At 45.0% G+C, this 144,179-nt stretch overlaps 1 protein-coding gene across 1 annotated transcript; it reads left to right on the plus strand.

The window, feature by feature from the left end:
• The first annotated feature begins 253 nt into the window (after positions 1-253).
• On the plus strand, positions 254-60,767 carry LOC142074705 (uncharacterized). Its single transcript, XM_075135509.1, has 14 exons — positions 254-366; positions 8,314-14,159; positions 14,223-18,913; positions 21,223-21,318; positions 21,987-22,220; positions 24,007-24,029; positions 35,327-35,448; positions 40,027-40,176; positions 41,245-41,391; positions 44,898-45,042; positions 56,733-56,866; positions 57,666-57,765; positions 59,361-59,537; positions 60,515-60,767. The coding sequence occupies exons 1-14, from the start codon at positions 254-256 to the stop codon at positions 60,765-60,767; spliced, it is 12,231 nt and encodes a 4,076-aa protein (XP_074991610.1).
• Positions 60,768-144,179: the final 83,412 nt, after the last annotated feature.

Here is a 144,179-nt window from a genome sequence, read left to right on the forward strand (position 1 = left end):
ACCTCTACAGCAGCAATGGGCAGGTGAAGGGCCCGAGCAGCCCGGATAGATGGCTGTCAGGTTTTGCCATGTGTCCTCTCACCCTAGGACCCAGGGTAGGACCAGCAGCGACTTGGCGCTGTAACTTCACTGCCTTCTATTTAAAGACTGCCCTGAGTCAGAAGTGAGAGCTGCTGGAGATGACAGTTGCTTCAGGCAACCCTGGGGAGGACAGGGTCGGGGGTAAAAATCACCAGCGAGAGCTGGGAAGGGCATGGAGGGGTACTGCGGCACTGAGTGCGACAGGGCATTTGAGACCTCGTCCTTCATAGAGGATGAGGAAGAGGAGGCTGTGGACCCAGAGGAAGTGGAGGAGCTGACTAACAGGTACTGCCTCCCCCAGGGACTCGCAGCCTCGGGGGAAGCTGGCACCTTCCTCTCAAAGCACCAGCCCTGGGGGGGATGCCAGGATTGGGGCCCAGCACTGGGTTTAGTGCCTTTTCCTCCCTTCCCTTCCCCGATTGCCGCAGATAAAACGTGTGGGAAGTTGTCGGGGGTGGTGGTGGTGGGTGGTGGTGTTTCGGATGGGTATGGCTGTAATTTTGTGCATTAAGCGCCTGCCCTGAGTTCCCTGAAAGCTTTTCTATTTAAAGATCCTCTGGTGTGCCAGCTCAAGTGGCATCTCCCTCTGCTTCTCCCTTTCTGGCTGACTCTTTATCACATATTGATCTTAAATGCTCTGCAGATTTGCCTGTCAGGGAGAAAATGGTCAAAGAATATAATGGTGCATTGAAATTTGTTCATATTTACTGCCCTTTCTTCCTTCCCACTTGTCCCTCCCTCTTCAGTCTCTTCTTCCCCAAAAAGGAAAAACTTGTTCCACACACTCACCACCGCTGGTCAGGATTTGTGTGGCTGATTTTTTGGGTGGAATGAGGAATATTTTATCACTTTGATTTTTTTTTTCCCCCCTTAATAACTCTTGCACAGAAACTGTTGTCCTAATATTGTGTTCCTACTGTCAGGAAAATAACAAGAGAGACAGTGGCCCAGTGCCCAGTGCATGGCACTGGTCCTGTGCAGGATGTGGAGGCATCTGCAATTTGATCCACATTGGACATTAGGAGAAATTTCTTTACTGAAAGAGTGATCAGGCCTTGGAACAGGCTGCCCAGGGAAGTGGTGGAGTCACCATCCCTGGAAGTATTTAAAAGACGTGTAGATGAGGCCCTTAGGGACATGGTTTAGTGGGCATGGTGTGTTGGGTTGACGGTTGGACTCGATGATCTTAGAGGTCTTTTCCAACCTTAATGATTCTATGATTCTATGATTTACAGATTCCTCTGACCATGCCAATGCTGTTGGTTTCAAAAAGAGACTGTGAGGCCTGAGAGTCCACCTGCACGTATCGGGTTGCAAGATTTCTTCCTTGTCTTGAGTAAAGCCTATCAGTTTTGGGTGGATACTGTAGGAAGAACCAAAAACATTAATGTGACAATTTAAGGTATTTTCAGAAACCATGTTTTTAAGAAATTTGGGTCATACAGTTCCTAAAACCTAAGTGCTGTGGAGCCATCCTGCGTTTACAAATCTCTCTGAGCATATCACAGTTCAAAGCATTTTCTAACTTTGCTGATGGTCACTGGAAGAGAGTAAGATGGCAGAAGAGAGGTGAGGGGACTCTGTGCAGCCTAACCCACCCTGAGTGCTGCGGGAACAAAATTCAAATGGAAACGTAGCCCAGGACTGTAGGAAAACCTCCTTGCAGTGGAAATAGAGAGCTGGTTTTCTCCTGAGGGAGATGTTGACTCTTCAGTCCCATACTGGCAGAGAGAGGGGTTACGAGACTATAAAGGGTCTACATTTGAAAATGTAGCTTAGAGGAGATGTAACCAATATGCGAACTTGGCTGAAGACAGCCTGTCCTGGACCCTGCTGTCATTGATTTATTTTTAACAACCCCAAGCTCTCTGCTGCTTTCGTCTTCCTCCTCTGTATGCATTTGAACAGCACCTGGTTGTGCAACGTTGCAGTCAGTGGGAACTCCTTCTATTTCCATTTTTCAAGCACGCTAAATATCCTCATTCCTATTTTATAAAAGAGTTAGGCAGCAAGATGGCTGGCCCAAGGTCAGTAAGCGCTCGTGTGACAGAAGCAGAAAAGTCCTGGTGTTCCCCCAGGACCCTACTCCCTTTGCGCTACCCCCCCAAGCCCTGACTGACCTGTTCCACTTCCACACTAGTCCCTCTGTAGCAGCCACGGAGCCTGGTGTGGCTTTTGCCACAGTTTTCACCGTGAGGCTGAGCAGCCTGGCATCTGCAACCTGCTCTTCCCTACCGAGCGTGAGTGGGCACCTGCATACGGGGCTCTGGTGGCGTGTCAGGGTTAGGTTTGTTTTCCTCCCATCAGCTCTCAGGCCTCCTCATGTTACTGACAGCTCTTCTGAGGACTAACAGAAAATAGTGCCTGTCCAATGGGAACTGCTTTCCTATAGGGGATGTGCCACTTAATTCATAAGTATCATCTTCAGTGTTCAATAAAATCCCAAAAGCTTCAGCAGAGTTTATGACTTGCCCCAAAATTATGATGCATGCACATAAAAAGTAAAAAAGTTCAGGTTTCACATCTTTATTACTCTTTTTAATGTAATCTTTAAATAATTTGGTTTCCTAACACAGGTTTTTATGCAAGTAATGAGACTAACATGAGGCATCAGAACCTATTATAAAGATGGCATAAGGCATCATGTCCTTGTCAGCACAAATAACCCACTGATCTTCAGAGAGTTCATGCAATATTTTCTTGCCTTTGGGCATTTCACTATCCGAGATTGATGGATTGTGGCAGATGTCTTTTGTTTCTAGCTCCATGTAGAATTAATCATCTAAACAGGGAAAATATTTTGAAAGCGTGTATTGTGTATTTTAAGGCAAACATGAGTATGAAGTTAATAGGTTTTAATTTTTGTGATGATAACTGAGAGATTAAAGTCTAGCTATAGGAAGATAGTTTACTGATTAACTGGTTTATGTACCCACTGGAATATCTGAGTCTCTAACAACTACGTGACACGTGAGCTGCTGTTACACGGTTCTGTCTCTCAGACCGTTCCCAGCTGATTTCCTTTTGCAATGGGAAGGTCTTAGGATGTGTCTGTGTGCAGGGCTTACCTAAAAATGGCTCTGCAGCCAATTTATATGTGTTTCCAGGTAGCTGGTTTGCCTGGAATGAGTATGGAGCTGTTTTTATCTATTCATTTAGTGATGACCTAAGACCAGTAAATGGGGAGAAAGTCCTGGAGTTCTGGAAATTTTTTTTTTTTTTTAAATGAAGCAGTCCTTCCACGAGAAGATCAGAGGTGTGGAAGCTTTAGAGCCAAGTCTAGCTTAGGATGAGTGGTGAAATGGATGAAAGGGAAAGCAAAGTGGAGAAGGGGGCTGCCTGCCACCCAGGGAATGCTGCATTATCCAGGAGAGCGAAGGAGTTGAATGATAGCAAATGGGATGGTGGGAAAGAAGGGGGTGGGAAGGGGAGCGCTGGGGATTTGTCTTCCCAAGAAAAAGTTTGCCATACCCTCCCCAAAGCAAGAAAGACGTGGGGAAAGGGTGTGTGATTTTTAGTTTCCTAGATCAGTCAGCGCCTGACTTGGGCCGGTGTGGAAGGGGCTGACAGGGCTGTTTGTCCACCGCCGGCTGCAGGCACGTGTGCGCGGGGAAGGCGAGAGCGGCGGGAAGCGGAGGCTTTCCGGTATCCCTCACGAGCCATGTCGAGCGCCGCGGGGTGGAGGCTCGAGTTACAGGGCGCCGGGAGCAGCTGAATGGGGCGAAGCATTGAGGCGGGGGCGTTGCGGCGGGGAGCGGCTCAGCTGGGGACGCTACCACGTCTCCTGGCCCCTGCCGGGGGAGTCCTTGATAAAGCTCTAGATTGCAGTTTGGATCTGAAATAACACTCAGACTTTGAGAAGTTCCCTATTAGGTCTCAACAAAGTGATTAAATCACTGTGTAAAGGAAGTCTCCCACCCAGACCAAAGTGTTTGTTCAATACCTGTGCTCCTTCCACAACCTGTATGGTGGAGAATCCAAAATGCAAGAGCAATGCAGGCCTCTGGGGCACGAAGCTGCTGCGGTTTCTCAAGCAGCACCTGAAGCTGCGACTGGCAACACCACCGGGCCATGCCATGACCTGATGTCTGGAAAAGAGACCAGCACCGCAGTGGGTTGTATCGCTTCTCAGGCATTTGCAAGCATCAGGGATGGAACAAAATATCTGAGACTGGCCCAACTCCTGGCTCCCAGCAACTCTTAATAAAAATCAGCTTTGTAGCAGAAAGCGAGTAGCTGTCTTATTGCTTTTAGATAATTATTCATTTGAGTTTGGACAGATGCATGAGCCACTGTGTTGCCAGAAGGGGCATCATTAACACCAAAGGAAGTTATCAGCAGGTTAACAAGTGAAAGGCTAGGTTTAAAATAGTGACTTTCTGTAGCTCCAAATTCTCTTACCCTGAAGAAGGAGATGGATGAGCTGTAGCCCTAGGAAATGCAGAGCAACAGGCAGAGACCTTGCTTACTGATTGCTGTAAGGGAAAAGGAGCAACATGGTAAAGGCAAAAACTACAGGAATGTACAGAACAAAAACACAAATGCAGAAAAAGAAAATATTTCCTTCAACTGGGAAGGCAAATTGGCCAACACCAATTTTTTTACCCACTGCCCTGTGTCTGCAGGGTTCAGGTAGGAGCCTTTAGGGGATGAGAGATCTTTTCAGTGCAGGCTATTGCCACAGCTTGGCATCTCAGTCATTTTATCTGGGTTGTTTTCAGCTTGCAAGGTGTCATGCAGCAAACAGCAACAAATTTTGTTGATACCAGGAGTGACAAGGTCTGATGTGAAGAGGATGAAGGGAGGGTCTGGAGGATTTTAGAAAGCTGATGGACTGGCTATGCTTCTCTGCAATGATGGTGGTGTAGTACAGATGGACAGACCTCACTCAGCATGTCTGAACACAACTGCTCCAGCAGCTGGGGAGGTGAAAACTCTTCCCTGGTAAGATACATAAGGGAACGTGTGCCCAGCCTGCTGGGCTGGACTAGAAACCTGAAATCCCAGCACATGCAGAATGGAAGTCGTAGTGAGAAGCAGAGGACTGTGAGAAGCAGAAGGCGGCGATAAGAAAAATCTGGTTTTGAGCTATTATGACAGGAAGCACAAAAAGGTTGTCAGTGTCTTCAAGGTTTGAGCCAGTGTCCTAGCATGGAAATAACAGACTGACAGCACACGTGCTGACAGGATTGGGTGTGAAATGTCTATGTGGAAAAAAAGGCAGCACTGGCTTTTGTCCCTGGATGTCAGTGGTTTCATACCTGCATTTATGGAGCTGAAACATTGTGAATGTCTTTTTGCAATGGCAGACACTTCCTCTGACTAGAGAGGGGTCTTTCAGCTACTACTGTGCAGTGTACAAATTGTATACAAAACTAGGGCAGCATTTGGAAGTATATTGGGAGAAAATGCCTGATTTCTGTGTCTTTCATTCTGGTCTTAAAAATTTAAAGCACCAGCTCATTGCACTGTAGAGGAATATGGACTGTGACCGCAACTTTGGATATGAGACAATGACGTGAATAATTCAATCTTTTTGCATAGGCAGGGCCAGGGCAGCCCATTCTTATTCACTAATATCAGCTGAAGTGGGAGTGCTGCTCTATTCTGCATGGGGTTTTATTTAACACCAGGTAGTGCAGAAAAATAGGTAAAAAATATGAGGGCTACTGAGAAGTTGAAAAATGTAAAAAAAAAAGATTAGGCATCTGTTATTGTGGACTCAAATAAGCCCTGAAAGCTTCCTCAGTACTAATGCTACTGATTTTTTTATTTTATTTTTTTGCTATGCCCAAGTCAACCTAATGCCAAGCCATGAAACTGGCAAAGGAAAAGCTAGCAGCAAAGTCGGTATAGATTTGTTTGCTTTGTCTTTTCTGCTGACCTATAAATCTTACCTTATAGAGCTAGCCTTGCTAGAGAGTACTACACCTAGGCTGTAGTACAGATAAACAGCTGTACATGCTGGGGTTTTGTTTTTTGTTTGGAGGCTGGGTGTTTGGGGTTTTTTGGCTAAGATGTGATTATTTAATATTGCACTGTCAGTCTTGCATTGAATTGTGGGCTTTAGTCCAAGCTGTCCTGCTAGGCATAGTCTCCAGTCCAGCCCAGTCACCACAACTGGCTCTAAGTCCCATCACTGGGGTTCGATACCACATTGTCCCACCACTGCCTGGTCAGGCTGTTGATCCCACAGGGTGACTTCATTCTTCAGTTAGCACCGAGCACGTCAGAGATGAGATGGTCCATGCATCAGTCTGCATGGACCTCAGTGTAGGCCAGTCCAGTGCAGCCCTTCTTGTGCTGTGCTCTGGAGAGCAAATTCATGGAAAAGTAAGGCCAGCACTGCTAGTATCAGAATTACCTTTTTGTTTCCAATAGGTACTGAGCAGTTTTGCTGAGTGCCCTTTACAAAAACATTACGGTTAGGAGAGTTTGCTTGATGGAGAGATTATGGCTCTCCTCAGGATTTTCTCTTCTCCTCCTTGTCGCAGGAGAAGAGTCAGAGATCACTCAGATCTGATCTAATCAGTAAATTTAGGTATGTAAAATATTTAATAAGTACAGATGGATTGACGGTCAATACTATTTACTACGCTTAAAGTTAGTATGGGATACAAAGATTATCGTGTAATCTTACTATACGTATCTTAAATGTTACATGCATGCAAAAAATGTCACTTACTAACCCATTGATGCCTGGTGTCAGGTAAGGGATCTCTCAGCCTCGAGGGGTAACCTTGAGAGGCGTCCCTACTCAAGGGGAGATCGCCGCGCAGCCAGCTGCTATGGAGGGATAGCTCAACGGGCCTTGATGGCTGCAGATTTTTATAGCTTAAAGTGGTTGATTTGTAGTCAGATTTTCTGCTGTGTTCATGCAGTTTTGGCTGCTTATCAGCCCAGTCTCCAGCCAAACTGTTTTTTTGGTTTTGGTGCTGGGTTCTCACTGATAGCCTCACACAATAGGATTAACTTTGGTTAGGCCTACTTGCAGAGCATCTGCCTGGACCAAAGTTCAGTTAGTTCAAACAGGAGGAGTGCATCCATCACACTCCTTCAAAGACCTCTGCCTTCTGCCATGTGCTCGGCACCCTCCGGAGCGGTGCTGACTGCTCCTCAGGGGTGTCCCCCTGCCTCTGCAGCCTGCAGGCATCTCTGGCACCCACATGGTGCTGGGTCGCAGCCTGTGGCAGTCAGTCAGCCGGGTTCTGCTTCTCCGATCCCGTGGTCAGGAGCCAATTTCTTCAATTTTGCCTTATCCTAATCACCTAGAAAGTGACCCCTCCCTCTGTTCAGTGGAAGTTGGACATTGTGTGGCCATAGGTTTGCATCCTTCCATGAGAGTGACAGAGACTTCACCACTTCACTAGCTCTGTTCTACTGAAGCCTCTGCCTTTGCCAGAAGATACTCTGCCTTTCTTTCCATCAGCTACTAACACGATTTCCCTAAATGAACTACTATCTACTCAAGGAATATTGGGGTTGAGTGTTATGATTACCTTTTCTATGCTTTTTTCAAATAACTATTGTAACCCTAAAAAGACTTTTTTTTTAAAAAAAATAGTATTATGTCTTTTAATTGATTTTGCTATTCTTTACACTCTTATTTTTAATACTGTTTTTTTTTTCTAAAGCTTCCAAGAAAACGTTTCTCTAGCCTTTCTTTTTTAACTGAGAGATTTAATTGCAGCATATGATAGCATACTGATTGCATATCATAAGGTTTAAAGTTAGCTTTATAAAACATATTGTTATTTCATTCAGGGAGGGCTCAGTATATTTTTATTGTTGAATGTATTCTAAATTACTTTGTTAAATATATAGAGTGCACAGTATCTTCTAAGTGTTTAGCGCAAGGTTTAAATTATTGTGAGATAACCAGGCACTGGAGAATAGCCCCAGAATCAGCTCAATCTCACACTGGCAAAACAAGGTCAGATCAAAGACCTGTTTTTCCTGCATTGTCAAGAGCATTTAAACACCTCCCCTTCATTGAACTAATCTTGCAACATGCAGCTTCACAAAAATTTATCTAAAATACATTTGTCAGATGAAATATGACTTTGCTTATGCTTGTGTTTCAAAATTTATGCACATGCAGTATTTTTACAACTTTGAAAAGTATTTTTGCTTTAATGCAAAAATGTAGATTTCACTGCAATAATTTGATTTGTTGTGTGATTTTATGGCTTTTTTTGCTTTTTTGCTTTTTTCTTTTTTTTTTTTTTTTAGTTTAAAAGATCTTATCCAAAGTGAAGATGTGAAACCCAAGCTGCAGTACATCGTGACTAACCCTTCCTTTTCTATGGTAACAGTTCAAAGCGAAGATAGTGGGATAACCTGGGAAACCAGCTCGAGCAGGTGTTCTACTCCCTGGGTGTCAGAAACTAGTACAACTTCTGATCTTTACAGTATGGAAAGTTCACCAGTAGGTTCTCCTCCAGGAAAAGTTATCTTTAGTATGGATGAAGGTAAGATTGTTCGGAAAAGAAAGCGTAAATCTTCAAATAGGGTGCCAATGCCTGCAAATCTGAAGGGAGGCCAGGGCAATAAAACACGTGACTCTTCTGGAATGCAGAGGCAAGAACAAAGAGAGGTGCAGGGCTCAGTGTTAAACGTTGAACAGATGGAAGCACAAGATACAGATGAGGAAATGTTGGACGACAAAGAAGATCTAGAGATCATTGCAGAAGAGCCAGTAAAACGTGCTACAATAACATCAATACTTAGAGAAAGCAGACTGAGAAAAGTAGGGCTGATCCTTGGAGGACCAGTACAAGCTAGAATCCAGCTGTTCAACTCAATTTTTGGAGGGACTGGGCCAGCCCCTGAAACACTAGAGAAAACTAGAATCCAGAGAAGTAGCTCAGTTTCAGGAGATTCTGAACAGTTCCTTGAAGCATCAGTAAAAGAAAGACTGCGGAAGTTCAGTTCACTTTCAGAAGCAACACATCCAAAACCTTTCCAGAGAGCAAGAAGTAGAAATCTTGAAACACCATCGGAGAGACGGAGGGAACAAAGACAGCAACCCGCAGCACATTCAAATCAAAGCTATTCTTCACCAACAACGCTTCTTGAAAAATGGCTTACTAATAAAGATGATGTTTCATTTGAAAATGTTAAACCTGTTAAAATGAAAGATAAACCAAGCAGATTTTCAAGCTTTGGTGCAGAAACAACTCTTCAGCATGAAGAAAGAAAAGACAGACAAACTCTTTTGGAGACTCCAAATCAGGTATCGGGACAGTCACTGAAGTCCTGCCCTCCTGAAGAAGCCAGGAAGCAGCAAAGTTATTCACCTGAGGCCAAAACGTCAATAACAGAGCAATCAACATCTGTTTCATTAGAGTCTGATGATAAATCAGAGAAACAAGTGCTGCTTCCTTCAGCTGAAACTGCAAACAAGAAACCAGACCAATCCCTGCTGACAGCATCAGATCCTCTGGATGAACCAATGGAGCAGGAAATTCAGCCCAATTCTGCACCACAGTCTGTTTCAGCAGATTTTGTTAATGAATTAGATGATAGACAAAGTACCCAACCTATTTTGCCTACAGCATCCATGTCAGAACATCCTGAGAGGGAAGCACAGAAGTCAGCAGTTCAGTCTTACTTACCTAGTGCTCCATCAGCTAAATCCAAATATTCCGCTCTGTCTGAAACAAGACAGGAGAATATTATTCCTCAGTCATCAGAAACTGCACAATCTGAATCTGAACACGTGCTTTTACCACATTCTGTATATGAAACAGAGAAGCAAGAAACTGAGTGTCACTCATCAACAACTGCATGGTCAGAAACTGAGCATTCGGGTCTATTGCATTCTGCTAAAAAAAAAGAGAGTCAAAAGACCCCACCACCAGAAACACAAAATGTTCACTTAGAGAAGCAAACAGAGTCCGAACGAGACTTTTCCTCCTCCCTTCAGGAAACAGAGGAGCAAGGAATTAAACTAAATTCACCTATTCCTGAAAAGATAGATTCTAAATATTTTGGCATTTCATATCCTATTTGCACAGAAACACAAGAAACTCAGAAAACTTCAACTGTAAATAAAGCAGTAGATTTGGATCACCCTGATTTTTCCATTGAAAAAACCAAACAAGCAGAGAGTGCACAAATGGAGATGGAGCATCCAGATTTCTCATATTCCAGAGAAGAAACAGAGGAATTGGAGAGTGCACAACTGGAGACAGAATATCCTGAATTGCTTTTTTCCACGAAAGAAACAGAGGAATTGGAGAGTACACAACTGGAGATGGAGCATCCAGACTTTTCTTTTTCCACAGAAGAAACGGAGGAATCAGAAAGTGCACAGCTGGAAATGGAACATCAGGAGTTTTTATTTTCCAGGGAAGAAACAGAAAACCAAAAATATGTTCCTTTTGAACCGGAACAGCCAGAGTCTTATTCCCCTGAAGAAGCAGAGCAAGAAGAAACAGCACAACTTGCGTTGGAACCTTCAGATTTATCGTGTTTGATGGAAGAAGCAGAGAAAGAAAACACTACAGAACTCCAATTGGTACATCCAGATATATCTGATTCCACTGGAAGAGCTGAGACACAGCAAACTGGGTATCTGGAAACAGCACATTCAGATTTACCTTATCCCATGAATAAAACAAAGCAGCAAGAATTGGTACAAGTAGATTTGGACAATTCTATTATGTCATATTTTAGTGACAAAGGAGAACAGCCACAGCCTGTACAGCAGGATTCACAACCTGGAGGTAAGCTATATTCCTGTGCCAAGGGAGTGCAAGGAGAAACTACTCAACTGCAGTCAGAGCATCCAGTTTTGTCATATTCTACTGGAAAAGAACAGCAACATAAAACCTCACAGATGAGGGTAGAACAGCTGGATACATCATATTCCACTGGCAAAACTGAACAACAGGAAATATTGCAACCAAAGTTGGAACAAGCAGATTCATCATATTCCCATGGAGAAACAGCACAAGAAGCTGTACAAAGAGACTTAGAAGGTCCAGAGCCATCATGTTTCATTAGTGAAGCAGAGCAACATGAAAATGTACAACTAGCTTCAGAAAACAGGGATTTCTCATTTACCACTGGAGAAGTAATGCAAGAAAGAGTGAAGTCAGGATCTTTGGGCTTGTCACATTCGATTGACAGAGCAAAGTCCTGGGAAATGGCACAATTGGAGCAGGAACATTCGCTTCCCTGCTATTCCACTGCTGGTAGTCAGCAACAGGAAGCCACACCACTGGATTTGGCCCAGCCAGATATATCGCATTCCTTTGGCAGAATGGAACAAGATATAGTACAAAGAGAGCTGGAACAGCAGGAAACAGCCCAACAAAAAGCTATGCAAATGGAACTGGAGTATTCAGATTTGTCAGAAACCTGGGGGAAAGAAGAACCACAGGACATAGACCAAATGAATTTGGCACAGCAAGAAACAGCTCAACCAGAGTTAGTGCATCCGTCTTTGCCATATTCTTTCAGTGAACAAATACAAGAAGAAATGCAAATGGAGCCAGCATATCCAGAACAGACATTTTATGTAAGTACAGAAATGCAGGAGAAAATGACACAACACAAATCAGAGCAACCATTTATTTCATATTTTACTGGCAAAACAGAGCAACAAGAAATAGTACGTTCAGAGCTGGAGCAAACATTTTTGCCATCTTCCAGTGGAAAAGAAGCTCCACTGGAAATGGAAATTAGTTCAGAATATCCAGATTTGTCACATTCCTTTCACGAAGCTGAACAACAAGAAAAATTGGAACATCCAACCTTACCATTTAGTTTGAAGCAACAGGAAACTGCACCACTGGTGATGGAACATCCAGATTTTTCATGTGACAGTGGTGAAGCAAAACCAGATGACACTGTAGAGCAGGAGTCAGAACATCCAGAGCTGTCATACTCCATGGGAGAAACACAAGAATCAGAACATTTGGATTCACCAGGAACCCTGCGTGAAGCAGCACAAGATGAAAGTATGGAAGTGGAATCTAAATACCCAAATTTGTCATGTTCTGATGGCCAAAAAAGCCAGCAAGAAACTTCACAACTGCATTCAAAATATCCAGATTTATCATTCTTCTTTGGTAAAGCCAAAGAACAAGCAAGTCAAGAATTTGAGCCAAAACATCAAAAATTGCCTAAAGTGGCCAGAGAAAGAGCTTCTCAAGCAACTGCACAAATAGAGTCAAAACATCCAGATTTGACATATTCCCTTGGCAAAGCAGATGAGCTGGAAATTGCACCATGGGAAATGAAACATCCTGATTTGTCACATTCCACTGATGAGACAAACCAACAAGAAGTAGTATTGTTGGATCAGAAACACAGAAAAATTTCTGTTGACAGAGAAAAGCAGCAGCAAACCACAAACCAGCAGTTAGAGCAAGAGAAGTTATCATATTCTCCTGGCAAAACAGAGCAATTAAAATATGCTCAAGAGGACTTGGAACAACCAGATTTATTATTTTCCATTGACAGGCCAGATGATGAAATGGCCCCACCAGAGACAGAACATGCTGATGTGATACATCCTCTGGACAAAGCAGAGGTACGACAAAGAGTACGACAAGAATCAGAGCAAACAGGTTTAACTTCTCCCTTTGGAAAAGCAGAACAGAAAACAGTTCAGCCAGATGTGGAAATTCCACATTTGGCCCATTCTGCGGGTACAGCAGAACAAAAAGAAATGGCAGAACCAGGGCAGGGACATCCTGACTTGCCTTATTCTGTTTTCAAAGCAGGAGGACTGCAAACTGCACAGCTGAAACCTGAATACCCTGGTCTAGCATGTTCCCTTGACAAAGTGCAGGAAATGACCCAGCTGAGATTGGAACAGCTGGATGTGTTGTATGTCTGTGACAAAACAGAGCAACTCCCACCTGCCCAGCTGGAGCTGGGCCACACAGACTTGGCATCCCCTGCTGACAAAGTGGGGCAGCAAGGGATGGAGCACACAGCCTTGGGACGCCCTGATGAGGGACAGTCTGTAAACAGAGCAGAGTATCCACAAGCTGCAAAAGAGAAACTAGGACTTCCAGATGCATCATCTCATAATGGAAAAGCAGAGCAAAGAGAAATGGCAAAACCAGAGCTGAAGCATCCTGATTTATCATATTCCATTGATAAAACACAGCCACAGTCACATTCCACTGGCACAGTACAGCAACAAGAAAAGGTTCAACCAGAGCTGGAACAGCCAGGTGATTTTTCATCATCTCTTGGCAAAGAAGAGCAATGGGAAAGTGCAGGAATGCAGGCAGAACACCCTGAGCTGCAGTGCTCTATGGGGAAAACAGAACAACTGCAAAATTCCCAAGCAAAATCAGAATATGCAGATTTGTCATTCTCTGTTGGCACAGCAGAAACTCATAAAACAACACAGCCACAGTTGAAAGAACATGATTTGTTGCATTCTTTTGTCAAAACAAAGCAATCATGGGCAGCCCCACTGGAGTCTGAACATCCAGACATCTCAGATGCCATGGGCAAAGTACTGCACCCTGATTTGTCCTCTTCTGTTAGCGAAGAAAAACGAAGTGCACAACTGGAGTTCAAACAGGAAAGGGGAAACTATGCATTACACTCAGAGGAAACAGTACGACTGAAATTGGAACAGCCGATGTTGTCAAGTTCTCATGGCACAGCAGAGCAACCAAATAGGGCCCCACTGGAAGGGGAATTCCTGGACTTCTTGTATTCCTCTGGCAAAAAAGAACAACAAGAAGTGGCAAAACAAGAGTTGGAGCATTCAGATTTATCATATTCCACTGATAAAACACAGCGACAAGAAACCACAAAATTTGGGTTAGGACAACCAGATTTATCATCTTGTCCTGGCAAGACAGTGCAACCACAAACTGTTCAAGTGGAAGCAGAATATCAGGACTTGCTGCATTTCACTGGCAAAACAGAACAGCAAGGAACAGCACAACCAGAGGTTGAGCATCCGGATTTGTCATGTTCCAGTGGCAAAGTAGAGCAGACGCAGGCTACACAACAGAAATCAGAGCAGCCTGTAACACTTCATCCCATTGGAAAAACAGAGCAACAAGGAATGGCACATCCAGAGCAGGAACTTCCTAATTTATCATATTCCATTTGCAAAACGCTGTCACAAGAAATGACACAAATGGGCTTAGAACAACAAAATTTAACATATGCCCTTGGTAAAACAGATGAAATACAACCTATGCAAGGTGAACTGGAACATACAGGTTCATCGTATTCTTCTGGCAAAAGAGAACAAGAAATGGTATTGCCAGAGTTGCGACATCCACAGCTATCTTATCCTGTTAGAGAAATAGAAGAGGAAGCTACACATCAGAAATCAAACTATCCAGATTTGTCATATTCTGTTGGCCAACAAGAGCACCATGAAATTGAACAACCAGAGGTGGAAGAAATTGATTTATCCTATCCAGCTGGCAAATCAGAGCACTCGCAACCTGCCCAAATAGTACTGCAACAGCCAGAGCTTTTGGAGTCCTTTGGCAAACTAGAGGAAAAGGGAATGGCCCAGCCTGGCTTTTTGCACTCTCTTGGTGAAGAAAAGCGGAAACCAGCTTCACAGTTAGACTTAGTGCAACAAGGTTTATCATATTCACTTGACAAAACAGAAAAACAGGAAACTGCACAAGCAGGGTTCATGCCTTCTGATTTTTCATATTCCACGGAAAAAGCAGAGCAGTTGCAAATGGAACAACAAAAATCAAAACGTCCAGATTTGTCATATTCTCTTGGCAAAGCAGAGACTCGTGGAATAAAACCACCAGATTTATTGTACTCCTACGGCAAAGCAGAGCAGCCACAGGCTGCCCAGCTGGCGCACCCAGAAATGTCATACTTCACGGATGAAACAGAGTGGGGGGATGAGGCCCAACCTGAACTGCAGTGCGTTAATTTGCAGTACTCTGTTGTTGAAACAGAGCTACCAGAAACACCTTCTGTATCATATACCTTTGGTGGGATCGAGGAGCAGGAAACTGCACAACCGGACTTTGAAAAATCAGATTTATCAAGTTCCACTGACAAAGCAGAAAAGCATGAAACAGCCCCACTGAGATCAGGACGTTCAGAGAAGCGAGACACTGGGGCTACTTCATCTCTAACTGCTCAGTTGGAAACTGAACAAGATTTATCCTTTTCCACTGAGGAAGCAGAGAGCCAAAAAATTAAACCGTATTCATCTCTTCCTGAACAAACAGTGTCTGTACCTTTGGGTATTTCACATTCTGTTTCTGAAACAAAAACGGAAGGAAGTCCAAAGTCTTCACCTGTAACTGGAGGCCTGTCCCCCAAGCACTTAGATTTATCTTACACCCATTGTAAAACAGAACAGTCAGAAACTGCCCAGCCTGAGTCAGGTTTCTTCTTTGCAAGAAAAGAAGCAGAGAATACAAAAGTTCATCCACATTTGCCTGTGGCTGCACAGTCAGAGGCTGAACATGTAATTTTACCTGAAACAGAGAGAGAACAGACTCCACATTACTTCCACACAGCTACACAATTAGAATCTGAACAATTAAATTTATCATATTCTATAGATAAAGCAGAAACTCTAGAAAGTCAAGATTATTTAGCTGTACCTTCAAAACTGGAGTCTGAACCTTCAGTTCCATTTTATTCAGTTGATGAAACATGTCAGCAAGAAATTCCACCTTATTCAAAACCTGCCTCTCAGTATTTGGTTCCCACATGGTCCCTTGCTGAACAAGAAAAGCAAAGCATGCAGCTACTTATTCCCCAGTCTGCACAATCAGAGTGTAAACATGTAATTCCACCACATGATGAAAAAGAATTGCAAAAAATTCAGCTATATTCACCTAAACCAGCAAGCTTGAAGACAGTGCAGTTGGAAAGTATGTCTCTAACATGCACACAAGACCAAGATGAGCAAGAATCTCAAGATAATTTGTTGGACACAGAATATTTGTCATCAGAGCAGCTAAGAAGTCCCTCCAAATTCACTACTGATCAGGATAAGCAAGAAATGCAACCTGATGTGCAGAAAGTACCAAGGTTGGTGACCACAGAGTCAAAGGTGACTGCTGTAGCAGACCAGCAAGTAGTGTCGTCAGATTCATTTGTACTTTTTCATACATTACCTGAAATGTCAGTATCAGTAGCTTTCACTGATGATGAAGAGAAACAAAATATTCCATCATCTTTATCTGACGTAGTAGGCATGCTTGGAAAGCAATCTAACATAGTTTCAGGCATTTATACTGAAGGAGAGGATAGACATGAAATGCAACCATATTTTGCAGAGCAAAAGCACGCATCCTTAAAGCATCTGGGAGCTGTTTCATCAGATCTTGTTTATGAAACTGTGACACACCAAACTCAGCATTATTCTGGTGAACGGAGCAGCCTTTCTTCAGCAGAGACGAAATCCATTTGCTCTAGTTCTGATGAAAAGCAGAACCCAGATATTCCATCTTTTGGGCTAGCTAGCTGGCTGGCAGAAGAGGTGAAAGCTTGCTCAATTAGTCCAATAAGAGCTACAGAAGTAGACAAGCAAGGACTTCAACTTTCTCCAAATGAAGCTTCTGATTTTGGATCAAAACAATTCCCAGCTGGAAGTTGCACAGAACTTACAGTTTATGGTACTACAAAGAATAAAGGAGATATGTTTAGCGTTTTTCATTCAGTGTCAAGTGAAATTTCCCACAGAGTGTCCTCAGAAACTAGTCACAGAGCGCAAAGGTATGATTTACCATCTCTGGGAGGAGATAATCCAGGTCCAGACAAAACTAGCATTGGAAACCCTACAAAAATGGAAGCAATGCAACATCTGGAGGTAGACAAAGTGTCTGAAGTGCCTGAACGTTACCTGAGAAGAGAAGAAGAAGAAATGGAACATGTGACTGCTGTAGAAGACAGTCAGCATGCTCCAGAACCTACTGAACAAAAAGATCTATTTAATATTATTTCAGAAGGTTATGAAATACTCAATATTCATGCTCCTACACATATTTCTTCTGTTGATCAAGAAGAAAGTAAACACATGCCAGATAAACTAGAATACTTGGAAACAAATCCTTCATTTAAAAGCAAATTAGCTGATGATGGCCATAGAGCCTTAGCTTCTGGAACAACCACAGAAATTTCAGAAAGCTCAGTGTTGGGAAAGCCTGCAAGCCATGAGCTAAAAGAATTGGTCAAAAATGATGATGTTGAGGAAACTGAAGAAACACAACAAGAAAATTCCATGTTGCCAGAAAACAATAATAATGCAGTGTTGGATCCTAATAATGGTATGGCTGATATGGATTATTTTGAAAAATATACCTTGATTGATGACAAATCCCCAATTAAGCCACATTTTGAAAGACCAAGTTCATTGTTTCTTGTGACAGAAGATCCCAATGAACCTGTGGAAGAAGCCACATCTTTTAAAGAAAGCGCTGAGGTAGATACTTTGGAAGAGGAGTTTTCCTTACTTGAGGATCTGGATGAAGTCTTTTACGGTACTGTGAAAGGAGAAAGCAAAATGCAGTCCTATGCAGATGCTCCAAAACCTTTACCTCTGCAGAAATCAATTGACATTAGCAGTAAAAAAGTTAGAAATGTAGAAGATGAACAGAAGTCACCAGGGACCCCACTCTTAGATTCAGAAGGAGTGCTAGAACGATCTCTGTTGTTCCCTACCACTGTTGCTGCAGTTAATCCAGAGCTTCTAGAGGAGCCACCTGCTCTGTCGTTTTTATACAAGGACCTCTATGCAGAAGCAGTAGGAGAAAAGACAAAGGATGAGACTCCTTCTGATGAGGAAAGTGGTAATTCTAATGTGTCTTTCCCTAGTAGAAATTCAGACACAGATGATGGAACAGGAATATATTTTGAAAAATACATTCTTAAAGATGAAATTCCAAGTAAGGCCATAGGGCCTCAAAAGGATCAGATACCAGAGGATGAGTCTTTTAGTGGAGGAATTTCAGTTCAGAGTTCAGAGGACAAACACAAGCAGGGGTCTGGTGATGTTTCACGTGTCAGAACTGAGATTCTGCCAGAAAGGGGTGTTGTGGAGAGAGAGAAAGTCCAGGTTGACAGTGAGATTCAAGCAACAATTTGTAAACCAATGCATGCCATTCCTTTTGGAAGCAAAGTAATTCTTTCAGGTGCAAGAAGTGATACCACTGAACAAAGAGAAGAAGAAAATGTACCTGTAGAAACAACTGAGGAATTGCCAGAGCAGTCAAGTCATCAAGAGTATAGTCAACTAGTGGCTTATCAGGGAGCTGCATATCAAGAAGCTGGTAATAAGCAGGAAGAACAGCATGAAATAACAGCAGTTCCTCAAATGGAAAAATATGTCCCATATGTCAGGACTCCTGTTGAAGACAGTGAAGATGATCAGTATACCCAGGAAAATCTTTCACGTGTCCCTACCATTCAGCAAACAGAGAAGCCAGACTTGCAAAGAGAGGAGCAGCACCCTGATGTTTATGAAGATCTCACTGAGTCAATGGACTATGATGTGATTACACAAGAAGAACTTTTGCAAGATGTAATATCATCTGAATTCACACACGAGGAGCTATTATTTGAAGACAGGGACTCTTTTGAGCATGTTGGTGATAGTTATGAATTTGATAATGAGCCAGAGCAAAGAACACCTGTTGAGCTTGAAGATTCAGGCTTTGTGGTGATATATCCTGAAAAATCAGCAACAAACATTCCTCAAGTTGAGAGCCCACAAAGAGAACTGAAGAAAGTGCAAGCAGACACATATTGTTACCACTGCAAATGCCCAATATCTGCTATTGACAAGCTTTTTGGAGAACATAAAGACCATGAAGTCACAACACTAGATGCTGCTGCAACCAAGATGAAGGTAAGAATTAATTTGGGTGAGGGAAGGCAATACTGAGGCTAATTTCTCCAGGCCTCCTATGTTGTCAGTGGAGAGGCTTCAGAGAGCAGTCCAGAGGCTAAGTCACAGTATCTATAAAATAAAAACTATTCCTAAACACCTGTGAGAGCTCTTGAAGGGAGACTATCTTACCATTAAGGTATTCTCTAGAGTCCTAGGCTTGTTAAGCTGATATTTTTATTTGTTCAGAAGTTTGAATGACCTTGTTTATATGTAGCTGTTACCAGACTTTCCATCTTTTAGCCGCCTTATCTGTGTAAGTTTGTCTGATTTGTATGTGTAGGGGGAGAAATGGGAAGAGTGTCATTTCTATGAAAAGAAATTTTTAGTAACAGCAGCTCATTTCACTTGACAAGGTACAGAAACCTCCATATGTGGGGACCAGTATCCTCATAAAGTGTTCCCCGTCCCAGTTATGTGTGTTGTTTGCTCAGAGATGTTAGACTAGTTACACAGTTTACACTACATGGTTTTGTTGAAACTCCATCCTCATTTTCTGTTCAGTTCATGTTCATCTGTGCCAATAGTGTTTAGCTGTAGTGCAGGTAAGAGTTTAGCAAGTCCTACTTCTTCCCACTATTTCTAAGCTGTACCACTCTAAAAGATAGATAAAAATGCCCTCCATTTCAGTAGCGTACTCCTTTGCTAGCAATACTAGTGAATATGCTTTTGTTTCTGTGGAAGCTATTCTTCATTAAATTGCAGTTCTGCTTGTGAAAACAGCATGCATGTGATGTCTCACTTTTCCCATATCAGATTTGTTCATGTGTAAGTATACAGATGTTCTTTTCTTGGTGACCAGCTATTTAATCTCACCCCAGTATCTGAAAGGTGAGGTCTCTTTCCTGGCACACGTTTGGTTGACGATAATACAAATTTTGTGTAATTTCATTAAAATTCCCGAAGGGCTTGTATCACTGGTATTTATGTTCTTTTTATGTTAACTCATATACAAGAAAGAGAAATTAAAAGTAGGAGGAGTTAATGTGCCAGTTTCAAATATCAATATTTACAAACTATCTCCATGGTGTGCGGATGTATGACAGCAGAGTTATTTTTTATATATGTCCATTCATGCTTGACTTAGAAGTGATAATTAGCCACCAGTAAGTCAGTAATAAAGTCACAGACCCCAGCCATCCCTCGAATGTACCTGCATTGCAGCAAGTCAAGTTAAGCCACAAATAAACGTCCCATAATATCACTCCCTGGCTGTGGAGCATGGACATGAAGCCGATATTAAATCTGGCCACAACACAGGCTTGCTTCACATGATTTCTAGCATTCAGGGCTCAGGCTACTCTGAGACGGCATTTGTATGTTTCTTGTTACCTCTGTATAATTACTGAGAAAACATTAATATAGCAAAATGCTTGTTGCCTGAATTTTAACTGTAGGAACATAGTTTCACAGTAAATAAAATGAGCTATGGATAGCATCTGTCAGATTTTATAGGTTATCTTGACAAACAGAAGTTTGCCTCTGAATCTTGGTGATTGACCGTAAATATTTATAAAGTGAGCTTTCAGTTTTACAGTCCAATGTGACATTTATAAGTAATGGAAAGTCATATGCTAGTTTTCAACAGATCTAGCTGTAGAAGTTTGCCATAATAGGAAGCTGTTACCAAAAGAAGTTAACCTTCCTTTTAGATTTATGCCAGCTAATTAAAACTATTTTTATAAATTATAAATTGCACCTGAGCAGATGGCCAGCTTGCTTTCACAAAAGGTCAAGAAGGACTAAGAAAAAGTTCTGAGTTGTCTCTGATGCCTGTTGTCCCTTGGACTGCTTTTGTTTCCACATCTAATTCAACCAGTGATTTTGATGGATTCTGGTTTATAGGAAATATCTTTAAAATTCTAAAAAAAAAAAAAAATCACAATGCTGCATAATCTATCAGTCTCATAATTACCTGTGTTATCTTCCTTTTTATGGGCTTGTTCCTGTGATCTCTTGAGGACTCTCATGAGGCTCTGAGTACCCTCGGTTTCTAGCAAAGCTACACTGGAATTCGTAGAGTTCAACAACTTGTATAGACACTCAGCACCTTGTTGAACTGAGCTCACTTTTTTTTTTGTTTGGATACAGTTTTGTGACTGTTCCTGTTGCTATTTCTGTGCTTGTCTTTGTAGCCAGGGAGATAATTGAACTTAATTTAGCAATTGTTCCAATGGTGGCTCATGGCAAAACAAAAATATTAACCTAAAATAAGTTGTGTGTGAAAACTTTATAAAATAACATAGTTACTGAAACATTTGAAATTTCAGGATCAGTTAGGTGAATTGCTAATAGCACTGGAAGAAAAGTCAATGAAGATTGAAGAGTTTGTGAGTGATATTGAATCGCTATTTAACGCTGTTGAGGTAAGTCAGTCCAGTGTTTTATCACACTAGTTTTCTTTCCCTCTACAAAATTACTTCTAAGATATGCTTGCCTTGTTTTGTAGTGTCATTGTTTCCACTAAAATGGGCTGTTTCTCCAGTCCTCAAACTGACTTCTCCCACTGGAAAGAGCTACCTTTAGGGGAAAAAAAGAAGATTGCTTTTTTTGCACATTATTGCAAAGTGGAATATGTGACTGTCAAGCACTGGAGGAAAAAGTTCCCTTCATTTTTTTATGCTTATAAAAAAAGCTCACACTGTTTGTGTCTTTATTTAGAATCCTGTGTTAAGCATCTAAATGAGTTGCCCAACGTCCATAAGTTCTTAAGCCTTGAGGACTGTATTAACTTCAGTTGAAAGTATGGAATTTTAGCTATTTTGTAATCAGAATTCCTGTCTCTATGCTTAAATATAAAGTTTAATTTTAAACACTCACATTAAAAAAAAAATCTGCCATTGTTTTTAACATATTTCTCCAGCGTTATTTCTCCCAGATGAGCTTGCTTACAGAAATAAAGTTCTCTTATTGTCAGGATGCCAGAAGGAGTCTGGTGGAAGGCTCATGTATGGGTAATGGAGAATTTCTGTGTATTCATTAAATGTTGTAATTTTATTCTGCAGATCAATTTACATCTGTTTTTATTTTCCAGGAAAACTGTAAGAAAAATGCAGAGTTATTGGAAAAGCAGAATGAAGAGATACTTAAGAAAGTGGTAGCACAATATGATGAGAAATCAGAGAACTTAGAGAAAGTGAAGAAGATGAAAATGGAGTACCTGTATGAGCAGATGGTTAACTTCCAGCAAACTGTTGATTCAGCAAAGGAAACTTTGGAGACAACAGCAAAAGAAATGGAAGAACTCGATGGATTTGTTTTCCTAAATGTAAGTAAAAACGGCTTTCATACTGTAGCTTTTATGATACTAGTTAGGAAAGCACTTATACAGTACCTAGGCTGAGAATAAGTTATTTACCTTCCTGGTTTTTTTAAGCTAGCTAAATCCTGCAAGCTCAGCTATTCTACTCTGAAACTGCTAGATCGTTTGCTTTTGTCATGTGAATGCTCAGAGAGAATTGCAAAGATGATGCATAGGATGAAAACATGCCTTATGCCATTAAAATGGTTCTATCTATCTGTTTTGTTTCGTGAAGAGAAGTCTAAGAGACAGCTCGATAATTTATCTAGAATTAATTATCCATTGAGGAGTAAGAAATGTTACAGTAAAAGGTACTTTAATGTAGGAAAAATAAAGGTGAAACAATAAAGTGTAATTGAAAATTATCCAAACGGGAAGCAGAGTTGTTGTTGGGTTGGGTTTCTGGGGTTTTGGTTTTTTGGTTTTGTTTTTTGGTGGGTTTTTTTTTTTAATGAGCAGACACTGAGAGTAGTTACGCACTTAAATTACTGAGGCTATGATAAATGTTTACTACTGAAAAATGTCTAAACGGGCTAGGTTTAGGAATGTGCATGTGAAATACATGTCTGTAACGGTCCTTTCTGGATTTAAAAAACATCCCTTGTAAATCTGCATGACTTGAGTTACCTGGTTGATACAGTCATCAGTCAGTCGTAAACTGGTTTCAGAGAGTCTTGCAGGTGAATCATTAATGGCCTGGGTTCTCCAAGATTGTTCTTGTGCTGCAATAATTGTCTGTAAGTCAGCTGTGGCACTTGCTCCTCCATAGAAGTGTATCAGCAGTCTTGAAGGGGATGGAATTTCTGGGACAATAATCTTCTCCCATTATGGAATTAGCATGTAGTTTGGAAGTTGCAAAAACTATCCTGGAATTCAAGAAATGAAAAGTTCAAATTACTGTTTGAAAACTGATCATTCAGGCAAAATAAAACAGCTTCCCAAATACAAGCCCCCAGCCCATATACCATCAGTTATAGAAATGGTGGAGCAATATTTGGCTTTCTCACCTGTTCCAAGCTACCTAATGACTTAGTATCCTGTAACCAAGTGAATACCATGGAAGATTGGCTATTTTGGGATGGGTGAGAAATATATCTTATTTTCCTGAACTTTACAAGGTACTGGATCAGTCCTTCGGCAAAAAGAAAACTTCGTAATCTGAAATTCTTTTGTGGGGTGGGAAAATTATTTCCCACAGCCCTCAAGGTTTTAACTAGATGAGATCATAAAAGGTTCCCTGCCCCTTACTGTTAGCAATAGAGGACAGGAACTTTTCTGTCTATGAGCCAGGAAATGTAACCTGAAGATTCATAGAGCATGGGAGAAGCTCTCACTCCACAGGTACAAATCTGACCCAGCTTCTGGTAATCAGAAGTTATGAAGGAGATTTCAGCCAGAATTTGGATTTAAGTGTTCTGAATGTGCAAGTGATTTCCTTCTGTAAAAACCTTGGTTTAGGAAAGTATTTGACTGTGCTCTGGTCTTTATATCTGGATATTGAATACTGACCCCTCAGGAGATTTAAACGAGATATAGACTCTAACACCTTGCTGAGCCAGAGCTTTGAACTGGAATATTCTTAAGGAACCAAATTCTCTGCTGGTGTGAATGAGCAGCATCCCAGCCAACATCAAGTCAATAAAGCTGTGTGTATTTTATGTCTGTGGAGAGTAGCAGGGCTGTTAGATGAGTGGCTCTTCAATATTTTCAGGGTTTTAAAGCTGTTAATACATTTCTTTTTTTCCTCCTTTAGTCATCTAAAGAATTGAATAAAAGGTATATGAAGTATGGGTTAAGTGCACTGTAGTGAATACTAGGCCTAGCATGCCGGATGCTTCATTTAATGTTTGCAAGATTGAAAATACACTGCTAATATTTGTAGCTACTTTTATAAACCTTGCAAATAATGAAAATAAGAGAAGCAGCTTTATACTTGTTGCTATAACTAACTGGTTTTGAAGTGTTTTCCATGTGTTATGTAATACATCAATTAAACAAGTAGCATTTTAAAATGTCAGCTCAATTTTAAATCTCTACACTGACATTTTTAAACAGATGTTCCTTGTAGTTATTATTATACACACTGTCGTGGTTTAACACCAGCCAGCAACTAAACACCACACAGCCGCTCACTCCCCCCTGGTGGCATGGGGGAGAGAATCAGAAGGGTAAAAGAGAGAAAACTCGTGGGTTGAGATAAAGACAGTTTAATAGGGAAAGCAAAAGCCGTGCACGCAAGCAAAGCAAAACAAGGAATTCATTCACTGCTTCCCATCGGCAGGCAGGTGTTCAGCCATCTCCAGGAAAGCAGGGCTCCATCATGCGTAATGGTTACTTGGGAAGACAAAATGCCATCACTCCAAATGTCCCCCATGTCGTGGTTTAACCCGGCAGGCAGCCAAATACCACACAGCCACTCGCTCACTCCCGCCCACCACAGTGGGACGGGGAGAGAATCGGAAGGGTAAGAGTGAGAAAAACTCATGGGTTGAGATAAAGACAGTTTAATAGAACAGAAAAGGGAAAATAATAATAATGATAATGGTAGAATATACAAAATGAGTGATGCACAATGCAATTGCTCACCACCCACACTGACTGATAACCAAGTAGCGATCGGTACTTCCTGGATCACACCTACCATTCATATACTGAGCATGACGTCACATGGTATGGAATACCCCGTTGGCCAGCTGGGCCAGCTGTCCTGGCTGTGCTCCCTCCCAATGCTCGTTTTTGGTTTTTTTTTTTTAAACGCTGAATGTCTTTGACTAGCAGGGTACTTAGCAATAACTGAAAACATCACTGTGTTATCAACATACTTCTCATACTAAATCCAAAACACAGCACTAGGAAGAAATTTAACCCTATCCCAGCTGAAACCAGGACAGTATCCACCCCTTATTCTATACCATTTATGTCACGCCTAGGTCTCACATTTTCTAATACATTCCAATTAATCACCACCACCTTTCTTGTCTTTATATATATATTTATATATTCACACAGATATAATTCCCTTAGTCTATGGGCCATCCCTCTAAAATGTCCATTGAGTTCATTTAGTCCATGACTTTGGGCTCCATCTGTCATAACAGTCTTTCAGGGCAGGAGAGATGGTGTGTGGTGTTGGGCTGTTGCATCCTGAAGCCAGTTCTCATTTCAGTATTGCTGCGCTCATCTGGTTCTATCACCATTGCACTTTGCTTAGTTTCATCGGAGTTCATTCTTCATTAATCTGGGTGATTTTTACTGCTATACCATTGATAGCAACCATAGAAATGATGATATACAATATCATATAACAATTGACATCATAAAATTCAGTTCATTGGCTATTTTCACCCAAAATCAAATCCCCTTGAGGTACGCATCGGACATCCCCATCCTTTTGCATTACCCACCAAGTGCACCCAGGTCCTTGAGCAAAAGCAATCCCACGAACGGGTTTTCCCTTGCCAGAGGCAGGAGTAACCCAGACTGTCTTCCACAGCATATTTCTTATGTGCACGACAGGGACTTTATCTCCATCTACCGTACGTAAGAGTCTTGATTGGGCAGGGCCAGCTCGATTGAAAGATCCCCTGGTGTTGACTAACCAGGTGGCTTTTGCTAAATGTGGATCCCAATGCTTGAATGTCCCACCACCCATTGCTCTCAGCGTAGTCTTTAGCAGTCCATTGTATCGTTTGATTTTCCCGGAGGCTGGTGCATGGTAGGGGATGTGATAGACCCACTCAATGCCATGCTCTTTGGCCCAGGTGTCTATGAGGGTGTTTTGGAAATGAGTCCCGTTGTCTGACTCAATTTTTTCTGGGGTGCCATGTCGCCATAGGACTTGCTTTTCAAGGCCCAGGATGGTGTTCCTGGTGGTGGCATGGGGCACGGGATATGTTTCCAGCCATCCGGTGCTTGCTTCCACCATGGTGAGCACATAGCGCTTGCCTTGGCGGGTTTGTGGGAGTGTGATATAATCAATCTGCCAGGCCTCCCCATATTTATATATTTCAGCCATCGTCCTCCATACCAGAGAGGCTTTACTTGCTTGGCTTGTTTGATTGCAGCGCATGTTTCACATTCATGGATAACCTGTGCAATAGCGTCCATGGTTACGTCCACCCCGCAATCACGAGCCCATCTATATGTTGCATCTCTTCCTTGATGGCCTGAGGTGTCATGGGCCCACAGAGCTATAAATAATTCACCCTTATGTTGCCAGTCCAGATCCACCTGAGCCACTTCAATCTTAGCAGCCTGGTCCACCTGCTGGTTGTTTTGGTGTTCTTCAGTGGCCCGACTCTTGGGTACGTGAGCATCTATGTGACGTACTTTTACAACCAGGTTCTCTACCCGGGCAGCAATATCTTGCCACAATGCGGCAGCCCAGGTGGTTTTACCTCTGCGCTGCCAGTTTTTCTGCTTCCACTGCTGCAACCACCCCCACAGGGCATTTGCCACCATCCATGAGTCAGTATAGAGATAAAGTACTGGCCATTTTCCTCGTTCAGCAATATCCAAGGCCAGCTGGATGGCTTTCACCTCTGCAAATTGGATCGATTCACCTTCTCCTTTAGGAGTTCCTGAGACTTGTCATATAGGACTCCATACAGCAGCCTTCCACCTCCGATGCTTTCCCACAAGGCAACAGGACCCATCAGTGAACAGGGCATATTGCTTCTCATTTTCTGGTAGTTTATTATACAGTGGGGCCTCCTCTGGCGATATTCCAAAATCTTTGCCAGTCCATGATCACTTCCAAGATTCCTGGGCGACTGGGGATTCCTGTTTGGGCCCGTCGTGTGATCAGCGCGACCCACTTACTCCACGTAGCATCGGTTGCATGATGTGTAGAGGGGACCCTCCCTTGGAACATCCAGCCCAGCACCGGCAGTCGGGGTGCCAGGAGGAGCTGTGCTTCAGTACCAACCACTTCCGAAGCAGCTCGAACCCCTTCATATGCTGCCAATATCTCCTTCTCAGTTGGAGTGTAGCGGGCCTCGGATCCTCTGTATCCCTGACTCCAGAACCTTAAGGGTCGACCTCGAGTCTCCCCTGGTGCTTTCTGCCAGAGGCTCCAGGTAGGGCCATTCTCCCCGGCTGCGGTGTAGAGCACATTCTTTACATCTTGTCCTGCCCGGACTGGCCCAAGGGCTACTGCCTGAACTATCTCCCATTTGATTTGTTCAAAGGCTTGTCGTTGCTCAGGGCCCATTTGAAGTCATTCTTCTTCCGAGTCACTTGATAGAGATGGCTTACAATCAGGCTGTAATCTGGAATATGCATTCTCCAAAAGCCCACAATGCCTAAGAAAGCTTGTGTTTCCTTTTTGCTAGTTGGTGGGGACATGGGTGTTATTTTGTTGATCACATCCATTGGGATCTGACGACGTCCATCTTGCCATTTTATTCCTAAAAACTGGATCTCCTGTGCAGGTCCCTTGACCTTACTTTGTTTTATGGCAAAGCCAGCCTTCAGAAGGATTTGGACTATTCTCTCCCCTTTCTCAAAAGCTTCTTCTGCCGTGTTGCCTGATACAATGATGTCATCAATGTATTGCAGGTGTTCTGGAGCCTCACCCTGTTCCAGTGTGGTGTGGATCAGTCCATGGCAAATGGTAGGGCTGTGTTTCCACCCCTGGGGCAGTCGGTTCCAGGTGTACTGGACGCCCCTCCAAGTGAAAGCAAACTGTGGCCTGCACTCTGCCGCCAAAGGGATTGAGAAGAACGCATTAGCAATATCGATTGTGGCGTACCACTTGGCTGCCTTTGATCCCTCCTTGGCTCTCCAGTCGACGAATCAGCTTATGGATGGGAATCAGGGAGTCTCGGTTGGTGCGATATTGCCGCTGGTGCACTGCTGTGGTAGCTATTGGTACCTGCTGTTCTTCAACCCTCAGCAACCCCACAACAGAAGGGTCCTCCGAGAGACCGGGCAAGGTGGACAGCTGTTTAATTACCTCCGTCTCCAGGGCAGCTATACCAAAAGCCCACCGGTACCCTTTTGGGTCCTTGACATACCCTCTTCTGAGGTAGTCTATGCCAAGGATGCACGGAGCCTCTGGGCCAGTCACAAGGGGGTGCTTCTGCCAGTCGTTCCTGGTTAGGCTCACTTCAGCCTCCAATACAGTTAACTCTTGGGATCCCCCTGTCACTCCAGAAATACAAATGGGTTCTGCCCCTTTATAGCTTGATGGCATCCGGGTACACTGTGCACCGGTGTCTACGAGAGCCTTATACTCCTGTGGCTCTGATGTGCCAGGCCATCGAATCCACACAGTCCAGTAAACCCGGTTGTCCCTTTCCTCCACCTGGCCGGAGGCAGGGCCCCTCTAGTTCTGGTCATAGTATCCGTTTCTCACTTCTTGCAAATGCGAGTCCAGAATTTCATCATTAGAATCCAAAGTAAGATCAGCCCTTCTACTCTGTCTGGGGAACTGTTCACTGGAAACTGGACCGTCGTGAGACAGGTTTTTCCTGAAAACTGGAGCAGCATTTTTCCTGGGAGAACCCCCTTGTGTGATTGTTTTTCCTTGCAACTCACGTACACGTGCCTCTAGGGTCAAGGTAGGTTTTCCATCCCACTGCCTCATGTCCTCTCCGTGGTCATGCAGGTAAAACCACAGGGTGCCCTGTGGTGTGTACCTTCTATGTCCTCTCTCTTGAGCAGAAGAACGCTGACCCTTAATGGCTGAGATGCTGGTCCATACAGGTGGGGAATAGGACATATCCTCTTCAAGTTGCTGGACCTCCCGGGACAGTTTCTCCACAGCCGAGACAAGGGAGGAGGAGACAGTTTCTTCATGTTCCCGGAGACTGCTAAACATGTCATCCACCGTTGGTGCTTCTTCCTCTTTCCAGCACAGTACTGCCAACCAACTGGCATGTGACGCTGGTGCACTCCGTACCAACTTCTGCCACATGGGTCGCGTGCACTGGACTTCATCTGGATCTTTGGGTGCTTGCTCATTGTCCAAGTCACTATAAACTACCTCCAGCATGCCTATTTCTCTCTGGTCCTGGATACCTCTCTCCATAGTGGTCCATTTGCCTGGGCGATATATAACATCTTCCTTGAAGGGATACCTTTCCTTCACGCCTGACAGCAGTCGCCTCCAGAGGCTGAGGGCCTGTGTCCCTCTTCCAATTGCTTTGTCAATGCCCCCTTCCCTAGCGAGGGATCCCAGCTGTTTGGCTTCCTTCCCCTCTAATTCCAGGCTACTGACCCTGTTATCCCAGCATCGGAGCAGCCAGGTAACAATATGCTCTCCTGGACGATGGTTGAAATCTTTCCGCATATCTCACAACTCACTCAGGGATAGGGATCAGGTGGTTTCCGTCTCGTTTATGAGTTCTTCCTCTTCCTCCTTCTCTCCTCGTGATGGCCCTGCTTTTCCATCATCCTTTTCTAAACGACTTGACTTTCGCTTCCAAGATTTATTCTTCTGTACAGGGGCGACTGATACCAGCAAGCGTTGGTCCTCTGGTTCAGTTGTAGTAGCCGTCACAGGGGTTGGAGTAGCCATAGTGCTTGTCGCGGGTTTTCCAGTAGCTGCAGTGCCCGTCTCCGGGGTTCAAGTAGCTGCAGTGCCCGTCGTTTTGTCATCAGATCCAGAGACCTTCTCTCCCCCTTGAGGGTTCTGAAGAGCGTTGAACAGGGCTCGGTAGGCATGGGCCAGGCCCCAGCACATTGCAGTGATCTGGGTCTCTCTGGAATTGCCAGGGTGACAGCATACGTTTTCCAAATATTTTAGTTTTTCAGGATTCTGCACTTGTTCAGGGGTGAAGTTCCAAAACACTGGAGGTGACCACTGTCCTAGGCACTTGCCCATACTATCCCACACACCCTGCCACTCATAACTATCCAGCCTCGGGGCAGATCTCTGGGTGATATTCTTAAATAATTTTTTAACCTTAAACAACGCCTGAAACACATTCAGGAGACATAGCATTAGGAACATGCTGGTTTGAACATCCCAAGGATATTCAAAATCCTCAAGAGCTATTGTAATCAGCCTGGAGGAGAAGGGGAAGGTGAAGGAAGCTGTCTCCCCTATAAATTGGCTCTCCGAGGAGAAGAGGTAAAAAGTGTAATTATTAATAGTTTCCAAAAGATAGCTCCCGAAGAATAGGAATGATGGCAGTGCTGAGTACAGGCTCATGACTAATAATTTTATAACATAAACCAGCGTCACACAGTATAGCAAAGCAATGGCCTTAATCCATTTCCCAGAGATGACCAACCCCACATAAATACTGATAATCAGCAGTATATACAGCCAGTAGGGTGCTACATACCAAACCTCCAAGAACAGATCCAACAACTCTGAGAGCAAATAAACCAACATTTTGACCAGCGAGTACTAAACTGATATCATGAATGCTTATAACAAATTTGTTTTAACCCGTTCAGGTCAGATGTGTCGTTATCTCAACCCTTCGAGCCCCACGTTGGGTGCCAAAAAGGACTGTCGTGGTTTAACCCGGGAGGCAGCCAAACCCCACGCAGCTGCTCACTCACTCCCTCACCTCCGGTGGGACGGGGAGAGAATCAGAAGGGTAAAAAAAAAAGAGAAAAACTTGTGGGTTGAGATAAAGACAGTTTAATAGAACAGGAAAGGGAAAATAATAATAATGATAATGATAAAATATACAAAATGAGTGATGGACAATGCTATTGCTCACCACCTGTGCTGACTGATAACCAAGTAGCGATCACTACTTCCTGGAACATGCCTACCATTCATATACTGAGCATGATGTCACATGGTATGGAATACCCCATTGGCCAGCTGGGCCAGCTGTCCTGGCTATGCTCCCTTCTAACGCTTGTTTTGTTTTTTTTTTTTTTGTTGGTTTTTTTTGGTGTTTTTTTTTTTTTTTTTTAAGCTGAATGTCCTTGACTAGCAGGGTACTTAGCAACAACTGAAAACATCAGTGTGTTATCAACATTCTTCTCATATTAAATCCAAAACACAGCACTAGGAAGAAATTTAACTCTATCCCAGCCGAAACCAGGACTCCCCCTTCCTTCTTCTCCCCCCAGCCTTATATGCTGAGCATGATGTCATATGGTCTGGAATATCTCTTCAGTCAGTTGGGATCAGCTGTCCCAGCTGTGTCCCCTCCCAACTTGTTGTGCACCCCCAGCCTAGATGCTGGTGGGGTGGTGTGAGAAGCAGAAAAGGCCTTGACTCTGTGTAAGCACTGCTCAGCAATAACGAAAACATCCCTGTGTTATTATCAACACTTTTGTCAGTACAAATCCAAAACAACCTCGTACTAGCTTCTATGAAGAAATTTAACTCTATCCCAGCCACAACCAGCACATTCTCCACCCCTTATTCCTTACCTTTTACGTCATACTCAGGTCCCACACTATCCAATACATTCTCATTACCCACCACCCCCCTTCCCATCCTTTGATACAATACACAGATATCATTCCCTTAGTCTATGGACCACCCCTGTAAAATGTCTGTAAAATGTCCAGAAATGTCCACAAAATGTCCACTGAGTTCATTTAGTCCATGACTTTGGGCTCCATCTGTTATGGTGGTCACTCAGGACAGGAGAGGTGGTGTGTTGCATGGAGTTATTGGGCACCAAAGCCAGCTCAGGTCGGGTCATTGCTGCACTTGCACTGCTTCTTGTAAGGCTTGTCCTCCATTGGTTCAGGTGGTTCCCGCTATAGTAATTCCTATAATATGGAACTCAAATCATGGGTTACAACAATTTAAAGGTATTTCCATTACAATCTCCACCCCTGGTCCCTTTGGACCAGACCATAGGGTTTAACATTGCAATGAACTCCTTCCCTTGCCCATGCTCTGGCTTGGACTTATCCACAGACTGCAGTCCCTTAAGGGTGTACCTGCTCCAAGTGGAGCCTTATCTATGAGCCACAGTCTCTCCAGGGGTATACCTGCTGCGGCATAGACTTATCCACAGCCACAGTCGCTTCGAGGTGCACCGGCTCCAGTGTGGCCTTCTCCATGGGCCACAATGCCTTCAGAGATATACCTGCTCCAGCGTGGCCTTACCCACAGCCACAGTCCCTTCAGAAGTAAACCTGCTCCAACATGGCCTCACCCATGGTTGCAGTCCCTCCAGGGGTGTACCTCCCCTGTCGTGGGCTTATCCATGGCCACACGCTTTGAGGTGCTCCAGCATGACCTCATGCACAACCACAGATGCTTCAAGGTGTACCTGCTGCAGCATGGACTTATCCACAGCCACAGATGTTTCGAGGTGTACCTTCTCCAGCATGGACTTATCCTTAGGCCACAATCCCTTCAGAGGTATACCTGCTGCGGCACAGACATTACCACGGCCACAGATGCTTCGAGATGTACCTGCTCTGATGTGGACTTATTCATGGCCACAGACGCTTCGGGGTGTCCTGCTCATCCACAGGTCACAGTCCCTTCGACTCGAGTTCACACTGGCGTTCCAGCCTGTCCAGTACAGCAGCACAGAAACAGCAGCAATGCCCTGGCCATCTGCCAGCCCAGGCACATCGCCATTGCTGTTATCAAAATGTTCCCAGGCCCAGCACAGTAAGATGATAAGCAGTACAGCACTACAGCAAGCAGCAAAAGCAAAATGCAGCCACTAATGAGCACTAGACTCTAATATACAGTAAGGCAAGTAAGCCCCATGGCAAGCACAAGAGCCTGCCAATTAATAGCTAAACAGCAATAACAGCTATAAATTCCATCTAGCACATTCCAGTCAAACCTGTCATTATCTCGAATCCTTCGAGCCCCACGTTGGGCATCAAAAAGGACTGTCATGGTTTAATCCCAGCCAGCAACTAAGCACCACACAGCCGCTCACTCACTCCCCCCACAATGGGATGGGGGAGAGAATCAGAAGGGTAAAAGTGAGAAAACTTGTGGGTTGAGATAAAGACAGTTTAATAGGGAAAGCAAAAGCCGTGCACACAAGCAAAGCAAAACAAGGAATTCATTCCCTACTTCCCATCGGCAGGCAGGTGTTCAGCCATCTCCAGGAAAGCAGGGCTCCATCACGCATAATGGTTACTTGGGAAGACAAACGCCATCGCTCCAAACGTCCCCCCCTTCCTTCTTCTTCCCCCAGCTTTATATGCTGAGCATGACGTCATATGGCATGGAATATCCCTTTGGTCAGTTGGAGTCAGCTGTCACAGCTGTGTCCCCTCCCAACTTCTTGTGCACCCCCAGCCTACTCGCTGGCGGGGTGGTGTGAGAAGCAGAAAAGGCCTTGACTCTGTGTAAGCACTGCTCAGCAATAACGAAAACATCCCTGTGTTATCAACACTGTTTTCAGTACAAATCCAAAACATAACCTCATACTAGCTTTTATGAAGAAAATTAACTCTATCCCAGCCAAAAACAGCACACACATATATACTAGAAAACACTTTGACCATGCTTATATCTCTTAGACATCACTGGTACGTTCTTTTTTCACTAGTCTGGTTCTGTATTGCATCGTCTCTGAAAGGTTATAATGCAAAGTGTCACTCATATGGCTGGGGTTGTTGGACTATATTTCTGAACACAACTCCAGAAAAAAATGAGATTAAGTAGCTGTTTTATCCACATTTTCCACCATTGCTCTTTTCAAAAGCTTACTGGGGGACTATGGGGTGATGTCTTCCCATGTCTCCTCATCAGCACCACCTGATTCAGGATGTGTCAGAGGGCTCATGCCTTATCACAGCTACATCCTGGCCCACCTGCACATACCAGTAAATACATACAATTGCAAACAGTTGTCTGCCATGTGTGATTTCTTCAAGGGAGTAATTTTGGTGAGACCCATCCTTTATGAGAGAAGCGTTCAGTTATAAGCCCATATTCCCCCAATAAATTTTCCAAGGTGAACTATGAATATTCAGACATGCTGGCTGCAGGCTCCTCTTATGCAAGCCCCCAAACTGAGGGAAATCCTGCTTTGTCCGCACCACCACTGACTTTGCCCAAAGGGCCTGGGCGTTGCGCGGTGCATATCAAACACACCCTTGTCAGTGCTGCCTCAGCCATCACAGCGACACGCATGCTGATATGTGTTGATGGACTGGGGTATAAAAATGACACAAGGGTTTCAGTTCATGGTCAAATTACAACCCCAGGAGAGTGGTCTGAAGAGAATATGCCAAACACCCCTTCATGGTTCCCATTAATTTGCAGAATTAGGACTACAATTTGGACTCCCCTGTTGTAAGTCAAAATGTGACAGCCTGGCCACATATCTGCATGTAGTTTATTGCATAAGAATAGAACAGGTATAATGTGACAAAACAATTTTCCAAGGCTTTCTGTATACTTAGTCTTCATTTGTTAACTTACACACTAAACTTAATGTTTATTCTGTTTCATGCATGGGTTTGGTTATTACTTTACTTTGATAATACCTGACTTGCTAAAAAAGGTTGAGAACAAGTCTATATAACTATGCATGTTTTTCTAAAGAAAGTATATTTTATATTTGTTGTGCTTTGTTAAGATTATTCATAGTTAACTACTTCGGTGACTGAAAAAAAAAAAAGAAGGGGAGAAAGGTAAAATTCAGTTGCTTTGAAAAAATCTATAATTTCCTTGAAGCTGCTTCTGCCTCAGAGTTAAAAATATGTTGTGTTTTTTCCTATAATGAACTCAGCAAATATGGGCTAATTAAGTGGAATCCATCTTTCTTCTTGTTTTTTTTGCTTGCCACAAGCAGCTGCTTTACATTACATCTCTGGAGTCAGCTGCTGTAGTTTAGTGCTAACGTTTGTAACCTTTAAAGGCACTGTGTTAGTAAGTCCAAACCACTGTGTTTTTGGGAGTCTTGCTGTGAACTTCAAATCCTCATGTTCTCATGGGTCAAGTGTATACAGATTGCATTTGTTTTCACTGTGCTCCTGATCTGAAATCACAGTATGTTCTAAGTGTTCAAAAGTAGGGAAACAGCTTCTCCTTGCATGTTGTCCTCAAGTTCATGGGAAATATTTAGAGAAGTGTATGTCACATGGTCTTTGCTCCTGGCCTTTAGAAACTATGTGACACCACAAGGGATTTATATGGCTATGTGTTTTCTTCCAAATAGGTTACTTTTTGCAATGGATACTACTCTCTCTTTAGAAAAGGTGCCCAGTGCTTTTTCACTGTTTGAGCATTATGTGAACAGTCCAGGAAAAAGCAACCAGTACTCCTTCAAACATATGGCTGGTAAGAATCTCTGAATATCATCTTTACAAAAGCTAACATTTTGGCAACGCTTTGGAAATTTTAGGAAGCTAAAAACAGAATCTATTTGAGAAGTATAAATTTGCAAACCATATAATTAGTAACCAAAGTTGGATGTAAAATGAAGTCTAATTGTGCACAAGTGTGTGGCTTATAGTAGCACACTAAGATGAGCAACAGAGGGAAAAGTGCTGAAGTGCGGGATTCTTGCATCATTTAGGTTATCCATACCTAGGACTAGCAGAAGGTCTCTATCTGTAAATCTCCCAAGGCTAAAGAAGTTGCTGTTCCCTTGCAGGCAGGGACAGAAGAGGCAATCAAAGGGTCTCCTGAACTCGCTTCCTCTGAGGGGGGAAGCCCCAGCAGTGCTGGTGTGGGGAGGAGAGTGGAGGGGCTGGATGATGGCCGAGGTCCCTGGGCTTGTGCCGAGTGAAAGGAGGCACCTGAAACCCCTGCATATGGGGACACAAAGGGAAAGTGCTTAACTGTAGCTGGAAACAGCTTCTACTCCGGAGGGCAGCAGTGAAAATTGTACATGATAAAGGGGTTTATTAATCTCTCTCTCATATTTCATATCCTGTAAAAAGCCTGCCTGTGTGGGCTTTCTGCTCTGCCTGTATGTACACCTGTAGAAATTATCCAGATCTGGACAGCTGTCAGTGAAGAATTTATCAGCACCAATTTGTGGATTCCTTTTCCTCATAATGGGGTCTCACTCCAGTGTTTCTTTCTCAAGAGAAGGTTTGTTTTGGGAGCTCACATCTCACTGTCATGCTTTATGACCTCCCATTCACCATCTCACGCACCATCGCTGTCATAGTCACTCTCTGGCTTTTCAAATGATGCCTCTTTCTCACATGTTTGGTCCCTGAGCACTGGAACTAGAGCATGGATTTCTGTAAGGTGCTTTGTTTCCTGGCTGGATTTTCAGGTGCCTAATGGGACATTGGAGAAGTGCCATCTTGCACAGACTCTCTGGCGTCTAATAAGAGTTGAGTGCACTCAGCAGTGTCACTATGGGGAGATTGTCTCTGTCCTCCACACAGTCACTTTTATTAGACTTAGAGGAACTGAATATCTCTGAGACCTTAACTTCCTTGTCAGATTTATATGAATTTGCCTGACGCATTCAAAGCTTCTCAGGTGAGGTTGGACAGGCACTTGTACATGCAGTGTTATCTCAGCCTCGTTTCTTTAGGAAGTCAGACAAAAAGATCTTTTTTTTAACCTACTTTCAGCCAGTGTTAACTTAGTGGTGTAAATGTGCTATGTATCTTGGTTTAGTTCCTAAACTCCCTCTTGCAGTCCCATGAGTGCAACTATTCTTTCCTCCTGGGCTGTTACCTACTGGCAAGGTCATCCAGGATAACAGATCCATTTTATCATGCTATATTTCCTTTTTCCACAAGTCACTCCAACACGTTTTTCCCCAAACTGCTGAGATCCACTTTTTGGGTTGATTTGCATTAGCTACTGTGTTTGCTGAACACCAAATGGCTCCAGACCAGTTTGCTTTGACAAACTGGAAACGAATGACTGTCTACTAGCAAGTGACCTTCAAAGCTCCTCATCCTTTATACTTTCTTCTCTTTCTCTTTGTCTTTCTCTTTCTCTTTCTAAAATACCTGGTTTTCATCCTTCACTTCCACTACCAAGTATTTCAATTGCTATTGTGATTTTTACTTTGGTGAGCAGTAGACAAAACATATATATATTTTTTCAAGATTACGCCCTTCCTGAAGGAAAATAGAGGTAAATGTCTACATGAAGCTTTATTTGGAATTGAACGCCTTGAGTAAATAATTTATCAAATACAGGAGGCAAATGTTAGACACTCTCAGAATTTGACTGAAGCCATTTGATGAAATAGATGTGAATTTGCCATGTTTCTCCAATCCACGTATTTTTCCTTCGGAAAGAATAGTCTTTTACTGAACAATTTCTTAGAACTTTATTTTCACCACTTCAGAAACATCTTTCCTTCAAAACACCCTCCATTTCCAAATTTTCCATATCCACTAATGAAAAGCCCTTTTCCCTCAAATTCTTCCTCCTTTCATGTAAGCCACCCCATTAACAAATGCGTAAGCATAAAAAACCCTTGCAGCATGCCGTTGAGCATACTGGAACCCAGGCTGTGCTAGAAGAAGGGTGGGAATAATTTCAAAATTTGAAAATTATTATTTCCAAAGCCTGCCATGAGTCCTGCCCATTAGAAGATGAGGACCTCTGCTGATGGTAACAATCTTCCATTAAAGTCAGAGAGGAATGCAACTGCTCTCCTTCTTCAAGTCCACAAAGTTAAAGAAATGTTATTTCCCATTACACTGGAAAGGAGTAAATATCCATAAAACATTTGGGATTATTATTTTTTCTCCTGGGGGCCATGGAGATCAGGTAGCATGAAGGAAAAGCTTCCTTACACCACAGCACTTCAATGAAAACTGAACTGATCAGAAAATGTCCCACTTTCCTGTTGAAAAATATGTTTTAGTCAAACAAACTTCTTGTGCAAATATCTCATTTATTTGACTAAAATTCATTTAAAAAGGGACCAGCACTTTGATAACACAGAAATGTTCTGTTTCTGAAGAGAATAGTTCAACTTCTTGCTTTGAAATTACTTCATTTCAAAAGTTTGTTTCATATTATGCAAAAAGAAATTAGAAATCAAATGTTTTTCAATGTTACCGAACTGAATTTTGATCTATAACTTTTTTTTTTGCAGAAGTTTCATTCATTAAGCTAGCTTCTGTTCAGATTTGGCATAATAAAAAATTTTGCAGTTATGGGGTTTCTGTGATCACAAATAGTGGTTTCTAGGCAACTTCACAGGAGAAAAAAGCTGGTTTCCCCACTGGGTGCACTGAAAGGAAGTCTTTTCCTAAAGATGATCAATTTTTAAATTGGCCAACTCTAGATACAGTCAAAAGACAAAATGTGGATTGTTTTTAGCAATGAGAAGGATAATTTTTTTCAGTGGGAAGCAGATGTAATCCTTCTGTACTGGTAGCGCTCTGTATAAATCATAAGGAAACAGCCAGCATCTGCATTTGCCTTGTTCATGCCACAGGGGATCATCATCATTACTGTGAAGATAACTGAAAAAAAGCAAAAGCTTTCTGCTGAGATTCTAACAGAATTCATGCAATATGGAAATTTACTGGGTGAAGAAATAGAACCATGTATTTTTGTTCCCTGCAATCACTTTAACAATGAACATCTTTTAGGGCTTTTTGCTTCTTTCTTTCTTTCCCCTCCCTCTCTTTTAAGCCATAATCATAGAGGGGAACAATATCTCATCAGGGATGGATCTGTGTGGATCAGCAGACAAAGTTTATATAAAATTTGGGGAACCTTGGAGGTCTTTGAAGCACTCTTTGTGAGGGATGCTCCTGACTGTCCCATGGGGTTCGGGTGCTTTGGCTATGGCAGAGCTCGGGTTCAACCTACCCGCCAAGGATTCTCTGTCCTCTGGGTCTGCAGGGAAAATGACTGTGCCAGGCAGGAGCACCTGGTCATGCACCTGCAGTAGGAGTCCACCTCTGGGCAGGGGTGGACCCAAGGCTGCAGGGAGCCTCCTGTTCCCCGGGCTGTGAGTGCAGGAGGTCTGAGCCTTCCTTTTCCTAAAAGCACATCCCTGTTGTTGTCAGTCTCTTGGTGGGTTTGACACACTGCGTGAATCCCTCCCTGGTGTGGCAGGTCCTCCCCCCCGCCCACCTTTCTGGGATCATTTATGTCTGTCTCTGGAGGAGGTTCTCTTCTGCAAGCTCCCTCTTCCCATCAGTGAGCTGTCCCATGCTGTTTGCTACAAACAAGTGCTTTCAGTCTCCGCTTTCACAGGCATCCTCTTCATAGGGTATCTTCTCCTCTGGTGCCTGCGCCGCAAGGCAAGGTCAGGTAATGGAGAAGGCAGTCGCCCAAAGGAGCCTGCGTAAGGCTCCAGGGTCTTCTGGCCTTTCTGAGGAGGTGACCTGAAGTTATCAGTTGTCTCTTGGGGTTTCATCAGCATGCATGCCTCAAAGTGGAGCGCAGAGCTGGAATGCTCTCCCTGTGACTGAAGGGAGCAGGTCTCCTGGGGAAAGGAGAGGGGTTGTTGATGCCACTGGGGTTGTATGACAGCTCTGTGTGTCCAGGATTGCCACAGGCCTGGGAGGTAGTGCACTGCTCCCCTCGCCCTGCTGGAGGTTGGAAACAAGTGGCTGTGCCATGACTCATCTGTGCGATGGTCCTGCCCCATAGGGAAGGACCCCGAGAGCCGGGCAGGGCACAGGCACACGCTTTGTGCTGGGTTCAGGTGGTCCCAGTACTGGGTCTGGATCTTATTTTGTCCAGACTGTGAGGGAAATGGGCAATCAGATTCCCATGCCAAGCAATTAATTTTTTCTGTTCCTAATTTAGGCGGACCTATTGCTCTAAAACTGCACCAGTATTGTCCATATTTCAAGTGCTTGCTGTGTTTGTTCTGTGAAAATAAGTGATCAGTTTGCCTCATGAACCTGTAGGTAATTTGGCTGAAAATACAGGAGTGTGAATAATAACTGAAGATTTTCCTCTCAGTCCCACAGACACCGACTGTCATACCTCAGGAACCAAACTCGGCTACCAGCACCTCCGTTGCTGTCTACTGGGCTGTGAACGACGGGGACACCATCGACTGCTTCCAGGTCTATTGTATGGAGGAGCCACAAGCCAGCAAAGATGCGGGGGGTGCGTAAGGCCTTGCCTTTGCAATGGCAGCAGCCCTTTCTGCTCTGGTCTCGGGTCAGCAGAGGGGAGGCCAAGCAGCAGGGGAGGGCCCAGGATGCAGAGAGAGGAGGGGCTGTGAAGAAATCATGCATAGGACTAAGGACAGGTAACAGTGGAGGAGAGCGCAAAGTAGTTGCTGTTCCTTCTTCTCCCCTTCGTTCCCCAAAATGCATGGTAAATAGCGTGGTCTACAAAGTACAGGGCAGTTGCTTGCAGAGAAGCAGCAACATCCCTGTTTAGGTGCCCTTTTATGAAGTGGCCTGACCTTCAGAGAGGATGTGTCCCTGCTGCCCCGTGGGTACTAATGAGGACTGCAGATAGAGCTCCCAAAGGGATGGGCTTGATTCGGTTTTCAGGGCCCTGCATGTACTTCAGAAATGTGTCCTAATAAAAAATGACAGGAAAAGATAATCACTATTTCCACAGTAGTTCCACATGTAAGCAAGGATTTTTTTTTCAAAAAGACATTAAAATATTTTAAATCTTAAATATGGGAATTGAGAAAAGAGGATTGAAATGCTCATTCATTAAAAGGCTCAGGCTGATCATAAAGTCACTTAAAGCAACTGGGCTCTGCACAAATCCGTGTGTGCATGTGTGTGTGCAGGTGCATGTGTGTATTTGTGTGCACTCTAAAGGATGCTAAGGGCTTTTTATAATAGCTAATTTATAGCTAAGGGCTATAAATTCCATTATGATAAATTGTTTTGTTATGTTATATTATAGAGAGGTGAAACCAGAGTTGATAACTGCTGATTGTATGTCCCAAATTTGCAGCCTAGTCCTCAGTAGGACTGAGGGTCATAATCTCCCCTTGCCATCAACGGGGTTTGAATGCACGCAACTCAAGGGCATGTCAAAAACTTTGTCAAAACTGAGTCAGAGTAAAATATGGAGATCTTGGCTAGTAATGCTTTCTGGATTTTTTTAATTGACTGGTTTTTACATGTTAGTCAAGAGGCGCAATCATAGGCCCTACCAGTGAAACACGTGAGTGTAACGTCCTGTGCGTGTGTGTATTCCTCCTAGCTTTGGTGGAAGAATACAGAGTGACAGTGAAGGAGAGCCACTGCATTTTGGAGGACCTGGAGCCGGATCACTGTTACAGTGTGTGGGTCATGGCTGTGAACTGCACAGGATGTAGCTTACCCAGTGAAAAAGCCATTTTTAAAACGGGTATGTACATATTTTGGCATTTGATTGTTATTTTGGCATTTTATTATTATAAGCTTCAGGTTCTTAGACCAATTCTAGTCCACAGTGTTACTGAAACAGAAGAAACTGTTTCATTTAGCCCATCTGGCAGATAGCAGGCAACTCGCAATCATTTCCCTTTTTGCTAAGAGATAGCAGCATATTTGCTCCTGGGAGGAAACCTGAAGGTATTCAGATTTGAAGACGTTTCCAGTCTCAGGCCTTGTGACTGGGGCATTGGGGCAGCACATTATGAATTTCTCTTCTGAGTGAGCTGCAATGCTCCAGGGCAGCTCTGGGAAAGCCACCTGGCTGCTCTGTGCTGCTGCTTCTCCTGTGGAAAATGGAGGTGACAGCTGCATATTTTGCCTCTCTGCCATCCTCCCAAATACATCTATATTGCATTGATTTAAATGATTAACTTTTCAGGGGAAGGCCTGCTTTACCGAGGTTACATGCTGTGTCTAGCTCAGTGGAACACAAATCTCAGGTGTGGCTGAGAGGCTCTGCTGCTGTTTAAGTGATATAAATTGAGTAATTAGACAAGTATTGTTTATGAGCTTCATTTGACTGATTAATTTTCCTGAGATTTAATTTCTTTAATAATTTGTATTGACAAAAATATTGCTTCTTGAATTACGAACAAAGTGAAGCCTCTTGTGTCTGAGGCCCTTTTGCCAGATGATTTTTTTAGTGCTACTGCTTCTTGCAGTTACAAAATACAGACATTTAACAATTTCGTAATGAAATAACTCTGTACAACACTGAGTGTATTGTTGAAATCACTTGGCAGCAACCACAGCTTCAAGCCTTTTGCTTAATCCACTAGACTTCAAATTTATTGATAATTCTCCTTGATATTCAATTTGCTATTCATATTTTTAGCAAAGATGTTTTTCCAAAGAATTCAAAGTAGAAATTCAAATTTTATGACATCAACAATGTACTTGTGAGCAATTACAACAATGTAATTGTGAGAATTCCTGCAAAATGGTCAAATAATAATGAGTTATTACTAGCTAATAAATCATAATTTAAAAAGGGGTTCTCACCTCTCTGAAGTCATTATTTTTAAGAACTGTATTTGCCTTTTGGCATCAGGCTCATCATTCTTTTTCTCAAAACTGAAGCCTTCTGAAGAAGTTAATTTCCTCAAGTCTTTGATGCCTTCCTTTGGTCTGTTTCTTTAAGAAAACAAATAAACTAGATCAAATAAGGGCTCATTAAATACCTTCCCTCAAGCTAAGTGAACTCCCTCTGGAGCACGCTGAGCCCCAGGTGGACTTGTGGGGACAATGCTGAGCACTGACTGATGCAAAACCGCTGCATCCCCTTAAGGCCAAGGGTGGAAAGATGAGCACTGGTAATGGAAACCAGTTCTTCAGTGTGAGCCTGGCTGCTTTGATATGAAGCTACAATGCTTTGATTCTTCAAGTAGTCCAATTAGCAATATAAACTCAGAAGCAAGAATTTAGAGAGTTTATTTTCAGTAATTCAGATTAAAAGTTGGCACATACAAGAAAATCATTTGCTGGTATATGCAGTAACGGGAACATACACATTAATAGTGGATCAAAGCTGTGCCTCTTCCAGGTGTTGGGAACCCCTCCAAGGCTTCCCCATTGGGATTGCATGCATGGAGGTGGCAGTGGGCCTGGGGAGTTGTGGGGAATGCAGCATGCTGCTGCAGCAGCATCCCCCCAGCACCTCCTGTCTCCTGCTCCTCCACCTCCCAAACTCACAGCCTGTCCTCCCCTCCCCTGGGGAACATGCTGTTTCCAAGCAGTATTTTCTGTGAGGGAATGATGCTGAAGGCAGCAAGTATCCCTCTATAGCCCCACCTTCCCCCCACCCCATCCATCTCAAATTGATCTCCAGATGAAGGCTCTTTGCAATCCTAAAGACATAGGAGCGAATGCACCTTCTTCTGTCGTTCAAAACCTATGTGATTCTCATCCTGTATCTGAGGGACAGAGTAAGAATTTACTTACCCTTTTCTGCTCTTTGCTCTCATATAAGATCACTTATATGAGTGCTGGAATATTACCAGGAAATCAGATATATATTCTAATTAGTACAGCTTGAGTAACTGCAGTTAATTTGTTAAAAATCTCAGAAGCACAGTAACAACTTTTTTCTGGTATGCTGACTCCATCTACTCTTTAGACAGATAATTTAAATTTTAAAAAGTACTTGATGTCTTGTGATGTACTGTTTGCACATACATAAATGTGGATATGTGTGTCAGTTTCTGAATGCAGATATTGGGGGATTTAGCGATTAATTTTTCATTCTTTAGAAACAGATGCATTTAAAACCAGACAATAATCAAATATGTCAGAAGAGAATTAAAGGATTATTGCTAAGGGAGCTACACAGATTTATTACCAGATGAGAATCTATACCACAGATTCTTTGTTCTGCTGAATACCTAGATTAGCTGTTCCTGTAGTAAAACATCAAGTACATCTTAACCTGGATTGCTAACCTCCTGATTTTCACTAAACCAGGAAATCAATATGTACTTATGAGGTTTTTTTCTTTCCTTTTCTACTAATAACAAATTATTTTTCTTACAAAACAGAATGCATCTGTAATGCTGGTTGCAGTTCTATAAGATTATCTTGTCATAAAATTGTCTAATTTCTACTTTTGTCTTAGGCCTCCTATTTGGAACCTGATCTCTTTAAAAGTAAAATAACTTTCTATGACCTTTTTTTTAATTAATAACTTTTCTTTTAAGGATTGGTATTAAGACTGTTTATATGAGTTTCAACAACAGGTTGTAAGGTTTGTTTATGTTGCTATTCCCTGGAAAGAAATAGAGGAAGTGAATACAACTAATCCATTTTCAGCCTACGATGTTGGATGTGCTATTTCACACAATAGCTTTTGATTACTTGCATTCAGTGCACTATTTTACATTCAGTTTTCTGTCTTGCAGTTGGGCCTGTAGTTCTTAAACTGAGGCTCTAAAAAAGAGAAATTACGGGACCAAATTTTAGTATCTGCATTGAAAAAATAAACAGGACATAATTAAGCAGAAAGTCAGCATCTCCCCCTCAGTTCTGCAGCAGCACGTTTGTTTCTGATGCAGTTCATGCAGGAACGGCTGAGGACAGGATTGAAGTGATCTGGGGAGAGCTGTACGCAGTACTGCCTTGGTGCTCTGCTCCTTAAAGAATGGCAGAAATGGGGAAAATGCACTTGGGGAAAGGCATAAAAATCTACACGGATGTTCTAAGGATGTGCAAGGAAATGCACAAATATTCACAGTGACTTTCCCAGCGTGGGGTTTTTTCCCCATAATGTAGCCCTCTGCCATTGAAACACAAATAAGCAAAAGATCATTGCTGGACAGATAAAGCTAACTATGCCATGGGTTTTCAGGGAGGTCACTCTTCCTTTCCCTCACGAGCATCCCCCGCCAGCCACTGGTGCCCTCCTTCCGGTACAGCTAATGTGTCCCTGTGTCCCTGTGTCCCCAGCGCCCGCCGTCCCCACCATCAAGGCCGAGGACTGCATAGTGTGTTGGGACACAGCCACCGTCCGCTGGCACGCCGGCTCGGCGGCGACGGAGTCTTTCACTCTGGAGTACTGCCGACAGCATTCACCGGAAGGAGAGGGTCTCAGGTCAGTGCCGCAGTCATAAGCACTGCTCGGTCGGATTAGGCAGCTGTTAATGAGCGCCCTGCCCCAGACTGCGGGTCATTACGTAAGAGATTATTCTGTCTTCAACCGTGCAAGGAAGAAATCAGCTTCTGCACGCTGAGGAATTTACAGGCTGGACATTAATCTATGAGATTAGGCTGAGAGACGTAAAAATACTTCCTTTCTATTCTGCTTAACTGGGCAATCACATTCATTTGGGGCCAAAACCCTAGAGATGTTGCGCTGTCTGCAATCAACCAGAAGTTGCAAGGCTGTGCTGGCCAGGGAAGCAATTGCTCCTCTGCAGCTGCCACAGCCCCAGGCAGGGCAGGGGAGGGCAGCTGAGCTGTGTGGGAAGGAGCAGGACAGAGGAGCCTGGCCCAGTTTGCTCTTTGTTTTGTGGCAAACAAGATAGAAGCCGGCTTGAGACATAGCGAGGGTCATAGTGGTGTCCTGGTAATGTTGGTGACCCATCTGCACTGTCTGGATGTGTGGGCAGATCCCTCCCAAAGCACAGCTGAGCCCAACGCTGCCCAGCTGTGCAGGCATGCCACAGGGGTGGAAGAGCAACCCAAAGAGCAGCTTTGAAATTGGGGGTGGCGTCTGCTTATGCCAGACCCTCTCTGGTTTCCCCTATGTTAAGTCTGTGCTGCGTAGAGGAGAGGGTGAGGAAGGATGTAGGCACCACTGAGCCATGAAACCATGCAGTGTGTTGAAAGGCAGAGAAAATTATATGGTACTCTGTATGTCCTTAGGGGTTTGGGGTTTTGTTTGTTTGGTTTTTAAAAACAACAATATTCCAGAAAAATACAGTTGCAGAGGTCTGAGAAGCTTTGGGAGGCGGAGGAGTGACTTGCCATACGGGACCCCAGCTGAGTTTGCCTGTCTTCCCCTCCCAGGAAGCCTGATTAGGGTCTTCACCCATGGGCTAGTTCACATGGGCTCCACCCCTTGCAGTCAAAATTAGTTGACTAAATGGTTCACATGTTTCTACTAGACAAGTATGACAGTGAAATTGCACGTGCCTTGCTCCTTACAAAAGTAGGCTAAAAATTGAAATAAAAAACTTCTGTGGGGTTGGGAGTCCTTTTTTTCATGCAGTACCAGCGTGCTGTGTTAATGCAAACAAGGAGAGGAGGAGGGGTCTTGCCCAGCTCTCCTGCCTCTCGGAGGGCAGCCATGATCTGCTCTGTTTCATACATATTTCATGAGGCCATCAGGTCCCTGTCAACCTGCCAAAGTCGCTGTTGGTCAGGGATAATGTAGCTGCTCCCAAAACCTGTACTATGTGTTTGCCCTCAAGTTTCTTTGCTGTTAACTGGAATTGCCTCTTTTTCTCAAAACTGAACCAGAAAGCGTGCTGCTTTCTGTAATCTGTGAGCGAGGTATTGTTAACACCAAGCAGTTTGCTTGTGGAAACAAGCTGCCAGAACTGACCCATTCTCTTTCTCAAGTGAGCTTGTGCAAAATCTAACATGTTTATAATTATACTGAGTCACATAGGAAGAAAATTAACTCTACCCCAGCCTAAACCAGGACAATTTGACTTTTTGGCCTCTCTGTGGGCAGAAGCTGGCCTTTTACTGTGACAAGTGTGAAAAATTCCCCAGGACAAAATAATGAATTTTCTCAGAATTGCTGTAGTTGAAATTTCTGTATTTGTAGAAGGGCTCTGACCTCTTTTTACAGTGTCAAAGACCATCTTTTACCACTTATTTTCTCTCAAAACAATGCCTCTCCTTCCTTTTCCAAAAGCAACCCCCCCCCCCGAGATTAACCTGGAAAACTTCTATAATGGCACAAGATGTTTCAGTGATGGAGAATTTTTTTTCAAGATTTCTATTTAAGTTTTTTGCATAAAGCCAAGGAAAAAAGAGCCCACTGATGGATGGAGCATACTGCCTGTATTTCTCCCATCCAAGGCCATCAAGGTGCATGTTAGGACTAGAAATCAGTTCCTTACATAGCTGATGAAGTGAGACAAATAGCTCCAGGTGATGAGTCAGATCTTAGATGGGCTGAGCTGCCTTCTGGAAGTACCTGTAAGGAGCCTAGAGTTACTATGTCGAGTACCTATATTAGATGGAATAAAACTGTGTCTTTATGCCCACCTAGGAGCATTTGGGCCTGGAAATGCTGTAGTTTCTTCTGGTTACTTTCCTTGAAAGTTTGGAGTTTGTCCTTCACAGGTTTCCTGAGCAACACGCATCTTGGGGACCAGCCAAACACAGAGCCCTTGTGGTAGCTTGTGCCTCATGCTTGCAGTGGCCCCGTAGTTGAGCGATTCCCCAGTCCCTGAGTGGGAGTCCAAACACATTTTTCAGCAACCCTGAAAAGTTCATACAGCTGCTGCTGGGGGCACAGCGGGAAAGCAGAGGTGGGGGAAGGACATCCAAGGGAAGTCCTGGAGAAAGCGGCACAGTCCCATCCCACAAGGCTGCTTTCACACATGTTGTTATGGGAGCCCACCCAAGGCAAGGGATCAGGCAGGGAGAAATGCCCCCATCAGACAGCCAGAGCTGTGTGTGGAGTCCCTGGTCTGGGCCAGCCCCCTCTAGCCTTTGGCATGTCACAGAATCGCAGAATGGCTGAGGTTGGAAGGGACCTCTGGAGGTCATCTGGTGCAACCCCCTGCTCAAGTAGGGCCACCTAGAGCCAGTTGCTTAGGACCATGTCCAGGTGGCTTTTGAATATCTCCAAGGAGGTACTTGGAGCAGTCCCAGCTCCCCAGCGAGAGAATTTGAGGAACCTCTGGAAATAAATCTTCAAAAAAAGTTTCCTGCTACATACCATCAAAAAAATCTAGATTTTCCCCTCTGGGTTCTCTCTCCTTGCTAGCTTGCCACCTGAGGGACATGGTTTCATATAAAACCATCTTAAATCTTCTGCAACAATGAGTCCCTGGCCTGCTGCTGTCGTTTTAAAGCTCCTTCCCAGGTTGATTCTTTTTCCAGAATCTTTATGAGGCTTTGAAATGTTTCTTTCAGTTTCCAGAGCTCTGCTATTTTCTTGCCACTCAGCCTCTTTGTGTTGAGAAGTCAATGGAGCTGTGAGTGGAAAATGGAAAACTGTGAGAAATGTAGTCCAGGGATTAGGTGTGTGGGCTGTTCAGATGGAAACCATGTATCGCATCATGACAAATCTGTAAGACTCAGGGAGGCAGAAATTAGTACAGTATGCGGTGAGTTTGTAAAAGTGGAAGTGACTGAGTGTCATCCTCTCCGCCAATGCGAGACCAGCACTGCTAGCAACTGAAATTTTCCATCTACCCATAGAGCAGGTCTAATGCTGGAAAAAGGAGAGCAAGCCTCCCTCCTGTTGCTTTGCCCACATGACTCTCCTGCCAGCTCAGGAAACAATGTGTGGAAAATAGGGAATCTTCCTCCCCTCTGGCTGTGCTGGGCTTGCTGTCTGAGATAGCAGTGAGGACCATTGCAGGTGGTGCTTTGGTGATCTAACCCCAAAACAGCCAGAGCTGGGACAGAGGAGAGGAAAGCATGTTGCACAGCTGGGAGGGAACTCAGAGCAATTTGTTCTTTATTTTTAGCTTCAAGAGCTTTTTTCTGCTCATGGTGCACCCCTTCTGTGTGCTTCTACACATATCTTGAGAAGCTTGCATGCTTTCAGCTCTAACTCGACATCAGTGGTACCAGCACAGGTCTGGAGGTGCTGTTTCAGTGGGATATTGGAGGTGGAAATGACAATTACAGCACAGAAGGCATTCTGAATCACTGCAAGGCATATAATTTGCTGGGTTCATGCAATATTAAAAAATATCCTCTAGATGACGTTTCCTTGAAATAAATGAGGATGCTGATGGGAGAAATATGCATCAAAACACAGCATCAGATTTCCCTAAAACCAGGGAAATCACATATTTAACAGACAATTGCTACTATAATATTGCTCGGCAATTTAAAGGTGAAGAAACATGTAACTCCTTTCTGCTTTGCTTTGAATAGCACATACCTGAAATTTGGAGACTGGATTTTGAGACTTTTAGATTCCTCTTATAAAGAGGGGGATTAAGAGGAGATACTTAAAATATTTAACTTCAAATGTTTCTTGAATTTCTATGTGCTGAATTTTGTATTATGATACCAAGACATTGTGGGGACAGTGCAAATATGATACCATTTAGGCTAAAAGCCAGGATGCCTCATGCTTTGATAATAACATTACTACATTTCAAATCATCTATAAAATGAGCAGGTGTATTTAAAGTAGAAAATAGGTGACATAAAAATGTTGTAGGTGTATTTCTCTTTCTTTCATGACCAAAATTACATGGTACAATACTTTAGGTGAGCTTGAGGAAGATCTAGCTGCAATGCTTGTTATAAGAACTCAGAAATGAAACAGGCTTTCCCCCAACAGTCAGGATGCATTTTCCCTTCCCTTCTCCCATGCATGTCCTGTATGCTGTAAGCTAGACAGTAATCATACCTTCTCCTCATCCTTGCTTTTTTATCACTGATTGCAGGGTTAATCTGAAGCATGACAAACTACAGTGATTGCTGGGGAGCCCTCAGTATTCACTTTCCCCCTTCACCCTATCCTCTAGACAGAAGAAGAGGTGATAGCAAGACCTATTTCTTCTTTGCACGCGGCCCTTTGTGAGCTTGGAGCTGGCTCAGACTGTTGCAAATGAAATTCCTTCTTGCTGGCATATTCTGTTTCATTAGTTGGCAGCAGCGGGACTGTTTTTTTAAGCCTTAATCGTAGCTAAAATTGATGGGCTCTTATTCTTAGGCAGCTTAAAGCTGGCTAAAATAGATTACCAAGCAGAGAATAATATTCAAAAATCTGATCACTGTTTTACTGACCAGATCTGCTTAAAGTCCAGACATTATAAGAAAGATGGGGACAAACTTTTTAGCAGGGCCTGTTGCGATAGGACAAGGGGTAATGGTTTTAAACTAAAAGAGGGCAGATTCAGACTAGATAGAAGGAAGAAATTCTTTACTGTGAGGGTGGTGAAACACTGGAACAGGTTGCCCAGAGAGGTGGTAGATGCCCCATCCCTGGAAACATTCAAGGTCAGGTTGGACAGGGCTCTGAGCAACCTGATCTAGTTGAAGATGTCCCTGCCCATGGCAGGGGGATTGGACTAGATGACCTTTAAAGGTCCCTTCCAACCCAAACTATTCTATGATTCTATGATTCTATGATTTCTGTCTCACTATTACAACTGAAAAGAGGCATGCTATTGCTCTCTGATTTAAACATGCAACAGAATTCTGATTTGGAGAATTTCAGATTTAAAAGAGACGCAAGTCTGAACTTTGATGGCTGACCCTATTCTGCAATCGGCCGGACCTAAAATCTTTTCTGAATACCCAGGTTCTGGGATCCAGATTCTAGAATATGAATACCGTAGGTCTACTCATTACACCAGAATGTACCCGTCTACTTGGATTTAGAAACAATTTTGTGTTTTGTTAACTAGTCATCAGTTAAATAGCTAATAGTGAAAAAGAAGATCTCCTAATTTCTTTGGGAGGACACTGACTTACGTGGTATTTTCCAGAAGACAGAAGAAGGAGCCATATAGAGGGCATCACTGTGCTTAAAACACATTGATCTACATGTTGCCACAAACAGCTTCCGGCGAATAGCTTAGTGTGTCCTCCCTTCATCTCACTTGTAACTGCTCAAAACTTCTTTCTGGTGCTCTGTGCTTCAGATTCACACCAAAGATGTGAGGATGGTGCTTTTAAGGAACAGACTGGCCCAGACTTGTCTAGGAAGCATGGACAAATTTCTTCAAAGCTTGGGTGCCCACTTCTTTTCCCATGCCTCTGCTTCCATCCCCGTTTTCCTTTCTCTCATTTCTTTTATATTTGCCTCCTTGCTCAGTTTCCATCTTATATTTTTCAACTTGTCTTTCCTTTTCCTCGTCCCCTATACTCAGATGAGCCTTTTTCCTCTTTCAAGTCTAAAGATCTCAGGTTCTCATCAGGTTGCACCTCTTCCCTGAACCTTTCGGTAAGAACCGACCAGCCTGCCAAACTCCCAGTGCCTTGCTGAAGTGCTCTCATGGTCAGGGCTTTAGTTAGTCATGGGGGTGAAGCAAAATGTGCAATTGCTACCATGTTTGGTTGTGGGGTTGTTGAGGGTTGAAGAACAACAAGTACCAATCGCTACCACAACAGTGCATCGGCGACAATACCGCACCAACCGAGATTCCCTGATCCCCATCCATGAGCTGATTCGTCGACTGGAGAGCCAAGGAGTGATCAGCAAGACTCGCTCACCCTTCAACAGTCCCATATGGCCAGTGCGAAAGTCCAATGGAGAGTGGAGACTAACAGTAGACTACCGTGGCCTGAACGAAGTCACGCCGCCACTGAGTGCTGCCGTGCCGGACATGCTAGAACTTCAATACGAACTGGAGTCAAAGGCAGCCAAGTGGTACGCCACAATTGACATTGCTAATGCCTTCTTCTCCATCCCTTTGGCAGCAGAGTGCAGGCCACAGTTTGCTTTCACTTGGAGGGGCGTCCAGTACACCTGGAACCGACTGCCCCAGGGGTGGAAACACAGCCCTACCATTTGCCATGGACTAATTCACACCGCAATGGAACAGGGTGAGGCTCCAGAACACCTGCAATACATTGATGACATCATCGTGTGGGGCAACACAGCAGAAGAAGTTTTTGAGAAAGGGGAGAGAATAATTCAAATCCTTCTGAAGGCCGGTTTTGCCATAAAACAAAGTAAGGTCAAGGGACCTGCACAGGAGATCCAGTTTTTAGGAATAAAATGGCAAGACGGACGTCGTCAGATCCCAATGGATGTGATCAACAAAATAACAGCCATGTCCCCACCAACTAGCAAAAGGGAAACACAAGCTTTCTTAGGTGTTGTGGGCTTTTGGAGAATGCATATTCCAGATTACAGCCTGATTGTAAGCCCTCTCTATCACGTGACCAGGAAGAAGAACGACTTCAAATGGGGCCCTGAGCAACAACAAGCCTTTGAACAAATTAAACGGGAGATAGTTCAGGCAGTAGCCCTTGGGCCAGTCCGGGCAGGACAAGATGTGAAGAATGTGCTCTACACCGCAGCCGGGGAGAATGGTCCTACCTGGAGCCTCTGGCAGAAAGCACCAGGGGAGACTTGAGGTCGACCCTTAGGGTTCTGGAGTCGGGGATACAGAGGATCCGAGGCCCGCTACACTCCAACTGAGAAGGAGATATTGGCAGCATATGAAGGGATTCGAGCTGCTTCGGAAGTGGTTGGTACTGAAGCACAGCTCCTCCTGGCACCCCGACTGCCAGTGCTGGGCTGGATGTTCAAAGGGAGGGTCCCCTCTACACATCATGCAACCGATGCTAGGTGGAGTAAGTGGGTCGTGCTGATCACACAACGGGCCCAAATAGGAAACCCCAGTCGCCCAGGAATCTTGGAGGTGATCACGAACTGGCCAGAAGGCAAAGATTTTGTAATATCCCCAGAGGAGGAGGTGACACGTGCTGAAGAAGCCCCACTGTATAATAAACTACCAGAAAATGAGAAGCAATATGCCCTGTTCACTGATGGGTCCTGTCGCCTTGTGGGAAAGCATCGGAGGTGGAAAGCTGCAGTATGGAATCCTATATGCCAAGTTGCAGAAACTGCAGAAGGAGAAGGTGAATCGAGCCAGTTTGCAGAGGTAAAAGCCATCCAGCTGGCCTCGGACATTGCTGAACGAGAAAAATGGCCAGTACTCTATCTCTATACTGACTCATGGATGGTGGCAAATGCCCTGTGGGGGTGGTTGCAGCAGTGGAAGCAGAACAACTGGCAGCGCAGAGGTAAACCCATCTGGTCTGCCGCATTGTGGCAAGATATTGCTGCCCGGGTAGAGAACCTGGTTGTAAAAGTATGTCACGTAGATGCTCACGTACCCAAGAGTCGGGCCACTGAAGAACATCAAAACAACCAGCAGGTGGACCAGGCTGCTAAGATTGAAGTGGCTCAGGTGGATTTGGACTGGCAACATAAGGGTGAATTATTTATAGTTCGGTGGGCCCATGATGCCTCAGGCCATCAAGGAAGAGATGCAACATATAGATGGGCTCGTGATCGAGGGGTGGACTTAACCATGGACACTATTGCACAGGTTATCCATGAATGTGAAACATGCGCTGCAATCAAACAAGCCAAGCGAGTAAAGCCTCTTTGGTATGGGGGACGACGGTTGAAATACAAATATGGGGAGGCCTGGCAGATTGATTATATCACACTCCCACAAACCCGGCACGGCAAGCGCTATGTGCTCACCATGGTGGAAGCAACCACCGGCTGGCTAGAAACATACCCTGTGCCTCATGCCACCGCCCGGAACACCATCCTGGGCCTTGAAAAGCAAGTCCTATGGCGACATGGCACCCCAGAAAGAATTGAGTCAGACAACGGGACTCATTTCCAAAACACCCTCATAGACACCTGGGCCAAAGAGCATGGCATTGAGTGGGTCTATCACATCCCCTACCATGCACCAGCCTCTGGGAAAATCGAACGATACAACGGGCTGCTAAAGACAACACTGAGGGCAATGGGTGGTGGGACATTCAAGCATTGGGATCCACATTTAGCAAAAGCCACCTGGTTTGTCAATACCAGGGGATCTGTCACTCAAGCTGGCCCTGCCCAATCAAAACCCTTACGTACTGTAGAGGGGGATAAAGTCCCTGTCGTGCACATAAGAAATATGCTGGGGAAGACAGTCTGGGTTACTCCTGCCTCTGGCAAGGGAAAACCCATTCATGGGATTGCTTTTGCTCAAGGACCTGGGTGCACTTGGTGGGTGATGCGAAAGGATGGGGAAGTCCGGTGTGTACCTCAAGGGGATTTGATTTTGGGTGAAAATAGCCAATGAACTGAATTTTATGATGTCAATTGTTATATGATATTGTATATCATTATTTCTATGGTTGCTATCAATGGTATAGCAGTGAAAATCACCCAGATTAATGAAGAATGAACTAACTCCGATGAAACCGAGCAAAGTGCAACGATGATAGAACTGGACGAGCGCAGCAGTACCGAAATGAGAACTGGCTTCAGGATGCAACAGCCCAACACCACACACCATCTTTCTGGCCCTGAAAGACTGTTATGACAGATGGAGCCCAAAGTTGTGGACTAAAAGAACTCAATGGACATTTATATATATTTATGTATATATATGTATGTATATGTATTATATGTATATATGTATGTATATGTATTATATATGTATATATATAAAAAAGATAGTGGTGATTAATTGAAAGGTATCGAAAAATGTGAGACCTAAGCATAACGTAAATGGTATGGAATAAGGGGTGGATACTGTCCTAGTTTCGGCAGAGATAGGGTTAAATTTCTTCCTAGTGCTGTGTTTTGGATTTAGTATGAGGAGAATGTTGATAACACACTGATGTTTTCAGTTGTTGCTAAGTGCCCTCCTAGTCCAAGGACAGCTCCCGTGCCTACTGACTGAGCTAGGTACACAAGATGGGAGGGAACATATTCAGGACAGCCAGCCCAGCTGGCCAATGGGGTATTCCATACCATGTGACGTCATGCTCAGTATATGAAGGGTAGGCGTGATCCAGGAAGGGCCGATCGCTACTTGGTTATCGGTCAGCGCGGGTGGTGAGCAATTGCATTGTGCATCACTCATTTTGTATATTCTATCATTATTTATTATCATTATTCTCCCTTTTCTGTTCTATTAAACTGTCTTTATCTCAACCCATGAGTTTTTCTCACTCTTACCCTTCCGATTCTCTCCCCGTCCCACTGTGGGGGCGGGGGGAGTGAGTGAGCGGCTGCGTGGTATTTGGCTGCCTGCCAGGTTAAACCACGACAGCAATCCACTTCTGTTTACTGTATCAGTTCCAGCATTAATGTAACACATTCTCCAAAGGCGGCATGGCCCAGTGCTGATCACACAAGAGCCCCAAACTCTCTGAAATTCTTTCAAATTGAAAGAAGATCACAGGAGCACCCAGTGCTTTTTCTCAATGTTTTCAATCACTTTTAATGACAGCTGTCAGTACAAAATACCTGTTACAGACTAATAAGGATGATGCACCAGTCTTTCCCCAGGATGCCATCCTCCTAGACACAGAGCTCTATGTGGTGTTAACAGGAATTTGGTGTATGTAGGGCTGTGGGATTTTACCTTTATCTGATAAATGCAGCAGAGGCAGGCATGTGAAAAATCCTGATGGATGAGCACTGATTATTCTTCAGATTCTACTGCTCTTTGGTGGGACATATGTGAAAAATCAGTCACTACAAATGAATAGCAATGATCTTATCTGACAGCTGACTTGTCTGCCTTACCTCCTCTGGGATCATAGTAATTAGTGCTGGAAAAGGTGATTTGTTTAATCTATCTCCTCATAAAGACATTACCTGCAGGAGGGAGAACATCCTGGGCTCCACTCTCGAACTCGTGTTGGAAGGGAAAGTGCCTTGCATGCTCTCTGAAGGCACGTCTCCTGTTCACGAGTTTGCTGGAGAGCAGAGAAAGACTCCTGCATTCAGCCCTTCTTCATACTACTGAGGTTATCGTCTTTCAGCCCAGAGGGCAGGGGGGGTTATCTCAAAAGACCCGCATTACACTTGAAAAATTAAATACTTGCCTTGAAGATTCCTGTAAGCATTTTTTGGAGGAAATTGTCTAATTTATACAGATAAACAGTCTTTACCTGCAGGTGTACAACACGGTGGGTATATACTGTCTGGCTTTGCCATTATTATATGAGGCAAAAATGAGAAAAATCGGGATCCAGTGTGTGAGAATTTGTTAAGCCAAACTTTCATACTCCTGACAATATAGAAAATAAAATTGGCATCTTTCTAGTCATCCAAACTACTTTCACTGGCACTTCAAAGCGCCTGAGAAGCAGGTTGAGTGGGTGCTGACTCTCGCTTTCCTGCAGTGTGTCAAGACATCAGCAGTTAAGGATGTGAGGGCTTGAGCTTTTGAGGCACCACAAAGGGGAGACTTAGTCAAAGCAGGGCACTGTGCAAAGGCAGTTCCCCTGCTGCTGCCTCTTGCAAAACCAGCCTGTTAGAGTGCACAGCACCGCGAGGGAGACAGAACCAAGACTTTGTTGATGAACAATTTGTGAGCAAGGAGTTCATAATAAGAAGTGCACGGTTTCTGTGCTGTCTCAGATAAGGGTATCCATTCTTTTGGATGTCGAGCACGTGCCCAGACTGTACAAACACAGCAAGCGCATTCACTCTCATGCAACTGAATTAATTACAAGGTTTTTTTCTGCAGAAGCTTGTTCATTTTGTAATGCAGACTTTTTAGAGGAGATGGATGAGAATTTGTTTCTGTACTGCTTGCATTTTATGCGATGACTTATGCTGCAAAATGAGCATACAGTGAGCATTACACCAAATGACTGCACTGAGTGAGAAGGCAGTACAGGAACAAAGGCCTGAAAATTTGTCAGACGAAGTAAGGAGGATCCCTGAAGTAAAATGCCAAAGCTCCTACATAACCCAGTTGTGTGTGAAAACAGTGTTCGCCTTTCCAATTTGGAGTTTCTCTATGGTGCCTGTTGTTTCAGTAGTCAACAATACTGTTAGGTGGCTTAGCTGTTTGCATAAATTATTCTTTCCTGGTTTGAATATCTGCATACATTTTCATGTATGAAAATCTTCAAAATTTGCAGATCTTTTGCTAGTATAAAGAGACCTGAACTGAAAGTATCCCTGGAGCCCAATGTGAACTATTTCTTCTACTTGAGGGCTGTCAACCCATTTGGGACAAGTGAACAAAGTGAAGCTGTTCTCATCTCAACTAAAGGTACATCACCATTTTCTGATGTCAAAACAATGGGGTGGAGGGGCAAAGCGGTCAAAGATGGCATTTTCCTCCAGAAATCATAACTGAGCTTTCCAATATGCGAGTAAGCAAGTTATTTCAATAAAAGGGACTGTATTTTAGCTGCTTAAAATAAGCACAATCTAGGACTACTTCACTTGAAGTTGGTAGATTTATGTCAATGTAAAACCGATGTGACCTCAGAAGCAAAAGCGTTGAATTCTGTCAGAGATATGAAATGATTAAATATTCTTCAGGGATTTCAATTTGCTTGAATTTGGCAGAGCACATTCTGATAAAAGATTCCATAACCTTAAAAAAAACCCAAAATTAAAACCTTATGGACTTTGGGGTTCAGGGATGAGGAAGCATGCAGAGCAGTTTTAAAATGTAATGGATGATTTAAACTTTAAGGTTTCCAGATAAATAGTGTTAAATCAGGTATGGTTCTTCCAAACCAGCCTCAAAATTCAAATTTGCTATTCTGAAAAAGCAATTGATTGAAAATGATTCAACCTTCTAATACCGAAGACTTCTTTATCACCTAGCTACTTTTCTGAATAGTATAACCTATTATGCTCCCTGGGCCTAGTTGCCAGAAGACTGCCATCCCAGTCAGGCCCAGCTTGGAAGAGTCCTTGCATTTGCACCCAATTTTCTGTCACTCCTACCTCTGTCCAGCTAAGATGGCAGTAATTGTTGCTTAATATTTTATGATTCATCTCATGTTAATGTTGCCAGCCTCTCAGAACCGATGTTTGTTTGTCGTGAATTGTACCAGGAACTCGATTTCGCCTACTGAGTGACACAGCCCATCCCGCTTTGCAAATCTCCCCCGATGCAACTGTGATCCACCTTCCTGAGAAATCCAAATTCACTGGGTGAGTACCAGCACGCCGAGCATGCCACTCTGTGGGGTTCGGGATGGGCCTCTCGCTCTTATTTTTGCCTATAGGTAGCTTTCACATGGTGCTAACTAATTTTGTAGAACTGAATTGTTTCAGTCTGTGTGATAGACCTCCCTTTCAAACATTGCAATACCTCAATAAAGCCAGTTGCAGCATTGATGTAGGTGCTGGGAAGAGTTCAGTGTCGCACTACTGGGACTGCTGGGTTTGCCTCAGTCCATGGTCACTGCTTAATCTTTCAGAGCACTTCAGTCTCAAAGCAACTTGTTGCTGCCTTGAGAAGGCCAGATTTGTGGGCTTATTTTTGAATACGTTGTGGCTAGAAGTAATCCATCCTTTTACTTTGCTTCCTCTGCTGAGGCCATTACTGGTAACGTTTTCCAAAGCATCTGTGGCTTTGGAGAATTAGGAAGTGCTCCTGGGTATATGTTAGAATGATTGTACCAGGCTAGCTCCATCCATTGCTGTCGTGGTTTAACCCCAGCTGGCAACTAAGCACCACACAGCCGCTCACTCACTCCTCTGGTGGGACGGGGGAGAGAATCGGAAGAGTAAAAGTGAGAAAACTCGTGGGTTGAGATAAAGACAATTTAATAGGTAAAGCAAAAGCTGCGCACACAAGCAAAGCAAATCAAGGAATTCATTCACTACTTCCCATCGGCAGGCAGGTGTTCAGCCATCTCCAGGAAAGCAGGGCTCCATCATGCATAACGGTTACTTGGGAAGACAAACGCCATAACTCCAAATGTCCCCCCTTCCTTCTTCTTTCCCCAGCTTTATATGCTGAGCATGACATCATATGGTCTGGAATATCCCTTTGGTCAGTTGGGGTCAGCTGTCCCGGCTGTGTCCCCTCCCAACTTCTTGTGCACCCCCAGCCTACTCGCTGGCGGGGTGGTGTGAGAAGCAGAAAAGGCCTTGACTCTGTGTAAGCACTGCTCAGCAATAACGAAAACATCCCTGTGTTATCAACACTGTTTTCAGTACAAATCCAAAACATAACCTCATACTAGCTTCTATGAAGAAAATTAACTCTATTCCAGCCAAAACCAGCACAATTGCAAACATTTTTTTTTTTTTGACATGCTGATATCGGTCACATCACAAGCACAGGTACACTTGTATGAAGTTGTGCCATACTGATATGGCTTCTTAAAAGGTAATGGGGTATTACTGGTTTAAGCACTTTTTTTTACTGTTACAGCTGAATGCACACAAGATGTTTGTCACTGTGTCTACTTAAAACAGCCATGCTAGTTTGAACAAGCCTGCTAAATTTGAGGTCTGTTTTTGCCTCCAAAGTCACCTTTTCCAACTTTTGCTAGCTTCATATAATTTTGGGTAAAGTTTCATGGTTTTCACTCCTCAATATGAGTCCATCTCAGTGCAAAGATGAAATGACTCTTAGTGACAACATTCAAATCTTTGATAAAACCCTGCAGTTAGAATAACAGAGTGCAATCCGTTAGTAATTTTAGATGCTGCAGCATGACGTGACTATAAGAAATATCACAATATGCTTGGTCTACCACCACACTCACTTTACTGTACACCTCTTCCACAAATAGGTTTCCTTCAGTCCTGGGTGAACTGCTGCCTGCTCGGGGACGTCATTACTGGGAAACCATTGTCTCTGCCTGCAGAAGCTATAGGATTGGGATTTGCTATGAGGCAACATCACGGAGCAGTGTCCTGGGGCTGAGTGATACCTCCTGGTGCATGTGCTACTGTCCTACACAAACCAGGTAAAGCTGAGTCAGTCTAGCTGCTTGGGAAGTCACTTGTCCTTCACGTAAATAAAGCTGGCCAGCTTCAAGAATCATGAGAGCAGAAAGGACCCATCTGCTTTCTTTCTGCAAATTTGAGTAATAAGAAAAGGACAACTACAAAGGAGCTTTAGACCTCCTCCTCTTAATTAAAAAATCTTATAATGCACCTTAAAAAATAATAATAATAATAAAAAAAAAATCTCAGACCAACTTGCCACCCTTCACCTAACCAGTGAATCAAACTTTAATACCTCCTTTGCCACTGCTTTGTCATTCCAGGCTCATATCCTGAACTGCTTCACAAAATCCCAGCAAGCGTATTTATGTCCGTAAACGCGATCTTTTTAGAATCTATTTCCAGCTCCAGGAGACTTCAAGCCTCCATAGGAAATGCCTTCTCCTGCCTTGTCCTTCACAGTGACAGGCACCTACCTGCCACTGTGGCAGGACTGCAGGGCACTGGGATAGTCTTCAGCAGGCCAGTGCCAGGCGATTTGGAGGTTTGTAAGTCATAACCCTGTTAATGGTGTAAAGGTGCTCTTGATCTAAACAAGTGTGGTTTTTTAGTGTGAAATCATATGGATGCATGAACGTAACTAGCTAAACGATACATCTGAGATGCAAAGGGTTTTACCAAAGCACAGCTCATGCTTAAATCCCCCAAAAAGGCATGTAATAAGAAAGATATAGATGGATATGATTACAGCAAGTCTGCTTTTATTCAGAGAGCCCAAAGATGCTGAGTGAAAGGGCTAATTGGCATGCCAGGCAGGGCTTTGAAGCAATGCCACATTCGCTCAGGTAGGAGGGTTACGTACTGAGCAAAATTCTGTTGCCATGTGATACACTGCTGTATGAGGCAACCTGTTAATAGGTGGCAATTAAGCGGTAGGTTATTTCTGGTAAATCACCATGAGGAAGCTCACTGTATTCTGGTTTCCATTTTCCTGCAGCTTTCTTTACAGATTTCTTCACATCGGTGTGATGGGTGATGTCCATGTGACAGAACACCTGGCCAGGATCGGCATCCTGTTGGATTACAGTGATGGCAGACTGTTGTTTTTCAATGCAGAGAGAGGACTGGTGCTGTTCGCCATCAGGCACAAATTTACTGATGCTGCTCACCCGACCTTTGTCCTAGAGAAGGCTGGAGCGCTTACCCTGTGCACGGGAATGGAGCTGCCGGAGTTTGTGAAGCACAGCTAATCTCGTGCTTCACACTCTCAGGAAAACTGACAATTACAGCATCAGGGGGCAGGGAGGGGAAGAGGGGTGTCAGGGAGGGATGTCTAGTCTTCACTGATGAATGCTACATGCACAGCTCTCCCCCACATCGTCAATAATAGTAGTTAGTGCTCAGCCACGTAATCACCCTGAGCCTGGAGAGAAAATAGACTTCTTCAGATGGAGTGTGCACCTAGTGATATACACAGCAGTACTTTTGAGGGGGGAAAAAAAAGGTTTGTTAGATATGACGATTAAAAGGGGGGGGGAATGTACTTTCCCTGTGAAAATAATGACAGTACTAGCTGTATTTTAAAGTTGATGATGAGCCTGTGTATGAAATAAATGCATCTCTCACTGCAATACATGAAAGCCATCATTTAATCATTTGCCAGGACAGTCAGAACCTGAATCCAAGATCATAGAATCATAGAATCATAGAATCATTAAGGCTGGAAAAGACCTCTAAGATCATCGAGTCCAACCGTCAACCCAACACACATTGCCCACTACACCATGTCCCTAAGCGCCTCATCTACACGTCTTTTAAATACTTCCAGGGTCGGTGACTCAACCACTTCCTGGGTCGGTGACTCAACCACTTCCCTGGGCAGCCTGTTCCAAGGCCTGACCACTCTTTCAGTAAAGAAATTTCTCCTAATGTCCAATCTAAACCTCCCTTGGCGCAACTTGAGGCCATTTCCTCTCGTCCTATCGCTAGTTACTTGGGAGAAGAGACCAACACCCACCTCGCTACAACCTCCTTTCAGGTAGTTGTAGAGCGCAATGAGGTCTCCCCTCAGCCTCCTCTTCTCCAGACTAAACAACCCCAGTTCCCTCAGTCGCTCCTCATAAGACTTGTGCTCCAGACTCTTCACCAGCTTCGTTGCCCTCCTCTGGACACGCTCCAGCACCTCCATGTCCTTCTTGTACTGAGGGGCCCAGAACTGAACACAGTATTCGAGGTGCGGCCTCACCAGTGCCGAGTACAGGGGCATGATCACCTCCCTAGTCCTGCTGGCCACACTATTCCTAATACAGGCCAGGATGCCGTTGGCCTTCTTGGCCACCTGGGCACACTGCCGGCTCATGTTCAGCCGGCTGTCAATCAGCACCCCCAGGTCCTTTTCCTCCGGGCAGCTTTCCAGCCACTCTTCCCCAAGCCTGTAGCGTTGCCTGGGGTTGTTGTGGCCGAAGTGCAGGACCCGGCACTTGGCCTTGTTGAACCTCATACAGTTGGCCTCGGCCCATCGATCCAGCCTGTCCAGGTCCCTCTGCAGAGCCTTCCTACCCTCGAGCAGATCAACACTCCCGCCCAGCTTGGTGTCATCTGCAAACTTACTGAGGGAGCACTCGATCCCCTCGTCCAGATCGTTGATAAAGATATTGAACAGGACCGGCCCCAGTACTGAGCCCTGGGGAACACCGCTCGTGACCGGCCGCCAAATGGATTTAACTCCATTCACCACAACTCTATGGGCTCGGCCGTCCAGCCAGTTTTTTACCCAGCGAAGAGTACACCTGTCTAAGCCGTGAGCCGCCAGCTTCTCTAGGAGAATGCTGTGGGAGACAGCGTCAAAGGCTTTACTGAAGTCCAGGTAGACCACATCCACAGCCCTTCCCTCATCCACTAGGCGGGTCACCTGGTCATAGAAGGAGATCAGGTTGGTCAAGCAGGACCTGCCTTCCATGAACTCGTGCTGGCTGGGCCTCATCCCATGGTTGTCCTGGACATGGCTCGTGAGCGCCCTCAAAACGAACCGCTTGTCCTAGTTTCGGCTGGGATAGGGTTAAATTTCTTCCTAGTGCTGTGTTTTGGATTTAGTATGAGGAGAATGTTGATAACACACTGATGTTTTCAGTTGTTGCTAAGTGCCCTCCTAGTCCAAGGACAGCTCCCATGCCTACTACTGAACTAGGTACACAAGATGGGAGGGAACATAATCAGGACAGCCAGCCCAGCTGGCCAACAGGGTATTCCATACCATGTGACGTCATGCTCAGTATATGAACGGTAGGCGTGATCCAGGAAGTGCCGATCGCTACTTGGTTATCAGTCAGCGCGGGTGGTGAGCAATTGCATTGTGCATCACTCATTTTGTATATTCTATCATTACTTATTATCATTATTCTCCCTTTTCTGTTCTATTAAACTGTCTTTATCTCAACCCACGAGTTTTTCTCACTCTTACCCTTCCGATTCTCTCCCTGTCCCACTGTGGGGGCGGAGGGAGTGAGTGAGCAGCTGCGTGGTATTAGGCTGCCTGCCAGGTTAAACCACGACACCGCTCCATGATCTTCCCTGGCACCAAGGTCAGGCTGACCGGCCTGTAGTTCCCTGGATCCTCCTTCCGGCCCTTCTTGTAGATGGGTGTCACATTGGCAAGCCTCCAGTCGTCCGGGACCTCCCCTGTTAACCAGGACTGCTGGTAAATGATGGAGAGTGGCTTGGCAAGCTCCTCCGCCAGCTCCCTCAGTACCCTCGGGTGGATCCCATCCGGCCCCATAGACTTGTGAACGTCCAGGTGGCGTAGCAGGTCATTAACTTCTTCCTCTTGAATTATGGGGGGTTTATCCTGCTCGTCGTCCTTGTCTTCCAGCTCAGGGGGCTGAGTACCCTGAGGATAACTGCTCTGACTACTAAAGACTGAGGCAAAGAAGGCATTCAGTACCTCAGCCTTATCCTCGTCCTTGGTGGCAACGTTCCCCCCCGCATCCAATAAAGGATGGAGATTCTCCTTGGCTCTCCTTTTGTCATTAATATATTTGTAAAAGCATTTTTTGTTGTCTCTCATGACAGTGGCCAGGTTGAGTTCTAGCCGGGCTTTTGCCTTTCTAATTTCCTCTCTGCACGACCTAACGAGATCCCTGTACTCTTCTTGAGTTGCCTGCCCCTTCTTCCAAAGGGGGTAAACTCTCCTTTTTTTCCTGAGTCCCAGCCAGAGCTCCCCGTTCAGCCAGGCCAGTCGTCTTCCCCGCCCGTTCTTCTTACGGCACATGGGGACAGCCCGCTCCTGTGCCTTTAAGACTTCCTTCTTGAAGAACGTCCAGCCTTCCTGGACCCCTTTGCCCTTCAGGACTGTCTCCCAAGGGACCCTCTTGACCAGTGTCCTGAGCAGGCCAAAGTCCGCCCTCCGGAAGTCCATGGGAGCGGTTTTGCTGGCCCCCCTCTTTACTTCACTAAGTATCGAGAATTCTACCATTTCATGGTCACTAAGCCCAAGCCGGCCTCCGACCACCACATCTCCCACCAGTCTTTCTCTGTTTGTGAACAGCAGGTCAAGCGAGGCACCTCCCCTAGTGGTCTCGCTTACCAGCTGCGTCAGGAAGTTATCCTCCACACACTCCAGGAACCTCCTCGACTGTTTCCTCTCTGCCGTGTTGTATTTCCAGCAGACGTCCGGAAAGTTGAAGTCCCCCACGAGAACAAGGGCTAGCGACTGTGAGACTTCTGCCAGCCTCTTGTAGAATATTTCATCTGCCTCCTCATCCTGGCTAGGTGGTCTATAACAGACTCCCAGCAGGATATCTGCCTTGTTGGCCTTCCCCCTCATCCTTACCCACAAGCACTCGACCTCGTCATCACTACCATTGAGCTCTAGACAGTCGAAGCACTCCCTAACATACAGGGCTACCCCACCGCCTCTCCTTCCTCGCCTGTCCCTTCTGAAGAGCTTATAGCCATCCATTGCAGCACTCCAATCGTGCGACTCATCCCACCATGTTTCCATGATGGCGACTAAGTCATAGCTACCTGGTTGCACAATGGCTTCCAGCTCCTCCTGTTTGCCGCCCATGCTGCGTGCATTGGTATAGATGCACTTGAGCTGGGCTGCCGATTTCTCCCCCGACATTGGCGTGCGGTCCCTAGGCTCTTCTCTAGTGAGCCTGGTTTTATCCCCTTCCCCCTTTGAATCTAGTTTAAAGCCCTCTCAATGAGCCCCGCCAACTCATACGCGAGAATCCTTTTCCCCCTGTGAGACAGCTGAACTCCGTCCGTCGCCAGCAGGCCCGGTGCCGTGTAAACCTCCCCGTGGTCAAAGAAGCCAAAATTCTGCCGATGGCACCAGCCCCTAAGCCACGTGTTGATCCGATGAGTTTTCCTGTTCCCTTCAGTATTCTTCCCTGCCACTAAAGGGATTGAGGAAAACACTACCTGTGCTCCCAATCCTCCCACCAGTCGCCCCAGTGCCCTGAAGTCCCTTTTGATCCCTTCGGGACTTCTCTCTGCAACCTCCTCACTGCCAGCCTGTATAACCAGTAGCGGGTAGTAATTGGAGGCCTGCACGAGACTAGGGAGCTTCCTAGCAATGTCCTTAACCCAGGCCCCAGGGAGGCAGCAGACTTCCCTGTGGGATGGGTCTGGCCGGCAAATTGGGCCCTCTGTCCCCCTCAGAAGGGAATCACCTACGGTAATTACCCTCCTTTTTTTCTTAGCGGAGGCAGTCATAATGCGTGGGGCAGACTGCCTCGCCTCGGGCAACCCCCTGGATGGGCCTTCATCTGCGTCCTCGTTTGTCTGGCCCTCAAGTTCCAGAGCCCCATATCTGTTGTGTAAGGGCAACTGGGAAGGTTGAGGTGAGGGAGGCCGGGCGGGGGTTCGCCTGGCACCCCGAGCAGGGACCTGTGTCCATTCCCCCCCGTCGCTTGGGTCCCCTCCTTCTGCCTGGCGGCAAGAGGGCAGGGGTTCCTCCGCTTCTTGTGGAGCCTCCATGTGCTGCCCTTGCCTCAGGGACGGTAGGGTGCTCCGCCAATCTATCTCTCTCTCGCACTCCCTGATATGTGTTTGAAAAATGTGCAAAAATTTCAACAACTGAAACATTCTGCAGGTTAATTTTTTGTGTTATTTTTTGCCAACTCTTTTCTTTAAATGCACAAATTAAGAAAACTTGGAAACTTAGAAGTCTGCACGTTTGCAAAATGAGTGAGTCCCAGACTAGTCTTCATATCAGTCATGTAAAGTTTGAGTATGCAACACCTACCTACCCGGCTCACGCCAGACTAACAGACAGCTACTTGACTGTGTCAGTAAATATCTGTACCTGTAAATAGGTACTCATGAAACACATGTATGAGGAAACTTGATAGAAGTGGTAAAAGTCTTCCCCTATGGTTTTCGTCCTCAATTTGTTGGGTAGGTGGTTTCGATGGTGGAAGGAAGGTTGTCACCTGGGACCTTAGATAACAGTCAAATTGCCAGCGACCTTCTTGTGGATCACCCTTTTTCCATCACTGCTTTTTACCTTTGCACTTACAGATTCGATGCTTCTAATTTCAGGCTTGTGGGCATTTTCCTGAGTCTGCCTTGCTCTCTCCTGTTATCTACACTAGCACCAGAATCACGTCAGTGAGGCGTAGTGTTTCAGGGCCGTCGAAATAGGCAGACTAAGCATCGTTGATGCCAGTAGAGGAATAGGATGCTGATTTTCCCCCTTGGCTTGTTCAAACCATGTTTCCAAGCACTTCACACGTCCATGGTACAGCTGTCTTGCCTGCCCCAAGGGCTGAACGCACGAGTGCCAGTGGTGCCGAACTCCAGTGAATGCTGGGGGGAAATTAATCTTAAGGAAGATGGGCAATGTTTTTCATGCTGTGCCTGCTCTGGAGATTACTGTTGCAGGGGACTGTGCTGCCAGACTCATTTCTGAGCTCAGCTGAAGAGCTGTACTCACCAAAGTAAAGCAGATTTCAGGAGTCTAACGGAGAGGGTTTGCTTCTGAAGAGAGAACTTAAATGAGTTACAAGGAGGCTTCTGCTTTTTATGCTCAGAGGAGGTGCCTGCTGCTGTTTTATTTATGATTTAACACCACCAAGGCATGTGCTTGCTGCTTTAGCCTGCTGTATGCTTGGTGTCCCAGAGGAGCTACACTCCACACATTCTACACTCTCACAGCAGGCTAGGGCAGGATGGTTGAGGCAAGATAAACAAGATCCTGTGACCATTTATTTTAAGCCAGAGCTCTTTTTGGCATTTCAATTAGAGTGCCAGTTCTGATACCCTGCCGGGGAGAGAGGGGAATGAAAAAAGCAGGGTAGTGCCCTATTGGCTCAAGTGAGTGTTTTGTAGAGGTGTGGAGGATGGTGAGAAAAAGGTCCAGGATTAATTGGGAAAGACAGACAGAAAGGGTATTGAGGGTAGCATTATCATGAAGGCTAAGGAGGAAGAGGCAGAAGGCAGGCTGGAAACTCACACAGAGCAGATGGTGACAAACAGAGGCAGGTCAGTGGTGTCAGCAGTGTGCATTCCTCAGGCTCCCACAGCCAGTGAGCTCACCGGAGGTTCGGCTATCTCCAGAGCTTAACGTGGCACTTTGAATTAAACCTGAAAAATCCCAGCATTGGGGCGATTTTACCTGCGTTCTCCTCTCCCTGGTCGCTGCTGTCCCAAGTGTGAGATTGCTTCACGGACACCAACATGATGTATTGCCAAGGGGACAGCCAGTGAGAAGGAGAGCAAAATGACATGAAATTATTTGGGTGGCTTTTTCAATTAAGGCAAGAAGCAATTGCCTTGTCCAAGGCAGCTGCGTATTAGTAAATACAAATTAGTAAATATAAATATTTTTATATTATATTAAATATTATTAAATATTATTAAATATTATTATTAAATATTAGTAAATATAAATATTTTTTAACACGAAAAGCGAAGGCCTCATCTATTGCCACACATTATTATTCAGGTACTACTGCAACATTTGAGCTTGGCAAAATGTTTTTTTTGGAAGCACCTCATTCTTAGAAATATTTGTGTCATTTTGAAAAACTGCCTGACTCTGTTTTCTTACTAATTTTTGTTTAAGGTTCAACTTTTAGATTGGGCAGTATCAAAAAGTGTATTTACTGTTTATGTGAAAGACGGATAAATGATTTGGAGATAAAAATGTCACTCGAAGGAGCTTTGAATGTCTAAATCTGGTCTGCATTAAGCCATGCCAGATGAAGAAGTGCCTAGAGAGAGTATCCTGGTTTGGAGAGATGGGACAAAGTGCACACTAAACAAAAAACAATATACAAGAGTTAAGATTCTGTATAGGGAGAAAATTCATACTAATGAGGAAAGCAGATCCTGAAAGCCACAATTAAGCTGCTAGGACTTATAATACATGATGCAAACTCTCCTGCCCTTGGAAAGCCTAGAGGTACAACTGCTGTGGTGTTTTATTTGCTTGATGGGCACGAAGTGGCACCAAGTTCAGGAATTCACTTTCCAGAAGGTAACTGTCCACAAACGCTTGAATGTACAGTGCAGTCCGTCTGACTTTCCATTCAGATGAATTGAGATTTTGAGGCTTGTTGCATCCATTTTTTTCTGGCCATCATACTTTGTAACCATATACTAGAAGAGAAAGACAAAAAACTCCTGGTCACTGTATTTTTCTTGCACTTGATGAGTTTAGCATTTAGAAATACCTTAAAAACAGCATGACTTATTTTTCAGCAAAGGATGTTTGCTTGGCTGATAGTAACTAAGACTTCATACAAATGCTGACAAGGTTATGTAGTATATGTACACAGTCTGATCATCATTCCATGCTTAGAATTACATAACAATTACATAACAATACATTTTAAGAGTTACACAAAGAACCGTAAAAGAGTTCACTGATAATTTGGAGTTTATTTTCATCCTGAAAGTACGAAAGCTGATGCCTAACACTGCAAGTATTGTTAATAAATATTTGGACTGATCTGAAACACATTACATTAAAAGGAATGATTTCTTTTCACTTCAGTGGGTTTTAGATTAGGCTCGTAAACCCTTGTGCACTGAGATGAGAATATAGGCCTGACTGTAAGAGAGAAACATTAATTTTTACTGTCAAAATAGTGCTGAACTGGAATATTGCTAGTATTAGTAGTATTGATCCACAAATCTCGCTTAGGTCTTTCTGCTCCAGAAAGAGTTTAATGCTTCTGTGCAACATCAGGCGGAGGAACTTGGCAATGTGTCTGTGAACCGCAGCGCGTGTGGTGTGCATGCATACAGGCACAACTTTGCTCTTGAGCTAGCTCTTTTTGAAAAGGGAAACGTCACTGAAATTTAAATGTGTACTGAAAATGGTCTAGTGACGCCTTATTTTAGAAATGCGTACATTAAACCCCCTCCATACTACTATTGTAGAACTTAATTACATGTTATCACTAAGCCTGTTGTAAGACATACACCCAGTAAGTCACAGTACCAATAAATTGTTTCTAAATCCACAGTACTGTGATATTGTCTGTGATATACGTGACACATGATTTCTATTAGCACTGCAGGGTTTTGAATAGGTATGTAAACATGGATTTAAGAATAATATGAAATTATGATCTTTCTGAACCATCTTCATTTCAGAATAATAAATAGGACCTATGCCATGTTGAGGTTTAAATTGGATTTGAAAAATTACATTCTGTGATGGAATCACTATTACATTACTGTCATTTTGCTGATGGATTTACTATCTCTCAAGAAGCTCAATATGCTCAGATAGTCACACAACCAGCAACGAAGTGAGAGCATCTCTTCCGCTTCCAGCCAAGTGCTGTGGAAGAGAGATTGAACTAGAAAAGTACCTTCATTTTTTGTGTTGAGTTTGTCCAATTTTCTGCCATAGTGGAAAGTAGCATTTGATGACCAGGGACCACTCCACAGTGCAGTTCCTACAGGAGCACAACCTGGAAGGAAAAGGAGCAGATCTCCACCCCAGACCATGCAGTGATTTTGTCAACAGTTAAAAAATGCATAATTTCAAGTGCAGTTCCACTCTGGAAAATATCTGTGCAGAAATGACACCTTCCTTTTCAGGACTTGTATTACAGAGACACTATTTCTAAATCATACTCTTCTCAACCCTGAAGAAACAGTTCTGCAAGCAGAGATGGAAGTAGCCCATAGCTTGTCATACACCGTTAATGCAGTGGTCAGCTGAATTTCAACCTGCCAAACTGTTACCATGCTACTGAGGAGTGAGAGATGGAGAGCTGGACCCCAGCCGCAACAGGTACAGGAGAGAACTGGCTTCTGCTGAGCAAGCAAGAAGTCAGCGTGGCTTTTAATGCTGGGGCTGGCAAAAGGAGACCTTTATCTGAGCATAACTTTATATAACCCAGCCTTCTGAGATTGTAAAAGTCTCACATCACTTCATGAGCCTGGCTCAGAAGGCATGGTGCGTATGTAGTCCCACAACTCTTATTTTCATATTCACCACGAAGAAGAGAACTACATTTTAAAGTAAAATTAACAGAGATTATTTTACCTAATTCTGTAATTGTGTTTTAGATATGTCTGCCCGCTTCCTGCTATCTTTTCCAAAAAAAAGAAAATTACTGAAAAATGATACTTGTAGAATGAAGTGCAGCCTTCAGAAAAAAAGTAACAAATACAAATAAACTCTGAATACTTTGTAAGAGGGGAGGGAGCTTTACATGCTGCTCCAGCAGCATCCACTGGTGTTGGTGTCCCACACTGGCTACTAGAATCATAGAATCATTAAGGTTGGAAAAGACCTCTAAGATCATCGAGTCCAACCGTCAACCCAACACACCATGCCCACTACACCATGTCCCTAAGGGCCTCATCTACACGTCTTTTAAATACTTCCAGGGATGGTGACTCAACCACTTCCCTGGGCAGCCTGTTCCAAGGCCTGACCACTCTTTCAGTAAAGAAATTTCTCCTAATGTCCAATCTAAACCTCCCTTGGCGCAACTTGAGGCCATTTCCTCTCGTCCTATCGCTAGTTACTTGGGAGAAGAGACCAACACCCACCTCACTACAACCTCCTTTCAGGTAGTTGTAGAGCGCAATGAGGTCTCCCCTCAGCCTCCTCTTCTCCAGACTAAACAACCCCAGTTCCCTCAGCCGCTCCTCATAAGACTTGTGCTCCAGGCCCTTCACCAGCTTCGTTGCCCTCCTCTGGACACACTCCAGCACCTCAATGTCCTTCTTGTACTGAGGGGCCTTCTTGTAGTAAGTGATACTTGTAGTATCATTCTTTTATCATGAAGGTTTGTTTTTTTTCTGAAACATGTATTAATAAAAATATTATGTGCAAGATGTGCAACTAGCAGTGTAAATAACTATTAAATGACTGCTAGTGCTTAGGAAATAATTTGTATCGGTATTTAATGTACAAAGTGAGGATTTTCCTTTCAAAGCAAAGAACATGTATTGAGATAGGTAAAGAATTTTCTGTGGTTCAGTCACAGCAGAATTACACAGGAACACATATTAATAGCCTACCCAGGTAGAGAAAGGGCATTACTCTCTAGAGTATAAAAGGAGATTTTGAAAGTTAAATCAGGGCATTTCTTGGGGGTTAAAAAAAAAAAGCCCATTGTGTCACTGAGCCCAAGTTCATATTTACATTCTTAGCTCAGGGCCATATACTTCTATTATATACTTCTCCATCAGAAATTGATGTTATGTTCTGCAATTGCAATGCAACAAGACAGCTTTGCTGCATGGCACTGCAGTTGTTTTTGCACACGTTCAGCAAGTTTAGTGGAGCCTGAATAGGTTGGTTTGCTGATCAAATGTGGCTCATTTGGGCAATTAAAGAGCAATAAATCAGACAGTTCCTCAAAGTGTAGGATTCTCAAGACACCTGCATATCCATGGTGGAAAAAGGCCATCAGCTTTTCTTCCAGTTTTTCTTCCAAGGCTGCTGGGCCCTGGAAATCCCCACGGAAGGAGCACAGCAGTAAGATTCCATCTTGTCCTGGTTTCGGCTGGGATAGGGTTAAATTTCTTCCTAGTGCTGTGTTTTGGATTTAGTATGAGGAGAATGTTGATAACACACTGATGTTTTCAGTTGTTGCTAAGTGCCCTCCTAGTCCAAGGACAGCTCCCATGCCTACTGACTGAGCTAGGTACACAAGATGGGAGGGAACATAATCAGGACAGCCAGCCCAGCTGGCTAATGGGGTATTCCATACCATGTGACGTCATGCTCAGTATATGAACGGTAGGCGTGATCCAGGAAGTACCGATCGCTACTTGGTTATCGGTCAGCGTGGGTGGTGAACAATTGCATTGTGCATCACTCATTTTGTATATTCTATCACTATTATTATTATTATTTTCCCTTTTCTGTTCTATTAAACTGTCTTTATCTCAACCCAAGAGTTTTTCTCACTCTTACCCTTCCAATTCTCTCTCAGTCCCGCTGGGGGTGGGGGGAGTGAGTGAACGGCTGCGTGGTATTTGGCTGCCTGCCAGATTAAACCACGACAGTCCTTTTTTGCGCCCAACGTGGGGCTTGAAGGGTTGAGATAACGATAGATCTGACCAAAGTGTGTTAAGACTAAATTGTTATAAGCATTCGTTATATTGATTGGTCACAATGTTGATGTATTGGCTGTCAAAGTAGTGGGGCTGGCTCTCAATGTTGGGTCATGTAATACCTTCCTTGCAGTATGTGTTCCCTTTTGTGCTTTTTATCATTATTCAGAACTGGGCCAAGATTATCATTTTGCTGCTGTTTTATGAGGTGATAAAATCATTGGAAACAAGTCTAATCTGGTATATGGACTCGGCACTGCTGTCATTTCTGTACCTCAGGAATCACCTCTTAGAAATTATTAGTAATTGCACTTTTTTATCCTCGGAGAATGAATTTAAGGGGGAGACAGGATGGGACACTCTCTCCCACTTGTTCATCTTCCCTTCCATATTGTCAGAAACTCCTTGTTCTTCTATCCTCTTCACGAAGATGTCCACAATATTCCCTGAGAATTTTGAATATCCTTGGGATATTCAAACAAGCATGTTCATATTGCTAGGTCTCCTGAATGTGGTTTAGGGTTAAACAACTATTCAGGAATACAGTCCAGAGATCAACCCTCAGCAACAAGAAAAGAGGGAGGGCGAACGGCGTTGCCTCGTCGGGGCGGGCGGAGCGGTGAATCTCAGGGGCGGCGGGCAGCAGGAGATCAACCCCGGCAACAGACACGGTAGATACTCAAAACCCCACGACAGGTACTGCGGCTACTTCAACCCCCACGACAACCCCTGTGGCTACTCAAACCCCGGCAACAGTCACCGTAGCTTCTCCAACCCCTGCAACAGGCACTGCAGCCACTCAAGCTCCGGCAACAGGCACTACAGTTACTCCAACCCCCATGACAAGCACTGCAGCTACCCAAACCCCAGCAACAGGCACTATAGCTGAACCAGAGGACCAACCCTTGCTGGTATCAGTCGCCCCTGTACAGAAGAGGAAATCTTGGAAGCGGAGATCAGGTCGTTTAGAAAGGGATGATGGAAGAGCAGAGACATCACGAGGAGAGGAGGAGGAAGAGGAAGAACTCATAAACGAGACGGAAACCACCCGATCCCTATCCCTGAGTGAGCTGCGAGATATGCAGAAAGATTTCAGCCGTCGTCCAGGCGAGCACATTGTTACCTGGCTGCTCCGATGCTGGGATAATGGGGCCAGTAGCCTGGAATTAGAGGGGAAAGAAGCCAAACAGCTGGGATCCCTTGCTAGGGAAGGAGGCATTGACAAAGCAATTGGAAAAGGGACATAGGTCCTCAGCCTCTGGAGGCGACTCCTGTCAGGCGTAAAGGAAAGGTATCCCTTCAAGGAAGATGTTATATATCGCCCAGGCAAATGGACCACTATGGAGAGAGGTATCCAGCACCTGAGAGAACTAGGTATGCTGGAGGTGGTTTATAGTGACCTGGACAATGACCAAATGCCCAAAGATCCAGATGAAGTCCAGTGCATGCAACCCATGTTCCGGAAATTAGTATGGAGCGCACCAGCGTCATATGCCAGTTCGTTGGCAGTACTGTGCTGGAAAGAGGAAGAAGCACCAACGGTGGATGAGGTGGTTAGCAGACTTCGGGAATACGAAGAAAGTGTCACCTCCTCCCTTGTCTCAGCTGTGGAGAAACTGTCCCGGGAGGTCCAGCAACTCAAAGAGGATAGGTCCTATTCTCCACCTGTATGGACCAGTATCTCAGCCATTAAGAGTCAGCGTTCTTCTGCTCAAGAGAAAGGATATAGAAAGTACACACCACGGGGCACCCTGTGGTTTTACCTGCATGACAACAGAGAGGACATGAGGCAGTGGGATGGAAAACCTACCTTGACCCTAGAGGCACGTGTACGTGAGTTGCAAGGAAAAACAATCACACAAGGGGGTTCTCCCAGGAAAAATGCTGCTCCAGTTTTCAGGAAAAACCTGTCTCACGACGGTCCAGTTTCCAGTGAACAGTTCCCCAGACAGAGTAGAAGGGCTGATCTTACTTTGGATTGTAATGAAGAAATTCTTGACTCACGTTTGCAAGAAGTGAGAAACGGATACTATAACCAGAACTAGAGGGGCCCTGCCTCCAGCCAGGAGGAGGAAAGGGACAACCGGGTTTACTGGACTGTGTGGATTCGATGGCCTGGCACATCAGACCCACAGGAGTATAAGGCTCTCGTAGACACTGGTGCACAGTGCACCCTGATGCCATCAAGCTATAAAGGGGCAGAACCCATTTGTATTTCTGGAGTGATAGGGGGATCCCAAGAGTTAACTGTATTGGAGGCCGAAGTGAGCCTAACCGGGAATGAGTGGCAGAAGCACCCCATTGTGACTGACTCCGTGCATCCTTGGCATAGACTAACTCAGGAGAGGGCATTTCAAGGACCCAAAAGGGTACCGGTGGGCTTTTGGTATAGCTGCCCTGGAGACGGAGGAAATTAAACAGCTGTCCACCTTGCCTGGTCTCTCAGAGGACCCTTCTGTTGTGGGGTTGTTGAGGGTTGAAGAACAACAGGTACCAATCGCTACCACAACAGTGCACCGGCGACAAAATCGCACCAACCGAGACTCCCTGATCCCCATCCATGAGCTGATTCGTCGACTGGAGAGCCAAGGAGTGATCAGCAAGACTCGCTCACCCTTTAACAGTCCCATATGGCCAGCGCGAAAGTCTAATGGAGAGTGGAGACTAACAGTAGACTACTGTGGCCTGAACGAAGTCACGCCACCACTGAGTGCTGCCATGCCGGACATGCTAGAACTTCAATACGAACTGGAGTCAAAGGCAGCCAAGTGGTACGCCACAATTGACATTGCTAATGCCTTCTTCTCAATCCCTTTGGCGGCAGAGTGCAGGCCACAGTTTTCTTTCACTTGGAGGGGCGTCCAGTACACTTGGAACCGACTGCCCCAGGGGTGGAAACACAGCCCTACCATTTGCCATGGACTGATCCACACCACACTGGAACAGGGGGAGGCTCCAGAACACCTGCAATACATTGATGACATCATTGTGTGGGGCAGCACAGCAGAAGTTGTTTTTGAGAAAGGGGAGAGAATAGTCCAAATCCTTCTGAAGGCCGGTTTTGTCATAAAACAAAATAAGGTCAAGGGACCTGCACAGGAGATCCAGATTTTAGGAATAAAATGGCAAGATGGACGTCATCAGATCCCAATGGATGTGATCAACAAAATAACAGCCATGTCCCCACCAACTAGCAAAAAGGAAACACAAGCTTTCTTAGGCGTTGTGGGCTTTTGGAGAATGCATATTCCAGATTACAGCCTATTTGTAAGCCCTCTCTATCACGTGACCAGGAAGAAGAACGATTTCAAATGGGGCCCTGAGCAACAACAAGCCTTTGAACAAAGTAAACAGGAGATAGTTCAGGCAGTAGCCCTTGGGCCAGTCCAGGCAGGACAAGATGTGAAGAATGTGCTCTACACCACAGCTGGGGAGAATGGCCCTACCTGGAGCCTCTGGCAGAAAGCACCAGGGGAGACTTGAGGTCGACCCTTAGGGTTCTGGAGTCGGGGATACAGAGGATCGGAGGCCCGCTACACTCCAACTGAGAAGGAGATATTGGCAGCATATGAAGGGATTCGAGCTGCTTCGGAAGTGGTTGGTACTGAAGCACAGCTCCTCCTGGCACCCCGACTGCCGGTGCTGGGCTGGATGTTCCAAGGGAGGGTCCCCTCTACACATCATGCAACCGATGCTACGTGGAGTAAGTGGGTCGCACTGATCACACAACGGGCCCGAATAGGAAACCCCAGTCGCCCAGGAATCTTGGAAGTGATCACAAACTGGCCTGAAGGCAAAGATTTTGGAATATCCCCAGAGGAGGAGGTGACACGTGCTGAAGAAGCCCCACTGTATAATAAACTACCAGAAAACGAGAAGCAATATGCCCTGTTCACTGATGGGTCCTGTCGCCTTGTGGGAAAGCATCGGAGGTGGAAAGCTGCTGTATGGAATCCTATACGCCAAGTGGCAGAAACTGCTGAAGGAGAAGGTGAATCGAGCCAGTTTGCAGAGGTGAAAGCCATCCAGCTGGCCTTGGACATTGCTGAACGAGAAAAATGGCCAGTACTTTATCTCTATACTGACTCATGGATGGTGGCAAATGCCCTGTGGGGGTGGTTGCAGCAGTGGAAGCAGAACAACTGGCAGCGCAGAGGTAAACCCATCTGGGCTGCCGCATTGTGGCAAGATATTGCTGCCCGAGTAGAGAACCTGGCTGTAAAAGTACATCACGTAGATGCTCACGTACCCAAGAGTCGGGCCACTGAAGAACACTAAAACAACCAGCAGGTGGACCAGGCTGCTAAGATTGAAGTGGCCCAGGTGGATCTGGACTGGCAACAGAAGGGTGAATTATTTATAGCTCTGTGGGCCTATGATGCGTCAGGCCATCAAGGAAGAGATGCAACATACAGATGGGCTCGTGATCGAGGGGTGGACTTGACCGTGGACGCTATTGTACAGGTTATCCATGAATGTGAAACATGCGCTGCAATTAAACAAGCCAAGTGAGTAAGGTCTCTTTGGTATGGAGGACGATGGTTGAAATACAAATATGGGGAGGCCTGGCAGATTGATTATATCACACTCCCACAAACCCGCCATGGCAAGCGCTATGTGCTCACCATGGTGGAAGCAACCACCGGATGGCTAGAAACACACCCTATGCCCCATGCCACTGCCCGGAACACCATCCTGGGCCTTGAAAAGCAAGTCCTATGGCGACATGGCACCCCAGAAAGAATTGAGTCAGACAACGGGATTCATTTCCGAAACACCCTCATAGACACCTGGGCCAAAGAGCATGGCATTGAGTGGGTCTATCACATCCCCTACCATGCACCAGCCTCCGGAAAAATCAAACGATACAATGGACTGCTAAAGACAACACTGAGGGCAATGGGTGGTGGGACATTCAAGCATTGGGATACACATTTAGCAAAAGCCACCTGGTTAGTCAACACTAGGGGGTCTGTTAATCGAGCTGGCCCTGCCCAATCAAGACTCTTACGTACTGTAGAGGGAGATAAAGTCCCTGTCGTGCACACAAGAAATATGCTGGGGAAGACAGTCTGGGTTACTCCTGCCTCTGGCAAGGGAAAACCCATCCGTGGGATTGCTTTTGCTCAGGGACCTGGGTGCACTTGGTGGGTAATGCAAAAGGATGGGGAAGTCCGGTGTGTACCTCAAGGGGATTTGATTTTGGGTGAAAATAGCCAATGAACTGAATTTTATGATGTCAGTTGTTATATGATATTGTATATCATTATTTCTATGGTTGCTATCAATGGTATAGAAGTGAAAATCACCCAGATGATTAACAAAGAATGAACTAACTCCGACGAAACCGAGCAAAGTGCAACGATGATAGAACTGGACGAGCGCAGCAGTACCGAAATGAGAACTGGCTTCAGGATGCAACAGCCCAACACCACACACCATCTCTCCGGCCCTGAAATACTTTTATGACATATGGAGCCCAAAGTTGTGGACTAAATGAACTCAATGGACATTTTAAAAGGATAGTCCATAGACTAAGGGAATGATATCTCTGTGTGCTTATATATGTATGTATATATAAAAAAAGATAGTGGTTATTAATTGAAATGTATCGAAAAATGTGAGACCTAAGCATAACGTAAATGGTATGGAATACGGGGTGGATACTGTCCCGGTTTCGGCTGGGATAGGGTTAAATTTCTTCCTAGTGCTGTGTTTTGGATTTAGTATGAGGAGAATGTTGATAACACACTGATGTTTTCAGTTGTTGCCAAGTGCCCTCCTAGTCCAAGGACAGCTCCCATGCCTACTGACTGAGCTAGGTACACAAGATGGGAGGGAACATAATCAGGACAGCCAGCCCAGCTGGCTAATGGGGTATTCCATACCATGTGACGTCATGCTCAGTATATGAACAGTAGGCGTGATCCAGGAAGTACCGATCGCTACTTGGTTATCGGTCAGCGCGGGTGGTGAGCAATTGCATCGTGCATCACTCATTTTGTATATTCTATCATTATTTATTATTATTATTTTCCCTTTTCTGTTCTATTAAACTGTCTTTATCTCAACCCACGAGTTTTTCTCACTCTTACCCTTCCGATTCTCTCCCTGTCCCACTGGGGGGACGGGGGGAGTGAGTGAGCGGCTGCGTGGTTTTTGGCTGCCTGCCAGATTAAACCACGACACATCTGAACAGTATTTCTGCTGCAAGAAACATTCATGCTGGAAGAACCTACTTTGGGCCTTAATCATGCCTGAAGTACATCTTCTGCTTGAGTTAACAGGACAAGGACAAAGGTAGGTATGTTTGCACTTCATTGTTTATGTTTAAAAATTACTTCCTTAGAATTTAAACTCAGCCCCTTGAAGATCACATTCAATTTACCACAAAGTAAAAAAGTCCTCTTCCCCAGTTACTCCACTGAGTACCATGGGGTTGTGGCCTACCACAAGGAAGCATTTTTTGTACTGCTACTTGCCCCGCAGAAGGAAAAAACAAATGCTCGCTTTCCAACCGCTTTGTAGTGTATTCCTCATCTTTAAAAAAAGCAGGATCTCTGCTAACAGCAAAACGAGTTACAAGAAAACCCAAGCAGTTATACAGAGCTCTTTGTCATCACTTTAATACTGTTGTTTTTTAAACAAGACTAGAATTAATTTAAGACCTTCACATTAGTGAAACTCTTCCCTTAATTAATATAGTTTTGATCTTGAGTTAAACAGGTGAGCTTTAACTTTTCAAGCTTAAAATAGTTATCTGCCTTTTATAGATAGATATCTGTGTTTTAAGGTGGTAGACATGGTCTGCTCATATACCGTCTTGAAACTGCATGGCAGCTCTATTATCTGCAGTGCAGTGGCTATGCAGGACATTGAAGATTATGAAGTAATGGGTTAAAGGAAAAGGCACTGTGGCTGTAACCCTCAAGAGGATGCTAATAAAGCAGCAAATCCAAGAACATGACCAGCACCACTCATGTGTAGACAGCAGGATGTTAGCATAGGGAAGCAAAAGCTTGGAGATATTAGAGAGTCATAACCCAAGGAAGATGTGAATGCTGACTTTTACTGTACATAGAAAGGAGCTAATAGGCAAGAGAGATGTGCTGGATGTTAGGACCAGAGGCTTATTTTTGTCAACCTGTAACAGACGTGTAACAGCACATCTAACTCCTCTTTTTAATGTACAGTTAATTAGACTTTATATGAACCCAATGGATCACATACATATACATTGGAAAAGCAAACATTATGTCAGGCTTGTGGCACCGAAATTAATCCAGAGCAACAGTTCCCACATTACTGTTTGACGTAATCCAGTTCCTTGGATACTCCCTGCAGCTTAGAGCTGTGGAACAGCCATCCTTGATTCACTGCTTGTTTCAGCTGAGTCTTCCAGTCTGGTTTGTAGACAAAGGAGAATAAAACTGCAGAAATGAGGCTAACAGTGAGAACAAAGACAGATGCTGCCAGCAGGGCCAGGTTCCTCAGGACTGCCGCTAAAGGGGCCTCCAAAAAAGGACCGTGATGCTGGAGTGCGGTTGTGCTTGCTTAGCCCTGCAGAGGTGCAGCAGAGTAAACTTAAATCACCCCTTTCAGCCCCTGGCTTCTACACTTAGGGGAATGAAAAAATGGGAGTGACAGAACGGCAAATTTCAAATCAGGTGGCAGAAAGAGTACAGAAGGTGCTGGAACATGAAACAGCTGGTCTCCACAAAGCAGCAACTCCAACCTGCGGCCTGTGATGCTCCATGCCTTGCTTGCATGCCCAGCAGGAAACATGGGGGAGCATGAACTTGGCCATCCCCTGTGCTTGCTGGAAAGGAGTGAGGTGCCAGGTCACAGTAACTTCAGGCAAGGTGCCTATAGGGTCTCATGAGCCCGAAAAACACTGTGCATGAACTCCATTATGCAGTAAATTTGAAGTCTATTTGGGGTCTTTTGACTCCCTGTCTCCACTTCTAAATCGTTTTCTGCTCTCCTCCTTTGCTGTTAGGGTCATGCTTAATCATGAGCCTGTCATGGGGTCTGTGCTCCAGCAGCATGTCTAGCAGGTTGCTCATCAGAGCTCTGCAAGGTTTAAAGCAAAGCATCTCCGACTGCATGGCCCTGCTATGAGCTGGCATTTCAGGATCCTAGAGCTTTACCATCCCAAGGGGCCTAGTCGCCTCCTGACATGGAGGGTGACTGCTCTCCTTGCTGGCCCCAGTCCAGCCCTCCTCCAGTGCTCCCAGGAGGGCTGTTGGACATCTGATGTCATCACTCCTTGCTCTGCAGCTTTCTGCAGCAATACCAGCTCTCCTGCGGGGATGGTTCTCTGTTCCTTGCAAAAAGGCCTGCTCTCCACATCCCCAGCTACACATCCACACCCCTCTGTCAGCAGGAGCAGTCCCCTAGAGGCCTCCTTCTCTTCCTGCTTTTAGAGTTATAGGCAGACAGTCATGGGCACATAGAAATGACAACCCTACTTCAGGGATCTGCCCTGGTCCATCTTTCTAGCATTAGTAACAGTCTCCAGGCCAACCAGAGGACTAAAGAGCTGCTTGCAAGATGACTGGTACCATGCTCCAAGTTGTTGTCAGCTTGCAAAATAGAGAGAAGCATGCACCCGCATGCAGAGGCGGCACTTGGCCTTGTTGCCTCATCACTGCTGTATACCACCAAAACAGCACCCACACGAGCAAAGCCTGTGTCCACTGCCCTGTCAAAGGTGCCCGGGTAGATGGGGCATGCTGAGTCTCGAGATGTATCTTGACAGCATTGCCAAATGCTGTCAGAAAAGCACGGTGGGGGATGTTTACCAGCCCCCCCGGCACCAGCAGTGACCCACCTCACCCACCATTGCTCCTAATGGCATCGGCGGGGCAGGGGAGTGTTGACATAGGCACGGTGCAGCAAAACAATGTCTGGTTTGCCACGTGCACCACAACTTCACAAGCGACACAGCAGGCACCCATCAGTGCCTGCTCCTGGATGAAGTGTTGGGACCAACCTCACCTGCATGTGCTTGAGGGAATCGGGAAGGGGCAAGAGCAATTCGCAGCTTCTTGTGAGCACACAAGGTGAGTCTGCGGGGCGGCTTTAGGAAATGACAACTGCTAAATGTTTGCTGTCCTGCTGATGAGTTTTTTCAGTACCTTGCAAGGAATTTTTTCTCTTCCTGGCCTCCCAAGCACCTCCTTCCCAGGACTTTGCACAGTGCCCAGGCATGCTTTCAACCATCTCAACAGACACAAATCAGAGCAGGTGTTTTGTGCTCCAGGAAAAGAAAAAAACATTCCTGGAAAGTCCATTCCTCCTTTCATGGGGTGATCCATGTCAGAGAGGGGACATCTTTTCAGTTGGGGCAATCAGCCTTGAGGGATCAGCAGTCCCTTTGGCTGTCCTTCCCTCCAATTTGGTCTCTCTGAAGTCTCCCAGGCAAGAGGGAGACCTGGGAGAAGGCAATGGGGTGATTAATGCCATTTTGTGCAGTTTGCTGCTGGTGCAAGTTTCTATGCTGGCTGGGTTCCTCCTTGTCCTCCTGCTCTCTGCCATTGCCTGAGTTGATCTTGAATCAGTATCTCAATCTTCTGACTGCCACTATCAAAGTGCCCCTGGAGGCACTATCTTAATACCCATCACAGTGTCCTTTTCTTTCGGGGGGGGGGGGGGGCGGGCTGGCTTTTTGTGCACCCATCAAATTCTTTTGCTAAGGGTTAGCTTTGTGTTTCCTTTTTCCTGTGTAGAAAATGAGGAATTTCATTTGCTCCAACCCATAAGGTTACTGTGCACCCCCTGAGGATTAACGCCAGCTCTCCAGGAGTGCTTCTGGAATAACTACACTTGGTTCTTTCCAAAGAGGCCTGGTCCCTCCACTGCAGACTAGCAGTGAGCAGTTCCCTGAGCCCTGCTTCTCCTCCTAGTCAGTTGTGTCCAGAAATCGCCCTGCTTGCTAATAGCCTCTGAATCGTAGCCTGGGAAATTCTTCACCTCAGGCTTGAAATGGTCAGTGTTGAACATTGCCATAAAAAATGGTAGCTAAGTGTGATGTGCACTCGACTTAGAGCGATTTCACAGCTACATGTCTCTTGCCATAATTCTGGAAGAGTGCAATTATTGTTCTGCAAGTCCCACTGAAATTTGCACAGTCCAGTTTTGACAAATAGACATTTTTAAAATTAAAAACTGCTTTATAAGGAAATTCTTGACTTGCTGTATGGGACTAGCACTCTGTAATCCCTTCCATGCGCTTCCCCATTCTCTCCAAAGGGGGGGTAGAAGGTGCTTGTACCAGGAATCCAGGCCAGCTCTGGTATGGCACCAGAGTATACGGTATATCATCCCTCCTGAATGATGCCTGCTTGGCTAGCAAAGACTCTTTGGTTGGCTCACCAGTCTGGTGAGCATACTAATATTTGCCCAATAGCTTGTTCAATCCTGCCTACCTTTTGTGCATTAGCCAATACATGATTGCTTTAAACTTTTAAAATGTTTATATCCTGCTTGCAGTGTCCTTGCACCCACCAAAAGTAACATCTACAACCCATAACATCTACAAGTAAGCAAACTAGCAGCCATAGCAAGTATCACATTTTCTCTCTCATTTCTCCTGCAGCCTGTAGTGACAGCACTGATTTCTGTTTTTGCAAGTGTCTAATTCAGTGACTGCACCAGTATGAGAAGCTCCCACTTTCTCCTACTTTAATCTACAGAGTCAAAATATGCATGTGTGGGAGTACATCATGCAAGTATGGCTTCACAAGACGGACTGACAAATTTTTAAAACACTGTTTTCTCTGATCTCACTCCTGGAATGACCCCACTGCCCCTGATGACCACATGGTTGCTTTGGAAAATAGTGCCGTTTCCTCTTCAATCCCAAAGATCTATGAGTCTAAAAGCCCCATGACCTGAAACACAGAATCACCCAATGGTTGAGGTTAGAAGGGTCCTCCAGAGGTCATCTTGTCCAAACTCCCCCTGCTCAAGCAGGGCCACCTAGAGTCAGTTGCCCAGGACCATGTCCAGATGGCTTTTGAAGATGTCTACGGATGGAGACTCCACCAGCTCTCTGAGTAACCTGTGCCAGTGCTCTGTCACCCTCACAGTAAAAAAGTGTTTCCTGCCTCCCAGCCATGGCCACGGGGCTTCGGGCTGGAGGAGTTGGGCTGCTGTTGTAGAGAAGTATCAGAGAAAGGCTCAGAGGGCTGTGACTGGAGGATGACAGGGGCCATTTGGGTGTAGAGGCACCAGCAGGAGGACCCAACAGGGACAGGGCTGTCAGCATGGCCTCTGTCCATGGCACCTGGCTTCGCAGGTCTTCAGGACAGGTGGCCCAGCAGATGCTCAAGGGGCTTGGACAGCCCTGCCCCAGTACTTGGAAGGGGGAGGTGGGGAGGCTGGAAAGCATCCCCTGCAGTGGCTTGTGCTTTGGGTTTGAAAGAAACATGCCCTGAAAAGCTTCTGGATCTTTATTCAATGTCTATGAAGCCAATAAACCAAGCTCGCAGTGCCAGCAGGTTGTAGTGGAGGATGGGTCCATCTGCAGGGCTGGCCGGGCACTCCCCTGCAGCCTGCTGGGAGGAGGCATTGGAGGGCCCTGGAGCTATGTCACCCCGTGCCCCTCAGTCCCTCCCCACAGGCCCCCTTCTCCCAGCTGCAGGCTAGTCATTGGTGGGCCTTTGGCGCAGGTTGTAGTGCCACTGCTGGGATCTGCTGCACACTGGCCGTGGTCCTCTCCCTGGCCGTGGTCCTCTGCCAGTGGGTGGACGAGCCGACCCACGTACTCCTGGTAGTCATCATCCGCCCTCACCGTGTGCAGGACACGGTTGAAAGGCCGCCTGCAGAGCAGGCACACAGCTCTCGTGGCGGTCCACCGCCAGATGCAGCCAAAGCAGAAGTGGTGGCAGCAGGCATTGATGTAGGCTGCGTCATTGATGTTGCCCAGGCAGATGGGGCACGGGCTGCCTGCTGCTGCCTCCCACCGCCCTGCCTGCTGCAGCTGGCTCATGCTGGCCGTTGCAGCAGAGCCACTCTGCTCCAGAGCCTCCTCAGCACCTGACACCATGTCCTGCCAAGAGAGATGTTCAAAGTGCCTGAGCTTTTCTAGTGCCAGGAACAGAAAAGCAAAGAAAGCCCCAGAAAGTGGTGGGAGAGGGGAGGTAAGGGCCTCCTGAAGGGTCTCCTTGTAGGCTGAAAAGTGGCAGCAGAAGCAGCCCTGTGGTCCAGCCAGCCCCAAGGGCTGCACTCCACACCTGCCTGCCCTCCTCACCTCCCCCCAGGGATGCTGAACCCCAGTCCAAGACTTCCCACACCCCATGCTCCCCCCCAGACAACCAGCATGACTCAAGCTAGCACAGGGTACCTGAAGGAGGCAATCAAGGAAGGTGGAGGAATTGGCTGGGAGTCTTCAGTGCTGCCCACAGCCCCGGGGACAGCTGCCGTGCAGGACCCACAGCATCCCCACCTGCCAAGTCTCTGCACAAAGGCAGCACTCCAAGTGGAGGGCCACAGTCCCAATGGAGCTTGCAGGCCATGCATGTGCACGTGTAGGAGCCCTGGACCAAATGTGCCGGGACAGAGCATGCAGCTGCTGAAGAGCAGTGAGGTTGGGGCTGTCACAGGTGCCCCTGGTGACATCACAGGGGTCTCTGGGGCTGCCCCCCAACTGCCACTCAGCAAGGATGGCAAATGCCCCAAAGGGGGAAAGTCTGCTTCGCAGGACGTTGACATATTCTCCTGACCTTGTCAAGGTGTGTTAACCTCAGGCTCATCAGGTTCCATGGTGAGAGGCTGGTGCCCCTGGGCACAAGGGCCTGGCAATGGAGAGCCCAATAATGCAGACAGGTGTGCTGGTTTTGGCTGAGGTAGAGTTATTTTTCTTCTAGTATGGGGCTATGTTTTGGATTTGTGCTGAAAACAGTGTTGATAATAACACAGGGATGTTTTTGTTATTGCTGAGCAGTGCTTACACAGAGTCAAGGCCTTTTCTGCTTCTCACACCACCCCACCAGCGAGTAGGCTAGGGGTGCACAAGAAGTTGGGAGGGGACACAGCTGGGACAGCTGACCCCAACTGACCAAAGTGATATTCCATATCATATGACATCATGCTCACCAATAAAACTAGGGGGAAGGTTGGCAGGGGGCCCGCTGCTCAGGGACTGGCTGGGCATGGGTCAGTTGGTGGTGAGCAATTGTTTTCATTTGCATCACTTGCCTTTCTTGTGTTTTATTTCTCTCTCTCTGTTATTTTCCTTTTCATTACATTTATTATTATTTTATTTCAATTATTAAACTGTTCTTATCTCAACCCACGAGTTTCCTCACTTTTACCCTTCCCATTCTCTTCCCCCCATCCTGCTGTGGGGGGAGTGAGTGAGTGGCTGTGTGGTGCTTAGTTGCCAGCTGGGGTTAAACCACAACAGTCCTTTTTGGTGCCCAATGTGGGGCTCGAAGGGTTTGAGATAATAACAGATTGACCAGAACATATTAGAAGGGATTTATATCTGTTAACAGTTGGGCATTATGATATTGATTCATCTGTTCTTGATATTAGTTTATGTGATCTGCATCATGCTCTGTTTTTTTGCTGTACATGTTAAAGAGTGGTGTTGGCTTTTGCAGTTTGCTGTGCTCTGCAGTGATCAGTGATGTTTTGCCTGAGATTTGTTATTAAAACACTGACCTTGAGCTTAATCTGGGATTTGGGCTCTGTACTGAAGCCATTACTGTACTTTGGGTACCACCTCATGGAGACAATTAACAGTTATACTTCTTCCTCTGAGAGGCTTTTTGTGGAGGAAATACAGAATGGCACCTTCGCTACCTTCTTCTGTGATGTTTTCTCCCTCATTACAATAACTTTTCAGTATCTTGAACATCCTTGGGTAGTTAAAATACTTCTATTGGTATTTCTTAGGAATATTGCTTTGGTTTTGTCTAAGGTTAACAAGCAATTTAGGAATATGACCCAGGCTCCGTAAGAGTATGGTCATGGGTGGCAAGGTATGTGGGAGAATATGGGCAGGTATCTAGAGAACTTCTCACCTCCAATGGTCTGGAACTTCACTCCTGAACAACTACAGGATCCTGATGAAGTGATAGAATGTTTGAAAAAAAAAAAAAATGCCGTGGCTATTCCAAAGAGGCACAACTTACTGCACTGTGCTGGGCCCTGACCAGCATATACCAAACACTGCTCAATATTATGCAGCACCCTCAGGGAGAAGAGAGGGAAAACATACCAACAGACACTATGGCTAAACCAGACACTCTATCAGTTGCCCCTATAACTAAAAAGAAACAATGGAAGCAGAAGTCAACTTGTTTAGTAAGGGATGAAGCAGCTTCTCCTAAGAGGGAGCAGGAGAAAGAATCAGAAGAGGCAGCCTGTTCTGCAGCAGAGCAGTCACAAGAACAGGAGGAGGAAGAGACTGAAGTCATAAATGAGACAGAAACCACCCGATCCCTATCCCTAAGTGAGCTGCGAGATATGCAAAAAGATTTTAGCCATTAACCAGGTGAGCTGATTCTCAGCTGGTTACTCTGATGCTGGGATATTGGGGCCAGTAGTCAGGAATGAGAGGGTAAGGAAACCTGGCAGCTGGGATCCCTTGCTAAGGATAAGGCCATTGACAAAGGGATTGGAAAAAAGGCAGGAATCTTTGGTGGCAACTCCTGTCAAGTGTGAAGGACAGGTATCCCTTCAAGGAAGAACTTGCAAATTCCCGGAGCAAATGGACCAACACTGAGGGAGGTATCCTGTATCTGAGGGAATTGGCCATGTTGGAGGTGATCTATAACAACCTGGATGACAACCAGGCATCCAAAGACCCAGATGAAATACAGTGCATGAGATCCATGTGGCAAAAGTTTGTACGAAATGCACCAACGTCATACACCCACACCCTGGCGATAATGAGTGGACAGACATGGAGGCACCAACTATAGATGAACTGGCCAGACAACTCCAAGAATACAAAGATAATCTTGCTTCCTCCATGTGGGCCTGTGACTCGGCTGTGGACAGACTGACCCAAAAAATGTCCAAGCAAGCCGAGAAGGGTAGGTCTTCCTCACGCACTCCAACCAAGGCCTCAGCTATTAAGGGTCAGACTTTTTCTGTTCAAGGAAGAGGGTACCGGTGGCACACACCACATGCAACCTTGTGGTTCTTCCTGCATGACCAGGGGGAGGACATGAGGAAGTGGAATGGTGAACCTACCTGGAGACTAGAAGCTCAGGTACAGGAACTGCAAGGAAAAACAACAGCTAGAAAGCATACATCCAGGAAAATTAATGCTCCAGTGTCTGTTGGGCAGAGTAGAAGGGCTGATTGTACTTTTGATCCTGATGAAGGGACTTCTGTTTAGCAGTTACAAAAATCAGGTAATGAAGGCTCCAACCAGGAACAGAGGAGCCATGCCTTCAGCCAAGCAGAGGAAAGGGACAACTGGGTTTACTGGACTGTGTGGGTTCAATGGCCTGGCACATCAGACCCAGAATCCATCTGTATTTCTGGGGTGACAGGAAGATCCCAAGAACTGTCTGTGTTGGAAGCTGAGGTAAGCCTAACTGAGAATGAGTGGCAAAAGCATCCTGTTGTGACTGGCCCAGAGGCTCCGTGCATCCTTGGCATAGACTACCTCAGGAGAGGGTATTTCAAGGACCCAAAAGGATACCGGTGGGCTTTTTGTATAGCTGCCCTGGAGACGGAGGAAACTAAACAGCTGTCCACCTTGCCTGGTCTCTCAGAGGACTCTTCTGTTGTGGGGTTGCTGAAGGTCCAAGAACAACAGGTACCAATCGCTACCGCAACAGTGCACCGGCGGCAATATCGCACCAAAAGAGACTCCCTGATTCCCATCCATGAGCTGGTTCGTCAACTGGAGAGCCAAGGAGTGATCAGCAAGACTCGCTCACCCTTTAACAGTCCCATATGGCCAGTGCGAAAGTCCAATGGAGAGTGGAGATTAACAGTAGACTACCGTGGCCTGAACGAAGTCACGCTGCCACTGAGTGCTGCCGTGCCAGACATGCTAGAACTCCAATACGAACTGGAGTCAAAGGCAGCCAAGTGGTACGCCACAAATGATATCGCTAATGCGTTCTTCTCAATTCCTTTGGCGACAGAGTGCAGGCCACAGTTTGCTTTCACTTGGAGGGGCGTCCAGTACACCTGGAACCGACTGCCCCAGGGGTGGAAACACAGCCCTACCATTTGCCATGGATTGTTACACACTGCACTGGAACAAGGTGAAGCTCCCAAACATCTGCAGTATATTGATGACATTATTGTATGGGGCAACACAGTGGAGGAAGTGTTTGAGAAGGGGAGAAAAATAATCCAGATTCTTTTGAAAGCTGGTTTTGTTATAAACCAAAGTAAGGTTAAAGGACCTGCACAGGTAATCCAGTTTTTAGGAATAAAATGGCAAGATGGACGTCGTCAGATCCCAATGGATGTGATCAACAAAATAACAGCCATGTCCCCACCAACTAGCAAAAGGGAAACACAAGCTTTCTTAGGCGTTGTGGGCTTTTGGAGAATGCATATTCCAGATTACAGCTTGATTGTAAGCCCCCTCTATCAAGTGACCAGGAAGAAGAACAATTTCAAATGGGGCCTTGAGCAGCAGCAAGCCTTTGAACAAAGTAAACAGGAAATAGTTCATGCAGTAGCCCTTGGGCCAGTCCAGGCAGGACAAGATGTGAAAAACATGCTTTACAGCTCAGCCAGGGATAACAGCCCCACCTGGAGCCTCTGGCAGAAAGCACCAGGGGAGACTTGAGGTCAACCTCTAGGGTTTTGGAGAAGGGGATATAGGGGATCTGAAGCCCGCTATACTCTAACTGAAAAAGAAATATTAGCAGCATATGAAGGGATTCGAGCTGCTTTGGAAGTGGCTGGTACTGAAGCACAGCTCCTTTTGGCACCTCAATTGCCTGTGCTGGATGTTCAAAGGGAGGGTCCCCTCTATACATCATGCAACCGATGCTACGTGGAGTAAGTGGGTCACGCTGATCACACAACAGGCTCAAATGGGAAACCCCGACCACCTGAGAATCCTGGAAGTGATCCTGGACTGGCCAGAGGGCTTAAACTTCGGAGTGTCACCAGAGGAGGAGGTGACATGTGCTGAAGTGGCCCCACTGTATAACAAACTACCAGAAAATGAGAAGCAATATGCCCTGTTCACTGATGGGTCCTGTCTCATATTGTGGGAAAGCATCGGAGGTGGAAAGCTGCTCTATGGAGTCCTATATGACAAGTTGCAGAAACTGCTGAAGGAGAAGGTGAATTGAGTCAGTTTGCAGAGGTGAAAGCCATCCAGCTGGCCTTGGACATTGCTGAACGAGAAAAATGGCCAGTACTTTATCTCTATACTGACTCATGGATGGTGGCAAATGCCCTGTGGGGGTGGTTGCAGCAGTGGAAGCAGAACAGCTGGCAGCGCAGAGGCAAACCCATCTGGGCCGCTGCGCTGTGGCAAGATATTGCTGCCCGGGTAGAGAATCTGGCTGTAAAAGTACGTCACGTACATGCTCACGTACCCAAGAGTTGGGCCACTGAAGAGCACCAAAACAACCAGCAGGTGGATCAGGCTGCCAAGATTGAAGTGGCTCAGGTAGATCTAGTCTGGCAACATAAGGGTGACTTATTTATAGCTCTGTGGGCCTATGACACCTCAGGCCATCAAGGAAGAGATGCAACATATAGATGGGCTCGTGATCGAGGGGTGGACTTGACCATGGACACTATTGCACAGGTTATCCATGAATGTGAAACATGTGCTGCAATCAAACAAGCCAAGCGAATAAGGCCTCTTTGGTATGGGGGACAATGGCTGAAATATAAATATGGGGAGGCCTGGCAGAGTGATATCACACTCCCACAAACCCAACAAGGCAAGCGCTAGGTGCTCACCATGGTGGAAGCAACCACCGGATGGCTGGAAACATACCCTGTGCCTCATGCCACCGCCCGGAACACCATCCTGGGCCTTGAAAAGCAAGTCCTATGGCGACATGGCACCCCAGAAAGAATTGAGTCAGACAACGGGACTCATTTCTGAAACCCCTCATAGACACCTGGGCCAAAGAGCATGGCATTGAGTGGGTCTATCACATCCCCTACCATGCACCAGCCTCTGGAAAAATTGAACGATACAACGGGCTTTTAAAGACAACACTGAGGGCAATGGGTGGTGAGACATTCAAGCATTGGGATCCACATTTAGCAAAAGCCACCTGGTTAGTCAATACCAGGGGATCTGTCACTCAAGCTGGCCCTGCCCAATCAAAACCCTTACGTACTGTAGAGGGGGATAAAGTCCCTGTCGTGCACATAAGAAATATGCTGGGGAAGACAGTCTGGGTTACTCCTGCCTCTGGCAAGGGAAAACCCATCCGTGGGATTGCTTTTGCTCAAGGACCTGGGTTCACTTGGTGGGTAATACGGAAGGATGGGCAAGTCCGGTGTGTACCTCAAGGGGGTTTGATTTTGGGTGAAAAAAGCCAATGAACTGGATTGTATGATGTCAATTGTTATATGATATTGTATATCATCATTTCTATGGTTGCTATCCATGGTATAGCAGTAGAATCACCCAGATTAATGAAGAATGAACTAACTCCGATGAAACCGAGCAAACTGCAACAATGATAGAACTGGACGAGTGCAGCAATACTGAAATGAGAACTGGCTTCAGGATGCAACAGCCCAACACCACACACCATCTCTCTGGCCCTGAAAGACTGTTATGACAGATGGAGCCCAAAGTCATGGACTAAATAAACTCAATGGACATTTTAGAGGGATGGCCCATGGACTAAGGGAATGATATCTGTGTGTGCATATATATGTGTATATATAAAAAGAAAGATAGTGGTGGTTAATTGAAATGTATTAAAAACTGTGAGACCTAAGCACAACATAAATGGTATAGAATAAGGGGTGGATACTGTCCTGGTTTCGGCAGGGATAGGGTTACATTTCTTCCTAGTGCTGTGTTTTGGATTTAGTATGAGGAGAATGTTTATAACACACTGATGTTTTCAGTTGTTGCTAAGTGCCCTCCTAGTCCAAGGACAGCTCCCGTGCCTACTGACTGAGCTAGGTACACAAGATGGGAGGGAACATAATCAGGACAGCCAGCCCAGCTGGCCAATGGGGTATTCCATACCATGTGACATCATGCTCAGTATATGAACGGTAGGCGTGATCCAGGAAGTACCGATCGCTACTTGGTTATTGGTCAGCGCGGGTGGTGAGCAATTGCATTGTGCATCACTCATTTTTGTATATTCTATCATCATTATTATTTTCCCTTTTTCTGTTCTATTAAACTGTCTTTGTCTCAACCCACGAGTTTTTCCTCACTCTTACCCTTCCGATTCTCTCCCCGTCCCACTGGGGGGAGTGAGTGAGCAGCTGCGTGGTATTGGCTGCCTGTCAGGTTAAACCACAACACACTTCGAATACAAAGACCTTTCCTATTCTCCATCACACCATTCGCTTTCCTCTAGAACATCAGACTCTTTAACCTAAAAAACAACATCAAGGAAGATCAAGTGTTAGATTTAGGATCACTCTACATCACTGAAACAGAACACACAAGAATACAGACACATCTCATCGCAACTGAGGGGGGAAACGGTTTCCTGTATGCAGGGCTCTTTTAGCTTTTTAGAACAGAAGAAATGGTGTAGTCATTCTTTTTTTTACTGTACCTAAAGGCTGATTTGTGGGGGTGTGTGCAAATCCCTGCAGCAGATCTTCGGGGGGGGGGGCGGGGGGGCAGCATTTCACAACAGACAACTGAGAAAGTGTCTTTAGTCTCTGTTGCTGTAAAGTTTCATTTGCCATTGGCACAAGTTCAAACAAGTCTTTCCTATCTTTTGATTCTCCCTCCAGTATTGCTGAATCAGTAACATTTTCCAACACCTGCTCTGCAGGACAACTTCTGCAGAGATGTATACACAACTCACCAGGTAATCAATATTTCTTCTGGAACTTCTATTTGCAAAGTTTTCCTTGTCTGCAGTTCTTCTCCCACCTTTTGCCATAGGGCTAAATCATAACACCCTATGGTTCCCTCAGAAGGAAACCAAGGACAATGTTCTCAGACCCACACAAGGAGTCTCACCAATTGTATTGGAGCAACCTTAAAACCTTGTTCCTCTAAAATATGTTAAAATATTTCAAGTTGAAGCTTCTGTAACCAAGATGCCAACTGCCCCATAACTAATGTATAAAGTTCATATAACTTCCCCGCAGCTGCTTACCTGAATCATCCTGCAACCAGTGATGAATTGAGCTCAATATGTTGATTTTTTATCTATCCTCCATCCAGCTCAACAGAGGTACACCACCAGATATTTCTATTTCCTTTCTTCAAGACCTTCTTTCTTCAGGTTTTCTTCTTTCAGTTCCTGTTCAGGCACACACTTTTAGTGTATAATTGCAGACCCTCACACACACAGAATCCCTTGCCTACCACCCAATTCATCTCCCTTATATACTAAGAAAAACAGTCTCTCTTCCTTCCAGCAACGATCACATGTCTGCTCACAATTCCCTTCACCTGTTTCAGCTCTTGAATCAGCTGGTGCTCATTAGGCCACCTCTTCTGCTTTATTCAATTCTTCTTTGGCTTCCACATCTGCCACCTCAGAGTGACTGCAAGCAGCATCCCTAGCTGAGAGCTTTTTAATTTTGATGTTTACAGTTTCCTTACAGTGGAGACAACTAAGCCAGGTGTTCAGGTCTTATCTCAGGCGTATGTACACGTCTGCTAGTTCTCAGCACACGGGCTGAAGTCCTATCTTATCTTGGCCGAAACTCCCAATTCCACAATTCTTCTCCACATTGCATGGGGTTGTTGTGGCCGAAGTGCAGGACCCGGCACTTGGCCTTGTTGAACCTCATACAGTTGGCCTCGGCCCATCGATCCAGCCTGTCCAGGTCCCTCTGCAGAGCCTTCCTACCCTCAAGCAGATCAACACTCCCGCCCAGCTTGGTGTCATCTGCAAACTTACTGAGGGAGCACTCGATCCCCTCATCCAGATCGTTGATAAAGATACTGAACAGGACCGGCCCCAAAAAATGAAGTGATAGAATTCTTGATTCTTGGTGAAGTAAGGAGCGGGGCCAGCAAAACCTCTACCATGGATTTCCGGAGGGCAGACTTTGGCCTGCTCAGGACACTGGTCGAGAAAGTCCCTTGGGAGACAGTCCTGAAGGGCAAAGGGGTCCAGGAAGGCTGGACGTTCTTCAAGAAGGAAGTCTTAAAGGCGCAGGAGCGGGCTGTCCCCATGTGCCGTAAGAAGAACGGGCGGGGAAGACGACCAGCCTGGCTGAACAGAGAGCTCTGGCTGGGACTCAGGAAAAAAAGGAGAGTTTATCACCTTTGGAAGAAGGGGCAGGCAACTCAAGAAGAGTACAGGGATCTCGTTAGGTCGTGCAGAGAGAAAATTAGAAAGGCAAAAGCCCAGCTAGAACTCAACTTGGCCACTGTCGTAAGAGACAACAAAAAATGCTTTTACAAGTATATTAATGACAAAAGGAGAGCCAAGGAGAATCTCCATCCTCTATTGGATGCGGGGGGGAACGTTGCCACCGAGGATGAGGAAAAGGCTGAGGTACTTAATGACTTCTTTGCCTCAGTCTTTAATAGGCAGAGCAGTTATCCTCAGAGTACTCAGCCCCCTGAGCTGGAAGACAGGGACAGCGACCAGGATAAACCCCCCATAATCCAAGAGGAAGCAGTTAACGACCTGCTACGCCACCTGGATGTTCACAAGTCTATGGGGCCGGATGGGATCCACCCGAGGGTACTGAGGGAGCTGGCGGAGGAGCTTGCCAAGCCACTCTCCATCATTTACCAGCAGTCCTGGTTAACTGGGGAGGTCCCGGACGACTGGAGGCTTGCCAATGTGACGCCCACCTACAAGAAGGGCCGGAAGGAGGATCCGGGGAACTACAGGCCGGTCAGCCTGACCTCGGTGCCGGGAAAGATTATGGAGCGGTTCGTTTTGAGGGCGCTCACAAGCCATGTGCGGGACAACCAGGGGATGAGGCCCAGCCAGCACGGGTTCATGGAAGGCAGGTCCTGCTTGACCAACCTGATCTCCTCCTATGAGCAGGTGACCTGCCTAGTGGATGAGGGAAAGGCTGTGGATGTGGTCTACCTGGACTTCAGTAAAGCCTTTGACGCTGTCTCCCACAGCATTCTCCTAGAGAAGCTGGTGGCTCACGGCTTAGACAGGTGTACTCTTCGCTGGGTAAAAAACTGGCTGGACGGCCGAGCCCAGAGAGTTGTGGTGAATGGAGTTAAATCCAGTTGGCAGCCGGTCACGAGCGGTGTTCCCCAGGGCTCAGTACTGGGGCTGGTCTTGTTCAATATCTTTATCAATGATCTGGATGAGGGGATTGAGTGCTCCCTCAGTAAGTTTGCAGACGACACCAAGCTGGGCGGGAGTGTTGATCTGCTCGAGGGTAGGAAGGCTCTGCAGAGGGATCTGGACAGGCTGGATCGATGGGCTGAGGCCAACTGTATGAGGTTCAACAAGACCAAGTGCCGGGTCCTGCACTTGGGTCACAACAGCCCCATGCAACGCTACAGGCTTGGGGAAGAGTGGCTGGAAAGCTTCCCGGAGGAAAAGGACCTGGGGGTGCTGATTGACAGCCGGCTGAACATGAGCCGGCAGTGTGCCCAGGTGGCCAAGAAGGCCAACGGCATCCTGGCCTGTATCAGAAATAGTGTGGCCAGCAGGAGTAGGGAGGTGATCGTGCCCCTGTACTCAGCACTGGTGAGGCCGCACCTCGAATACTGTGTTCCATTTTGGGCCCCTCACTACAAGAAGGACATGGAGGTGCTGGAGCGTGTCCAGAGAAGGGCAACGAAGCTGGTGAAGGGTCTGGAGAACAAGTCTTATAAGGAGCGGCTGAGGGAACTGGGGTTGTTTAGTCTGGAGAAGAGGAGGTTGAGGGGAGACCTCATCGCGCTCTACAACTACCTGGAAGGAGGTTGTAGTGAGGTGGGTGTTGGTCTCTTCTGCCAAGTAACTAGCGATAGGACGAGAGGAAATGGCCTCAAGTTGCGCCAAGGGAGGTTTAGATTGGACATTAGGAGAAATTTCTTTACTGAAAGAGTGGTCAGGCCTTGGAACAGGCTGCCCAGGGAAGTGGTTGAGTCACCATCCCTGGAAGTATTTAAAAGACGTGTAGATGAGGCCCTTAGGGACATGGTGTAGTGGGCATGGTGTGTTGGGTTGACGGTTGGACTCGATGATCTTAGAGGTCTTTTCCAACCTTAATGATTCTATGATTCGATTCTATGGTTCTATAAGGGTGAATTATTTATAGCTTGGTGGGCCCATGACACATCAGGACAGTTAGGAAGGGATGCAACATACAAATGGGCTCATGATCGAGGGGTGGACTTGACTATTGATGCCATTGCACAGGTTATCCATGAATGTCAAACGTCCACCTTAATCAAACAAGCTAAGAGGCGAAAGCCTTTTTGGTATAGAGGATGATGGCTGAAATATCTATATGGGGAAGTCTGGCAGACTGATTATATCACACTACCACGAACCCGCCATGGCAAGCACCATGTGCTTACAATGGTGGAAGCGACTACTAGATGATTGGAAACATACCCTGTGACCCATGCCACTGCCCAGAATACTATCCTGGGCCTTGAAAAGCAAGTCTTATGCCAACTTGGCACCCCAGAAAGACTTGAGTCAGACAACGGGACTCATTTCCAAAACACCCTCATAAACACCTGGGTCAAAGAGCATGGCATTGAGTGGTTCTATCACATCCCCTATCATGCACCAGCCTCCAGGAAAATTGAACGATACAATGGACTTAAAAACTACACTGAGAGCAATGGGTGGTGGGACATTCAAGCATTGGGATACACATTTAGCAGAAGCCACTTGGCTAGTTAACACTAGAGGATCTGTGAGTCGACCTGGCCCTGCCCAGTCAAACCCCCTGCGCACTGTGGAAGGAGATAAGATCCCTGTAGTTCATATAAGGAACTTTTTGGGTAGAAGAGTCTGGGTTATTCCTTAGGAAAGGGTAGACCTATTCGTGGTATTGTTTTTGCTCAAGGACCTGGGTGCACTTGGTGGGTAATGCAGAAGTATGGGGGAGTCCAATGTGTACCTCAAGGTGATTTAACCCTGGTTGAAAATAATCCATGATTTGAGTTGCATGTTATGGGAATTACTATAGCAGGAACCACCTGAACCAATGGAGGACAACCCTTACAACAAGCAGTGCAAGTGCAGCAGTGACCCAACCTGAGCTGGCTTTGGTGCCCAATAACTCCACGCAACACACCACCTCTCCTGTTCTGAGTGACCACCATAATGGAGCCCAAAGTCATGGACTAAATGAACTCAATGGACATTTTGTGGTCATTTATGGACATTTCTGGACATTTTACAGACATTTTACAAGGTTGGTCCATAGACTAAGGGAATGATATCTGCGTATTGTATCAAAGGATGGGAAGGGGGGTGGCGGTTAATGAGAATGTATTGGATAGTGTGGGACCTGAGCATGATGTAAATGGTATGGAATAAGGGGTGGAGAATGTGCTGGTTGTGGCTGGGATAGAGTTAATTTTCTTCATAAAAGCTATTATGGGGCTATGTTTTGGATTTGTACTGAAAACAGTGTTGATAATACAGGGATGTTTTAGTTACTGCTGAGCAGTGCTTACACAGAGTCAAGGCCTTTTCTGCTCCTCACACTGCCCTGCCAGCGAGTAGGCTGGGGGTGCACAAGAAGTTGGGAGGAGACACAGCTGTGACAGCTGACCCCAACTGACCAAAGGGATATTCCAGACCATATGACATCATGCTCAGCAATAAAACTAGCGGGAAGGTTGGCAGGGGGGCCGCTGCTTGGGGACTGGCTGAGCATTGGTTGGTTGATGGTGAGCAATTGTTTTCATTTGCATCATTTGCCTTTCTTGTGTTTTATTTCTCTCTCTCTGTTATTTTCCTTTTCATTACAATTTCATTATTTTATTTTATTTTATTTTATTTCAATTATTAAACTGTTCTTATCTCAACCCACGAGTTTCCTCACTTTTACCCTTCCAGTTCTCTTCCCCCCATCCTGCTGTGGGGGGAGTGAGCAAGCATCTGTGTGGTGCTTAGTTGCTGGCTGGGGTTAGACCACGACAACAGGGAACCCTGGTGACCTCCTCGAAGCAAATAGAGCACCCTGATTCGGCTCCTCCGAGGGCCGTCGGAGGAGAAGGATTCACCCCTTGTCTGTGGTGGGAAAGTCCCAGAATTTGGAAGGGACCTCTGGATGTGTGGTGGGTTGACCCTGGCTGGACGCCAGGTGCCCACCAAAGCCCCTCTATCACTCCCCCTCCTCAGCTGGACAGGGGAGAGAAAATATGACAAAAGGCTCATGGGTTGAGATAAGGACAGGGAGAGATCATTCACCAATTACCGTCATGGGCAAAACAGACTCAACTCGGGGAAATTAATTTAATTTATTACCAATCAAATCAAAGCAGAATAATGAGAAATAAAAACAAATCTTAAAACACCTTCCCCCCACCCCTCCCCTCTTCCCAGGCTCAACTTCACTCCCGACTTCTCTACCTCCTCCCCCTGAGCAGCGCAGGGGGATGGGGAATGGGGGTTGCGGTCAGTTCATCACACGTTGTTTCTGCCGCTCCTTCCTCCTCAGGGGGAGGACTCCTCACGCTCTTCCCCTGCTCCAGCGTGGGGTCCCACCCACGGGAGACAGTCCTCCACGAACTTCTCCAGCATGGGGTCCTTCCCACAGGCTGCAGTTCTTCACAAACTGCTCCAGCGTGGGTCCTTTCCACGGGGTGCAGTCCTTCAGGAACAGACTGATCCAGCATGGGCCCCCCATAGGATCACAAGTCCTGCCAGAAGACCTGCTCCAGCGTGGGCTCCTCTCTCCACGGGGCCACAGGTCCTGTCAGAAGCCTGCTCGAGCGCAGGCTCTCCACGGGGTCACAGCCTCTTTTGGGTGTATCCACCTGCTCCGGTGTGGGGTCCTCCACGGGCTGCAGGTGGATATCTGCTTCACTGTGGACCTCCATGGGCTGCAGGGGGACAGCCTGCCTCACCATGGTCTTCACCATGGGCTGCAGGGGAATCTCTGCTCTGGCGCCTGGAGCACCTCCTCCTCCTCCTTCTTCGCTGACCTTGGTGTCTGCAGGGTTGTTTCTCTCACATATTCTCACTCTCCTCTTCTGCCTGCAGTTGCTGTTGTGCAGCAACTTTTTCCCCTTCTTAACTATGTTATCACAGAGGTGCTACCACCGTCGCTGATTGGCTCAGCCTTGGCCAGCAGTGGGTCTGTCTTGGAGCCGGCTGGCATTGGCTCTATCCGACATAGGGGAAGCTTCTAGCAGCTTCTCACAGAAGCCTCCCCTGTATCCCCCCCACTACCAAAACCTTGCCACTCAAACCCAGTATAGGAGATCATCTTGTCCAACCCCCCTGCTCAAGCAGGGCCGCATACAGCAGGTTGCCCAGGACCGTGTCCAGATGGCTTTTGAAGATCTCCATGGATGGAGACTCCACCAGCTCTCTGGGCAACCTGTGCCAGTGCTCCATCACTCTCACAGTAAAAGTGTTTCCTGATGTTCAGGAGGAATCTCCTGTGTTTCCATTTGTGCTCATTGCCTCTTGTCACTGGACACCACTGGAAAGAGCCTAGCTCTGTCTTCTTTACACTCTCCCTCCAGACATTTGTACACCGTGATGAGATCCTGCCTGAGCCTTGTCTTCTCCAGGCTGAGCAGCCCCAGCTCTCTCAGCCTTTCCACCTATGGGAGGTGCTCCAGTTCCTTCATCACCGTCGTGACCCTTTGCTGGACTCTCTCTAGTATGGCCATGTCTCTCTTGTGCTGGACAGCCCAGAACTGGACACAGGTGTGGCCTCAGCAGTGCTGAGGAGAGGGCAAGGATCACCTCCCTCGACCTGCTGGCAACACTCCTCCTAATGCAGCCCAGGAGACTGTTGGCCGCCTTGGCCACCAGGGCACATTGCTGGCTCGTCTTCCATTTGGTGTCCACTAGGACCCCCAGGTCCTTCTCCGCAAAGCTGCTTTCCAGTCGGTCAGCCCCCAGCATATACTGGTGCATGAGCTTGTTCCTCCCCAGATGCAGGACTTTGCAATTCCCATTGTTGAACTTGATGATGTTCCTTTCAGTCCGTTCCTCCAGCCTGTCAAGGTCCCCCTGGATGGCAGCACAACCTCTGGCATATCAGCCACTCATCTCAGTTTTGTGTCATCAGCAAACTTGCTGAAGGTACACTCTGCCCCATCATCCAACTCATAAATGGAGATGTTGAACAATATTGGACCCAGTATTGACCCCTGGGGTACACCACTAGTTACCGGCCTCCAACTAGACTTCATACCATTGATCACCATGCTGCATCCACCTGCCCAAGCTCTCAACAAAAGTATCCTCTCTAACCCCTTTAAAAAAAACCAGTATTTTAAGCTGCTGAAGTAAAATTAGCACTTTATAATGGAACCTTTTCATGTAATCACATCTCAGTGGGATGTTTGAGCTTCACCATGACATGCTGGTGAGGTAGATCCCCAAGATTTTGTGGAGGTCTAATGTCCACATAGTTACTGCTTAGCAACCAAGAGCTTCTTCAGGAGTAAGCAAATCTTTTGCATCTTGGGAGCTGGTTGCTGTGACTGCCATCTAGGAAGGAGGAGGAGAGCTGAAACTGTGAAGTGGGTGGCTCTCAGCACGTTCATGTCCAAGAAGATACCGATGGCTTTATTCCTCACACCATGGTCTGTGCTACTATCTGAATCAAGCGCAGCTCAGAGCCAGCCACTGCCTTGCAGAGTTCCCCGATGCTCTGGGGCCATGAGAAAGGCTCACTTCTTTCCTCAGTAAGGATATTGCTTATAGGCCTGCAACAGGAGTCCTGCTGTCAGAACCCAGGTTGTTCTGAAAATCCGTCCTTCATACAATCAGATCAGAGATCTTTTCTACACTTCAGTGAGGTTTATTCAGTTCCTCAGTCCAGCCTTGAGAAACACTGGCCATACACCTAGTGGGGAGCTGGGGCCAGTTGAGGCTCAGTACTTGCTTGGTGTGGTGGGGATCTGTCCCCTCATCTGTAAAATTACCACAGGAGGTCTGCTCTGTAAGGTGCAGCATCTACTGATCTTCTTCCAGAGCTCTAGAATTGGCCTTGCAGAGAGACAGATGAAGGAAAGGAGCAATTGCTGATCCAGACTGGGAGCAATGGTTATTTTCCAGTGAGTAATGGGCATGTCCACAGATGTCTGACACAGTCCATTCAGAGTATGCTCCAGCTGCAGGATCACTGGCAAAGAGACGCTTGTCCTGTGTTATCAATACTGCCTGAAGTTGGACTCAAGTTGATACTTTGCACCTCTTCCGGAGGAGAAAGAATATATACTCTTTCTCTTTCCCTCTTATTACAACCTTCTGCATCCTTCCCTGACACTGTATATGGAGAGGAGACAAAAGGAAAAAAAATGTGCTTCTCAGCTGTGTTTCAAATGTTCTTTATGTTAAAAACTGACCCTAAACTCTGATAGCATCCTAGCTAACTTATCTCACACTTCTCAGTTTTTCTGTCATTTTCATTATCCTTTAATAAGTCCATTCTGATGTGTGATTTACATTGCTCTGACACTTCTTAGGGTCCTTTCTGTAAATATTAAGAAGTTGCCATAGAGTTCCTTCTATAAATATTAAGGCAGTCTTAACCAGCATCTTATATGATCTCTGTGGCAACATTTCAGATATAAGCAGTGACTTTTCTTACAAGTGACATGCAGAAAGATTTATTTCCTTCCAGTTTGCAGATACTTTTTTACATTATTGTGTCTCTGCTCTTTTGCTTAAATCCAATTTTTATTCTATTTTCTGAGAAGTTATATTTTCCACACCTCTGAACAGAGACTTTTCCTTCTCTGGATGCTCTCCAACTGATCTGCTCTTTTTTTTTTTTTCCTGACATCTACTGCTTAATACAAGAAATGGAGGCCGTCTAGTACTGAGTCAGGAAGAGTTTTTTCCTTAGATTTTACTTATGTTTATGTACTCCCATAAAATGTTTGCCTTTTCTGCAATAGCACAATGCTGTTTAGCTTACGATCCAGTAAAACTTACAGAGTCATTCCTGAAATAATGCTGCAAAACAAATTGTTCCCACCCTATGCATGTCTAACTGTTTATTCTTGCCTAAGTGTCCTGGTTTTGGCTGGGATAGGGTTACATTTCTTCCTAGTGCTGTGTTTTGGATTTAGTATGAGGAGAATGTTGATAACACACTGATGTTTTCAGTTGTTGCTAAGTGCCCTCCTAGTCCAAGGACAGCTCCCGTGCCTACTGACTGAGCTAGGTACACAAGATGGGAGGGAACATAATCAGGACAGCCAGCCCAGCTGGCTAATGGGGTATTCCATACCATGTGACGTCATGCTCAGTATATGAATGTTAGGCGTGATCCAGGAAGTACCGATCGCTACTTGGTTATCGGTCAGCGTGGGTGGTGAGCAATTGCATTGTGCATCACTCATTTTGTATATTCTATCATTATCATTATTATTTTCCCTTTTCTGTTCTATTAAACTGTCTTTATCTCAACCCACGAGTTTTTCTCACTCTTACCCTTCCGATTCTCTCCCCGTCCCGCTGGGGACGGGGGGAGTGAGTGAGCGGCTGCGTGGTATTTGGCTGCCTGCCAGGTTAAACCACGACAGTCCTTTTTGGTGCCCCACATGGGGCTCGAAGGGTTGAGATAATGACACATCTGACCCGAACGGGTTAAAACAAATTTGTTATAAGCATTCATGATATCAGTTTAGTACTCACTGGTCACAATGTTGGTTTATTTGCTCTCAGAGTTGTTGGATCTGTTCTTGAAGTTCTGATATGTAGCACCTTACTGGCTGTCTATACTGCTGATTATCAGTATTTATGTGGGGTTGGTCATCTCTGGGAAATGGATTAAGGTCATTGCTTTGCTATATTGTGTGACACTGGTTTATGTTATCATAAAATTATTGGTCACGAGCCTGTACTCAGCACTGCCATTATTCCTATTCTTCGGGAGCTATCTTTTGGAAACTATTAATAATTACACTTTTTACCTCTTCACCTCGGAGGATGAATTTAGGGGGGAGACAGGATGGGACACTTTCTCCCACGTGTTCATCTTCCCTTCCATATCTTCAGAAACTCCTTTTTCTTCTACCCTCTTCATGAAGACGCCCACAATATTCCCTGAGAATTTTAAATATCCTTGGGATGTTCAAACAAGCATGATCATATTGCTATGTCTCCTGAATGTGGTTCAGGCCTTGTTTAGAGTTAAACAACTATTCAGGAATACTGTCCAGAGATCAACCCCGGCAACAGACACGGTGACTACTCAAACCCCCACAACAGGCACTGTAGCTACTTCAAGCCGCATGACAACCACTGTGGCTACTCAAACCCCTGCGACAGACACTGTGGCTACTTCAACCCCCATGACAACCACTATGGCTACTCAAACTCCGGCAACAGTCACTACAGTTACTCCAACCCCCGCGACAGGCACTGCAGCTACCCAAACCCTCGCAACGGGTACTACAGCTGAACCAGAGGACCAACCGTCGCTGGTATCCGTCGCCCCTGTACAGAAGAGGAAATCTTGGAAGCGGAAGTCAGGTCGTTTAGAAAAGGATGATGGAAAAGCAGGGACATCACGAGGAGGGGAGGAGGAAGAGGAAGAACTCATAAACGAGACGGAAACCACCCGATCCTTATCCCTGAATGAGTTGCAAGGTATGCGGAGAGATTTCAGCCGTCGTCCAGGCGAGCACATAGTTACCTGGCTGCTCCAATGCTGGGATAATGGGGCCAGTAGCCTGGAATTAGAGGGGAAAGAAGCCAAACAGCTGGGATCCCTTGCTAGGGAAGGGGGCATTGACAAAGCGATTGGAAAAGGGACACAGGTCCTCAGCCTCTGGAGGCGACTGCTGTCAGGCGTGTAGGAAAGGTATCCCTTCAAGGAAGGTGTTATATATCGCCCAGGCAAATGGACCACTATGGAGAGAGGTATCCAGGACCAGAGAGAACTAGGCGTGCTGGAGGTGGTTTATAGTGACCTGGACAACGACCAAACGCCCAAAGATCCAGATGAAGTCCAGTGCACGCGACCCATGTGGCGGAAGTTGGTACGGAGCGCACCAGCATCGTATGCCAGTTCGTTGGCAGTACTGTCCTGGAAAGAGGAAGAAGCACCAACGGTGGATGACGTGGTTGGCAGACTCTGGGATTTCGAAGAAACTGTCTCCTCCTCCCTTGTCTCGGCTGTGGAGAAACTGTCCCGGAAGGTCCAGCAACTCAAAGAGGAGAGGTCCTATTCTCCACCTGTATGGACCAGTATCTCAGCCATTAGGAGTCAGCGTCCTACTGCTCAAGAGAGAGGATATAGAAGGTACACACCACGGGGCACCCTGTGGTTTTACCTGCGTGACCACAGAGAGGACCTGAGGAAGAGGGATGGAAAACCTACCTTCATCCTAGAGGCATGGGTACGTGACTTGCAAGGAAAAACAATGACACAAGGGGGTTCTCCCAGGAAAAATGCTGCTCCAGTTTTCAGGAAAAACCTGTCTCACGACGGTCCAGTTTCCAGTGAACAGTTCCCCAGACAAAGTAGAAGGGCTGATCTTACTTTGGATTGTAATTGTGATGAAGAAATTCTTGACTCGTGTTAGCAAGAAGTGAGAGATGGATACTATGACCAGAACTAGAGGGGCCCTGCCTCCGGCCAGGTGGAGGAAAGGGACAACCGGGTTTACTGGACTGTGTGGATTCGATGGCCTGGCACATCAGACCCACAGGAGTATAAGGCTCTCGTAGACACCGGTGCACAGAGTACCCTGATGCCATCAAGCTATAAAGGGGCAGAATCCATTTGTATTTCTGGAGTGACAGGGGGATCCCAAGAGTTAACTGTATTGGAGGCCGAAGTGAGCCTAACCGGGAATGAGTGGCAGAAGCACCCCATTGTGACTGGCCCAGAGGCTCCGTGCATCCTTGGCATAGACTACCTCAGGAGAGGGTATTTCAAGGACCCAAAAGGATACCGGTGGGCTTTTTGTATAGCTGCCCTGGAGACGGAGGAAACTAAACAGCTGTCCACCTTGCCTGGTCTCTCAGAGGACTCTTCTGTTGTGGGGTTGCTGAAGGTTGAAGAACAGCAGGTACCAATCGCTACCGCAACAGTGCACCGGCGGCAATATCGCACCAAAAGAGACTCCCTGATTCCCATCCATGAGCTGGTTCGTCGACTGGAGAGCCAAGGAGTGATCAGCAAGACTCGCTCACCCTTTAACAGTCCCATATGGCCAGTGCGAAAGTCCAATGGAGAGTGGAGATTAACAGTAGACTACCGTGGCCTGAACGAAGTCACGCTGCCACTGAGTGCTGCCGTGCCAGACATGCTAGAACTCCAATACGAACTGGAGTCAAAGGCAGCCAAGTGGTACGCCACAAATGATATCGCTACTGCGTTCTTCTCAATTCCTTTGGCGACAGAGTGCAGGCCACAGTTTGCTTTCACTTGGAGGGGCGTCCAGTACACCTGGAACCGACTGCCCCAGGGGTGGAAACACAGCCCTACCATTTGCCATGGACTGATCCACACTGCGCTGGAACAGGGTGAGGCTCCCGAACACCTGCAATACATTGATGACATCATAGCACAGGGCAACACAGCAGAAGTTTTTGAGAAAGGGAAGAAAATAATTCAAATCCTTCTGAAGGCCGGTTTTGCTTAAAACAAAGTAAGGTCAAGGGACCTGCACAGGAGATCCAGTTTTTAGTAATAAAATGGCAAGATGGACGTCGTCAGATCCCAATGGATGTGATCAACAAAATAACAGCCATGTTCCCACCAACTAGCAAAAGGGAAACACAAGCTTTCTTAGGTGTTGTGGGCTTTTGGAGAATGCATATTCCAGATTACAGCCTGATTGTAAGCCCCCTCTATCACGTGACCAGGAAGAAGAATGACTTCAAATGGGGCCCTGAGCAACGACAAGCCTTTGAACAAGTTAAATGGGAGATAGTTCAGGCAGTAGCCCTTGGGCCAGTCCGGGCAGGACAAGATGTAAAGAATGTGCTCTACACCGCAGCTGGGGAGAATGGCCCTACCTGGAGCCTCTGGCAGAAAGCACCAGGGGAGACTTGAGGTCGACCCTTAGGGTTCTGGAGTCGGGGATACAGAGGATCCGAGGCCCGCTACACTCCAACTGAGAAGGAGATACTGGCAGCATATGAAGGGGTTTGAGCTGCTTCGGAAGTGGTTGGTACTGAAGCACAGCTCCTCCTGGCACCCCGACTGCTGGTGCTGGGCTGGATGTTCAAAGGGAGGGTCCCCTCTACACATCATGCAGCTGATGCTACGTGGAGTAAGTGGGTCGCACGGATCACACAACGGGCCCAAATAGGAAACCCCAGTCACCCAGGAATCTTGGAAGTGATCACGAACTGGCCAGAAGGCAGAGATTTTGGAATATCCCCAGAGGAGGAGGTGACACGTGCTGAAGAGGCCCCACTGTATAATAAACTACCAGAAAATGAGAAGCAATATGCCCTGTTCACTGATGGGTCCTGTCGCCTTGTGGGAAAGCATCGGAGGTGGAAAGCTGCTCTATGGAGTCCTATATGACAAGTTGCAGAAAATGCTGAAGGAGAACGTGAATCGAGCCAGTTTGCAGAGGTGAAAGCCATCCAGCTGGCCTTGGACATTGCTGAACAAGAAAAATGGCCAGTACTTTATCTCTATACTGACTCATGGATGGTGGCAAATGCCCTGTGGGGGTGGTTGCAGCAGTGGAAGCAGAACAACTGGCAGCGCAGAGGTAAACCCATCTGGGCTGCCACATTGTGGCAAGATATTGCTGCCTGAGTAGAGAACCTGGTTGTAAAAGTACGTCACGTAGATGCTCACGTACCCAAGAGTTGGGCCACTGAAGAACACCAAAACAACCAGCAGGTGGACCAGGCTGCTAAGATTGAAGTGGCTCAGGAAATCTGGACTGGCAACAGAAGGGTGAACTGTTTATAGCTCTGTGGGCCCATGACACCTCAGGCCATCAAGGAAGAGATGCAACATATAGATGGGCTCGTGATCGAGGTGTGGACTTGACCGTGGACGCTATTGCACAGGTTATCCATGAATGTGAAACATGCGCTGCAATCAAACAAGCCAAGCGAGTAAGGCCTCTTTGGTATGGAGGACGATGATTGAAATATAAATATGGGGAGGCCTGGCAGAGTGATTATATCACACTCCCACAAACCCGACACGGCAAGTGCTATGTGCTCACCATGGTGGAAGTAACCACAGGATGGCTACAAACATACCCTGTGCCCCATGCCACTGCCCAGAACACCATCCTGGGCCTTGATAAGCAAGTCCTATAGCGACATGGCACCCCAGAAAGAATTGAGTCAGACAATGGGACTCATTTCCGAAACACCCTCATAGACACCTGGGCCAAAGAGCATGGCATTGAGTGGGTCTATCACATCCCCTACCTTGCACCAGCCTCCGGGAAAATCGAACGATACAACGGACTGCTAAAGGCAACACTGAGAGCAATGGGTGGTGGGACATTCAAGCATTGGGATACACATTTAGCAAAAGTCACCTGGTTAGTCAATACTAGGGGGTCTGTTAATCGAGCTGGCCCTGCCCAATCAAGACTCTTACGTACTGTAGAGGGGGATAAAGTCCCTGTTGTGCACATAAGAAATATGCTGGGGAAGACAGTCTGGGTTACTCCTGCCTCTGGCAAGGGAAAACCCATCCGTGGGATTGCTTTTGCTCAAGGACCTGGGTTCACTTGGTGGGTGATGCGAAAGGATGGGCAAGTCCGGTGTGTACCTCAAGGGGATTTGATTTTGGGTGAAAAAAGCCAATGAACTGAATTGTATGATGTCAATTGTTATATGATATTGTATATCATTATTTCTATGGTTGCTATCAATGGTATAGCAGTGAAAATCACCCAGATTAATGAAGAATGAACTAACTCCGATGAAACTGAGCAAAGTGCAATGATGATAGAACTGGACGAGCGCAGCAATACTGAAATGAGAACTGGCCTCAGCATGCAACAGTCCAACACCACACACCATCTCTCCTGCCCTGAAAGACTGTTATGACAGATGGAGCCCAAAGTCATGGACTAAATGAACTCAGTGGACATTTTAGAGGGATAGTCCATAGACTAAGGGAATGATATCTGTGCATGCATATTTATATATGTGTATATATAAAAAGAAAGATAGTGGTGGTTAATTGAAATGTATTAAAAAAAATGTGAGACCTAAGCACGACGTAAATGGTATAGAATAAGGGGTGGATACTGTCCTGGTTTCGGCTGGGATAGGGTTACATTTCTTCCTAGTGCTGTGTTTTGGATTTAGTACGAGGAGAATGTTGACAACACACTGATGTTTTCAGTTGTTGCTAAGTACCCTCCTAGTCCAAGGACAGCTCCCATGCCTACTGACTGAACTAGGTACACAAGATGGGAGGGAACATAATCAGGACAGCCAGCCCAGTTGGCCAACGGGGTATTCCATACCATGTGACGTCATGCTCAGTATATGAATGTTAGGCGTGATCCAGGAAGTACCGATCGCTACTTGGTTATCGGTCAGCGTGGGTGGTGAGCAATTGCATTGTGCATCACTCATTTTGTATATTCTATCATTATTATTATTATTATTTTCCCTTTTTCTGTTCTATTAAACTGTCTTTATCTCAACCCACGAGTTTTTCTCACTCTTACCCTTCCGATTCTCTCCCCATCCCGCTGGGGGTGGGGCAGTGAGTGAGCGACTGCATGGTATTTGGCTGCCTGCCACGTTAAACCACGACACTCTGCCATTCCACAAGGCTGGGAATCTTGGTGTGGAGCATAGCACATGTTCCCTAGACTTGGGATGGGCCATCTGGCAGTCGACTCTTTTATGCCCCAATGCTGCAGGTGCATAAAAAGATATTTTAGTCTCCATGATGCTGTCCTTTCCCCTATGCACAGCCTAAACCTGTCTTTCTTTTGTGCCCCTCTTTCTTTCCAGGCAGCAACAGCCACCACCAGTGTAGCTCAGATTTATTTCTCCATTTGAGTTTTCTCTTTTCGCACTCGTCATTGAATGGCCCCAGAAAAGCACTTTTTAGTTAGGCCAGGCTCTGTGCTGACAGAAGTTGAGCCCTTGGGAAGAGATGGGGGATTCGTATTTGCACTGCCTAGCCTGGACCTTTAACCCCAGTAAAATGTTATGCAGGTAGTTGCTGCTTCTTAGTTGGCTTCACATATGGCTACACACATGTCCCTGCCTCCAACTGGGATCTGAGGCAGTGGGCCTCAGGAGACCTGTGTGGGGTTTTGTGAACCATCCCCATCATACTGCCTCTGCTATGGCTGCAGCAAGCCAAAGCAGAACGAGCACTAAAGGACTCAGGTCTGACTGTGTATCCTTAAGCTCTAATCTAAGTGTATACGGTCTCCCTAACTGGCCACATAATTCCTCACTTCAGCATACTCTCTGACTTTCAGGATCAAATATATCTTTAAAATTAGAGCTAACAAGAAGACTAAGAAAAGGAAAGAGGGAGATAAAGTGATTTAAAATTTTAAAACTGAAAAGTTTTTTCTCTTATTAATTTGATATGCAAAACAGATGGGCTTCAAAAAAAAAAAGTTAAGGCAGAATAAAGGAGTCTAGAATGAGTCTGTATCCTGCTCCCACTGCACTGGGACCATGAACAGCTGAAAGGCTAATGCAATTGATTATTCTGTTGAATAGAAATGTCCATCCCTTAGTGGTTATGTCTACAGAGAAAACAGCTCTGTTTTTTAATTCAGAGTTCCTCCTTTTCATTTTTTTCTCAGTAACCAGTGTGCAACAAAATCACAGCCCTCCTTGTACTGCGCACATTATGTGACATTGAAAAACAGTCAGTTGGAAACCTTAGGTTGCCTTCTTAGGGTACATTTTCATTAATAATCTATTTGTGCAAGAGCTAGACAATTTCTGTGTAATGAATGACATTCGTAATGCGATTGTTCCTCAAGTAAAGTAGTGACAAAGAAAAGGCAAATAGTAAGATCTCTTATTTTCTTGACCCTAAAATATATTCTATTTCCAGCCCTCCAGACATTTGCTTAGCAGGGCAGCATGCTTATAAACAGCTGAATTGTTCTTCTCCAGAGATGGCTCTGTAAAGCTCAGTTGTTAACTAAAACCTTAGCCTCCTAAATGTAAAACCCATTGAAATGGGTTTGACTTGTAAGAAATTGTCTGCTTCAAAAAACTAATATTTCTCTTTCCTCCCCTCTAATGATGCACAAGTGATAACTGAAGGACCAGTAATTCCTTCAACTCTCCGCTAAACTTTTCTTGAAGTCAGTATATTACCTGCCTTGGTGGGCACCACAAAATTTGTCAAAAACCCAAAACATCTTGTCGTCTTTTTCTTCTGTATTCACAGCTCTCTTAAGCTGCTTTATAATCACCTGGGAATAATTTTGAAAGAGGAAGCCAAACAAGTAGTTCTCTTGTGGTACATTTTTATTTCAAGTAATTGGGTTATTAGCAATTTATGCTGTCTTTAATCTCTCACCATTCTTCTGTGGCAGGCCTGTGACAGTGTATTTACAAGGAGGGTTACTTCTAGAACATTCAAAGCCCATTTCAGTTTGGACCAGTTAAAAACTTAATGTTTATCAGATTCCCAAAGGGAGAATATTTTGAGGCATTTCCTCCTAAATAAGGGTTTGGCCCCTCCATCTCCCAAATCAAAGGATGCTTCCTTAAAGCAAATGCGTTCTACTCCAGTTTTGTTATTATGTTTTGTACTCTCCCTTCAATTTGTTTCATTTGGCAGTACTGTAATTACAGGCCAGCCATGGACATGTGTTCAACTGGGGCAAAGCACAGAGAGTGAAGCACAAGAGTCTCGTTGAATTTTCAAGAAGCATTTTTCATGGATGATCATCCTGTTCTCTAAGCCTAAAAACTCAGGGAAATGACAAGGCTCTGCTTTTTCTCATTGCTTCTGAGCCACTTGGACTGATCACAGCCATTTTGAGGGGAACAAAAGAGAACAAGTTCATTTCAATTGCATTAAAAACAAAGGACAGACCTCACAGTTTCATCTAAAGGTGCATCTGTCAAATTCAGACTGCAGCCATTAGAGAAATAGCCATTCAGAAACTGTTCCCTCTCCTGCAGAATCAGTCCTCTGATTGCTTATATCCCCTTTATGCCATTGTAAGACCTTGATGTTTATAGACTAGCTCCTGTTTTATCCCCCTGTCAACAGTAGACAGTATATGTGGAGAAGAATTAAGAGGTGGCCTAATGAGTACCAGCTGATTCAAGAACAGAAACAGGTGAAGGGAATTGTGAGCAGACATGTGATCCTTGCTGGAAGGAAGATATAAGAGAGGCAATGGAGAGAGACAAGGGAGATGGTGGGGCTGCTCTGTTTTGGTAATGGCTGTGCATGTATGCTGCAACATATGGTGCCTGAACAGGGACTGAAAGAAGAAAACCTGAAGAAAGGAAATAAAAATATCCAGTGGTGAGCCCTGCTGAACTGCAAAAGCTGCTGAAAAGAAACAGGAAGAAAGCTGTTGAAAGGAAATGGGATAAAAGAAGAAAGCCGTTGAAAGGAAATGGATACAGAGGTGAGCAGCTGGGGGGAAGTTATATGAACTTTATACATCAGTCATGGGGCAGTTGGCATCTCAGTAGAAGAACTGCAGATGAGGAAAACTTTGCAATTAGAAGTTCTAGAAGGAATATTGTGTGTATGCAGCTCTGCAGAAGTTGTGTCCTGCAGAGCAGGTGTTGCAAAATGTGACTGGTTCAGCAATTCTGGAGGGAAAATCAAAAGATAAGAAAAATTAATTTGAATTTTTGCCAATGGTGGATGAAGCTTTAATGGCAGCAATTCTGGAGGGAAAATCAAAAGATAAGAAAGATTCATTTGAACTTGTGCCAATGGTGAAACAGGTGAAGGGAATTGTGAGCAGACATGTGATCCTTGCTGGAAGGAAGATATAAGAGAGGCAATGGAGAGAGAGATGGTAGGGCTGCCCTGTTATGATAAAGGCTGTGCATGTATGCTGCAACAAATAGTATATTCCCACATATTCAGGCATCCAATGTAGTGAGAACAGCAGGCAGTACAATAATATTAAGCTATGAAAAAGAATTAGGAAGTATCCTATTAACAAGAGCATTTCCGCAGAGGTAGAGGAATCTGGCTTTGCTGAAGAATAGCTTCTGCATGTTCTGTGGTTTTCATCCTTTGGCTGCTCCAAGTACATATCTGAAAAGGGCCTTTGTGCTGGAAACGAAGTATTCAGAAACTGTACTTCAAAACCTTATCACAAAATGTTTCTGTATACTATAAAAATTCCCACCCTGTATATGAACTTGTTGCTGTTACTGCTTTGTGATACTTCTGCATGAAGAAAGACCATTTTTGCAACTAGAGTTAAATAAAAATAACTCTTGAATGTGAAAGATATTTGCTGTTTTTTAGAACATTTTGATTTCTGGAAACAGACCACCTGCTGCATAGGACCCTTAAGTCTCCTAGCTAATAATCTTTTCTCCACTTGGACTAATTTTAGATATTGCCACTTGAAACTTTTAATGGTTTCAGCCACCTACTGTCTTAACGCAACTTTTCCAGCCCCTGTCTACCACTCTGCCTGTTCATATATCTGAGGATTATAAATAGTTTTATTTGGAAAATGGTCACTGGAGATGGAGGTGGAGAGACAGGAATCATCTGAGAGTAAATAGATTAATTCCCTTCTGAGCACTGAGCTGCTGATTCAGTCCCAATCAGTTCCCACACAGCCTGGGCTGAGTCAGCCCAGAGGGTGTTGAATAGTCAAGAGCAAAGACGATTCAGAGGATAATGGTTCTGCAAAGACCAAAACAGAAAAATGATTCAGAAGGGGGAACTAAAAGAAGAAAAACACATACTGGGAGGGGGGGGGGGGTGGAATCAAAAGGGAAATAAAAATAGACAAGCAACCCCTATGCTGCCACCTCTGTGTGGGGAAACAAAGGTGTTCAGGGAGCTTAGAGAAGAAACAGAGGTGAATGAAAGGAAAGGAATGGATGAAAGAGGAGAAAAGACATTAAAAACCAAAAATAGTATTGGAGTGAAATCATCAGGGGAGAGCCAAAAAGGAGAAGGGGTGCAGGTAGAAAATGGGCTTGGAGTAAGGACGCACTTCTAGGTGTCTTCAGCCTAGCCAGACTTCCCATCCATGTAAGTGTGCACATAAAAGCTTGCATCCATAAATGTCATACCATAGATGTCCATGGGGAGGAAATAGCTGAAGTGGGGCCCTACATTCAAGGACTTTCCATCCTTTACAGATCATAGAACATGAGATAGAAAAAAAAAAAATCAAGATTCATATGAGAAATGGGCACTCCAGAGATATGTGAACGTATCAGGAAGCACATTCACCCAGATTAAAGTCAGGCTTCTCCCTTTGACTTTCCTGACAATTCAGAGAAGAGTGTGAAGCTCCTGACCTGGATGCTCTGAATCAACCTGTGGGACATTTCCGCCACCTTTGGTTGCTCTACCACTTCAAAAAGTGCCCTAAGCCTCCTCAGTCCTCATACTGCAGTTCTCTTAAATCTCAAGTTCAGTGCTGCAGCCCCTGGGAATACTTGGGCTCAGGACAGAGACTTGGCACACCGGAGAGTGTCTTGTCTGAGGTCCTGCCCAGGAGCCTTCCTTCCTTGCACTTTGTTCATATGAAAGGCAAGTAGCTGTTATGGTGCTGCGCTTCCCACAGCAATTAGCTCTCTGCTTGCATGGAGCAGAGTTGAATATATGTTCTGCCACATTAATAGAGGCTTGAATTTCCTTCTCCCTAAAGCTTCTTATTTTAAAATAGTTTGTATATATTTAACCTGTGCTAGTTTAAGGAGACCATAGAGAAGGCTTGTCAACAAGACAGAAGGAGATTGTTAGCGAAAGAATATATTGACTTGCACCTGGCAGATTTAATACACAGTAATGATTAAGATTTAGGCACAAATTCGTGGTGTTGATCCCAAAGTCTAAGGACAAGCACTTAAAGGCATGTCCTGGATACATCACTACTGGCTGTACAGAGCTATATGGATGATGCAAGGCCCACTTGACCGAGATGCCTAAGTTAGAAGTGTGTTTGTCCCAGATATGTGTGGGGTGAGTGGAGAGAGGTGGTAACTGAGAAGATGATTCGGCTTTCAGTTGGGCCAACTTGTCCTCTGCAGGTTCCCCCCCAGTCCCTTTAGTGACTCTGCAGGGAGCCAAGAGCACTTATATTCCCAGCCTTATCGCCTCAGCCAGATGATTAACGATTGGAGGGGATGAGCCCAAGTCTACATCCCCAATTTAGGCACTAAAATAGGTGTTCAAGTTAGGTTGTGTAAGTTCCTCCAAGAGTATATTGATCATTTATAGGCGAAAACTAATCCCACCTCATTCCTCTAGGGAGCTGAAATAGACTCAGCATTGCATCTGAGCCTGCTGTGTGCTGCTCTGACACCCAAATGCTTTCCAGAACTGACAAAAAATAAAATTAACAGTTCTGGTATATTGTTCATATTGTTCTGCCAAAGGGAGAGACTTGTATGATCGTGGTTTATGGTCTGGCGAGCTCTTGAGGCTTGTTTAGGGGAGGCTGATTTGCTTTTGTTTTGTTGTATATTCACATCAGAGAAGGCAAACTCTAAAAAATACTCTTTATGCTTTGAGTAAATACCATTGAGCTTTGAGATGCCCTCTAGCTCCTGGCATGGCTGAGGAGCAACTTCCAGGGTCTCAGACCAGCTCCTGAGAAATTCATATCTCATAAAATGGAAGTAGTTATTATATCTCTGAGGCACTGAAGTAGGCCTCCAGAGAGGATATTCTGACTGCTGACATGAGGTGGCTACAGCCACAGAGTAAATTACTATATTGCAGGACCCCAAAATGGCAATGCCTGCCAGCCTCACAATGCTTCTTACCACCTGTAGATTTAATAAGCATCTTACCGATTTTTTTATTTTATTGTCAAAGAAGCAATTGATTTGAGCCCATGAAAGAAAAATAATTGTCTGGAAAAAAAAGCATACATAAAGATACCTGTGATAACTTTGGTCTGGAAAGGAAAATGGCAAGCTTTCCTGTGCCACCAACACAGGCAGTGGGCACTGCACCTGCCCTCACATACACCTATGTTTCTGCAGCATGCTGCTCAGCGCAGGGAGTTAATAGCAGGAAGAAAGAACCACGGATCTGGTGAGGAGATCCTTGTGATTACAGCTTAAGTACTCGTATCATGGGACAGTCTCACCAAAAAGAGAATTTTTTGGGATTCACATTGTCCTGCAAAACCAGAGGGTGCTGGTGATAGAGGAATAAAAGCCAAACAGATGTGGCTGAGATGAGATATGTTTCCACTGAAACATTGCCATTGTCGGTGGCATTTCTGGAGGGCAAGTGTTGGTGCAAAGTGGTGAAATTGCATCGTTTGGCAGACACAGGGCGACCATCAGCAGCTCCATAACTCCTACGTGGTGCAGAGTCCCAAGAACTGTGTGAAGAGCTTCCCCCATCCAATACCACCTCCCACACCTGAGGAAGCTCACACCTATACATGTTGCTCCAGAAACTGAAGACCCAAATGACTGCAGATCTGCAGCCAACCACTTTGGGGTTGGAAGGACATTTCTGGGGTGGGAGATGTCAGAGATGCACCATGCTACTATGAAGCTCATCCACCTGTGGGTTTATTGATAGACAGACTGCTAACCCAACTGATGGAGGCAGTGAGTGTGTTAACTGTACTCCTCTCATTTCAGCAGGATTAGGGAGCCATGGTGGAAGAGACCTAGAAACATCAGAAGCATGAGCAAGGGGCCAGACTCCGAGGGTCTGGGGGGGCACAGGCATCTGTGTGCTTCAACCACTTAATCTCCATGGGGAGCAGTGTTGTGCTTGAGTGCCTTCAGGGGCTTCACAGCCCAGTGAGGGGGTGACACATGATGAACTCAGTGGTCCTCTGTATCATGCTTTACTGGGTAAGTGGATAAAAGACTGTCCACAGATTTAAGGAGACAAGGAGGCTTTCTTCCTCTCCTCCCTCTTCTGAAAATGAGTGAGACAATAAAGAGTGCCTTCAGCAGTAACACAGAGGAAATCGCTTTTGATCTTAGTCATCCCATTCTTACCTCTTGGTAAGAACATCAGCTAGGTCACAAATTCTCCAGTGGATACAGTAGTGGAGACAAATTCTCCCATCCCAAAAATATCAAGGTGAGGAAATAGAGCTGAAACAGACAAGGCAAAGAGAAAGTACTAGATAAGAGTTGTACCTTTTTTTTTCTCTAATAGGTACTACCTTTCACTGGCATAAGAAAAACATGTTTAAAATGAGTTATTTAGTTCAAAATGTGTTATTCTGCTCACATGAGGATTTCTGTCAAGTTCAGGGCTTTTAAAACAGTGAATTTACTGTACTTCATTAATCTGGTACCATTTAGTAGGTCACTGATTGGTACAATAAAGGACAGCCCCAAGAAATGGCAGTGCTATAAAGGTAGACAATAAAACTCTGATACAGCAAATGTTACCTATCTTTAAATGACTGCAATTGCATATAGGCTGAAACCTGCCAGAATGAATCACTTCATGGAGAAGATGAAATCTTTTGGCTCTTCTTTTTTGAAAAAAAGTAACGCTTGCCTGCTTCAGTCATTTTTTACAAGGAAAAGACATATACAAGGTGGTACTGTTGTTCTCAACTCTGAATCACTGACTTCATCCCCCCTTTTGGGGGGATGGACATGGGCAGGCTGCTAGTGTGGTAGTACAGAAACCCTATAAGCAATCATGCTGCCTGTGTCAGGACTGACCAGACTGCAGACCCTGCTGTCGGTGGTGGTGAACTCTGCTGGGTCAGCTTGAAAGCATCTGACCCAGCCTGGCGTTAACCAGAGTCATGACTGCTCTGTAGGCACTGCTCAGCTCAGCTGTCTTCTTCATGGGCTGGAGGCCTGAAAACTCAGCGAGAAGTATATACTGCTTATCTCCAAATTCAGACAGAGCTCTTTATAGAGTACCCTCTTCATTACTTACTACGCTACAGGCATAGGGCACTCCTTGCTCAGCTTACTCTGATACATGGATGGCTCAGAACCACAATGGCAGTGCAAGGGGCTCCAAGCAGACACGAGGCCTGGGCACCTTTCTTCTCTCACTGTTACATTGCATGCTTTGCACTGCTAACTAATGCTCTGCTCTAGGACCTGCAGCAATTTTCTTTGCTATTCTGGATTGACTTACCATTAACTTACAACACAGTAGTGAGGGCAGGAACAGAAATGGAAGTATCTGTACCTTTTGAAAAGCTACAACAGTAGGAGACATGTCAGCTTGAATTTTTCCTTGTTTCAGAGTGCCTTTGGTTTTATAGCTCTTACACTGAACACGACATACATTTTATAATTTACATGCCTGAACACATGCCTAACTTCAGTGGACTGTTCCCATAATTGGAGTTAAGTCTGTGCTTAAGTGTGTTGCTTAATCAGTGACTGAAGGTTAATACAGAAACATTGATTCATTATATAATAAGAATTACTAACACCTTAGCACACTAATAAACTGCTAATTGGTATCTGCCTATTTGCACGGATAGGATTTAAGACAAAAACAGTATACTTGCAAAACAATTTGGGATCCTTATTAAGCAGAAATGAGTGGACTTGCCTTAACTCATAATGTTTGACTGGAAAAATTATGTTTGTTTTTACTGATGGTGTAATTAATTGTGTCCAGGTTAGGTGGAAACTTTTTATATCAGCTTAATGCTGCAGCTCACTGTTCAGTGGCATGGTTCTGGTCTGTGTATATGCTTGACAGACGTGGACCTGGAATCTTACTGGGGTTTTCTTTTGAAAAAATATTAAGAAGGAATAACAATAAGCAGATTTTTTTGTATATTCTGCCCAGAAGGCAAAAAGATTTTGTTTGCTAAAAGCATTCATTTTCTATTCAAAATGGGCCATCTCAAGAGATGGGGGGAGTGCAGGTACCATGAGTAATTTAAGAAGCTTGAACCGTAACATGAAGACAAGTGGAGATCCCTAAAAGACTCGGAGGAAAAAAAGTACTCCTCAGGAAAAAAAAGAAAGAGTGACATAGGAAACTAAGGCACAAACAAGTTAACAAAGTAATGTATTGAGATAACCCCTTGTCTACTAGCAGCCTTCATCTGGAAGAGGCCAAGTTCAAACCTGTTATCCAAGAGTATCTGGTTTGGGATATGTTTTAATTCTGTTTTGAGGGATGAAGATCCTTATGCATGGAGAGTGTCTTATGACCTAAGGTAATGCTTCACATCCCTCTGGAAAATAGAAGATTGGCTTCTAGGAATTTGAATCCACTATGTACAGGATGTTTGATCATCTGGAAACTTAATCAGATAAGAGAGATTTATTCCTACTAAAAGAGATGTACTCCTAAAAGATGATCTCCTAAAAGAGATGTACTTCTACTACAGCCTACTATATCAGTATGCTGGATACCTGAGGCTAGGTACTTTAGTTACCCAATGCCACATTGGAGTTAAGAAGTCAGCTAGAGCGTTATGGGAATATTTGAAGGAGAAATATTTTCCTTCACTTTATTCAGTGGGTTAAAGTCTTAGGATATTGGGCAGTTCAGAAGAGCAGAATAAACAATAACAGAGAGCTGAGCTAAGCCTCCAAGTGAGAACAGTGGGTGCTTTGGGGAAGATCAGATCTGACTTGAGCACCACAGCATTTGAAAAATCTCAGTACAGCTCCTCTGTCTGGACACCTTCAGACAACACCCTCAGACAGGGATTGCATCTGGAGCTAGATGTGCATCAGCATTTGAATAACATTCCTTTTCCAAATGCTGAACTCTCTCCAAACTTGTGCTTACTGAATCACAGCATACCAATTAAACTGCTGATGTACCCATCTTCCAAGGGGACACTGACTCCAGTGGTAACACAGTGAAGGAGCAAACTGCTCCTCCCTTTGAACTGGTACAATATACAACAGGCCCTTTAGGAAAAGGTCTCTTTCACAAAACTACTATTCTGGAGAAACAGTTTAAAAAAAAAAAAAAAAAAAGAAAGTAAATGCTCTCCATTGTACTTTATTTGCTGTTCTTCAGCTTAAATTACACCAACATCACTTTTTTTATTTGAGTGATGCCCAGACTGGGCACTTTTTAATACCCTGCATTCCTCACTTAATTGGGAAAAGTTCCTAACTGGAATGCCTCCCAAGGGAAGATACTTGAGGTTGGTGCTATTTCTAGCAAAGAATACTACTTAATGGGGCAGTGCTAAATGGGAACACCAACTGCTTATGGCTTTTGTTTGTCTCCCATTCCTGCCAGTGCTGCAGGTTCCTGGAGGCTCCTGCTCTCTGCTCCTCAGATGCCAGCTCTCCAGCCTTTGTCCTTTTCTTCTTGCCATATAGAATCCCATCTGGTCATACACCTTAAAAATGTAGTGTGCTAGTGTGCTAGCTGCCTTTATACCACACAAAGTATAAACATAGGAGAAATCAATGACCTGGATTTATAAGCCGTCAGAGAGAGAAGATGAGAAGGTATTGGAAAAAGATACGTCTAGGCAAATAGAGAAGGAGGGAGTTATTCTGGGCCTAAAAGATAAATGGGTTTTGTCTTCAATAGCAACTGATCTCAGTTTTCATTGAGGTAGTTTGAACTGATTTTTAAGAAGTGGAAGGACTAAGAAACAGGAAATTTTTGGCAATTCAGATTTGTAAGACCTGCAGAGGATATCAGAAAGATAAGGGAGAAGGAACTTTTTTTTTCACTAATGTATTCTATAAGCAGCTTTTGCACTAGACTTGACAAAAGGCCAGAGTGGCCAAGAGAGTCTATAACAAGAAGATGCAGGAATTCCCCAGGAGGTTGGGTTTTGCCTTCTTACTGGTAATGGATGCATGAAAAGGCTAGATTTCATCACATTTATATAGCTGAAATTTCACTGTGACAGTCTGGCAGCAAATAAAGCATGTCCCACAAAAGGCTGTGCTAGAAAGAGCACAAGTGAGAATTCCAAATACTACAAGATGCTAGAAAAATATGTATCACCTTTCAGGCTTAAGGCAATAGAAATTGCAATTTTAAATCTGGATATCCTCTCACATCCCTAGGCTTTATTGATAGGCACCTAGTGGAAAAAGTGGGAGATTACCAAGACTGTGGTCTGGAACTTTGCTGAGGAGTTTAGCCATAGTATGTCCTACTTCTTGATAATGACTGCAGATGTCTGATATCCACAATGGGATTTTATTGCAAACAATGGGTGCAGTTAATTCTGTTCTGTTTTTTCCAGTTGTCATGAGTCTTTATGTTGTGGATGATAGAATAGCTGCTATTTTTAAAAACTACCACTAGAGATTCAGTTCCTGTCATGTTACCGTAAGTCGGTGAAATAAGAACTCTCTAAGACTTGTTTTGGAGTTTTAGAAAGCAGGCATTCTTTAATGCGGCGCTGGGCGCACAGGGGATCGCTCCACCTAGTGTGCGCACCAAATCACTCAATCATAGAAGTTATATACAATTAGAGTATACATATTCATTACATTTCCGAGAAATAATCTAAATATTCATGTTATTTCCCGGAATTCATTAACATATGCAAAAGTCTTTGACGCATGCGCCCTTGTGTTCATTGGTGGTCTTTCAGGGTCTTCTGGTGGTCTTTCAGGGTCTTCTGGTGGTCTTCCAGGGTCCTCTGGTGGTCGTCGATAGTCTTCCTCACAGTGTCCTTTAGTTGAACTCAGTCTTTACACATGCTCAGTTTTAACCCTTGGCTTAATTAGCACAATTCTCATTAGCATGAACTAGCTTAGGCTGGCACAACCCCCTTATCTATTCTACTCAAGATACAAGGTTAGCTTCCTCATCTATTTTATGCAGAATACAAAGTTTCAAGGCCTTTTTATCTACTGAATGTCCGGCCTATCTATTCATAAAGCATTCCTAACCCATCTGCATCATTTCAACCAAAGAATCATATGTCTCTTCACTGTTCCTTTGTAACTGGTATCAGTCATAGCACATAAATATTATTGCCTTTAAACAATTTTAACCTAAATGCTGTTCTGAGTCACAAAGACAAGAACTGACACTGGTAATGATATGTAAACTCACAGCATCCCAAGGAAAGGATACTGAATGTTTTGGACATGCAGTATTGGTTCCACATCTCTTGAGCAAGATAGTCCCTGGGAAGATTGTCTGAACACCATTCTGCAAGTTCCTCTGAGTCAGGCCTTCACCCCTCAACAGATGTCTCATTCAGAAGAACCTGAACCTAGATAGAGGCTCTAGAAATGAACACACCGTGTGGGCTTGTAGCCAAGACAGAAAAAACCCTAAGAGTTCTGGTGCAGAGCAAGGGTCTTAGTCAGATGAGGTGTTGGTGTCCGTGGTTTGTAGGACAACCCTGTGACAAGGGTGAGGGCACAGAGATTGGAGACTGGCATTTGTCTGCATTTGTACATCATCTGCCCCAAACAGAGCCCTGCTCCATGACTAGGGTGTTTGAGAGCCCTCTGCAATACAAGTAGTGCTGGTTTCTTTCAGTGGTTGCTTGCTGAGATCTGTGAAGATGGTGATCAGTCTTTAATAGGAACTGCTGTTTTAAAATAGCATAATGGTTCCCACGAATCATCAGCTTCACCCATCATTCAGATTTAATCATGTGGCACTCAGGAGGATTTTTCACTACTTTTTTTCTTTCAACTATCAAATCCTGGAGGTGTCTGATTAAAGTCTATGAAAGTCTTCTCAAAATCTTCTCTGCACCAAGGCCATAACACTGTTGCTGAGCTACGTTCAGTTGTGTTTAGAACCAGGTGAAGATTCACTCTGTTCCTATTAGACCCCCCTGTGCTCCTGGGAAGACACCAGGGATTTTTATCCTACAGATTTTTTTAAGGTTTCAGTGGTATTCCTCTTCCAAACTGTGGTGAGACTAAGATCTTCTGGCATGAAAAAATTGTCTCATCCACCCAGAAACAACCAATAGTTCATGAGTCCAGCCATATCTCTGAAGTTCCAGTCCCTGGGACCCTGATACTCACAGAAATTCAAACAGCAGCATTAAGAAAAGATGATTGGTAGGTCCAGAGGAGTGAACTGTTGGAGTTATCAGAGCTCTCAGCAGAGCAAGGTGTTGGACCAGATGAGCTCCAGCAGTCCTTTCCAGTTGATACCGTTCAATGATGCTACTGTTGTAAGAACACCAGGCAGCTGAATTCTCATCTTGCAATTCCTATGTCAAAACTCAGACCAGCAAGCTGTTGGCTACTCTGAAGTGGGCAGGTTTTGAGAGAAACATTTCTTCAGAAAATTCTTCCTCAGCTCTCATACTGCATGCTCAGCTGTGTTTCAGCTGGACATGTTCCCTGGGGGCAGCTCTTAACCGATGCTGCCTAGTACTTTTTGATGATCCAGGTTTTCATCAGAATTTGTTTAAGTCTGGGTAGGTCACACTCTGCTGTCTGACAGTTAAAGACAACCTTGCCTAAATCTTTGTAGATTTGGTGTCTCTCAGCCTCATGAGCTTTAAGTAGGGCTACCTATGGTAGGATGGGATTTACCCCTAAGACTGTCAGTGTACTGTCCTGATCTTTTCAACCCATAGCTACTGAGCTGGCCCTGTAATGCTGTCTGATATAAAGGGATTGTTCTGGCAAGCAAGAGGGAGTCTCTGAATTGCTAATTTTTTCTTTTAATATGGATATGCATTGCTATCTCTGGCAGCCCATTTACTTGTAGGTTAGAAGAAAAAACTGCGAGAGAAGCACAGCTTCTGGGATCTAAGCAGTAACTTTCTGTCGTGGTTTAACCTGGCAGGCAGCCAAATACCACGCAGCCGCTCGCTCACCCACACACCCCCCCCCAGTGGGACAGGGAGAGAATCGGAAGGGTAAAAGTGAGAAAAACTCGTGGGTGGAGATAAAGACAGTTTAATAAAACAGAAAAGGGAAAATAATAATAATAATGATAGAATATACAAAATGAGTGATGCACAATGCAATTGCTCACCACCCGCGCTGACCGATAACCAAGTAGCGATCGGTACTTCCTGGATCATGCCTACCATTCATACTGAGCATGACGTCATATGATATGGAATACCCCGTTAGCCAGCTGGGCTGGCTGTCCTGATTATGTTCCCTCCCATCTCGTGTACCTAGCTGTCAGTAGGCATGGGAGCTGTCCTTGGACTAGGAGGGTACTTAGCAACAACTGAAAACATCAGTGTGTTATCACCATTCTCCTCATACTAAATCCAAAACACAGCACTAGGAAGAAATTTAACCCTATCCCAGCCGAAACCAGGACACTTTCCTAGGCTCCTGTCTATTCAGGCTACAAGGTGCTTGTGACCTGTTGTGATGGTGAAGATACTGAGAATCTACACTTGCTTAGCAAGTGTCTTACAAGTAGCTGTATGTTCCCTAAACATCCTTTGCCTAAACTTTGGTGCCTGATAACCAGCTGAACAATTTGCTCCAGAGTTCCACTCATCTCTGCATAACTTGTATTGCACCCACCAACACCAAAACTACTGACATCTGCTGCAGTGGCTATGGGTTTGGAAATGAAATCAAATACAGCTTGCAGGATGTGGTCAGGAGAAATTCTCACAGGCATTTCTAGGTCTTCTTTCAAGAAACTCCTGAGATCAGGTTAGTCATGATATTCCTCTGTAGTTGTATCACGTGGGGGACTGCACCAGTCCTGACATATTTTTAGTGGTGACATTTCAGGTTTGACCCATTTTGGACCTGCTCTTCCCTTCATATATCAATCATAGGCCCCAAGAATTGTAGCTGGCTTTTCTGGATGATGTGCATTTCTTTCACATAATTCTAGTCCAGCAGCCTCAATTGTCTTCTAACTACGTGTTATAGATGTGATGGTTTCCCTTACCTAAATGTCATGCGTACAGAGGTCCAGTCCCTTCTTGGCATTAGAGAATTGCACCCATTTGCATGCATCCTTTGAAGAGTTGCTGAAGCCCCCGTGACACTCGGTAACATTGATATTGTACACAAGTGAGATTCATGTCAAATAGGCAATAGTAAATCTCCATTCTGTTTCACTGGTCCTATTTAAATCTGTACAGACTTCGTACAGGCCTAGCATACATCTTGCCTTTGCAGCTTGTCTAGGGTTTTGAATCATCTTAGGTGAATTATCTGCCTTTCCAGCTACCGAGGAAAGTGACCTTGAGCCATTCCAAGCATGGGCTGAGGTTCATCACTGGGAAAGTTTCCATGTTTCCTGTTATAATCCAGCTGGCATAAGCTTTGCTTTGAATATAGAGAGTCTTGCAGATACTGAGCTATAGAGGCCACCTCTCCTGAGGATTTGTACAATTCAGCAACGATCTCAGGAATGACACACTGCTCACCTTGGGATCTATTTCCTCTGCTTTGATTTACTCCTTCTTCCAGTGAGGTTACTCCTGTTTTTCTGGTGGTCTGAAAGACCTCACCTTTCTTGGGCTCTTCTTTGTCATAGCTGTCTCTGTCCTGCTCTCAGATTCAGAGCACTTGCTCTGCATACATCTCAGTGCTAAGAGAGTTTGATCCCAGGGCGAGCTCCCCCCCTTACTGCTACTTGCTTACTTCAGACTACCTGCCTTACAGTTAGCAAAGACATTTCTGTTTATTTTTCTGAAGTATGGTCTCTTTTCCCATTTCTTTATAAGCACTTTCTCTGTGCCTTTGTACCTTCAAGCTAGTAACGAGGCATATCAAGTGTAAAGCTTGATTTTTGGCATTTTATTTATTCTCGCTTCATTCAGTATCCATTTCCATTAACTACTGGAACAGAACTCCATGCTGTTGAACATTTTCTCTGCTATTGCAGTAATCTATCCCATCCTGTCCCCTCTCCCACCCCTCCATGCTGTGGGGTTGACTTTTCCCCCTAGCTATTTGTGTTGGCACCTCAGGCAATGACATTTCAGCCCCAGTATTCTTTCCATGTCAGGAACAGCAGGGAGTTTTCCTTCTGCCAGTTCATAAGAGGAATATATTTTACCAAGTCCATGTACATTCCAAATAGTGAACTGACTCTCGACAGAGCTGTGGCAACCAGCAGCCTCCATCTGTTTTTAAAAAAAAAAGGAAGAAATAATGTTCTTCCCATATGTTGAGGGCCAGGAAAAAAGAGATATATAAGATGGTTGTGTAATAGTGTCAGAAAATAGGGACCTGCCACCTTTAACGTATCAAAATATTTGTGGTTTTCTTCCCCCCACTGCCTCCCAGTCCCACCTCCGCCCCAATGTAAAGATCATGTCTTCACTGATGAGTTCTTCCCCATCAAAGCATTGCAACTGTTTTCCTTCCCACACCCCAAATCTAGAGCCAGAAACCTTCCCTTCAGGGAAACACAAGTATGTTGTTGGGGAGTAGTGAAGCCATCATGTCAGGTTCACCCACGGAAACATAGGTAAGGGGTTTAGCTCTCAGCCTACAGATTTTTAGCAGCTCTGCCCTGTCCCTGTGGAGTCCTTGGGCCTGTATAGACCATGGTCTCACTCCTGTTGCTGGACTCCAGCTAATATGCCTTCCTCTGGCTTCTGGAGTGCCTCAAAAATACAGCAGCATGAACGGGCCGCATGTAAAAGCTAATCCTCATGAGAGCTTTGGAAACATTCAAATGGATTCCCCTTAAAGGCTGGATGCAGTAGAGAGAAATAGTGGTGTCAATAATACACATGGCTTTATTCCTGCATCACCTGCTCCCAGGGTCCCATAACACTCACAATTTTGTGATCCATCCAAGTTTCAGGATTAGGAGGCAAGAGCATGAGCACAATTTCACAAATGCGATTCAGCTCCCCTCCAGCTGCTGAACAGTTTCAGCCACCACCCCCTCTAAGCAAAGTAAATCTTTCAGGAGATAAGATCAGAAATCATCCAATGTTACCACCACTTGAGAAGTCAAGGGAATGCCCTAGCTGCCCTCTTCAACAAATGCCAATCTCCTGACTCAAACACACCCATCTGCACAGGCTTCATCTTTGCTCCTGGGGAAGAAAAACAGCTAAGGAAGAGGAAGTCTCCTCAGAGAACAGCTTTTATCTAACCTCAAAGGCAAAATCTTCAGAGAGCAAAGGATTAATGAGCTCATTAGCAAACAAGTTGCATACTGCTACAGACAATAGCAATTTCAGGCACTGAAACCTTTCGATTCCTCTCTTATTTGTAGGCCAGATCCCTTGAGCTATCTACTGCTCTCCAGGGCCTTCCAGGACCAAACCTTAATTGTACGGCTGAAATGTAGGCCTAGTGCCTGCAGATGAACTATAATTTCAAGAAAGATGTTAGGCTGGGCCAGGGAAGATGCAAGTGTCTCTGTACTGAAAACCCAAAAGAGATGCTGCGAACATCCAGTCCAAGCTTTTCTAAAACTCAGGCCAGAGAAGTGTCCTGAATTCATTTCGGCATGTGTTGGAGCAGATCAGTTGGAAAACCACCCCTCTTAATTTTGCAGTTTCCATGGAGGTGGAACCACCACAACATTGCAAATAGGTCCCAAGAACTAAATATTCTCCCTATTAAGAATGCAGTGCAATATTTCTGGTAGAGTTTATTGCACTTCAACATCTAGCCATAGAATCTGACTATACCATTCTCTGCCAGAATGATGAAACTTATGTCATGGTTTAACCCCAGCCAGCAACTAAACCCCACACAGCCGCTCGCTCTCCCCCCCACCTCCGGTGGGATGGGGGAGAGAATTGGGAGGGTAAAAGTGAGAAAAACTCGTGGGTTGAGATAAAAACAGTTTAATAATTGAAATAAAACAAAGTAGAACGGTAATAATAACAACAACAACAATAATAGAATATACAAAGCAGGTGATGCACGATACAATTGCTCACCACCCACCGACCGATACCCAGCCAGTTCCCCTGAGCCATGATCCTGATCCCCCTTCCCGGACCACGCCTCCTAGTTTATATACTGAGCGTGATGTCATATGGTATGGACTACCCCGTGGGCCAGTTGGGTTAGCTGTCCTGGCTATGCTCCCTCCCAGCTTCTTGTGCACCTGGCAGAGCATGGGAAGCCGAAAAGTCCTTGACCACTGTAAGCACTACTTAACAACAACTAAAGCATCAATGGGCCGTCAACATTCCTCTCATACCAAACCCAAAACACAGCGCCACACCAGCTACTAGAAAGAGAATTAACTCTATCCCAACCGAAACCAGGACAGTATCCACCCCTTATTCTATACCATCTACGTCATCCCCAGGTCATGCATTTTCCAATACATTCCAATTAACCATCACCACTTCTCCTGTCTTTTGATATATATGTATACACACAGATATCATTCCCTTAGTCTATGGGCCATCCCTCTAATATGTCCATTGAGTTCATTTAGCCCATGACTTTGGGCTCCATCTGTCATAACAGTCCTTCAGGGGAGGAGAGATGGTGTGTGGTGTTGGATTGTTGCATGCTGAGGCCAGTTCTGGTTCCATTACTTCTGCGCTCGTCCGGTCCTATCATCGTTGCACTTTGCTCAGTTTCATCAGAGTTCATTCTTCATTAATCTGGGTGATTCTTACTGTAATACTGTTGTCCAAAAAGCGGATTCGTGCCCGGCGTGCAAGTAACCAATTCCACACGTCAGGAGAGATATTGTTTTATTCAGGCCTGGGTGCTCGGTGGACTTGCCACAAATCAAGCACACCTGGTCTAATCACCTTTTTGCTTATATCTATGCTTCTCATACATATTTTAAGATTCTTTTTTACATATTCATTAAATTTCTGAGAACTAATTATAATATTATGTCATCCTAGACACATGCGCACTAAAGTCTTTAGGGTCTTCTTGAGGGTCTCGAGTGGTCTCTGGTGGTCGGTAGGGTAGTGAACTCTTCATGAACCCGTTCCTTTCTTTCATTATAAGGTCGAGGTTTGTCTCTGAGCCATAATGACCACGTTCATTTATGGTTCTTAATTTCAAGGTTAATCATTACTAGGGTCTAACAATACTACACACCTGCAAACACAATACCTGCTAGTTACCTAACTCCTAAGCAACAAGTCTTCATTGTTTAGAATTACAGAAGCGAGCAATATGGAATAAGAGGTACTGTAACAGACTGTACCTACTGCATCAATTCCCCCCTTTGAGACTTATGTTGAGCATCATGAGTCTCGCACTATTCACTTATAAGCATTTGGTCTACAAAAAGACATACATTGAATCATACAACAAGTAATTATAGCTAAGATGATGACCAGTATTGCAAGTAAAAATAACTGTTTGAGCCAATTTAAATTTGGAAGCCATGAAAATTTACTTCTCAGGTTAAAAGTTTCCAGATATTTTGATTTCTATTCCATTTTGGCAATAGAAATTGGGATTGAGCTTTACTGATCGCCGTAACTAATATCAACAGGCTCCACATTTTCTATTCCTAAACCCACAATTTCTAATTAATTTGGTTTCCTTTCTAACAATAAATATTTTAAATATCACAAATAATTCAGCAACATCTCCGGTGACTCAAGTACGCCTTAAAGTTAATTTCAATGGTTCCTTAGGTGTAGATGTCCACGGTCTAGGAGGTATTTTCTTTATTCTGATGTAATGAATCCAAGAGTTTATTTCTTCTAATTTTACAGTAGTGTTTGTTGTTAATAACACTTGGAAGGGTCCTTTCCACTTTTCTCCAAAGGGGTCGTCCTTCCACGTTCGCAGGTAGACTTGGTCTCCTGGACTGAATGAACGTACCAGAAATTCCAGGGGTAAAAGTGTGCTCAAAAGAACATATCTGTGTAAAGAACTCACTATTTTACTCAAAGACAAGAGATATTCAGTTAACACTTTTTTCTCCTATTATGTGCATTTGTTCAAACCTTCCTGTTAGATTGACATTATAAGGTTTGCCATACAGAATTTCAAATGGACTTATTTTTTCTCTAGCTCTCGGGGTCACCTTAATTCTTAACAAGGCAAGTGGTAAAGCTTCAATCCATTTCAACTGAGCTTCCTGACATATTTTAGAAATTTGTCTTTTTAATGTTTGGTTCATTCTCCCTACTTGTCTACTAAATTGTGATCTTTTTAGTGTCTTACTCACGTTCTTAATAACCTCCACCACAAAATGTGGACCTCTGTCCGAGGACATCCCTAAAGGGACTCCAAATCTTGGAATAATTTCCTTTAATAAGTGTTTTGTTACCTCTTTTGCTTTGTTGGTTCGACACGGGAAAGCTTCTGGCCATCCAGAGAAGGTATCTACCAATACCAATAAATATCAGTATTGATTGCACCTTGGTAATTCTGAAAAATCTATTTGCCAATACTCACCAGGAGTTATGCTTTTCCTTACCTCTCCAGGAGGGGGTCGGATTTGTATTTTCGGATTGTTCCTAAGACAAATCTCACATTTATTACTCACACTTTTAGCAATCAATAGTATTTTAGTCCCTATTGCATGTCGTTTTACTGACTCGACCATTGCTTCTGCTCCCATATGTGTCTCAGCATGGCTTATGACCATCAGCTTCTTCATGATTTCGGGAGTTACTATCCATTGTCCATGTGAAGTAATCCATCATCCTAGATCATTCTTTCTGCACTGTAATAGTTCAGCCAACTTATATTTTTTTTTTCCATTATAATTTGGGGTGTGGTATTCAGCGCTACATGCTTGGCAGCTTCATTTGCCTTTCAATTTCTTTGTATTACTTTTGAGTTTCCTCTTTGATGCGCTTTACAATGAATCACAGCAACTTCTTTGGGTTTTTTTTTGTACTGCTTTCAATAAATTTATAATCTCTGTTCCATACTTCATAGGTGAGCCACTGGCAGACAAAGTTCTCGCTCTTTCTATATCGCTCCATGGGCATGAACAACTCCAAAAGCATATTTAGAGTCTGTATAAATATTAACTCTTTTACCTGTAGCCAGATCTAAAGCTCTTGTCAAAGCTGTTATCTTTGCCTTCTGGGCGGATGTATTTGGAGGTAATGCTTTTACTTCTCGATCTTCGGTTAAAGTTACTACGGCATAGCCAGCCCTCCTTGCTCCTTTCACAGCAAAGTTGCTTCCATCAGTAAATAATTTTTCATCCGGAGTCTGGAGAGGGACATCTTTCAGGTTTGGCCTGCTGGCATATACCTGTTTGATAATTCAAAATTATGTCATCTTGTTTCACTAACAGCTTGATATTGTAGATTGAGGGGGTGCCATCTTGCAAATGGCTTTTTTCCTATTATTTCCCAATCTTCATTGTCCTTGGGAAATCTCAAATCCCAAATAAATTACAGTTTGTTTTGCAATTTGTGCTTTCTTTTCTGACACCCTGTACCCAGCCATTCCCAAAAAGTTTAGAAGGCTAACAGTCTTTTCTTTGCAGATCTCAATAGTATCTGCTCCCAATAGGATGTCATCAACATACTGAAGGAGGGTGATTTGTTCTTCCTTACCGGACCACTGTTCCAGTTCCTTATTCAGAGCTGTTCCAAAGATGGTTGGGCTATCTTTAAACCCTTGTGGCAGCACAGTCTAGCAGAGCTGAGTTCTCCTTCCAGTCGACAGATCTTCCTATTCAAAGGCAAAAATCTTTTGACTGTTTTCTTCCAGAGGTATACAAAAGAAAGCATCTTTCAGATCTATAACTGAGAAATATGCATTTGATTCATTGATAGTTGTTAGCAGCGTATATGGATTAGGGACTACTGGATGAATGTCCACCACTAACTGGTTTATTGCTCTTAAATCTTGAACCAACCTATATCCTTGGTTATGTGGCTTTTTCACTGGAAGGATAGGAGTATTGTAATCAGATTGACATTCTCTTAAAAGTCCATATTTGAGAAAGTTATTTATTATTGGTTCCAAACCTTTTCTGGCTTCTATACTAATAGGATATTGTTTCTTTCTTACCGGTCGAACTCCTGTTTTCAATTCAACTTTTATCGGTTCCACATTCTTTGCTCTTCCTGGTTTCTCTGTTGCCCAAGCAAATGGGTAAACTGCATCTTTAATCTCTTCTGGAATTTCTTCAGATTCATCTGTGTTTGTCTGTAATAAATAAACTTGGGCTTGCCAGGCATTAGCTTCAGGAAAATGAACTTGGATTTTTCCTTTTTTAAAGTTAATTTGTGCTCTCAATTTATTCAATAAATCCCGTCCTAAGAGAGGCATGGTGCATTCCGGTATATATAAAAATTCATGCATCAATGTTTTTACTCCAATTTTACATTTTAAAGGTTTCAACAAAGGCCTTACCTCTTTCCTTCCTGTGACCTCAACAATAGATACATTAAATTTACTCATTGGTCCTTTACATGTATTTATAACAGAATATTTTGCTCCAGTGTCCACTAAAAAATCAACTACTTTATTTCTCAGCTTTACTGGAACCAGGGGCTCAGCTGGGAGAATATCATTTTTTCTGCCCTCAGTCCCCATCATTCAGAATCCTCTCCCATCATAAGTAGATCAGCTTCAGGTGGAATTTGCTGTGGCCGAATCACAGCAACATTCTTATTCTCTGGACACTCATTTTTCTAGTGTCCTTGTTTGTTATATGCAGCACATTGATTGATCCCTGACAGAGTAGACTCTTTAAATATATTTCCACATCTTTTACTTCTGCCACTTAAGTACTCTTTGCTTTTACCTCTCAAATATCCTCTGCCCCTACCTCCAGCAGATCTTTGGTTATTCACAAAAGCAGCCGCAAGAATTGCAGCTTTCTGTTTCTTATTTTTTTTTTCTTTCATTTTCCGTATTAGTTTTTTTCCAATACCACTCTCTTTTCTCCAGGAGTTAACAAATTATTTAAAAAATTTGAATATCTTGCCAATATGGATTATGATTTTTGATAATTGTCTTAAAAGATCTATACACCTTTTCAGGATTTTCTCTATATGATCCTACCAATTCTTTCCAATTAATCAAATCAGAAGTAGTAAAAGGTATTTTCACAAACACTGGTTCCCCCCTTAGGTCCACAGCCTGATGAAGGGGTGCTAATAAGACAGACCCCTGTTGGGTCCTAGTTCTGCCAGCTATTGGACTAAATGTATTACTTCCCCTTGCTTCAGTTTCAAAACTTTCATTTTTACTCGGTGCCACCCACATCTGTATATCTTCTTCCTCTTCTCCTAGTTTTAAACACCGTTTTCCTATACTACAAGCAGAACAACAATGCGCTTTTGGTTCCTTGTCCTCCATCATCATCATCATCACATTAGAATCTGAGTCTAAAAGTTTACATTTCTTCCGAATTTCATGATCATTTCTCAAGGTAAAGAACAAGTCCACATAAGGGACCTCATCCCATTTACTCTGGTTGTCCACAAAATAACATAAGTTGCAAGATAGTACTATATTGCAAAGTTCCCAATTCTGGCCATTTTATCTCATCTTCTAATTTATACATTGGCCACCATTTAGTACAATATTCAATTAATTTCTCCTTTCTCAAAGGATCTCCCCCAAATTTTCCCCAATGTTTTATGATGCATCCAAGGGGAGAGCAAGGTGTTACTTTAGACTATTGAGTTCCCATATTTTTGCCCCAAAAGAACGTTCTAAACCATGATTTCATATACTCCAGTTGTCACTGTCAAACGTATATGAATATACCCTTTTTACCTTTGGCCACAATTTCATATACTCCAGTCGTCACTGTCAAACGCATATGAATATACCTTTTTACCTTTGGCCACAATTCCTTACCAAATGCATGCACAATTTTATACCCCAGAACAATATCTCATTTACCTTAGCGTTGCACCGTTGAGTCGCTCACCTGCTCTGGTTGGGGAGGATACTCACGGAGTCCCCGACCAAAAGGTCGGTGCGTGCTGGAGTCCAGAGAGCAGGGTCTCCCCACTGAGAGCCGGCAAGTCGATCCGGGCAAGGCTTCACAGCAGTCCCACCTGGGTCGCCAAAAACTGTTGTCCAAAAAGCGGATTCGTGCCCGGCGTGCAAGTAACCAATTCCACACGCTCAGGAGAGATATTGTTTTATTCAGGTCTGGGTGCTCGGTGGACTTGCCACAAATCAAGCACACCTGGTCTAATCACCTTTTTGCTTATATCTATGCTTCTCATACATATTTTAAGATTCTTTTTTACATATTCATTAAATTTCCGAGAACTAATTATAATATTACATCATCCTAGACACATGCGCACTAAAGTCTTTAGGGTCTTCTTGAGGGTCTCGAGTGGTCTCTGGTGGTCGGTAGGGTAGTGAACTCTTCATGAACCCGTTCCTTTCTTTCCTTATAAGGTCGAGGTTTGTCTCTGAGCCATGTCTGGACCACGTTCATTTATGGTTCTTAATTTCAAGGTTAATCATTACTAGGGTCTAACAATACTACACACCTGCAAACACAATACCTGCTAGTTACCTAACTCCTAAGCAACAAGTCTTCATTGTTTAGAATTACAGAAGCGAGCAGTATGGAATAAGAGGTACTGTAACAGACTGTACCTACTGCATCAATACCATTAATATGACATATAGCAACCATAGAAGTGATGACATACAGTATTATATAGCAATTAACATCATACATCATACAATTCAGTTCATTGGCTGTTTTCACCCAAAATCAAATCCCCTTGAGGTACACATCGGACTTCCCCATTCTTCCGAATTACTCACCAAGTGCACCCAGGTCCTTGAGCAAAAGCAATCCCACGGATGGGTTTACCTTTGCCTGAGGCAGGGGTACCCCAGACTCTCTTCCCCAGCATATTTTTTATGTGCACTACAGGGACTTTATCCCCCTCTACAGTACGTAAGGGTTTGGATTGGGCAGGGCCAGCTCGATTGAAAGATCCCCTGGTGTTGACTAACCAGGTAGCTTTTGCTAAATGTGTATCCCAAAGCTTGAGTGTCCCACCACCCATTGCCCTCAGTGTAGTCTTTAGCAGTCCATTGTATCGTTCGATTTTCCCGGAGGCTGGTGCATGGTAGGGGATGTGATAGACCCACTCAATGCCATGCTCTTTGGCCCAGGTGTCTATGAGGGTGTTTCGGAAGTGAGTCCCGTTGTCTGACTCAATTCTTTCTGGGGTGCCATGTCGCCATAAGACTTGCTTTTCAAGGCCCAGGATGGTGTTCCTGGTGGTGGCATGGGGCACGGCATATGTTTCTAGCCATCTGGTGGTTGCTTCCACCATGGTGAGCACATAGCGCTTGCCGTGTGGGGTTTGTGGGAGTGTGATATAATCAATCTGCCAGGCCTCCCCATATTTATATTTCAGCCATCGTCCTCCATACCAGAGAGGCTTTGTTCGCTTGGCTTGCTTTATTGCAGCGCATGTTTCACATTCATGGTGTCGTGGTTTACTCCCAGCCAGCAAATAAACCCCACACAGACGCTCGGTCACCCCCCACCTCCGGTGGGGTGGGGGAGAGAATCGGGAGGGCACAAGTAGGAAAACTCCCGGGTTGAGATAAAAACAGTTTAATAATTGAAATAAAACGAAGTAGAACAGTAATAATAACAATGAGAACAACAACAATAACAGAATACACAAAGCAGGCGATGCACAATGCAACTGCTCACCGACCGCCGACTGCATGTCACGAACGGGGGGCGAGCCCCCACACACCCCTGGTTTTTATACTGAGCATGATGTCACATGGTATAGAATACCCCATTGGCCAGCTGGGTCCACCACCCCGGCTGTGCTCCACCACCACTAGGGGATCTGTCACACGAGCTGGCCCTGCCCATTCAAAACCTTTCGTACTTTAGAGGGGAATAAAGTCCCTGTAGTGCACATAAAAAATATGCTGGGGAAGAGAGTCTGGGTTACCCCTGCTTCAGGCAAAGGCAAACCCATCTGTGGGATTGCTTTTGCTCAAGGACCTGGGTGCACTTGGTGGGTAATGCGAAAGGATGGGGAAGTCCAATGTGTACCTCAGGGGGATTTGATTTTGGGTGAAAACAGCCAATGAACTGAATTGTATGATGTTAATTGCTATATAATACTGTATGTCATCACTTCTATGGTTGCTATATGTCATATTAATGGTATTACAGTAAGAATCACCCAGATTAATGAAGAATGAACTCTGATGAAACTGAGCAAAGTGCAACTGAAACAAAGACGTTTCTGACAAACTCTCTAAGACTCAATTTGGAGTTTTAGAAAGCAGGTATTCTTTATTGCAGCGCTGGACGCACAGGGGATCCCTCCACCTAGTGTGCATGCCAAATCACTTAACCATAGAAGTTATATACAGTTAGAGTATACATATTCATTACATTTCCCGGAAATCATTAACATATGCAAAAGTCTCAGTCTTCACACATACTTAGTTCTAGCTCCTGGCTTAAGTAGCGTAATTCTCACTAGCACCACCCTCTTATCTCAAGATACAAGGTTGGCCTCCTTACCTAGAATACTAAGTTTCAAGGCCTTTTTATCTACTATGTGTCAAGTCGGCCTATTCACAAGGTATTCCTAACCATCTGCATCATTTCAACCAAAGAACTGTAAATCTCTTCATTGTTCCTTCCTATTTGACGTTAGTCCCTATCACAACAATGATAGGACCAGACAAGCGCAGCAATAATGGAACCAGAACTGGCCTCAGCATGCAACAATCCAACACCACACACCATCTCTCCTCCCCTGAAGGACTGTTATGACAGATGGAGCCCAAAGTCATGGGCTAAATGAACTCAATGGACATATTAGAGGGATGGCCCATAGACTAAGGGAATGATATCTGTGTGTATACATATATATCAAAAGACAGGAGAAGTGGTGATGGTTAATTGGAATGTATTGGAAAATGTGTGACCTGGGGATGACGTAGATGGTATAGAATAAGGGGTGGATACTGTCCTGGTTTCGGTTGGGATAGAGTTAATTCTCTTTCTAGTAGCTGGTGTGGCGCTGTGTTTTGGGTTTGGTATGAGAGGAATGTTGACGGCCCATTGATGCTTTAGTTGTTGTTAAGTAGTGCTTACAGTGGTCAAGGACTTTTCGGCTTCCCATGCTCTGCCAGGTGCACAAGAAGCTGGGAGGGAGCATAGCCAGGACAGCTAACCCAACTGGTCCACGGGGTAGTCCATACCATATGACATCACGCTCAGTATATAAACTAGGAGGCGTGGTCCGGGAAGGGGGATCAGGATCGTGGCTCAGGGGAACTGGCTGGGTATCGGTCGGTGGGTGGTGAGCAATTGTATCGTGCATCACCTGCTTTGTATATTCTATTATTGTTGTTGTTGTTATTATTACCGTTCTACTTTGTTTTATTTCAATTATTAAACTGTTTTTATCTCAACCCACGAGTTTTTCTCACTTTTACCCTCCCGATTCTCTCCCCCATCCCACCGGAGGTGGGGGGTGAGCGAGCGGCTGTGTGGGGTTTAGTTGCTGGCTGGGGTTAAACTACGACAGTCCTTTAAAGAACAATGTAATCATCAGGCACAGTCAACATGGGTTCACAAAGGGAAAGTCCTGTTTAACTAATTTGATATCCTTCTGTGATAAGGTCACCCGCCTAGTGGATGAAGGGGAAGGCGGTGGATGTAGTTTTTCTGGATTTTAGTAAGGCTTTTGATACTGTCCCTCACAGCATCCTTCTGGACAAGTTGTCCAACCATGGGATGAGCAGGTACACAGTGCGCTGGGTGAAGAACTGGTTGAATGTCAGGGCTCAAAGGGTTGTAGTGAATGGGGCTACATCTGGCTGGTGACCATTCACCAGCGGTGTTCCTCAGGGTTCAATTCTAGGGCCAGTTCTGTTCAATATATTTATCAACGATCTGGATGTAGGAGTTGAATGCACCATTAGCAAGTTTGCTGATGATACCAAACTGGGAGGTGCTGTTGACTCTCCTGAGGGACAGGAGGTCTTGCAGAGGGATCTAGATAGGTTGGAGCATTGGGCAATTGTCAATGGGATGAAATTTAACAAGTCCAAATGCCAGATTCTGCACCTGGGATGGAGTAATGCCAGGCATAAGTATAAATTGGGAGAGGAGTGGCTGGAGAGCAGCCCTGCAGAAAGGGATCTGGGGGTGCTGGTCGACAGCAGGCTCTGTATGAGTCAGCAGTGTGCCCTGGCAGCCAAGAGGGCAAACTGCATCCTGGGGTGCATCAAACACAGTATAACCAGCCAGTCAAGAGAGGTGATTATCCCGCTGTATTCAGCCTTGGTGTGGCCTCACCTTGAGTACTGTGTGCAGTTCTGGGCCCCACAATTTAAGAAGGATGTTCAGGTCCTTGAATGTGTGTCCAGAGGAGGGCAACAAAGCTGATGAAAGGGCTGGAAGGCATGTCCTATGAGGAGTGGCTAAGGACTCTGGGCTTGTCTAGTTTGGAGAAAAGGAGGCTGAGGGGCGACCTCATTGCTCTCTGCAGCTTCCTGAGGAGGGGAAGTGGAGAGGGAGGGGCTGATCTCTTCTCCCTGGTATCCAGTGACAGGACGTGTGGGAATGGTTCAAAGCTGCGCCAGGGGAGGTTCAGACTTGACATTAGGAAACATTTCTTTACTGAGAGGGTGGTCAAATACTGGAACAGGCTTCCTAGAGAGGTGGTCGATGCCCCATGCCTGTCAGTGTTTAAGAGGCATTTGGACAATGCCCTTAATAACATGCTTTAACTTTTGGTCATCCCTGAAGCAGTCAGGCAGTTGGACTAGCTGATCGTTGTAGGTCCCTTACAACTGAACTATTCTATTCTATTCTATTCTGTTTTGTTCTATTCTATTCTATTATAATTATATCTCTGCCTTTTAAATCTCCAGTGATTGGCTAAATAAATCTATGGCTTTGAAAACTCACTCTTTATTCTGTGTAATGGGCTATTAAACAAGCAAATAAAACAACTGAGAAATCTAGTCTGAAAGGTGTCACTGTATGCACTATTCTCATTTTTTATCGTTGACACTACCTTCATAACATATTAAAGTAAGATTGCAATATTTTGAATGGAAATACATGCAAGGCTATTTTAACAGCCAAACTCAGAATGTTGCACAGCCACATTTCTGTTGAGATTTAATAAAAATGTTCTTTAATCTTTCTTGTGTTTAGCTATTGGCTCATCTATGATCCTCTATTGTTATCTATCTATTGTTAAAATAGCTGTGTTAAACCTTAAGGTTTTTTACACTGTGTATGTTGACAGGAGTTAACGGATGAAGAACGAAAGCGAGCTTTTTCCAAAGCAAGCTAATGGGACAATTTTTTTAGTGATGATCTCAGTAAGCCAAGGACATTGGTATCCCAAAATGGACAGCATTTGCTATTTAAGAACATACAGTACTGGTACAGGTTTGCCAGGTTATCCTGTAAATCCAGAGTGAACAGGTTATAAGCACTGGATGAAGGGAGGCTAATGCAAAGAAAATCCTGTTGTTTCTAATGCTGAGAGTAACTGCTGTGATTGGTGCAGGCCTCCCCCCTCCCCTGTCTGAATGGCATGGGCGGGGGGGGGGGGGCGGGTGGCGTTGAAAGAGGTATCCTGAGACAGGCTGGGCTGCTTGGCACCAGCTGTGGGAGGGAGACACATTGCCACGTAAGGACTCTTGACACCACTGCAAGCTCTTATCTATTTTGGGATGTGTCTCATTTAATCAGAAACTCCTGCTGCTGCAATATTATTCATGGCAATAGTGCCTTGAGCATCTGCTAGGCTGGGGTCCTTTCGCACTAGGTATTACACAAAGCTGTACCAAATTATAGTCCCCGAGACTTATGGCCTTCTCCTATTGCACTCAAGGGGAACTTTATCTCTGGTGTCAGTAGAAACTGTAGCATACCTTCCTATATCAACTCATGCATGTCCTTTGTAGTACAGCTCTCAGGTAGTAATGCATTGCCTGGGACTTGATCTCAGTAAGGCAGGCAAAACCTGTGATTAGAAATAATGGAATCAGTGGCCGTGCTAAGGTAAAATAACCAGCTAAGGGGCAGGACAAGAAGCAGTAGGTATCTGAAGATGACTTTAAACCAGTACCAGTGCTTCTGCATTGACTTAATAAGTCTGTGCAGGGTTTCCATCAGCAAAGACTCGGACCCTGAATATCACATTTTTCTAGGGTAAAAAACAACAACAAAAAAAACCAAAACAACAAAAAACCCCTAAGAAGCCATGGGTCATAAGGACCAGTTTTCTGGATTTGGGGATGCACAAACAAAATTTGTTATGTAATCATCTTAACCACACAAATCCAACACTGGTCAAATTATCCCCCCTCCCTCCTCTTCCTCAGGAATGCAAACCAGATTTAAAAGCAGACACACATTGCCATTTGGGTACTTTAAAAACATCTGGTGGTGATGAGAAGCCTCTGTGTCAGTTAATCCAGCTCACAGCTGGATTAATTCTAAGAAAAAATAAATATCTCCCATGGCTACTGGACTGTTGAACCCCTGAGGAGCCGGGTAGGAGCGAGGAAGGTTCTTATTAAATTGCCTCCTGTGTTATCAGCTGGCTGTGCCTTACAAAAGGGACAGGAGTCCTAAGTCCTGGCTGAGTGAGGCGTCTGAAAGTGCCTTAGTCTGGGCTTAAGCTGTCAGCAGGTGCCACGTCAGAGGGTACTTGGTGGTGTGGAAATCACTCCCACTGCGCACTGTAGCATCAGTGTAGTCCTGCTACACTCACCCTGGTGCAGAGCCAGGAAATAGGTCTGGATCTTGAAAAGCAAAAGGGAGATCAACTCACCCTATGAAGGACAATCAACTCCCGCAAGAGAAGTGGATTTCTGAGGCCAGCCAGAGAAATGTCTGTTTTGAAGAGCCAAGCCTGGGGTAGATGAGCGTGAAGACCAAGCTATGAGAGCTAACTACCTACAGCTGCCAGGTTTTAGTCTCTTCTCTGGATTACACATCTTGGAGCAGAAGGGCTGGTTGGGTTGGAGGAGGGTGGGTTCTCCGCAGTCAGCAGTTATCAATATTAACTGCTATTTCAATGGTGCCTTAATACTGCTACAACAGGGGCTCATCACCATCTTTGTGAAATGCTAGGATCCTAGAGGATTTCTCAGATCTGTTTTTATTCTACCAGGGTAGAATTGGTATAGGGAGGGTCTTGAAAGGCCTTGCTTAGTTTACAATGTCAGTCTTAGCCCTTGTATCACCTCCTAGGAAGAAGCTCAGAGCTGCTGCAGGTGATGTAAAACCTGCACCTGACAGCAGATGAAATAAAAAGGTAGCTGAATATTTTGGTGATGTGGGAGAAAATGGGGAACTGCTGTTGACTTTGCCCAAGTGGCTTATTTGGGTCTTCATCTAGTCAAGATGCAATGCCAATCTGAAAAGGCATGAACTCCCTATTTCAAGGCATCTCGAGCATGTGACAACACTCTCATGCTATTATTTTTTGGCTTATTTCATACTGGGGAAACCCTTTAGATACAGTACTGTACTGACAAATGAAGTACAGCACATAGACCCAGTGAGAAATCCAAGTATAACTGAGAGTAGCACATGGCCCAGTGTAGGTGACATTGTACACAGGTATATGTGTGTCTTCTTATTATAGCAATTTCCAAACTGTGGGGTCATGGAGCTAGCTCAAGAGATGATAATCCTTAAATGCTGAGGTAGATGGAAATGATTGCCATATAGCCATGTTGATTGAGGATGCTCTTTGTGCCTTGTAAAATCTAAAATCTCATGTTTCTCACCATCTCTTTTAATTTAGCTTTCAATGGAGGGTTTTAACAACATGAGAAGTAATTAGAAGTAAATATGGAGGTTTTCTCCATCTGCTCATATTTTAAATCCACAGTTGGTCAAGCCCAGCACACTGAATTTGCAATAGGTTTTACTCTCTGCTATGTACAGTACAACTCATATAAAGCCCTAGGGAGAAGGTTTGCAGGAGGAGGCAGTGAAATTGCCATAGCACTGATCCCCAGACCCCAGCGTTCCCTGCAGGGCGATGAACAGCAGGACAAACCCTGCCATTTCCAGAGTATTTTCTGGCAATGGAGACAGAGCATCTCTGCTGTAGGAGGGGATGGGGAACTCTGGGTTGAGGATGGAGGAATGTGCTGGGTGCAGGGAGAGGGCTGCTGTGGGGCTCTGCAGTTGCAGCCAGGCAGGGCAGGACACTGCCAGATCTGCCATCCCATCTTCCTTTGCTGCTGAAGGACTCACTATCTCCACAGTTTATAAACTCTCTGCAATGGTGTCCAAATAAGAGCATTTTCCTCTCCTTAGTTCAGTGTCCCATCAAGTTAACTAGACTGGAAAGACAGACTTTTCCTAAAGAATACTGGCCTATATTTCTGTCAGAGAAATTATAAGCGCTTGTAATGCAAAGGCATATACTTAAGATCACCTTATGAAAACACTTTGATTGCCTTTTCAGTTAGTGTTAACTTTCCAAAATTTTGAAAGCTGCTGATGTTTGAGAAGAAGTTTGATGTTCTTGCCTGCAGCAGGGACACAGCTGAATGGTTTTGTTTAGGAGGAAGCAAAGGGTGGTTTTGTCAGAAAACGCTGAGTGTTTATACAACAATCAGCCTTGCTCAGATGGCACATCTGCTTTTTCAGAGACTGGCAGAAATGCTGTCATAACAGCAGCGTTTTGTCCCCAGAACCACTTGAAAAAGAAAAAACCCGAAAGCTGGTCACTGTCCCCACCTGGAAGGAAAAGGCTGCCTGACATAACCAACTTGTCCTGTTGCACGAGCCCCACTCCGGTCCAGAGCTGTGCGTCAGAGCGTGCAGCTGCCCGCTAGGAATATGAGAGCCTCCGGAGCCCCTCTGCAGAGATTTCCCCAGCAGCATGAAGTGACTGGGTAGACAACAGGAAATTCAAAATGTTTGCCAGGAGCCCTGGGAAAGCTGGGCACTGTCAGCTTCAGGTATGGTGTCAGTTGTTCTTTTTTCTTAACTAGGTAATATGAGTGTAAGCAAAGCAATACTGCCATTTAAATAACAAGCATAACTTCTAATTGCTCTGAAATCTCTCTGGTTTCCAAAGGATTGCAGTAAGAATATAGCTTCCGTATTCCTCAAGAAGTTGTCTTTCTACTTGATGACAAATTCCCCCTCTATTTATTTCCTTAACCATTTCTTTATTGCATTTTTTCTTTTCTTTTTTTGAGTCTATAGGATGGGGTACCTCTAAATCACACCAGTAGTCTATCATTTCCCACCAGAGCACAGCTGGCCTCAAGTGAGTTTGAGCCCAGGGTCCTGCAAGCATGTGCCAAGAGTGCAAACTGCTTGCTGATGCTGTGGACCAGAAGTCCATGCAAAAAGCATCACTAGGCCCATGGACCAGAGTTAAATGCTTATTTGGCACCAGATCGCATTTCTCAGTCTGTACGAAAAAGGGTGACTGGGGTCCTGTTTGGTCTCCCAGCAGAGGTCTGATTGGGGGAGGATGGAGATCCCTATTCAGTTGGTCAGAAAAGCAATTGCTGAAGAGAGTCAAGGGAATTAAAATGTGCCTAAACTCCCAATCTGACAACCCATGAAATGCAGCCTCCTGCAAATCACAGTGTTAGTGAAGACTCTCTGATACCGCAGGAACATCCAGATCATGGAGCAGAGCCCAACTGAGAAGGAGATATTGGCAGCATATGAAGGGGTTCGAGCTGCTTCAGAAGTGGTTGGTACTGAAGCACAGCTCCTCCTGGCACCCCGACTGCCGGTGCTGGGCTGGATGTTCAAAGGGAGGGTCCCCTCTACACATCATGCAACCGACGATACGTGGAGTAAGTGGGTCGCACTGATCACACAACGGGCCCGAATAGGAAACCCCAGTCGCCCAGGAATCTTGGAAGTGATCACAAACTGGCCAGAAGGCAAAGGTTTTGGAATATCCCCAGAGGAGGAGGTGACGCGTGCTGAAGAGGCCCCACTGTATAATAAACGACCAGAAAGTGAGAAGCAATATGCCCTGTTCACTGATGGGTCCTGTCGCCTTGTGGGAAAGCATCGGAGGTGGAAAGCTGCTGTATGGAGTCCTATACGCCAAGTGGCAGAGACTGCTGAAGGAGAAGGTGAATCGAGCCAGTTTGCAGAGGTGAAAGCCATCCAGCTGGCCTTGGACATTGCTGAACGAGAAAAATGGCCAGTACTTTATCTCTATACTGACTCATGGATGGTGGCAAATGTCCTGTGGGGGTGGTTGCAGCAGTGGAAGCAGAACAGCTGGCAGCGCAGAGGTAAACCCATCTGGGCTGCCGCATTGTGGCAAGATATTGCTGCCCGAGTAGAGAACCTGTTTGTAAAAGTACGTCATGTAGATGCTCACGTACCCAAGAGTCGGGCCACTGAAGAACACCAAAACAACCAGCAGGTGAATCAGGCTGCTAAGATTGAAGTAGCTCAGGTGGATCTGGACTGGCAACATAAGGGTGAATTATTTATAGCTCGGTGGGCCCATGATGCCTCAGGCCATCAAGGAAGAGACGCAACAAATAGATGGGCTCGTGATCGAGGGGTGGACTTGACCATGGATGCTATTGCACAGGTTATCCATGAATGTGAAACATGCGCTGCAATCAAGCAAGCCAAGCGAACAAAGCCTCTTTGGTATGGAGGACGATGGTTGAAATATAAATATGGGGAGGCCTGGCAGATTGATTATATCACACTCCCACAAACCCGCCATGGCAAGCGCTATGTGCTCACCATGGTGGAAGCAACCACCGGATGGCTGGAAACATATCCCGTGCTCCATGCCACCGCCCGGAACACCATCCTGGGCCTTGAAAAGCAAGTCTTATGGCGACATGGCACTCCAGGAAGAATTGAGTCAGATAACGGGACTCATTTCCGAAACACCCTCATAGACACCTGGGCCAAAGAGCATGGCATTGAGTGGGTCTATCACATCCCCTATCATGCACCAGCCTCCGGGAAAATCGAACAATACAATGGACTGCTAAAGACTACGCTGAGAGCAATGGGTGGTGGGACATTCAAGCATTGGGATACACATTTAGCAAAAGGCACCTGTTTAGTCAACACCAGGGGATCTGTTAATCGAGCTGGCCCTGCCCAATCAGAACTCTTACGTACTGTAGATGGAGATAAAGTCCCTGTCGTGCACATAAGAAATATGCTGGGGAAGACAGTCTGGGTTACTCCTGCCTCTGGCAAGGGAAAACCCAACCATGGGATTGCTTTTGCTCAGGGACCTGGGTGCACTTGGTGGGTAATGCGAAAGGATGGGGAAGTCCGGTGTGTACCTCAAGGGGATTTGATTTTGGGTGAAAATAGCCAATGAACTGAATTGTATGATGTTAATTGTTATATGATATTGTATATCATTATTTCTATGGTTGCTATCAATGGTATAGCAGTAGAATCACCCAGATTAATGAAGAATGAACTAACTCCGATGAAACAGAGCAAAGTGCAACGATGATAGAACCGGACGAGCTCCCAGAACTGGCTTCAGGATGCAACAGCCCAACACCACACACCATCTCTCCTGCCCTGAAAGACTGTTATGACAGATGGAGCCCAAAGTCATGGACTAAATGAACTCAATGGACATTTTAGAGGGATGGCCCATAGACTAAGGGAATGATATCTCTCTGTGTGTGTATATATATATATATATAAAAAGACAAGAAAGGTGGTGGTGATTAATTGGAATGTATTGAAAAAAATGTGAGACCTAAGCACGACGTAAATGGTATAGAATAAGGGGTGGATACTGTCCCGGTTTCGGCTGGGATAGGGTTAAATTTCTTCCCAGTGCTGTGTTTTGGATTTAGTATGAGGAGAATGTTGATAACACACTGATGTTTTCAGTTGTTGCTAAGTACCCTCCTAGTCCAAGGACAGCTCCCATGCCTACTGACTGAGCTAGGTACACGAGATGGGAGGGAACGTAATTAGGACAGCCAGCCCAGCTGGCTAATGGGGTATTCCATACCATGTGACATCATGCTCAGTATATG

This window comes from Calonectris borealis, chromosome W, assembly GCF_964195595.1.
Source record: "Calonectris borealis chromosome W, bCalBor7.hap1.2, whole genome shotgun sequence".
In the NCBI taxonomy this organism is placed as follows: Eukaryota; Metazoa; Chordata; class Aves; order Procellariiformes; family Procellariidae; genus Calonectris; species Calonectris borealis.

Coding starts and splice junctions, on each gene's coding strand:
- LOC142074705 (XM_075135509.1), top strand. CDS start 254: ATGGAGGGGTACTGCGGCACTGAGTGCGACAGGGCATTTGAGACCTCG. Junction 21,319..21,986: donor CGCTATTTAACGCTGTTGAG/GTAAGTCAGTCC, acceptor TTTATTTTCCAG/GAAAACTGTAAGAAAAATGC. Junction 22,221..24,006: donor ATGGATTTGTTTTCCTAAAT/GTAAGTAAAAAC, acceptor TTCCTCCTTTAG/TCATCTAAAGAATTGAATAA.